This window comes from Sceloporus occidentalis, unplaced genomic scaffold (genome assembly GCF_023333645.1).
Source record: "Sceloporus occidentalis isolate IW3139 unplaced genomic scaffold, rSceOcc1.0.p SCAF_5, whole genome shotgun sequence".
Taxonomy (NCBI): Eukaryota; Metazoa; Chordata; class Lepidosauria; order Squamata; family Phrynosomatidae; genus Sceloporus; species Sceloporus occidentalis.
The window spans coordinates 156,565,592-156,685,044 of record NW_028316985.1 but is presented as its reverse complement, the minus strand read 5'-3'; the positions used below and the strand labels follow the sequence as shown (position 1 = coordinate 156,685,044).

The following is a 119,453-nucleotide window of genomic DNA, read 5'->3' as shown; positions in this document are numbered from 1 at the left end:
ACACAAAATCTTTTCTCTGTGTTTTTAATAGAAATCTTTAAAAACCCTCTTTCCTGTTTCTCAGAAGTAACCGAAACAATAATTTTAGTTACTTGAAAATTACTTCTTGTGGTTCCAAACTAAGCTGCCAGATTGAAAACTGGTGAGGGCCCCTATACATTTAATGTTGTGAAGAAGAAAGAATTTCAGCTAGCATTGCTTGCCAACCAGGTAACAAGCAGAAATTCTCTTTTCTACATGACAGTTTTCACCCTGACAACCCTATACAAAACACATTCCCCTCCCTTGTACCCCATCACTACTTCAACAGTCCCACCGTTTTACAATATAACAACAATTTTAATAGAAACAATTACACAAACATGTTGTTCAAGGGAATGGGATGAAAGGGACATGGAGCTTTGTAACAACCAATTATTTTCAGTCAGCATAAGTTTGATTTACATTTATCTCTTAATATTCACTTACTAAATGAAGGGTGTTCTCCAGTGGTTTGTCCAAAGTATCACAGAAGCCCCTTTGGCCAGAAACAGTGAGGGTGGAAGTAGGTGATGTGCGTATTATATTTTGCAGAGATGCTACCTCAAATGGTGAAAGCCATTTCTTTCATTTAACTCACCTTCATATTACATTTTTCATGCTTTGGGGCTGAATATTATAAGATAGATGCATGACTAATATGCAAATCTGATTGCTGATACATACATGTTTGAGACCATTTGATCATGGAAGAAAAAATAGATCAATTTAAAAAAATACACATTCACCTAAGTCTGACCCTGTCATGTCAGACTGAAAAGAAAAAGAACATGAGTTAGCCTGCTTGCAAGGACAAACACTGATTCACCCTTTTCCTTGACATGTCAAACTCTGTTTGAGGTCTTTAATCTAATTCTACTCTTACACACCCCAAATATTGAAATAAAATGGTTAAAATGACCCAAAAGTTCATGCAGGTCTGTATTGCAGAAATACTTTGAAACCAATGCTCAAGCTACATAAGAAATTAGATGCTGATTCAGCAGTCTCTTAGACCCAAAACACACTGCAGAAATGATCCAGTTTGAGACCATTTTAATTACCTTGGCTCAGTTCTAGGGAATTCTGGGAGACATTTAGCCTTCTCTGTCACAGAGCTCTGGTGCCACAATAAACTATAGTTCCCAGGATTCCCTAACACTGAGCCAGGGCAATTAAAGTGGTCTCAAACTGGATTATTTCTGCAGTGGGGTTTAGACTTTAGTTTTGTTTTTCCTGTCCACATTTAAACCAAATTGTTCAATTTTTTTGTATTTTTAAATAATTGTCTAAGCATTTATTCCATTGACTGTACAATCCTTCCTGTTCTTTGAAAACATATTTGTAAAATCTCGTATATAAGGCTGGGAATGGGAAGAGCAACTATGAAAGAATTAGACAAGATCCTAAAGTGCAAAGATATACAATTGAACACTAAAATTAGAATAATCCAAGCCATTGTATTCTCCGTCTCAATATATGGATATGAGAGCTGGACAGTGAAGAAAGCACATAGAAAGAAAATCAGCTAATTTCAGATGTGGTGCTGGAGAAGATACTGTGAATGACTAAAAAAGAACAGATCAAGCCTGAAGTCTCCCTGGAAGCCTGGATGACTAAACTGAGACTGAGATACTTTGGCCTCAACATGAGAAGGCATGACATATCAGAAAAGACAAAAATGCTATTAAATGTGGAGGGCAGTAGAAAGAGAGGAAAATTGCATGCCAAATGGTTAGACTCAGTCAGGAAGGTCAAAGTCTGAACCTGCAGATCTGAGTAGAGCAGTTAAGGCAATATCTCATTCACAGGGTCACCAGGTGGCTTCCATGGGTGAGCGCGGATTTGAACCCTGCTCTCCCTGGAGTCTAGTCCTACACTTAGACCACTACGCTGGTTTCTGGTTTCACTCAACAATTGTTAAGCCAGATTGGTTTATTTTTATTATACTTTATGCTTCATTGTTTTGTGCTTTATAAGTGATTTTTAAAGTTTTGCTGGCACCTTGACTTTTGGTTTTGTATTTTTAGGTAGAGTGATTTTTAGGTAGATTTCCATCTGTAGCAGATTTAATCAATGTCCTGGTCTATGTAGCTTTAGTGCCATCTAGTTGCCATCACTTGCTAAGAAACATTCTGCTAGTATTTTCCATTTCTGAGAAACTATTCTGAAATGTGGTATCATAGACTGCCCAAAGTTTATCATTGTGACCTTCAATATAGCAAAACCTCTACCTATTCAAGACTTGGTTATCAAAAATTTCCAGTTGCCAACATCTTACAAATGTGCTCCTTACACTTCTAGGCAGAATTTCCACCTGCAAACGTTTTGATTCCAAACACAAAATATTTTAAATAGGGCAAATATTATAACACCCATATACCAATGCCTTCAGAGGGATTTGCTAGTAGGAACAATTCTTGAAAATTGCTTCTGAATATTCATCAGGGAATAAATGAGAAGGTAGAAAGAACTGAATGACTCTTTCTTGCATTTATTGTTGAAAGTGTGGGAAACCGTACAATGAAAAGGAAAAGGAAAGATGTCCACTGAGTAGCTATTTAGATAAAATTACTAGGCTATATATTTTTTCTGCCCAGGTGGTATAATACACATAATACTTTTGGAAAGGGGAAAAAGAAATTACTTTTAATGAGTTTAAATAAAGTGTGTTTGTGACTGAAGAATAAAAGAGAACCAGTCTTTCAGAATTCCTGCCTTCAAAAGTTAATGCACATTTAAAAGAGAACACCAAATATATGATCGATGACTTGGCCTAGTACAAAAAATACTGTCCTCAGAAACTATATATAAATACTTGTTCAAATGTTTCAATAAGTCAGATGAGTATCAGCACCCTAAATGGTAAGTGACATTGTGTTAGAGGCTATATTATCAAACTAAAGTATTTCAAAATCATGTATGGTGCTTTTGCAACATTGGTAAGAGACTTATACAGATCTGTGTCCTGTCGGTGTCAAGGAAGTTAGATTCTAACTGCAGTTACATTTTTACTGTCTTGCTAGAATCAACAAAGTTAGCTGATTACAAAAGATAGTTGAATGGATTTTATGTAACTCCAGAATTTGGCTCAATAAAGGCAGATCATAGGAATTTTGGTATATTTATCCTACCATTTGCTTTGTCAAGGGTGGAGAATGCCTTCTAAATATTGTCAGCATGGCATCACCCATGAGAGATAACGGGAGGTAGATTTCTGGAGGGACACAAACTCAGTCCCATCTCTGTTCTATGCATCTGGGATTTGCCCCTCTTGAGATTAATGGTTATTGTAACACCATAGTGTGTCAATAAGGAATATGATTGAATAAATCTTCAAATGGAGGCTAATTGTATTTAGTTAAAGAAACCCCCTTTGCAACTGTACTATTTTCAAGACATGGTGCTTCCACAAAAATAATCTGAAATAGACCTGTTATTAAGAAAAATATGTTTTCATTCAGCTTTATTGTTGTTGCTGTTGTGTGCCTTCAAGGCACTTCAAGCTTATGGCAACTCTATTACAGGGTTTTCTTGGCAAGATTTGTTCAACAGGCGTTTGCCATTGCCTTCCTCGGAGGCGGAGAGAATATGACTTCTGTAAGGTCATCCAGGGGGTTTTCATGGTTGAGCAGTGCTTCAAACCCCATTTTCCAGAACCCGAGTTCTACACTCAAACCAATACACCGTGCTGGCTTTCTTTATTCAGCTTGTCCCTGATTTTTTTTCTATCAGTTCACATTTTGTCTAGTATTCAAATACTACTTTGGTGATATCTCTAAATGTTATAAGCCTCAGTAGACTAGTACAAATATCTATATAACCATACAACTACAAAAGAGTAGCCAAATCCTAGTGGTTTTTTTATGGCCCATTCTGCAAACTCATTGACATTACTGGATACTTGCCACACCAAATGATGACTTGTATTCATGAAAAAGCACTTGTAGATTTAACATTGTAGAGTTAAGTTTCTTAAGACAGTGATTTTTTTTCAACGGGGGTTGTTCATACATTCATTTGCTAGTTATCAAGCTTCAGTGAAATGGTTGGTGAAGAGATCAGAGGTAAATAACCCTACAACTCAAGGTGGATTTCCCATGAATTGCCCTCATTCTGTGCAGTCCCCAACTTTAGAAGGAAGATAGCAATTACATTTAAAGTAAACAATTGCATTTAAAGCTTCACTGTGAAGGTAGCAAAATTAGAAAGCAATTAGGTAGCAACAGAGTATTACCTCTCAAAAGCTAACTGCTATCTTCTCTGAAATGGTCCTTTAAACCCTACAAAGAGCATGGGATTGTATATTTTAAAACATCCATATAATGCATATCTCACTGCTAAGTTTCTCATTCACTCTATGTTTAAACCACACAAATCCAGATAGGCAGTAGATATGCAATCACTGGTCGCCTGTATGTCCCGTTGCAACAGAAACTACGTAGTATTGAAGTAACCAATATACGTTTTGCTTGTGAGGTAATTCCTTTAAAATTATACTTAAAATGCTTCTTATAAAGACTAAAATTTCAGGATGCAATTCTCCCCGAATCCTTGCCAGCACATCATCTGAATTAAGGTTTAATCCATGAATGCAGAAGGATGCTTTGAGAAAAGTAGTTGTGGCAGGATCCTGAGGAATCTCTCCAGCTGCCTGTTGTCAATGTGCTCCACAACTGGGAGAACATTCCAGAGGTCATTTCTGAGTGCCCTTGTCTCCAACATGCAGGAAATGCTTTAGTGAGGGAGCTATCAGGCAGGGTTTTGGATTGTGATATTATCAAACATAAGTATGACAGAGCTCAATTATTGTAGTTATGTTGACAATGGAGGATCTTGGTTTTTATATATAAAAATCAGAGCTGGAAGAGACCTCAAGGGCCATCCAGTCCAACCCCTTGCCCAGCAGGAACACACGATCAAAGCATCCCCAACAGATGGCCATCCAGCCTGTTTAAAAACCTCCGAAGAGGGAGACTCCACTACTCTCCAAGCGAGTGTGTTCCACTCACTGTCTTCTCCAGGCTAAACATACCCAGCTCCCCAAGTCTCTCTTCATAGGACATGTTCTCCTCTGGACATGCTCCAACTTGTCAACATCCTTTTTGAATTGTGCTGCTCAAAATTGGATGCAGTATTACAGGTGTGGCCTGACCAAAGTGGAATAAAGTGGTACTATTACTTCCCTTGACCTATATTGATATAGATATATAAACAATCCACATTTTCATATGATTAAAGTGCTAAAATATGTTGATCAATGAGGTAATTTAATTCATGACCTTTCAATTTGTGCTACCCTTTTCAAGGGAGGAATCTATTTCAGAAGATGGTATGCAGATCGAATACTATGGGAACATTAATGCACACATTCACATATGGTTTTCTGAACTATCCTGCTGAAGAGAGGCACCAAGCAATATTAAAATACCTTACTCAGAGGAAATGCATGTTGCCATTTGGCTCTCATTTCTCGGCACTGATCTGCTAACAGCATGGGGCGACCTACTTAGCTTTAGAATGCCGCAGGACACTGGGAACTGATGAGATTATATTGATTTATCATCAGCAGTACAAACAGTACAAGCAAAGTATGTTTAAAAGGTCAACCCAGTGGTTTCTTATTATTCTTTTTAATCATACACATGTGTATAAATGGAAAATATAGTAATTGTTCAGTGATTAGGGAGACAAAGCAAGGACTTTTAACTGACAAACTCACAGCTGGAAAATGTGGCAATCACCAGGATGCCACACTTTCACTGATTAAAGGCAACCTATTAACTAGACAAGAAAGCCAATCTTGAGCATAGATACAGACATCTATAGGCTTGAGATTTTGTGGTCTTCAAATAGCCCAGTGGAACTGGACCTCTCCATCTTCTTTCTATGGTGGCTCCTCCAGCTTCCAGAATCTTCCAAACAAGGGGTAAGAACACCCTGCTAAATGGGATATGTGGTGGGGAGAATGGCTTTCCAGATGTGTAAAAGAAGTGCAGATCTTCAGTCCAGCACTAATATTTTGGCATTCTTTTACTACACATATCTACACATGGTTTATACTGTGAAAGTGTTTAGATTCAGGTCCAGGTTATCTGAAGGATTGTATTCTCTCATATGAACCTTCCTGTGTTTTGAGATCTTCTAAAAGAGCCTTCTTTCCATCTCATCATCCTCTCAGCTAACTCTGGTGGGAACACAGAAGAGGGCCTTCTCAATGGCTGCTCCCAGGATCTTGTAGGCCTTTTTTCATGAACCCATTCATTTAATAAACATGGTTTTATACTGCTGTCCACTGCACAACCAACTTAAAAATTAAATGAGACCAGACTATTATGAAACTAGTGTAGCCACAAAGCGGATAGCAATTCAGGCCTAGATGAGAGTGGGGACCTCCACAGTGACATTTTATTTGTTGCGTGCTTGTGCTTATACAGCATTTGGTGAGTATGGCAAATCACTAAAACAATATATTTTAATGTTATAATTGTGTTACACAATGCCAACAAAGATTTATTTCGTTCAGCCCACCCATACACAGAGAAACAGCTTGGTGCTTTCTTCATTTTCTGACATAGTTCAGTAGAGCTGCAATTTTTATTTTATTTTCCTGAACTGCCTAGAGCTAGAAATGCTGCAGTTACTTTGGAAGAGTATGTTTTTCTTGTTTATGCCAAGATCTTTGTGATATCCCAGAGGTGTATATTGATCTCCAAAGAATGATGGGTGAAGGACCCAACCTTTGCCTTTGGTGCCTCATCCCCCCTTCCCCCCCGCCTACTATATAGATAGTAATCAGACATCAGACAGTGGGTTCTCTGGAAATAAATGCATAAAAGCTGAACAAGTTAAAGAAATTCTGTGTCACTGATTTCTTCAGATCCTAGAGTTTGGCCTTAAACAGCATTTATGAAGGTGGGGATGACTTGCTTAGTGGAGTATTTGAATCCCCTTTACAGATAATCCAAATGCATTGTAACACCACATAGTATAATATTTCCTGCAGTGTACTCCTTGAAACCAGAGGTGGCAGACTGAGCATAAAATACAGAACATCCTGCACCATTAACTGTTTTGTCAGGGAGCTAGTTTTTACCTTACTCTTTTTCACAAGTCAGGTTTCTATATGCAGGAAGTGTTTTGACATGCTTTCAAACAGCAACTGCCCAATACATTGCTGACAGGAAAAGTACAATTCTGGAGAAGGCCTGAACCAATTTTTTTTCTTCTGGCCTGAATGACCAAAGTGACCTTGAGTCTTTAGATATGGGTGAGTGATCTCAGTGTGAATGTCATCATTTTCTGTCTAGTTATGGAGATGTAGTAAGATGGTTCTGCCATCCTGCCCATTTCCCAGGAGGTGTGGAATGGTACTTTAGTATGCTTCAGAGGCTGTTAACTAAGGCCCGGTACAGAGTGGTACCTTGCGCTGGCCTGAGGCTGATTTTAAGGTTCGGGGGATTGGAGCATGTGCATGCTGTTTAAGGCCAAACTGTAGGGCATAAATGCTGTTTAAGGCCAAACTGTACGGCTGTCTGAGCGCCATCATGGCTCACCACCGTCCACACAGGGCTGCATCCAAATGGTGCCATGCCACACGTATATCATTGGTGTGCATGAGGGCGCCAATGGCATCCCAGAAAGAACCCGTCCTTACAGAGGCCGCACCATTTGGTTGGTGTGGCCTCCATCCAGGGTAAAAACAGGTGGCTGCAGGCCACCCTTTTGGGGCGGTCTGTCCAGTCCATAAGTTGAGAAGGGCTGCAGAGAGAGGAAGGGAATACCAACCCCTGCAGCACCAGATAAAGGACATATGTACATGCAAGGGAGACTGCCATGTACTCATGGCCCTAACAGGATTATTTCATGGCCCACTGTTATAATATACAGATATTCCATATCAGACTACAACATTATTGAACAGCATCTCCCAGGTGATAAAAACTGAAGTGGCAGCAGTGCTAATTTAAAGGACAGATGCAAGTGGTTTAGGGAAGCTTTCTCAAATAACCACCACATGCTACACAGGTTAGTTGCTCTTCCTGCTATGGTAGTAAAATCAGCTGCTAATCATTTGGGAATTGCTCTTCCTCTTATTATAAAAAGGACAAAGACACAGGTAGGCAAAGTTTGGCCAGATGTTGTTGGACGTCAGTCCTAACCAGCATAGCCGGTGGTGAAGCATAATGGGAACTGCAGACCTGTAACATCAGAAGGGTCACAAGTTACTTAATTCTGGGTTAAGATACTTAGATCTTGTCTCCATGGGCCAACAGTTCCCAAGCCCCCAACCCTAATTCTGTCATCGTCCTATTTGGACAACATACATTCCAAACACTGGATCTGGTGCAAGCAGTTGGGACAATGTCTGGCATGTTCCGCACCAAAACTGTGCTTCTACCCACCTTAAAATGGTGTAAAAAGCAAGTAGCTGACTCAGGATTCCAGCCAACCTTATTATCAAGCAAGATTCTTATTCCTTGCTTAAATCCTCATGTTAGTCCCAACTAAAACATACTCAGGGAATCAATGGCAATTTGGTAAGATGGCACTACTGCCAGTACCATTTATTCAACAGGACTACTCTATTTGCAACTAATAGAATTTAGGATTCAAATTACTCCCATAATTCCTCACTATACAGTTAAGGCTAATGGCAAATGTAGGCCCAAAAGATCTGGAAAGCCATCGTTGCTCACTCTTGATGTGAAGTCATAAACACAAAGTGCTGTGAAACCAGATTGTGCTTCATGACGAAACTAGAGTGTCTTTGAAGAGAAGGATTGATCCTACTTTAAGAATTACAGTAGAGAACTGCAGTTACTTTGAGAGGCTCACGTCACACTCTCAAAAGAGACACAAATACACATTTTTTCAATACTAAGCAAAAATCAGTGTAAAATTTTTGACAATATGTATTTTTCCTAAGGGCAACTTTCCCTGAAAGGTTTTATAGATGTCAGAATTATATTTTTAGATATTCGTATGTACCCATAGTCAAATCCATAAATAAATCATACCAATCAAATCCTTGTTTTTGACATGGCAACATTATTGGTTGCAAGCAATGACATGGTATTTTGAGATTTGTTTTGTCTATGCTCTTTTCTTGAACTAATGTTCTTTGACTTATTTAAAACTATCTTTGGGAAGTCGTGGCTTTCTGAAGTGCTCTGTGCTGTTTCCATTTGTGCTCAGTGCTTTAAGACTTTGTGGTTTTGATGGTTCCAAGTTAACTGGTCTCATGAAAACCCTCAAAACATTCTTCTTTCCAACATTCACTTATAAAACCTCTCTGCAATTACGAACAGTTGTTTTTAAGTAGTCTCAGTTATTTCTGAACTCGGAGCTCCTTAATTCAATTCTGTTTTACAATATCCAGAACAATTTCTCATACTTTGGAATAAGCCTGAGTTTCTTTATTCGCTCACATCACTACCATCATCTCCTTCTCCATTCCATTATTTCCACAGGCAGAATGCCAATATGCTTGCCCACTGAAGAACAATCCCATAAAAAGCAGATCCGATATCCATGCAGTCATTTCTTTTCCCTGTGTCGTTACTCCCCACTTGTCCCAGTTTTGCATCTGAAATATTCTTCCTTAGACACCTGGAATTTTGAGCTGTGATGTTCTATCATACTCTTCACAAAGTTTACACCATTTCTAAAGATCTTTATGCTCTTCTGCTTGTTGATCTCAGTACTTTATTAGCTCATCTTCATTTACTTGAACCACTCTGAGTAAAACTAGATGGCATGCTTAGTAGATTTTTAAAAGAGATGCCCCAGAAGTCATCTATTTGCTACAGCACATACTTGTCTTTGTTTTGTGACTGGTCACAGTAAGGTAAACATGGACATGTCATGGCTGAGGGATGCATTTCTGATGAAATCTCGTTGTTGAAGGGGGGGGAACAGAATCTAGTCTGACTCTCTCATGGCAGATAAAGGCACAGATGCAGTGTGTTACCTCAAAAGACTGTGCTTCAGCCCTCTCTGGAGGTCAGTATGTTTGTCTCTGAAAACATTGGCTTTCTTTGGAGCTAGATTTATCAGAGCCAGCAGTCTCTGCAATGATCATGGGCTACTGTATTTCTCCATGGCCAGAGCCAACATTGTTCTTTCATTATTTAAATTTAACAAAAAGCAAACAAAAAACAAAACAAAAACAACGCCCTAAAAATCCAGACAATACAAAGGAATGAAAAAGGTGCCAAATATAGTAATCTTTAAGGTACTGGCCATTGATCAAAACAAACTATGTACAACTGAGCCAGGAGGCTCCCAAAGCAGTCCTAGAAACTCTCCCTTTCCATACTGTCATATAAAACTGTGCCTGCTAAATGCAGATCTGTCCTCTTTCATATGAATGAAACATTGAAAATATACAAATATGATACAATAGTACACATAAAAACAACCTTATTGCGATTCCCAATGCTGTGCAAAAATATATATCTCTCATTATTTAAAATACAGCAGTGGCAAATTATACATCTATTTCATACAGTGTCTAGCAAAATGCTAAGTATCTCCAAATTACTCTGTATAAATATCTTCTTTGTAAACCAGCATTTCTGAATGAAGTGCTATCTCAGTTCCGCTTTGGCTGGTTACTTTCCCCGTTGATCAAGTTACTTTCCTGCTGCTCAGCTAAAGCTTGCCACTTTTGCCTGTTCTTTCTGCAGCCCTCCAACAAAGGACAGCAGGCTTCTGATATGTGTGTCAGCGCCTGAAATAGAAAAGCAGATCACACCAATAAAGATTGGATAGGAGCAGGGAGATCGCTCTTGTTTAGGGCTCAGGAGCTGCTAGGAATGTTTTGGAAATAGCAGTCCTTGTGATGCTAACAGTAAACCCAGAAAAGTTTGCATGCTCCTAGTAAAGGCCTGCAGTATCTAACTGCATCACCACCACCACCACACATCTGATCTCATCCAATTCTTGAAGCTAAGTATGGCTTCCAAAGTATGGCTAAATAGGGAATAACAAGAATATAAAATGAATAACAAGTAAGGCTGAAACCCTGGAGAGCCATTGCCACTGCCATTCAAAGATAACAAGACTGGGCTAGGTGGAGCAATAGTCAGTATGGCCAAGATCCTATATGAGATCACAGCTTTGTACATGCAGCTCCATGTCCTCCCAATGCTCAGTAGCTGCCAATCCCTGTTGCTTATTGTTGGGGGAGGGAGGCAGGAGGTGGCTCTTCAGACTACAGAGAAGGAACTGATCTCAGTTTGGTTGGGTGAAAGAAATAAGGATGCATTCTTAAATGGAGTATGCCTACCTTTTTCTTCTTCTAGGATCTCAGAAAAGCCAGATCTTTTATGGTCTGAATTGCTGCCCACTCCCCGCCCCCTCTCTCAGTTAAGTAGCCGAAGCAGTAGTCCTTCTTAAACCATGACATTTGACAGGCATGAAGGTTTTTTAGTGGCGCACAGGAGACTGGCCCTCTCCACCCAGTCAAAAAAAAGGGACTTACACACACGTAAATCACTAGCAGGATGCCAATGTATAAGGCAGCTTCTTGTGCTCTTAACTGCTGCAATTACAGCCATCTGGATCAGACTTTCTATACATAGGCACTCACTAGTCTCCTGTGATGAGTAAATTACTCTGGAGTAACTAGTCAAGTGAGATTTAAAAAGCAGAAGATATTTGAATACTTTCTTTTCATTAATGTAATTTATGTGCTTCAAATGATTAAAACAAGCATGGGTAAGTAAGTGTCAATCAAGATTTCTTGGAGAGAGATAGGCTGGTATTCAGTACTGAAGTTACAGATCCATAACTGCTATGTGTTCAGTAAAATTACGTAGGGTCGAAGTACATAGCCCAGAAGGAATGGCCTCTGGCCATTTGGGCCATAATCAGGCTGGGACCACAATGACATGGTTCACTCCCGAAGTGAGCCGTCACCACAGTCTCAAACCAGCCACCAACAGGAGATGATTATTTTCACTCCTTAAAGGTCTGCCTTTTACCACCTTAGCGTGGTCTCAGAGCAGCTCCCGGCCACTTTGGGGGCATGCATCATGAAAACACCATGCCTTCAAAGTGGCCAGAAGCTGCCTTATTTGGCCTGTGCATTTCCGGCCATAGTTTTCCTGTAAAATTGTGAAAGACCCCCACAGCCTAACTTAAGAGCCAGTAGCCAGATCAGGTGAAAGTGGTCCATTCAGCTGCCAATCAGGGTGCAAGGAGGAAAATGCTTTCATCTACTTTAGCCAGTAACCAAGGCTGCAACAATCAGATCCCTGTCACGGGGCCTTGTCCAAGCCTGATTTGCTGGCAGCATAGGGTTGGAAACATCCATCTCCTCCTGCTCTGATCAGAAGCTGAATGGACCTCTTTCACACAATCCAGATGCTAGCTCTTAAAGTGGGTGGAGGAGTTTGGGAAAGGAGACATGAGTTATGCAAACATAACTAAGTAGCTAATAAAGTATTAGCAATTGTTCTAAGTAGATATTATTAAGAGTCTTAAGGCAAGCATGGAATCAAATTTCCTAAGAAATAGAAGGGCTCACCAAATAATGTGTATTGCACTAGACAGATCGGCATCAACTCTGATGCTTTTAATAGGAAGTAATCATGCAGAAACACGTTTTCCTGCTTCCTAGCCTGATTTGGAATTTATGGCATCAAGTTATATAGAAAGACAACACAGTTGGGGCAATAGGGGTTCTACCAGGGAAAATTCACTCCCCAGACCCCCAAGGTACTCCCCCAGTTCCAACTCTCTTGTACTGCTTCTGTCTGCCATGAATTCCAACTGCTATTCTCTTTTCTTTCCCAGCTCTCTTTTAAGCATATTCACCAGGGCCCTGGTGGCGCAGTGGTTAAATGCCTGTACTGCAGCCATTCACTCGAAACCACAAGGTTGCGAGTTCAAGACCAGCAAAAGGGCCCAAGCTCGACTCAGGCTTGCATCCTTCCGAGGTCGCTAAAATGAGTACCCAGACTGTTGGGGGCAAATTAGCTTACTTGCTAATTAGCTTACTTGCTGTTCACCGCTATGATCTTTGGAATAGCGGTATATAAATAAATTAAAAAAAAAACCATAGATATCTGCACCCCTGTATCTGTCTGACCATTTGTTTCAGATCTCATCTACAAATGAATTGCAAATTTCAAGGAAATAAACACAACAATTCAGGGTTTCCTTTTAAGGTTCCAGTGAAAGAAATATACTCCCCAGCTACCATCTACTTTGGGCCAAACCCAGAACGACAGGTTCAGAATGATAGTACTATTCCAATTTGATCAGAAAAAACCTCCAACTTTCTGCAATGGCTAAAGTCTCCTCTCCAATACATTGAAGTTCATCTGGCACAGAGTGGGGTGAGGGACATGCACGACAGTGTTTGGCTATGTCCCCATAACCAGATGCAAAATGTTTACATCATCCACTACAGTGTTCCATGCATGATTTCGGCCTAAGCCATCTACATGATGTTGGACTGTTGGTGAGTTAGGGGAGTGTAACAACATCTGATGGGTACACTGGCCAGCCCTACATTAAGGATTTGGTGCCTTGATCTTATAACCCTAAATGTATGCATGTAGTTTTATCTCTACTACTTGTGCCTTAAGCCTTTTGAGTAGCACATGTAATTTTGAATTCAGTACTTCAAGACCTGGGGGGTGAGGGCACTACAAGTGACTCACAGACTGCAGGGGCATCCAAATCCAGTTTTATGGTCCCAAGCTGCCCCTATATTTTGAGTGAAACCAGTGCTTAGGCAAGTCAAAATGAACTCTCAGCTGGTTTGGGAGGGTGTGTGGCTGTGGTGGTCCAAGGGGAAAGGGAACTGGCCTTTTTTTGTGAGCGATAAAGCACAGCAATAGCAAGTACATTTCTATACCGCTTATCAGTGCACTTAAGCACCCCCTAAGCAGTTTACAATGTGTAAGCTAATTGCCCCCAACAAGTTGGGTACTCATTTTAGCGACCTACAGAAGGATGCCACACTGAGTGACCTTGGAGTCCCTGGGATCGAACTCACAACTGTGGCTGTGAATGGCTGCAGTACTGATATTTAATCACTGCACTACAAGGGCTCCCTGGAGAGATTGGAGAGTCGTAAGCTCTCCAATAATATGAGCCACTTCATATACTGTACCTCATAGAGCTGTAAGCAGATGGCATCAATGAATCCAACTTGCATGCTGGGGATTTTGTTTTTCTTTTCTCGGTTCATTAAATCCTGAAAATCACATAAAACTTGCTTTGAAGCAATACAAATTATGCACTTGCCAAAACGTGGCCCAGTTTAGCAACTTATATCAGAGAGGCATGTTGACATTATATAGCATTAAATGGTAGTCACAGTCCTCTGGCAGTGCAGGCCAAGCTAGTTTAGCTTCATTTCAAATCCCACTTCAGTCCTAGCATCCCCTAAGTAATCTATTTAATTCTGTTGCTTTAACCATTCCATCACTAAAATGGTAATTTGAATGATCTGTCTCAGGAGTGGGAATTACACAGTCATCCTGGTGTTGTTAACTGCATTTCGAGCAGCTTTAAGTCAGCACAGCCAGTATTTATTTCATTTGTATACTGCCTTTCTCCTAGAAAGGGACAGAAAGTAGTGAGAGTGGTAGTTCAACAACGTCTAGAAGGCCTGATAATCTACCTCATGGGGTTGTCATAGAATACTACAAATACTGTTAAGTGGAATCACTGAAGGAAGTGATTTCAAGGTCACATGAACAAAGATCTGGAAATACAGAAAAATTATACACATGAAAAAAGCTAAAAAATTCAATACTTTCCCTTAAGATGCTGTTTCCCACACATGAAACAGATGGTTTAATGTTGTCATGGGGGTGGGGGGAACATTATCAGCTGTGCAGTGAACGATAAAAATACTTGATTTTATTATTTATTATTTGATTTTAGATGATGAGATCTAAATTCTTACATATGGAAAAAATAAGTTCTAAAATCAATAAGAAATAGCAAATAAGAAAAAAAATGTTCTTTAAAGATGGTTGTTTTACTTACAGTTGGCTCTATGTTGAGTTCTTTTCTCTCTTTATCTCCCTGATCAAAGAACTCCGCAGCTACAAGCTCAGCTATCTATGTTTTTGTAAACAAAACATCACAACCACTTAATAAGTTTAATTACTCTTTTATCATAACAATAAAATATTTCACATAAGTAGAATCATCATATTAACAATGTTTCCCCCAAATGATGAACTGCAAGAAGATTAGAAAAAAAATTGAACAATGTTCACACAGAATATATAGCAAGGCTCAAATGGCATATATCCAAATATTAGTCCCAAATAGAGTAAATACACAGAGGTTGCATCTACAATGCAGAATTAATGCAGTTTGACACCACTTTAACTGACATGGCTCATTGCTATGGAATCCTGGGATTTGTACTTGATTCTGGTCAGGGCTATCTGACAAAGAAGTCTAAATATCCCACAAAACTACAAACTCCAAAATTCCATATAATTGAGCCATGGTAGTCAAAGCAGTGTCAAACTGTATTATTACTTCAATGTAGATGCAGCCTGCACTAAACTAAAATAAATGACTTAAGTTCTCCCTCATGGCTGATCTCTCAAACTAGAAAACTGCATTCCAGCAGCCTCCAAGGCCACATGTGAGATAAGCTATCACATCACTTAGCCAGATGATGATGGGAGTTAGAGCAGCTCTCCCTTTAGCAATATATCCACTCCTTGAAATAGTTTGTGGGTTATCTCAGAGTTTGGACTATAGCTTCCATTCAGCACAGCCACTAAGTCAAGCTGTGCATTTTTCTTCCTTGTTCATGTGCTTATAGGTTCTAAGGTAGAACTCTACAAACCATCAGTAATAAGTCTTTGCAAAAGCCCACAATGTAAGGGCTTTGCAACATGATAGCTCCTTAAAAATACAGTTCTTTTGGTAATTAAAAAATACAGCAGGTTCAAATGGCAGGATATTTATTAGAAAGAAGTTTGGGGAAAGTGAGGGGCTAACTTTTAGAGAGTTTTTAAAAAGAGATTGGTTATGCTTTGGACAGAAATTTACCCGTTGCTGAACTGGCCATGGTTTTGTTATTGCTGACAGGTCACACGCAGTCATCAGCATTGCCCTGTAGAAAGAAGGTATGATTTTATACATTTCTTTTTTCTTTTCTTCTTTTTTCTTTTAAAAAATACACTTTAGCATATTTTGCCAAATTATGTAAAATAAGATTTTGGAAAAGTGAAGCGGCCTGTAGATTTATAACTATTTTAAAAGAATAGTTTGTTTTAAACTGTTTTTAGCCATGTATTTAATATTTAATTGCCTTGGGGCTCATTGGGGACTGAGGCATAGTAAGATTCTATAAATAAAAATATTTTTTAAATGTTCGTAACAGGTAGGGCCTTAGTAAAATGTTGCAACATGGAGTGGTTCTGTTCAGTGTTTCAGCCTACACCAGCCAGTCATTCCTTCTCCCAAGATATTCCATTTCACTACCAACTTTTTTATTTTCCTTTTCCCCATGGACACTCAGTATTTTAACTTTTCTCTTAAGATTACGATCTTTTTCTCCTAATTCTGTCAATACTTACTCCAGCTTCTAGCATGTTGTACCCAGACACCCTTTTTATTCTTATGTATTCTTCTTTGGCTATGTAGACATCCTAATTCAACCTCAGATTTTTCCATTATACAAGATTAGCCTCCCTAGATCCTTCATATGTGCTGCACTACAACCAGCATGCCATTAACCATATTTTCTGTGAGTGATTAGAGATGTAGTCCAACAGATTTTAAGGGACCTAGTTTATGGAAGGATGGTATATATGGTTGGTTCCATCTCTGATCAAGTCAGCTTTTGGGCTACCCTTGCCAAAATTAAAATCTAATACTTTCCATGGCTTCATAAAGAGAATGGATGCCAGATTCCAAGACAAAAAATGGCACAACTGCTGGCAGCAATGAGCTGTTTTAAATTCCTATCCCAGCAAGGAGGCAAAAGCCTTAAGGAACCATACAGTTTCAATGTGCTGAAATGAGATTTATGCAACTGTCAAAACCTCTGCATATGGCCAGCCGTGGCCTAAGTAAATTTTTATACATTCACCCATCCATCCATCACTTGGTTTATAACTGGCCTTTCTCCCAAACTAAGACTCAAGGCACCTTACAAAAAGGAAGAAAATACAACAAAAACGCATACAGTTGAAACATAATTTAAAATATACAAAACTATGATTAAAGGAGTATTCAATAAGAAGATAATTAAATTCATTTAAAATCTTACTTTAATAGATGAAAAGCAGTGCAGCACCATAAAAGACTTTTAAAATCCATTTTAAAAGACTTGCTGGGGGGAAAAAGTCTGAAAGGAAAACAAATTACTTCCAAACTTCCTAACTTCCCTAGGGAAGGAGTTCCAAAGTGTGGGAGCAGCCACAGAGAGGTTCTTCTTCTCTAGTTTCACCAACCGTGCCTATGAAGATGATGGGATAGAGAAGTGCCACCCCTGCAGATATTAGAGAGAAGGCAGCCTCTTAGCAGAAGATAGGGTCCTTCAAATGGTCTGGGCCCCAGTCATCTAGGGTTTCATAGGTGAAAACAAGCACTTTGAATTGCACCTGGAAACAGACCATCAGCCAGTGAAGCTGTTGAAATAAGGAAGTGGTATGCTCCTTGTTTTCAGTACCCACTAGCAATCTGGCTTCAGCTCATTGGACCAGTGGATGTTTCCAAACACTCTTCAAAGGCAGAACCCCATAGAGTGCATTACAGCAACCCAACTGGAATGTAGTGAAGGCCCAAGGAACAAGTTCAGATGGCACACTAGTTTTAATTCAGATGTCCAAATGTGACAATTGAGAAATCTTTTTAACTAGAGCACTACTAAGCAGTGAAATAGATCAAAAGTTTGCATACTGAAAGAAATGAATGGAGCAAGCTGCAGTAACATTAACAGAACTAGGATGTTCAGCCAATATGGAGAACAAATGAATAGGAATATAAAAATGCAGAACAACTTGCAACCAAAAAGAAGGTCTTATGTGGTTTATATATCTGTGGTAGAGACGTGACCTTTCCCTTTTGTATTTGTTTGATTTATATAACCAGGGCATCACCACCCCTGGGAAACCTCTGGCCTCCCAGACGTTTCAGAGGACAAGAACTCTAATAATCCATCAAGCTCCCATTGGTCAGGGCTTCTGGAAATTGAATCCCCAAACATCTGGAGGACATTTTTTTGCCATTCAATCTAGGCTCACATGCAGAAGCCATCTGAATTACTCAAAGCTTGGACAAGGTATGTTTTGGGACTGCATAGACAGGCTAGCTGATAAAATCTTGGAGCTGTACAGTTCAAACAAATAAATAACCTGCTCAAACTCTGGAATCATTCCCATTTCTTGTTACAGGTACTGCCATCAAAACAGAGTTGTTCTATTGCATGATAAATATATCAGCTTAGCTTCCATACTGGTTCCCCAGGGGCACAGCTATTGTAACTTTAACTTAACTGTTACTCATGAATAACCTTCCTGAATATAAAAAGTTAACAGATCAGTGCTTCGGGACAATGCAGCTTCAGTTAAGGAACAATATGGCATTTTATCAAGCCTTTTACACCCTGTGTTGAGCAAAAAAAAAAAAATGAGGGGTTACATAACTATCAGAAGCTGGTTGTTCAGCTATATGCACAATATAATTTCTTTCTGTCATCTAACAGGCCAACTCAAGTCAGCCATTCAATTAAACTAAAGGTCCTGTGACCAGTATTCTGGCCTAATGCTAAGAATTATAAATAAAACTGTAGAAAAAGTCAGAAATTATATTGTAAAAGGCAGTAGAAGTACTTTTTTTACTTACAGAAATAGTTCCTTTTGATAAGGGTCTTCCAAGTTAAACTGTTTCTTCCTCAGAAGGTCAAAAAACTCTCCTCTTCTCCTTAAAATTAAAAAAAAAAGGAATATTTATTGAACTCTGCAAAGAAGTTGCTATACACCTGTCTATTTAAAATAGAGAGAATCTCCAAGAAAGAAAAGAAGAAAGATTGAACTATGATGTTTTCATAGCTGGGACTTATTCATAACAAAGTAACTGAAACTTACTTAATGTACAGTGCAAGGTCTGTGGCAAGAATGGCTTGTTTGATCATTTTCAGAGTTGCCTTATATTCTTCAACAGAAAGACCACCAAGAATCTGGTTTCCCTTCAAAACAGGAAACATCAAGTCAGTTTTAACACCCATAAATACATATACAGCATTGTCCAGCAGCGTCATATTTTTATTTAATTTGTATATGAGACAATGCTGGATACAAGAACAGAACACAAATAAACCAGTTCCAAGGCTGCCAATAAAACTAACATGGAGAAAAATCCCCAAATATAATCAATAAAATAAATGGATAATTAAACTGTATATTAAATCATTTCTTCATTGAGCTTTTTAACTGGGAAGTACTAATTTTCCTTCTGCTTTGGACATTATTGTTTGTAATATAGAAAGACAAACAGGCAGAGAGAAAGGAACATAAGTGTTACATATCATCAGATTGGGTAGCTGAACTATTTGCGAAACTCTAAAGGGCTGTTGCTTGCTAGACATCTGTTTGGGCTTATGGACCTTGACATTTAGCTGAGCCAATTTTCTTCCAGAGGACACTGTTTTCAGATCATTCTGAGATTTTTATTTATCTCACTCCTACTTAAAATAAAAGTCCATTTTGTCAACTTTCCCCCCAGTATGACCTTTTATGGTGCCTGCTATTTTTCTTCCACAGTGTCCCAGAATAAAATGGATGCAAAATGGTTAAGTTCCTAATAGAGTGACTGCTGCTACCACTGTATAGTGATAGTGGCAATGGCAGCAACAAAGACACAAAACCTCTTGCAGGGAAAGAAAGTAGTATTATGGTGACTTCTAAGATTGACCTCCACTGCCAACAAACTATTGGGATAATTCTTTTCCCCTCTAGAGCTGTGATTCTCAACTGTTGCTCATTTAACCTCTGCACCAGCTCTGATGGCACAGTGATTAAATGCCTATACTGCAACCACTCACTCACAAACCACTAGGTTGTGAGTTCAATACCAGCCAGGGGCTCAGGGATGACTCAGCCTTGCATCCTTCCAAGGTCCCTAAAATGAGTACCCAGCTTATTGGGGGCAATTAGCTTACACATTGTAAACTGCTTAGGGAGTGCTTAAATGCACTGATATGTGGTACAGAAATGTACAGTGTGCCTGCGTCATACGTGGGTGCCTTTTACACGGCTTTCAGCTAACGCTGAAAGCTGCACAATGAGGTTGTAATTGTGCATGCATTCATGGCGCGTGCACTGTACCACACCACGCCATACATAATGCACAAGCTATTTGCCTTACACGGAGGGGTCCAGAACAGATCCCCTGCACAAATCAAAGGCACACTGTACTTGCTATTGCTATTGCTATCTGTATTTTTTTAGACTTCAACTCCCAGAATTCTTGAGCATTGGCCACACTGGCTGGGATTTCTGGAAGATGAAATCCAAAATATCGGGAGGATCAATGGGTGAAACCACTGCAACCAGGGAAACTAGGCGAAATGGTACCCCATTTTAACCAACTCCAAAGCAATGTTATTATTTTAAGAGCACCTTTTGTATATTAAGAGTACCTTATTGTATACTAATTAGTATTATTTTAGAGATATTTTAATCATGTAATACTTGGCAGGTTTTTCATTCTTCTTTTTTTCTTTGACCTTTACTATGTAAAGTCCTGTGCAAACTTTACAGCACTCTATAAATAAATGTTAATAATAATAATAATAATAATAATAATAATAACAACAACCACCTTTCTGTGTAGCTATCTTTGATATTAAGGTCTAAATCCAAATGCAACAGTCCCAGATAAAATAAACTCACTGAAGCAATGTGATAGCACATTCATTGCTAACTGGCAGTGATCAATTGATTCAGTGGGTCAGACTAACAACTGGATTTAGGCCTAAATACTCATATGTTACTGCAGCATTTCACACTTGTAAGAGAGTAAACCCATTGCTTGCCTGATGTGAGCAGAATGTGCCCTGCTAATTCCTCATGTATTCACTTATGCATATGCTTGTATGATGTATCTACATTAACCAGAGCTTGGAAATATAACTTTTTTAGATTACTGCTCCCAAAATGCCCCAACTAGCATGGTTACTGAGGATTTCCAAATAAATATGTTTTCTGAACTCTGACATTAAAACAACTTCATTGTTTTAAGCTGTTGCCCTGGTATGAGGCAATCTAATGTACCAACGCATATTGCAGAACAAGAGCACTTGCCCCTAACTGTATAAATCTTACTTTCTGTAATGCAGACTTTCAGATTCATTCTGAGTCTGTTTTCTATTAATTTTATTTTTTTTTAAAAAAAATTACTATGAAAACATATCTCAAATTATCTTTGTGAGCTGCAAAGATTTTTAAATCTTTGTTCCACTGGATAATAGTACATGAACAGGTATCTGGTTTTGCAACTATTTGGAGACTCTTGGAGAGAATAATATCAGAAGGGCGTGTATTGCTGCTGTGCAATATTCAACAATATTTGACAGTAATTCTGGCTCCATGGAAAGATTAGCCAGAGGTTTTAGCCATGAAAGTTTATTTTGCTTCAGGTCCTGAAAACAACATCAGCAAAGTCCCCTGAGCTTATCAGCTGGTATTCAGAAAAGCTTGGTAGGTCTCAGAATGGCTGTCTTTCCTTTCTTTTCCCAAAAAGGAATATAAAAACATTTAAGAATGCCTAAGTCTGGGAACCCATCCAAAACTAAAAATAAAAGTGAACCACACAAGGTTTCCCTCTAGTGCACACACAACTGCGTGTCATTTACTGGAGTGTTCAGGATCATCAGGCACTGGTCGAAATGGTGATGTTCCATGATTGAGTGGCAATATAGCTGTGCAAGTGGGTGCTCACTCCTGAAAAGCAAAAAGCAGATAGAAGACATCATTTGCCACTTCCAGCTTTTAAGAGAGCTGAACATGGGGCTACACATATTTCTTTTCCAACACCGGTGACTCTGATCAAACAGTTTTTTGCACTGTTTCAAATAATACAATGACCCATTTCACTTGAAATTGACACATTTCATCTTTCCAGGGTAGCGAATAAAATATCTCTCATTCAGGACCATGTCCCCCCCCCCCCATTCCCACACCCTGAAGTGTTGTCCCTGAGCTTGTGCTTTGGCTTTGAAAGTTAGGATACTACTAGAAACAATCCATGCTAATCATCCAAGCTGAGATTATTGCAAACGTTCACCATGCATGCATTTTGGGACCATAGAGACACCACAAAAAAGAACTGCAGAGAGAATAGTGGAGATTTTAAATAAAAATTGCCACTAGCATCCCTCCTGGAATAGCCACAGATCTGATTCAGTAACCATGGGCCAGCTGGTTGAGGTCAGCTTAACATTCAGTACAGAACTTTTTTTTTAATAGAAAAAGTATTATGTTCTATGTTGATAGGACAGTGTAAAAAAGAAAACTACAATAACTTGGGTAGAATTCAAGTGTAATTGGGATGTACCCCGTCCAAGTTGGGTTTGGGTTTGAATTTGGGCTAGCCCAAATTTTGTCTAGTGAAATAACTTCTACAATCAATGACAGGTTGAGAGTGAGGATACTTTTGCAAAAATCTGTGTATCAGTTATTGGAGGACCCAAGCTGAAGGGTGCAGTTGTCTTCATGTATTGTTTGTAGGATTCTCACAAGCACAGTGATTGGCCACTCTTTTGTACACCTGAACAGAAAGATGGACAAGACAGCTCACCAGTCTGAACCAGCATAGCTGTTCTTCTGTTCTCAAATCAAATATTGCCCTGGAAGTGAGAAATTATTTGGGGCTGGATCTCCAACAAGCCCAGTAGCTGTGGTTCTTGCTACTACTCAAGACACACCAAAACAACTAGTGGTTCTCTGTGATAGAGGGACAGTATATTGCACAGTATACTCTGAATTGTATCAGTCTGCTCAACAGAACACCTCTCTTTGGGAAAGGAAAGCTCCAAATGCTGGGATTTTGTACAGTTTCTGCCAATTTTCAGTGGTAGTTGTTCTAGCAGCAGGAGCAAACAAGAGCCCTCAACACAGCCTGGAGGATATGCACTGGGTTCACACGCCTCACATTGCCCATTCTTGCACTACAAAGGCAACATATGTTGTTCATTAAATATTCAAGAAGTCCACAACAAATAGATCTATTATTGTTACCCATGATGGCTAAGAATGGAATGTCTAAGTTGAAAGGCCAGCCATCTCTGATTATCAGATGCTGGGAACATGGCGTGTCTACCTCCCTCACATCCTTCTTCTGAGCTTGATAGAGGCATTTGGCAGTTGTAGTAAGACATGTTGGATTAGATGGTCTTTTTATCAGATCCTGTGGGAGATCAATTTTGGCTGGGTGATTCTGGGACTTACATAGTCCAAAACAGTAATTCTTTCAACTGAAAGAGTTGGAACCATTTAATTGATGTGATCAAGTAAACACCATTCTCATCTCTGTTGTTTCCATACACAATTCCTAGTAAATGGGGTTGGAGGAAGAAGGAAAGGGAGGAAGCTTTATGCCAGTAAAGATATTTTTAAATTCAAATCTGTTTCATGTAATTTTTGTTTGCCACTGCTTGCAGCTTTTTCACACAAACACACACACACACACACATACAAAACAACATCAAAAACTTGCTTCTAAGAAGCCAAGCATCCCAAGTCTCCTTGATCCCACAATCCACAAAGGGCAACATTAATCTACAATTTAATCTATCTGTACTAGCCTGGGGGAATTCTTTGAAAAAAACAAAAAGCACTAGAACCATTTTTAGTCCAAATGGAAAATGTTATGAAAATGCAATAGTCTGCTTTGTGCTACGTATGAAAGCTTTGTTGTTGACAATATTTCCCAGAACATTTTTGGAAGGATAATGGTACATCTCCAGATGACTCTGAAAAAATAATATAATCCTAAACACATACACACAGTTTTAAAACAACTGGTTCTACCCTTTGCAGGCTGCTGGATGTGCATGAAAGAAGAGTGAGAAGAAGGAGGTGGGTACAGAGAGAAGAGCATACCTTTCTTCTCACGTGAAGACAGTATGTACTAATCTGAACTAAAATACAGCCAGCCCTCTATATCCATGGATTTTTTTTTTATCCATGCATTCAAGCATCCATATTTGAAAATATTCCAAAAACATATACATTTCAAAAAGCAAACCTTGATTTTATCATTTTATATAAGACACACCAACTTCAGCATCAATGGATTTTGATATCCACAGCGGGCCCTGGAACCAAACTCCAGAGGATACCAAGGGCCCAATGATTGAGAGCAAGCATGGTGTACTGGTTTGAGTGTTGGATGAAGAATCCTGAGACCAAGGTTCCAGTCCCTTGGTCAGGGAGAGCCACTAGGTGACCTTGGGCAAGCTACACTTTCTTGGCCCCAGAGGAAGGGCCCTAAGAACAATTCGTGCCAAGAAGACCTTGTTACAGGTTCACTTTTGGGTGAATAAGCCAGAAACACCCTGAAGGCACACAGCAACAACAGCAATATTCCTCCTTCAACCACCATATATACAGTGACACAGAGTTCCAAATGCTGCAGCTCATGATGTTATAATGGGCCCTTGGTATCTGCTGGGGTTTGGTTCCATGACCCACTGTGGATACTAAAATCCATAGATGCTCATATCCTGTTATATATAATGGGGTAGTAAAATAGTGTCCCTTATATAAAATGACAAAATCAAGGTTTGCATTTGGGTTGTTTTTTTTTTTTTTTTTTGTGGGGGGGGAGTATTTTCAACCCATGGATGGTTGAATCCATGGATGCAAAATCTGCGGATATGGAGGGCTGACTGTAATAATCCAGAAGGTATGCTTAAATTTAATGCACCTTCCCACATAAACTTCATAATCATAAACATCCCAGGGATTAAAATATTCATGGTTACCCATATTAGCCACATAACAAAATACATAATTCACAAGCAGCAATTTTTTTTTGGGTGGGGGGGACTCCAAAGCATAAAATACACTGTGCAAGCTTTCAAAGCTCCACTGTCTTGTTTTGGTGGATTATGGATCAAGTTCTTCAAAACTTGATATTGTGCCTTCTCTCTCACACACAAACAAAAATAATAGAGTCAAAAGTGACTGCAAGGGCCATCTATTCCAACTTCATTATTTGTCTTTTTTTTATGATAATGAAATTACACAATATTTGTGTATGAATGACCTAGAAACAAGTAAAAAATGATTTTTCTCCAGTAAGTTGGCAAATTTAACAGAAAACTGAAATTTATCAAAATATGTTGCTTTAAGCTTCTTAAAAACTATATACTGCTTGTAAAAGCTTTAGTTACTTTAAGTTGTGGCATACTATTGATCCCAATGACTACAATGCAGTTATATTGTTTTGCTAGATAAGAGAAGGTCTCAATCAATGCTTTCTTGCTTGCTTGTTTGTTTGCACTTCTAAACTATATCATACCTCATAATGTCAACCACCAGGCTGTTTATTATTGCATGGCACTCCTGGGGTAACATCTGTTCCTAATACCAGATTGTATAGTCAGTATTTTTTTTTTCCACTGACAGAGGGCTAAACCAAAAAATTAGAGCAGGATACTTTTTGACTCCTATAAATACTTCCAGGCTTGCTCACTTGCCTAATCAACTTTGCTTTTCCCTGTTTGCTAAAGATTCTCCATGAGGCTCCCCTAATTCATAGTTCAAAAGAAGCTGTAACTGGCAGACACGTATATTATGTATCCAATTTAAATTAGAGAGCTTAAATGTCTCCCAAACCCAATCTGTTCTCTTCTTACTTTTACTTTACTCACCTCTGTATGTAAGAATTGTTCACCCCTCTGTGATCTAAATCATGGCTCAGTGCTGCGATCAGCAAAGATAGTACCTCAACATCAGTAAGCTTGTTCTGTGTGTTATGAAATGCAGGAAAAGATAGGATTACAATTGCTAACAATCTGGATGTGACATCAATGGATACATTACTTTTTTCCTTTTCTGACTATGGGTATGTTAAGTGCATATACAGTTTGATATGCTTATTTAAACAGAAAATTGTTGGATTTTGTTTTGTTTTTGTAAACATTATTTTTTGGGGTAAAAGATAATAGTATCTACTCTGAATAATAGCTCCGGCCCTGCCTCCCAAAAACTCCCTCAGAACGAAAATGTCTGTTGTACAAAATGTTACATCAAGATTTTCTTTTCTCATTGGTTATAAGTACACCAACATAGAATATAAAATACTCAAAAATCTAGCTTATTACAAACATAAGTAGGCAATAGCTAAGGTTCATGAGAATCTCAAGCTTTCAGATTTTAAACAAATACATTTTTACACTTTGCCACTGAATAAATACAGCTACCAACAAAGAGGCAGCATTTGAAAAGGCTCTCCCTGGTTTGACAGATTGAGGGCTTCTGCTTTGTTCTTTGCCCTTCTGTGGCCCACCTCTTTGGGGGACTCTGATTTCCTGTAGGGCTGAGCTGAATGTTCCAAGCATGGAGTGTATGCCAAGACTAATGAGGCTTGCTTGCTTAATTGCCAGCTGTGCAGTGCTCCATATGCATACTGGGTCCCAGCACTGTTAGAATAGGGCAACTGACTCATAGAACATAAATCTAACAACTTGCTTCACCCAGATCAGGGATGGAAAACTTTTGGTAGTGAAGTGTTTTGCCCTACAACTCCCAGCAACCCCACACAGCATGTGTAATGGTAAGGGACTGTGGGAGTTGTGGTCCACAACATCTGGAGAGTCAAAGGAACCCCACCTCTGACACATCAAATGGCATTGCCATATGATTCAGTCTGCATGTTTTCATTCAGCTTCAGTTTCATGTATGCTCAGAACTCTATGAACAACATAGCATGCAAACTGAGACGTTTGTAGCTACAGCAACAACCTTTCAGAAGCAATTACTGATGAGGAGATGTAGAAATCTCAGAAGCCTATACACTTTTTTTGTTTAGCCTTTTGGGTAATCTGATGAAGGTTAATATGGATTTTAGCATTTTTCTTATGGCTTATACAGCTACCTTTGTTTTGTTTTTAGGGTTTTTTTATAGTACTTTTTCAAGCTTACAGATGCCAGTGAATCCAGGAAGGCTGTGATGGACACATAGCAACCTTCACAAAAGTCCAAAACACACTGCAGAAATAATCCAGTTTGGCTTTAACAGCCCTGGCGCAATACTAGGGAATTCTGGAAACTGTAGTTTTGTGAAATATTTAGCCTTTTCTGTCAGACAGCTCTGATGCCACAAGAAATTACAACTCTTAGGATTTCCTAGCACTGAGCCAGGGCAGTTGAAGTTGTCTCAAACTGGATTATTTCTGCAGTGTGTTTTGGATTAAAGTTGAATTCTCAGGGATTCATCATGTGGAGACCTATAAATAACTCCTTAGTAAAGACTTCAGTATGGAAGTAACTGGTGTCTAAAAGAAATTTTCTGAAGGACTATAACATAAACATATCCAAGCATACCTGAATCTTCCCTGACTTTAAAGCAGCAAACATACACTGAGCTGTGTTAAATGCATGCCTCCAATTGTGATAGGCAACATTTTTCCGATAATTTTTCCTCACACTTAAAATCCATCTGCAAAGGACCTTTAAAAAAAACATAATTCATCAGTTAAAAATAGCACATTTTACTTTTACACCTCAACATACTTTCCATTTACTGACTCAAATTCCAAATTCTGTTCATCATCAGTATGGCACATATATTCTAAGGCTTTCTTCGTGGAACTGATATATTTTAACTCAAAGGGAGTAATAAGGAGAAATATGATACATACAATCCTTTAATGTAATATTGTTGGGTCATACATATTTTAATCATAGTTTGATCATAGTTACCGCTACACTTTTTGCTTACCCCACTTGTAAAAAATTATATATTAAAATGATAAAACTATGTCTAATTTTAGTATCAACTGTACTAAGACCCATTGAACTCAGTGGGACCTAATGTTAATAGTGACTATGAAGTCACATTCACTTCAGTGAGTCTTCTCTAGTTGGGGTTAATATTGGATTTAGTACATAGAATTTTAAATTACTACAAAATAGGTTTGTAGAAGAAAAAAATAAATAAAATGTTATGGATTGTTTTTTGTTTCTTCATTTCTGAGTTTCAGCTGCAGCTGATCTGTGCCTTTCTCTCTGAAGTATGTTGCACAGAAATAGCAAGTTTTTTTAATGCAAGAATCTGGGAAAGTTACTTTTCCAACCCCTACTTTATAAATACAATGTTAAGCAAAGTGAAACAGATGAGTCCTTTTTAAGTATTTATAGTGGTGTATCATCATTCAGTCTTTTGGACAGAACCTATTGGTTATGCTAATTAGAAATCTGAAAAAAACTAGTGACAAATCAAAGTTGAAGGCTACAATTTCTGTGGTGAACAAAATTAACAGTTAGACCAGGCATCTCATACTGGGTTTCATTTTATTAGGTACCAAATTATTAGTTGTTAGTCAAGTTTATAATATATTATCATTGTTCTTTAACTATTATAAGGTATTACTTTACTATATTATTTATGTACATGGTATTTTTAACTTGCCATGGAAATTTTAGCATGTGTACTTGCATTGCAAAGGGGGGAGGTATGGCTAATGCCATGAAAAATTGATGTTGCTATTTGTTTAGACCTAGAATTGACATACTTCAATGTAGTATGTTAAATCTCAATGAATGCAGAATTTGCATAGGGGCAGAATGAAGCAATCATCTTGGGTCGCAGACTTGATGTGTCATAACATTTATTTGTATTGTTTTTATTGTCTTTTGCTTCCAGGAATAGTGTTTATTGGATTACCTACTTCACTGCAGTTTTAGATACTACTTAAGCATCTTGAGCTTGGTGGAGTATGATTCGCTTTGCTGTAGGCTGTAAAATGTCTTGAGCCAGCCCAGTAAGACTCCTAGATTTTTGAAGTAATTTTAGAAAGCATGTGTTCAATCATAGTTTATATTAGCCTGTGGTGCTCAGGACAAGATCCTATTTAGTGCCAATTAGAGAATGACTTATTGAAATCAATGGCCTGTTACAGACAGCCCAAATAAAGCTGCTTCGAGTCACAGTGGAGGTATGGTGTTTCAATGATGCATGCGTCCTAAGAGTCCAGAAGTCGCACCAAAGCCATGCTCCAGCCCTAAGGTCTGGAGCGTGGCTTTGATGTGGCTTCTGGACTCATAGGACGCATGCATCATTGAAACACCATACCTCCACTGTGACTCGAAGCAGCTTTATTTGGGCTCTCTGTAACAGGCCAATGTGAGCTACATTATTATTGACTTAGACGTCCAATTCATTTCAATGTCTCTAAAATTGGATTTAACGCTTAGTCTTTACATTTCTTTGTGAAATTTTATGAAATTGTTTTTTTCATTATCATTTGTCAATAGAAGGAGATCTGAAACATCATGATAGATCAGTCAGAAAAAATCCTTCTGGCAGACAGGTATTGTTCTTCATCTGGTCTCACCAAATGTGAATGTGTTTAATTACTGGGAAAATCACTCCATAAAAATTGACCAATGCTCTCCTAATGATGAGAAGACTTATTTTTCTCATGGATGTTTTGAAACCCATTGTTCAATTTCTACCCATATGTAATACAACAGGGATGGAAAATGTGCAACTCTCCAGGTATTGGAATTCAAATATCACTAGCCCTAGCCAGCACAGACAGTGTTAGGGGATGCTAGGAACTATAGCTCAACAACACCAGGAGGACCACACATTTACAACCTCTAACTAAAATTGAAAAATACTTGCCACACATAAATGGTCACTCTTCTTATATTACAAGATTCTCACCTCATGTTTCATCTGGAAATTCTGCACGAGGTTAAGATCAGTGAACATTCGGATTGTGCACAGAGAAGTCTCCATATCTGAGAGCTCAAAGTCACTGAAGTAAAAGTCAGTGAGCTTGAGAGATTGGGCAGATGGGACGACAGCAGCCTTGAAGGAAACCAAACAGAATGGCAAGTTACATCAAATGAAACCATCTCCTTTCAAAATGCAAAAAAACAAAAACACACATATAAGCAAATAACCAAAAATGTAGCATATAATCAAGTTGTAATACTCCAAATACAATAAATGTAGAATTAGTGGGCTGGGGCCAGGGGGGGTAGGGGTTTGTAGTCCATGACACAAAGCACTAAAAGCATCCCCAGACATCAACATGAACAAAATTGAGTTTTTTCCAACATAATCAAATTATCAGTAATTCCATTTTGTGCTATAAAAGCCATTTTGTCTCTACCACCATATCAGTATGAGAAGGCCAATGTTTTCAAAAAGTGAATAACATACCATGTATCTTAAAATATCCTAGGTTGAATCCTGTTTTAGGTAGTTAAAGGACCTTGCTGCAAGGCTAGGAACTACTCATGTCTAACAGTGTAATACTAATTCAAAGATGTCAGGCTGCAGAGGGTTAGGAACAGGCAGAAACCTCTTGTGCCTGTTGAACTGTTCTTCTGCCACTATAATTCCCTTTTGCTGAGTGATCTCAAAGATTAGCTGGTTTCAGATCTCCTTCTATTGACTAATGAAAAAGATCTGTCAGCACAGTTGGTCTGCCAGCTGGGATCAAAAGCCAAAGAAAGGGGGGCTGAGGGGGCAAAGAGCCATGTTAGCCCAGATCCAATCATCTATCAGCCAGTATGTAAGTACAAATTAAGCCAGGGTAGTCAAGTAAACTGCAACATCACAAATCTCAGAGGGCTTTGGATTAATACAGCTTCTGCTGGCCTAGTGTTTCATCAGCTTCACCTGGTTCTTGGCCACCTTGATGTGTTAGAATTGTGTTCTAATATATTTGAAAGCCCCTACTAATCAGCATAGGCAATACTGGGATGATAGAGGGCTGGGGGGCAATTTTCATCCTCTTGGTTCTGTTGGAAGAACTGAGGTGTCCCCCTGTCTTTTTTTATAAAGAACTGGTAGTGACCAGAACTTCTCTACCATTTTAACCTGCATTTTGCAAGGTGCCACACTTGGTTTTACTTAAAACTGTGCATCCTGGAAACTTCCAGAAGCACAATTCTTCTTTTCATTTCACCACCCCCATTTGGTGCTTAAAAACAGGTGGATCTTCATTTTGTTCTGCCCTGGGCTAATAGTGTGTACATGGTTACTCGATTTGTATTAAACACGTACACTGACTGGTCTATTTCTGATGTCTGTGTATGGTTGTGAAAGTTGGACAATAAAAAAATAGGTCAGGATGAAAATCAGTTCATTTGAAATGCGGTGCTGGAAGAGAATTCTACACACCATGGATTGTCAAAAAACAAATAAATTAGTCCAAGAGCAAATCAAGCTTGAACTCTCCCTAGAACAATGACTAAATTGAAGTTATTGGATACTGGACATTATCATGAGGCAACCTGACTCATTAGAAAAGATAAAAATGTACAGTAAAGTGGAAGGCAGCAGGAAAATGGGGAAAATGCATTACAGGTGGATTGATTCCTGCATATATTCAAGCCCCATAGGCTTGAATGGGGTGTGTGCCCCCAAGTGTGTGCAGGGCATGTGTCTCAGGGGTGTGCCCAATTAAAAATAACAGAGGTTGTCCCTCCGTGAATATTCAAGACCATGGACCTCAAGTCTACAAGAAAGGAGGGGTGACTGTAATGTTGTTGGATCATTTCTGTGTACCAGGAAGCCTTTCATGACACTGTCTTTACAGTCAGTTTACACTTCAAGCACATTCAGAAATGTCACAACTTTTCCCAGGGAACTGGCTCAGTTAGCAGAGGTGCCATTTGAAACTGCTGTGCCAGGTCTGTGTTGTCTAAACCTGTGTCTTCCTCCAAGTGTGGTCAGATGATTAATTTGCTAGTCCACCCTGCTTCTGTACAGAGAACGAAAACATTTTCACTTTTGCTGCAGGCAGCAAAATATCTTGAAAAGTTTCCCTAGTTCAACACAGCAGCACACAACTAATGGCTAGCACATTTTATGTCATCCAGATGCATATACTACATATTTATTTGGTCTTTGTCTGCTGTGTGGATTCCTGCCTGTGTGCTTTGCTGCATTTTCAAAGATGGCAGGAATAGTTTTATTAGACTTCTATTATGAGGATAGAAACCACAATAGGTACTTTGTTCTTCACCTCCCTGTTAGCACATATCTTTTACCACTTTCAGTTTAGTGTGCATGTCCAGCACTTTCCACCCACACTCTCCAGTTTGACTCACAGTCCTCATATGTATGGACACAAGGACACTGTTCGCTTTCCCATTTGTGGACAAACCAAATCAAGAAAACAAATCATTTTTAATTCAGCACTTAAAGTAGTTCAGCTCATTTACTAAGCAAATCTTCTTTCTTTGTCTATGAAGACAGTGCATTGGATTCAGAGTTGCACATGCATAAGATTACTTACACAGCATGATTCTCCCACTCTCTTTGCCCTTTATAGACCCTTCACCATGCAAAAAACCATGCCAGTGAAATAAGGGATCCTCTAGATCTAGGACATGAAGGTAGGCTGCAGTAGGACAGGAGGTGCCATGTACCAAAAAATTCAATCCTGCTGCAGGTTGCGAGGTTATATCCCACACTCTTCCATAATGTCCCTATCTTCCAAAATGGCACTGAAGGAGTACAGGGCATGCATTTAGCAAGCAAAAAATTTCCACTGCATGATCAACTTTCCCTATGCTCCAGTGAAATAATCATAATTTGTCAGATGCAAATAAAACTGCTGAACTGAAAATGGGTCTAACAGTGTAAATTGTTGCTGTTGTTATTGTTAATTGCCATCAAGTTGACTTCAATTTATGGCAACCCCATGAAAGAGAGACCTCCAAATCAACCTATCATCAACATATGATCATCAGGTCTTTCAGACTCAGGGTCATGGTTTCTTTGATTGGGTCTTTCCATTTGGAATTAGTCTTCCTCTTTTCCTACTGCCTTCTACCTTACTAAGCATCACTTTCTTTTCTAGTGAGTAGTCTTCTCATGATATGGCCAAAGTACAACAATCTCAGTTTAGTCACCTTGGCTTCTAGGGTGATGCAGGCTAGTTCAGGTTTGATTTACTCTAGGACACATTTAGTTGTCTTTTTGGAAATCCACAGAATCTGTAGAACTCTTCTCCAGGACCACGTTTCAAATGAGTTTATTTTCTTCCTAACAGTTTTCTTCACTGTCCAGCTTTCACAACCATAAATAGAAATGAAAATTATACTGGCATGGGCCATCCTAATTTTAGTATTCAGTGACCGATCTTCACCCTTGAGGATTTTGTCTAGTTCCTTCATAGCTACCCTTCCAAGTTCTAGTCTTCTACTGATTTCTTGACTTCAGTCTCCATCCTGATTAATAACTAAGCCAAGGTATGGAAAATCTTGAACTATTTCAGTGTTTTCATCGTCTACTTTCAAGTTATATAAAGCATATATGGTCATTATATTTTTCTTAATATTCAACTGTAAACCTATCTTTACCCTTTCTCCTTTGACTTTCTTCAGTAATTGTTCCAAATGCTTGCTATTTTCTGCTAGTAATATGTTGTCATCTGCACATCTTAAATTTTACTCCCATGTATTTAGACCCTGGTACAGAAAAGCATGAAGTCCTTGCAGTTATAAGCAGCACATTAATAATTTTAACTGCATACTTGAAATGTAGGGAAGTCTATCTTTCAGAAGGGGGGAAACACACAATCTGTTGTTTACATGCCTTGGGGGGAAGAGCAAATACATAGCCATTATTTTTATAAACCAGATGACTAATGTTTGTTACTAAATCTGAGCTTAAGCTATACATATGGAACATGCTGGTTGAAAATCAGAGGTGTTAGACAAAGTTTTATTGTGTCTACAAGGTAAATATTTGTTACCAAATTTAACTAAGTATTAGCATAGGCAGACTAGTTTTAGAATCTCTTGTTTTCAGTTAAGTGAATGGACATGATTTCAATAGCTACATGAAGCTGAAACATTTAGCCTGTATGTTTATAGGTAGGTACTCTAGGAGCTTTTGCAAAAACATTGCCAACAGTAATATAATTTAATTTGGAGCTTTTTTAGACTGTCAGTAAAAACAAATCTGTATATGAAATTTTCCATTACTACATATTAGAAAGTCTGGTTTCTTTCTAAATAAGGACAAGAATAAGTTTATTATCCTGAATTTCCTTTAAACCAACCCTTCACATGCATTTTGCTACAATTCCTATCACTTGAACTTCCCATAATAGCTGGGAGATGGAAGCTGGAGTCAAGCACATCTAAGTAGGTTGCTTTGGATAGTTTCAATAACAGGGGTTGTTGTTTTTTTAAAACCCATTAATAATGATATGCTAACTACACTTTGTCTTCAGAGTTAGAGATGGCTTATCATTTAAATTACAGGTGACAAACAGCCATGATGGTGCCACAGTGCAATGGCCTTATGATTTGGATACTTGCCTTCTGCTCTATTTTGCACCATTTTGCAAATAAAGGAACCACAATCCTGCATCATCAACAATATCATCATTACTTAAATCAAAATAAGGCAATTAAGTGGCTAATTGATTCAGATCTAGCTTCAGAGACATATTTTGGGTTCAAGAGGCTGGGGTTACATTTATTATATGAGTTATCGTGCAAACTATCAACCTATGCCAAACTTACCCAGGCAAACATGCATAGCAGATTTAAAATCCTGATATTACCCATGATTAAAATGTTCATTAAAACTTAGCAAGGATTTCTTTTTTAAAAATATTCAGATAAAGACACATATCTTCATTTATGTAACAGCTGTTTAAAAAACAAACAAACACTTGCACCTCCCACAAGCTGTAGCTTTGCAGTGACAGCATTTGAGTCCAAGTTAATGTCAAATTAAAAGAATCACTTTCTAATGGAATTTGAGGCATAGCTTCTGCCCAGGCGATGGCTCCATCACAAACAAAGCAGCAAAGTGGGGAAAAACAGTCCTGGCTTGTTATATTTCTGGCCCTGATACTGGTTTACTGAGTGCCTTTGAAAATATCACATTTCAGCTAGTCAACATTCATCTTATAAGAGTTAACAATAGTGTGGTAGAGCAACATGCATGAAATTATTATTATAGGGAAAATATTATTGTTATTATAAGAAAATTAAAATCTTTGCCTTTTTCATATTGATAAAAATTCTTGTAAAATATTTGAAGTAGTTGTTAGCATCTAAACTGGGGTTTATAAGAGGGAGAGTTGCATTTTAGTTCCATTTTTGCTAATTGTGAAGCTTGCACAGGAAGGCAAAAGGTCTTCGCCTGTTTTTTGTTGCTTGTCAAATATAATAGGGCCTTACTGCCAGTGTTTCATTTTTCTTCCTCCCTACTATGGCAGGAGAAGGCAGCATGAACACTGAGTTGTGATTCTGTGTTGCTACATAGATAAGATGATTTATCCCCAACCCTACCCCACATTAAGTCACATTAGGTTAGGTCTGTTCTGAAGAGTAATGGAAGCTTTTGCAAAAAAGAGACCTATGGAACCTGGTACCTTCTTAACTACCCAGTGGAAAGCAAATGGTCACTCAGGAAGCAGCTTGCTGGTATGTCCACACACACACATGTCCTAGTAAGCAATCTCTGGTGCAACAGCAGAAGGAGAATGTCAGTCACAATTTCTCCTCATGTTGGAAACTGCTCATGCAATGCAATGGGTTCTAATGGCAGCCAGCTGCTTCCTGAGCAACAAAGGGAACAGACCCTTTCAATCATAGTGGCTGCTTCCCAGTAAGAACAGACTGGGGGACTTTCATGGTCCCTTTTATGGCCTATGTATGGACTGTAAATACAAAACAGTCATGAGTGTGTAACTCCAGGCTACACATTTTTAACTGTCATACAGGATTCCAGACTTCACTTTTAAGATATCTACATCACTCACTCACTCACTTACTCACTCACTCACTCACTCACTCACTCACTCACTCATTCTCCAGACAAAGGTGGCAAAAATAAATGTTAGTAAAATGATTACAAAATGATACTCTTTTCTTTATGAATCCAACATCTAATGATTTGTGACTATCAATCCCAAAGTACCACCAAGCCATTAATAAACATTTTATAACCATAACACACTAGTAGAAGGGGAAAAAATGCCATTACCGCTGTTACCTGAAGTTCCCTTGCCTCTTCCTCAGCAGCTGAAGCATGGTACGAAAGGATCTAAAGAAAAAGGAAATAAAAAATGCATGCATATAAAATTGCTTTCAAAAATATATTGTTTGTGCTCAAGAGAGGAGCATTAGTTACTCCGGATTCTCACATCACACTTTTCCAGAGTGGTAATTCAGCAGAACTCCAAAGTAAAGAGCTAACCATAAGGACTCAGAAAGCTACCTTACATCAATCTATCTAGTCAGCTCCAATTAACAGCATCTTTCCAAGGCTTAAAATAGGACTCTTTTCTACTCCTACCTAGAGATCACTGGTGGTCTCTTGTACAAGTATTAATCCTGCTAATTTTCTTAAATCAGAAAATATCAGGGCAATTTATCATGGTACAGTATAGCAGAAGCAATTCACTTGTGCATTTGAACCTCAGATATATGTTGGTTTGCTTCAATCTACAATTTACAAACTGAAAAAGCAACACTTCTGGCCCTGATACTGGAGAAAGTCTCCCTCTCTTCCATTTATAGGTCTACAGTTTTACGTTACATAACTAACATATTATCCAGAACTTCAAGCCAGGTTTTAAAGTAGGATTGGAAATATAAGCACTCAGATGCAGTAGTAAATCACAACTAAGGAATGAAAAAAAGAAGAAGAAAGAAAAGAAAAGAAAAGAAAAGAAAAGAAAAGAAAAGAAAAGAAAGGGGGTAGCAATTCTTGCTGACAGAGGTGCTGGAACTTTGTTGCTTGTAATACGCTGGCCTTGCTATGCCAGAATAAGCAGAGGCAGGAGAAAGAAGAAAGCCATAATCATAATGCTAGTGAAGGCAATGGAAGAAGAGGCAGATTGGAACCCGAAGATTTTACTTCTCTTGCCACTGCTGCACAACCCTGGAAAAAGTGTAACTGTTAGTCTAGTGTTTAAACAGGACTCCAGCCATGGACTGCACAGCCCTTTGTACACTGATTTGTAGATAAGAAGCATCATATTTAGTTTGGTAATCCAATATTCTGGCCAAGGCTTCATATGATTCATAGTTAGGAAGAACAGAAATGTGATCTTTTGGATATCTTAGTCCTTACACTGAATTTAGTAACAAATTTGCATGTGACAACAATTCAGCAGACAAATTAGTTCTAACTTCTATCCCCCTCAAAAAAAACTATCAAACAACCCAAAATATTTTATTCATCTATCTGAAGTATTTATAAGCTTTCTTTTATAGGCAACCCTCATAAAATAACTTACTAAAGTGAATGTTGCAAGGTACAATTTGGGCTCATCAGCTCAGTGTACAGTTACGAGGAGGAAAACTGCTATACATTACAGAAGTTCCTAAGGAAGATATATTCAATATTGTCTTAAAGTCCTGGCTTGAAGGGTTAAATATATATCAACCAGAAGGGAGTTCCACAACTGTAACACAAACACCCCCAAGGCCCTGTGTCTTATGTTCAATTACCTACTTGACTTTACTGGTGAGGTCACATGCCTGGCCTCTAAAGCAGATCTGAGTATATGAAAAAAGTGGTCTTTATGGTAATCAGATCCTAACTGTTCAACAATACCAATACGTCAGGCTCAGAAATGTACTGAAAGCCAGTTCATTTGGTAAGAAATAGTCCAACATATTCTGGCCCCCACTTCAGCACTGCCCAATGAATGTGCCCTAAGGCAAATAAGCATTGTGCTTGGTTTCTCTGTAAATCAGTGCAAAATGGAGACCTATAGGAACAGTTTACCAGTCCTCTCCAATATAACGGAGTTCTGAGGATAGCAAGCCATATGTGGAGGAGTGGAGAAATCACATCTTTGCCTTAAATGAGCAAAGAAAATACTTTTTTATTTCATTGAAAAGAGTTCGAAATAATTCCATGCCTCTGTATGAAAGACAAATAGCTCACAGTATGGCTATAATTATAACCTTGACAAGGTTGTCATAATAAATTCACTTTTTCTAAGAGTTTGTAATGCAGGCATAAAATAAATTCTTTCTTAGCAAAATCCTGGCAGAAGTTTTGTCAGTGCAGGAGAAAATATTTTTTTGTTTAATGAGCAAATTCAAACTTATTATTCAGAGGCACATGCAAGGGAGGGAGGAACCTAGCTGCTTGGACTGGATTCATGTTTAACTTACATTTGATTAGAATTATAGGTTTGGTCTGTAGCACTTTGATCGTGAAGACTTTCTTTAATTCTTCAAAGGATAAACAATTATGTGCAACACACAAAACTGTCTAAATTAATTTTTATAAAGCCATATAATTAAAGAGTTTTTCTGTAAACAAATGCATGCAAAGCATCTAGATAAAGTTTAGCACGTGAACTTTCCTTTCAGAACGAAAAAAAATGGAACAATCTGTATTTTAAAAATATGGTATTTTGTTTATTCTGTGGATGCAAGTGAATCCTAAATCTACAACATTTGATTTCTTAGGTTACTTTGGAAGATAAGTGTAAACCTGGATCTCCTGGTGGGCTGTCCACTCATACCACAGCCATTAAAACTAACAGTAACCAATTCAAAGGTGAGGACCAGATGACGTTCATGCTTGATATGGTTTGATGAGGTTAGAGGAAGCCTACAGTAATCTTGATGCTGCTCCAGGTACTGGTTTGTTTGAAGGGCTGAGCCAAAACCACCACAGAAAACCTCAAGCAAGATGAAGAGGATGTCCCAGTGCTATAACTACGCCCTTTTTCTATGCAACAACATAAACCATCTACATCACCCTTGTAATATGCAAGATGTTTATGGAAGGCAAATCTGTGTCCACTGCTGAATCCCAGAAGATCAGCACAGCAATCAAACACGTGACATACAATCACGTGGAAATACATACATAAGCAGTAAGTAAAGGGGAGATAGAGCCTCAGTTGATCATTGAGTCAAGTCTGGCTTGTCTTAAGAGAGTTCTAGTAAGGAAGCAGCTGTGAGCTATATAAAGGCTGCATTGATTTAGTCTCACCTCCAATGTGACCATCTGCTTAGCCATGGCTCTTTCCACAGCTTCATACATCTGTGTGTTCTGGATGCCTAAGCCACAAAAGATGACAAAAGCTTCTAGGAACTGTTCATCATTCCTGTTGAAAGCTTTGATTTTGCCTGAATTTTCTTCCATCTTATTTGCAAGTTGGCATACACCTAATTAATAAAGTGAAAAGTAAACATTTTTTTAAAAAAGTAAGAACTTACTATTAATCTACAAAAGACAACTAACATGCTCTTCATAGAATCATACTGTATATGTATTTCAAAGACTGAGTTCCAAGTCTTAAAAAGAAAAGCAAATATTTTCTGTGTCCCAGAGATCTTTAAATAGAGGTCAAAAATACATATTTAAGAAATAATAAATAAAAACATAGATAAATGAATAAATATATGTTCAACTATTTAGCTACACCCCTTTAAAGTTCTAAAGTTAAACTTTGGTTCTACCATAGCTTAGAAACACTACTCTTTTGGGGACTGTAGGGGCTATACAGACCACCCCTTTTAGTGCCAGATTGGGGCTGCAGCAACTACATGCTGTGGCCCTGATCTTGCTTTCTGCGGTGCAAAAAGGAGCCACCAAAAACAGATTCTTTTTGTGCCCTGGAAAGGGTGCCATAGCTGTGGTGCCATAGCTTTTTAGTGCTCCTTTGGCGTTGAGTCATGCAGATGCAGCACCAGAGGAGCACCATGATGCCCCCTGCCATGTGGTGTGGTGTGTGGCATCACGCTGGCCTGGGGGTGGAGTCAATGTGTGTGTTGTATGGACACAATGCCCCAACTCCGCCTCCAGGCCGGCCTTAATGGACAGTTTGTAGAGTGCCTACAGCTCCCAGAATCCATTACTGTCTATGTTGCCTATGGATTTCTTGCAGCTTCAGTCTAGAAAAGTAACTTTTCAAAGTTCTGAGTTCATTAACACTACATACATGCAGAAATTTATTTCAAAATATACACAAGTATCACCATATATTCATTTATAAGTGTCCAAAGTATTTACTAATTAAAACCTACACCCAAAAGCCTCAACCATGTGCGTTCTCTACCATTCCTCCCAAGCCTTTGCCTCAATTTTCCTCTTGACTTTTATTATTAATAGTTCTTTAGTTTGATGTAATCCCTAAAGACAATTTGTCCTTTGCAAACTAATTAGATTTTTGTAAGCTTGCCAGAAGAACTATAATGAATGTCAGGTTAATGGTACACAGAGCTTGAACTTCCTTGCTTGAACAGGGGCCAGGTTGTTTTGTAAATTAACTAAATAAAAAATATTGCTGGTTTATGAGTCGTTAGACAATCTGTTATGTATAAGTGTGTCTCCAGGTACAGTTTTCTCTTGGTGCCTTTTGCATAACCTCTTTCACTCAGAAAAAAGAGTGTAATGGGTAGGTTCTATAAGAAAATAATTTGTGATGGGGAATGAAACATGAATGAAACATATATGGCTCAGGTCCACGATATTTGGCAAATTAAACTTAACAACCAGCAGGATTTTTTCTGTGTAAACATTTTCTCACTCATGCTATCAGGACAAACAATGAACGACATTCCCTTTTCCCTTTCCTTTCTCACTCACCTCCCTGCCACTCCTAAACACCCAACACTTTCTTCATGTATCTCCCAGTATGAACTGATCCAGGCCCTGAGATCCCCTGAAGAGGCCCTTCTCTCTGTCCCACCACCATTACAAGTACTGTACTGTTGGTGGGGATTCGAGAGAGGGCCTTTTCAGTGTATCCTCCTAGACTCTGGAGCTCCCTGCCCAGGGAGATCAGATGGCTCCATCCTTGTTGGCCTTCTGATGGCAGGTTAAACCCTTCTTATGCAGGAAAGCTTTCTTTAAAATGTTTTTAATGGACTAGGGTCTTGTATCATTTTAAATGTTTTAAATTTTATCTTTTTAACTGTATGTTTATTCTTTTAATAGGTAATCTATTTTAATATTCTAACAATTTATTTTTTAATGTATCACTTTTCTATGTTTTTAATTGGCAGGGCAGTTAAAGCGGTCTCAAACTGGATTATTTCTGCAGTGTGTTTTGGACCTATGTAAGAATCACTGCAGTTCTCTTTATTCCCCTAGAGCTGAATGGACTTTCATCCTTTAAGTACTTGCTATTTAATGTAAATGCATTCCATTTCCAAACATAATGCTTGGGACCAGGCATTTTGCAACTTGTTTGAAACATCATCTATTTGAGGTGCACTAACTGAAACAAAATATTTATAGGGGGAAAACCCTCTCAAAACAGGTGAGAAATCTGAATTTGAAAAAATGTTATATAGAGATGACAAACAACTGATATGTAGGATGTATAAGTTACTATTTATATTTGAAAATAAAAAAGAACAAGTTAAAAAAAATATTATTAGATGGTCCAAAGATCTGAGGCATAATGTACCAATGTGTCAATGAGAGTATATTAGGAATAAGGAATTTAAATTCACTTGTTCTTACAAACTCAAACATAATTTACATAAAATGATGTACAAATGGTCAATTACTTTGGTTAAATTGGCAAAAATAAATAAAAGTACAAGTGATATCTGTTGGAAATGTAGAAAACAACCAAGATCTCTCCTATCTATCTATCTATCTATCTAGCTAGCTAGCTAGCTAGCTAGCTATCTGTTGGAGTTGCAATAAAATAAAAAGAATTGGTTTAAAATAGGTAAATAGATACAGAGGATGTTGGGTTTTAAAATACCAATGAGATCTGACTTGTACTTGTTAAACATGATAGATGTAAAAGATAAAAGGGAAAGAAGGTATTGTGATTTGGTTAGGTATATGGTAACAGCAGCCAAAATTATCTTTGCTAGAAATTATCTTTGCTAGATAAATGCAGGAAATGGATAGAGCAAATGATGGAAATTGTGAAAAATGGACAAATTAACTAATTTAATTAGGAGAGACACATTGACTTTTTAGAGTCATGGGAACCATTTACTGATTATATAAATCAACAGGAAGGGAATGTTATAACCATTGGTTTTGAGATTTAGATGGTAAAGACTGTGTTTTCAGGGTGTTTTTTTTTTTTACTGCACAAAGAATTGTAGTTTATTGAAGATGATATTAAAGAATTTATTTAAAATTATTGCTTTGGTTATTGATTTCAAAAGGGATTTTAGGGTAGCTAATGAATTGGTGGGATGTGGGGAATCTTTTGTTGTTTGTTGTGGTCTTATATAATTTTATTGGGAGGGAGGGGATATAAAGGGATTGTAAAGAAGTTTGTTTGTATGCCTATGTAGATTTGTATATCTGTATATGTAAGTATTTCTTTTTTCTTCTTTTTCTTCCTTTTCTTTTTTTCCTTGTGTATGTATCGCTGTTTTGTTGGTTCCAAGATGTATATTTTAAAATATTCAATAAATATTACTAATAGAAAAAATCTCTCAAAATATTGTACCTATCACTTTATTCTTCTTTCCATTCTTGATTGGTGTGCACAATAAACTTTCAATATTCTGGTTTGCACTGTCTGTACTTTCATTCTGTCATGGAAAAACAGAAACCTATTAATTTTATTATTCTCCCTAAATACCAGTAATACAAAATACAAATATAGGCAAGCTTTTTATTTTATGAACATCTAAGGTTCAAGTTACGAAAGAATAACAACCCATTTAACAATTTATCCAAAATATTTAAACAAAAATTGTAATGACTAAACAACCCAGGGCACAATACTAATGTACTAAATTCATTAGCAGCAACTGTAGAGAGAGAGTCAGTCAGTCAGGCCTAGCCTCACCCCCAATACCTCCTGAACCAGGTAGAAATGGGCCAGAGAGTGGTTCCTGTCTGTGCCTTTACTATGAAGCAGAAAGAGGAAAGAACAGTGAGAGGAACTGCATAAGGTTTTCCACTGAAAAACAGTCAGTGGAGAGTCAACAGAGGTCTAGTTAAACTGGAAGGGCCCCACGAAAGAAGTGGATATCTACAGAGCAAGGACTGTATGTGCCTTACAACTATTCAAACATTTTCTTTGACAACTTCTAAATCGAGGCTCACATTACTTACTGTCCAAGGAAATCTTTTGTCATGGCGAATATCTGGAATGTTAAGAGGCTCCATGGTATTCTTGACATATTGGGCATACATATAATTAATTTGGTTTGTATCATAGTTTCTGTTGAAGTAAAGACACAGAATTATTTCTCTGTATTTTGACATAATACTGAAGATTTTTACATTTTTTGAATGCTCCTCAACATAACTACAGTCAGCCCTCTATCCATAGATTCTGCTCCCATGGATTCAACCATCTACAGCTTGAAAATGTTTTTTTTTTTAATTTCCAAAAAGCAAACACTGATTTTATAGCAATAGCAATAGCAAGTACTTTTCTATACCACTTATTAGTGTACTTCAGCACTCCCTAAGCAGTTTACAACTGTAAGATAATTGCCCCCAACAAGCTGGGTACTTATTTTAGTAACTTCGGAAGGATGCCAGGCTGAGTCAACCCTGGAGCCCTTGGCTGGTATTGAACTCACCACCTTGATTTTTCCATTTTATAGAAAGGATGTCATTTTACAACACCATTGGACTTAAACATCCATGGATTTTGGTTTCCAAGGGAGTCCTGGAATCCAACCCCAGCTGATATCAAGAGCCCATTGTAAAAAGCTTGCAATCTAAGATGAAAGAGATTGTCCATGGTTGATAAGCCAAATGTACACCAGGTAAACTCAATTCTCTAGGCGACTGTGAGCATCCAGACTTCTGGAAGCACTCTGTTTGCCCCAGTAAACCTAAAGAACTGTTTGTTTTCACTAACTTTTTAAGTAAAATGACAGCAAAGCAGCCCTATATACGTACATGGGAACACAAAACAAGACAATAGTTGTGATGCTTCAAACTTTTATTTCCTTTCCGCATTTTCCAATTTATAGTTAAATTGCTTAAATGCTATATTGGGTAAAGTATGCATTTGATTGTAAAAATGCTATTTTTCGTATTTATGAACTGGATCTGCACTAAAAGGTGGTGAAATGCAATGAAGAAAGAAATGTATACACAACTTTGCTGGAGATAAATTAATATTTCCCAGACAAGAAATAGATATTATAATCATTGAGGAACTCACATCTGGAAAATGCCTGATGGAAATATCTATATATCTGGTCATATCTAATTCCATGCCTTTCACTTTTAAATCCTTCATAAGTTCCATACTACTAGACTTTCAGAAAGAGGAGTCATTACCAATCCAACTTTTGTCTCAGAATGTAAGAACAGCAGAAGATAGGTCTTGACCAAGCAGCAAAAGTCATTTACAGAAATAATATGGAAAGAAGAAAAGGAACATGTGTACTTAGGTGTCTGTGAACTAGATTATATTTATATTTACAATTATAAATTGTACAATTATACCATTTACAATTGTATTTAAATGTGTCAAAACAAGAAATGTAGCTTATATGAATGAAAGGCATACATGTTGGGAAAAAAAATATTGGACACGTTCTTCCCAAAGCCTTTAGGGCTGAAGGCTGGGGTATAAATACAATAAATAAATAAATAAATAAATAAATAAATAAATAAATAAATGCACTATTGGGGTTTTGGCATGTTTGCAAATCAATAATAAATTTCCTTCACTAAAACAAAACAAAAACCCAGAAAACAGATGGAGCACTTATGAATGTTCTGAACACTTGCAAAGTTTATGTTAAAAAGATGCTTTCAGAGCTGAATGCATACTTATTGGTATTGCTATAGAGAGATACAACATCTGCATCTTCAAATGAGGATCTAAAATAAACCTTTTTCCAAGGAATCATTACCATCTATTATGTTTATAATTTGGGCACATGGTTCCCTTTTTATTCACTGTTGCTACTTATTTTGCTCAAGAATATTCATCTTTGCCTGCATATATACTCAGGGATGTAGCTACAGGGAGGAGGAAAGAAGAGAGTACTGTCCCCAAATACGTATTCTGCTCCCAATGCAATTTTCATTCACATCCCAAATTTCTAGCATTACAGTTAGTTAAAACTTTAGTTGAGTATATAAAAAGACAGTTTGAATATCCAAAGAAAAGGGGAAGGCAAAATTAACAGGAACTGTCATTACAGAAAATGCAAGTTCTCAATATTTCATTCTTTGCCGTGCTAAAGACCTGGGGACTGAGGAAAAATTTCACTGAGAGCATAATCCTTATTTGGGATACAATGATCTCATTCTAACTCCTCACACCACCACCAATATATGTTTTATATTGTCTGACATTTTCCTATTTAAAACTCTTGCAACTGAACCACCTGTATATGTATATGGACCACTGTGGGGGCAGTCAGGAGAATGCTCTCGGGGTTCTAGAAGGGGTGTCTATAAGGTTATTTTTGTGATTGTGGAGATGCATTGCAAACTGTGTTCAACCAAAAAATACTAAAACATCTGTCAACTAGTTGTCAGATACTGTGCCACATTCTCCCAAGCTTAGCATGATGGGCTAATTTCTGTTTACAGCAGACCACTACATCCTCTTGGGGGTTTTTTTGGCGGGGGGGGGGATAATGATTTGAATGGCCCCCAGAATGTATAAAAATCCAGTGTGCTTGGCCATAGACAAGCTGACCATTAAATCAAAAATGGTTCCACATTCCTGCAATAATACAGCAACAAATGCAAGAAATATAGCTTCTATTACTTTCCTCAAATCCATGACTTTTCCTCACTTTCTCTCACAACTTCCTACTGTAAGAGACATAACCAGCATTCTCCCCATTTCCCTGGCAGCCATTCACACTCAGTTTATATTCTATGTCCTCTTCCAAGAATGATATTGAACATCCTTCTGAAGACATCTAACGAGCATCATTAGATAAAACAATCCATGCAATTACATTTTAAGTAAAAGCTATGTAGGTATACTATGCCAAATATGTACTAGACCTCCTGCCTGCCCTGATGTATGAAAAAGTTACCATGAAGACTATGTCCAGAAAAAATCAGATGACAAAGTTTAATCACATGTATGTCTACAAAAAATGTAGATACTTGTCAAATTGCTGGTGATTATTCATCAAACTTTAAATTCTTATAAATAGGCAATTCCTTGCTCTTTCTACTTCAAAATTGTCATGGACCAGCCTCTCTGGCAGTGCCAAATCAATACATCTGATGAGTTCTTTTCTAAGTAAAAGCCAGAGAACAGATTCCCTCTATTTCCCTCCACTGCCTTTCTGGTTATAATGATGGAATGTGATTCATCCAACACATCCTTAACATAGGGGTGCTCCTGACTCTCTGTAATAAGTAAAGCAATAGTAACCTCTGATCCAAAACTTTTTACCTTTTGTGAGTCTCATTGGAATCCTCTAATTCCTCAAATTCCATGTGAAAGACACTAGAAAATGAATCCTAAAAGCAAGAACAATTGGTTTTGTTTTGTTTATTTTGTTTAGTCATATCATAAACACATACACAGTAGAAAGGGAACTACAGTCGGTCCTCCATATCCACAGATTCAACAATCCATGGATTGAAAATATTTTACAAATACATAAATTCCAAAAACAAACCTTGATTTTGACATTTTATATAAGAGACACCATTTTGCTATGCCACAGTATTGAATGGGACTTGAGCATCTATGGATTTTGGTATCCATGAGAGATTCTACAATGCCGTATTTATATTTCAAGGGACACATTTAACTAGTTTCTTTCCTGCCTTTCCTGCCCAATAAACCAGTGACCAGTGTTTTCTAACAAGTGAGTTTTTCTCTGATTCATGGTAAAATGTTGTAAGGGCCAGAACAACATAATGTTTGCTAAACATTTTCAGTCCTAATGTTTGGCTCAGCTGTAGGCTCCTAGTCAACAATGCGATTCACATGAATGACTGATTTCAGTCAGAGTTCTCACCCAGTCTAGGGATAGTGGAAATTGAACTTGGAACCCTCTGGATGCAAAGCATACACTTTACTACCCATCTACACCCTCTCTTAATTTGTTTCTGTCTTTCCTGTAAACTAGTCTATAGGAATATAGGATAACATATCTATATTAAAACCAAATTAAAATCATGATGCAGAGCAAATACTGCCCATTGTTTTCAGTCCAGGAATCCAACCTCTCACCATTCCTTGCATTATAGCCATTTTACATAATACCAGAAGGTTAGTGTTGCCCAGTGATAATAATGGAAAGTTGAGAGCTGACTGTAAAATGTTTAAGTGAAGACGAAGAATCTTATTTCCTCCAAGTTTTGTTCAGTCCTGTACTTACAGTACAGTCTTCATCCACTATGAAAATGGTGCACTTCTGCACCTGCATGAAGGAGATTATGGTAGCAGCTATCTTCTTCAAAATAACCTCCAAAGACTGCTGCTCTTCAAAAATTAGACTCGCAAGATCAAGGAGCACCTGTGGATGGGGAAAGATCACAACAGCCAAATCTCTGATAGGTGTCAAGAAACTTTACAGATTTCACCTTTGTACCATATATTGTTCTACTTATACTTTATTTTAATCTTACACTGTTGGGCTGGGCTGTTAACCAGTGTTATAATATGTATAATGTGGACAATGGCTTCCTGGCACATAGTGGAAGTGATGACACGTTCTAGGAGGTACCTCAATTTCACTTTGTACTTGGGGAATAAGTGAAATAAGAAATCTGCAAAAGACATTGCCACCTGTCATGCATACCAGCTGTACAATGGAGTGATCCAGTACAACTCTGGCATAGCTGCACTAGCAGACATTTATTCTGTACAACTGACTAACAGGGTCTCAAAATCTGGAGGGCACCTGACTGGTGAAGGCTGTCCTACAGTACAGTACATTGTGTACTTCACATGTGATCCTTTAAATGAATAAATACATAAATATCCTCTGTATTTTGTTCTATTTACAAAATCGTTCTGTGTACTTCTCCTGAAGTATGTTTGCAGAAGGTATAATTAATCAATTATAATTACACAGAAAATAATAATAATAATAATAATAATAATAATAATAATAATAATGGTTTTTCTGGGCTAAGAAAGGGCTTTTTAAGTTGATTTTGTGTTTCTTGTTGTTGATGATGATCTATATTGCTTAGGAGCATTGGGATGCTTCTGCAACACCAAAAAATGAGATTAAATTATTCTTATTCTTATTATTGAAAAAATGTATACCAAATCATGTTCAGTGGGTGGGGGGACTGATTTTTATAAATGTTATATTGTGTCAAGATATTTAGAAAACCTTAAAGAACCATGGGATAATAACAAAGCAGAAATAAGAAAATAATTCATATCAATGTGGATTGGTCCCCCCCCCCCACACACACACCTTTAAAACAGCTTTGTTTTCTTTTAGCAATTACTGCTGGCTAAGCCAATATACAGTATATGCTGCTTAACATAAAAGATATTTGGCTACCAGTGCTTCCTACTGTGTCTGCTCAAGACAGAGGCATCATTCATCCATCATCTGTGACTGGACCTTTGGGCTTTCTTTGCCAAGTACATTCTTAGCCCAGTAGGAACTCACATCCATGGATATTTGGGTTCATCATGTTAACAGAAGCCTTGATTTCTTCCACAACGCCTCACTGTAACTTGACAAGTTGACAGACTTTTGCTCATAGGGCTGGAATTCTCAATTTGGCAAACTAGATGCCTCGTTTGAAAAACAACCATGCAGAGCAGTATGATGAGAACCTGGTTGGGATATTGGCCTGAAACTGTGAAAAGCTTTTGAAAGCAACTTTGAAATTTCATCCCAGTGGAAAGCTCTTGAGTACTGTCTGCCCATTTTATTTCTACCAATGTTTTTTCACACTGGCAGGGGAGGCCCTAGATACTTCCCTCCGTAAATAGTGGTAGAATATAAATAACCCTGCAACAAAGCACATGGGTAGATGACACACCCTTAGAAACATACTGAGAGAGACCAGCTCTACTTTACCAGATATAGTAAACACCCTATTAATACATGTGGAGGAGCCTCAGAGTCTGAGTGAGTTTACATAAAAAGCAGGATCAGGACTGGTTCAGACTCAAACTCAACTCAATGCCAGAAAAAGGTGTGTGTGGAGGTGGGGAGTCAGGAAAGAAGAGATGGTCTGAATACATCTTCCTTCATCTTCTGGTTTCTAAGCATTTTTACTAGCCCCAAGAAGAACAAGACAGACCAGACTTTGCAGGAGGTATATTTTGGACAACAATTTCCAGAATTTGTCAGTGAGAAATTCCCAAAACGAACTCCCCCAGCTTTGAAATCATTCTACTTTATATTTCTTCCTGTGTCAGTTGTTCTTCATCATTGCCCACTGAGTTATGTGGAACAGAAAGGATATGATCATATAACTGAGAAGAGGCTAAAGTAAATCTGACTCCTTCAAAATTCCTTTTTGAAAGTTGGGGAGTTTTGAGAAACATTCTAATTTTCTTGGCAAGCAATGGCATGGATCGGCCAGTCACCAACTACACCTTCCCCTTCCTCATAGTAGAGACCAGGGCAACAGCTGATACTGCATCACCTACTAATACACTATTGCGCCTTGTGGCCCAGCTTGGTGACTTATAGTACCAAGTGGCTGCAAAACCACACAACACATTGGAAATAATCCAAGTCCATGAAAATTCTGGAATCCTAGGTGAAAGGAGTCTTTTTACTAAAGAGCTTTTATGTACTCTTTCAAAGACAGCCCTATTGTTAGGCAAAGTGGGGTGGTTGTCTTATGTGACAGATGGTGAAGGCAGCAGTAGGGTACTGAGAGAGAATGCTGTGCGCTAAATGCTTCTTAAGTTAACTAGTGTCCTCTAAGTTCGCCAACTGCCATCAGGTATAGTGGGGGGGGGGGAACTATTTCAACTGTTTTAACACTGAAGAAAGAGTTCCACTGCTTGCCCAGATAGTTTTGTGATTGGAAGATGGCTAGCCTGCTTTTAAATCTCAGCAGCAAAATATCTTGGACATTTCCACACAGAAAAATTATTAGGCTCACCTGATTGCGTCTGTTTTCAAGCAGGGATGTCTCATAGAGCTGAGCATTGTGAATAACAATCCCACAAAATGCCAAGTAAGCAGAAAAATCCTAAAATCCAGAGAGAGAGAAAGAGAGAGAGATTAAATTGAATTGAATTGCCTTCTTCATTTTGAGACCATTGGGAGCTGACCAATTTAATTTCCAAAAAATATAAGTTTTATTTATTTTTAATAGATGTTTTAATTGTAACTTGTTTAATCCTGTTTTAAGGGGGGAATTTGGGGCTTAAATATGTAAATGTGGATTTTAACGTGTTGTAAGCCGCTTTGATTGTCTTGTCACAGAAAAGTGGGATATAAATAAAAGTTTTATTTATTTATTATTTATTATAATATAGATAAGGCCGAGAAAGTATTAATTTGTTTTTGTATAGTTCACACAGAGTTGTACTTTGTTACATACTTCCCCAAAAGTTTTCAATAATCTTCTCATACCTATTAAATTTTGTGCCAAAAGGACCATATCATCTGCATATAGTAGAATATTAATTTTCTGATTTCCCAAGGACACAGGAAAATTAGAGTTATTGACCAGTTGAGCAATTACATCATTTAATAATTTAAATACATCTTGAAATTTTAAAAAATTTAAAATGTTAATTCATCCCCATTACCTGTTACAGTGCTTTAGAAGTAACCTGTTACTCAAATACAGCATTGAAAAAGAAACTTGTTACATTACTTGTTGCACCGCTTTCCACTTTTCTATTATGTTCTGTTATGTTTTTGAGAGAGAGCAAAAACCCTTAGGATTGATAACAAAATATCTAAAAAATACCCCGTCCTTAGACAAAAACGGAGTCTTGTCTAAAAACGTTCTTTAAAAGTAATTTTTGAAAGTAACTAAAATTGTTATATGTTACATCAATAAAGTAATCTTTCTCTCATGTTTCATTAGTTTTGAAATGTGACCTTGTTACTAAAAAAAACCCCTCTTTGAAATACCTCTTACTTGTAACTCATTACTTTCAAGTTCTAATTCTAAGGTCAGAAAGCAGATAACCCTGAAACTTATATAGAAAATTACTCTGTTAACTCTAAATCCCACATCATCAATGGTTTACATTGACTCTAAAATGATATAAAATACTTCGGCAGCCCTCATTACTACATACTCATGCTGGTTAATCACAAAATGCACAAAGCCTTTGGGACTGGATAGCAGCTCCTGCAAACAAGTATTTACACCTGCATGTGACCTTCTGTTTTTTTTCCACTTCTAATATCACTACATTTATTTGGTTAGGCTTAAATAGCTTGATGGAGGTTGTTATTTTCTGGACACAAGCACCCTGCTTTAGTAGTAGTGAGTGCTGTTTATATTCTGTCTTAAAATATCCAACCCAACCTGTGACCAGATCCCCAGTTGTGAAGATTTGTGGTTACAAACACAATAGCAGATTCAGACAATGCCCTATATTATATGTAATATTCAGTGTGCAATGACTTCCACAGAGTCTCATCTGCTTAGTCCAAAGCAAACTAAAATCAAGAATCCACTTTCCTGCAGATGCTATCAAAGAGTGTTTGAGATTATTTTGACAATCATGCTTAAGATTGTCCTGTTGGTCAGCAGTTGCCAGGTTTTCTGCATTTGTTTTGGAAACATATGCCTCATTTTATAACCACAGCTTACTTAAGAAGAAGTGTCTTCATCTGACATCGTTATTTATTGATGACTAAGTGCTTTCTTAAGCATACCCTATGTAATGCTCACATCTACAGCACTACACATACCAAACTTATCTTCACAGTTCATTACAGCCCATATGTCAGAGAAGTCTACTATTTAAGGAATCATGTCTTCTCCAAGTAGAAACTACATCATAATTTAAGTAATAGTCAGGAAATGTATTAATTCTGCTATCCTGCAGATGTTTATCACACATTCCTTTTAGAAAGAATGAACAAATTCCTATTTTCTTATTGCCAGTTTGTCAGCTTCACTGGCTAGAGTTCAGCATTGTCTGGCAAGCCACTGATTATTTGTAGAACAACACAGCTTTTAATAAAGCTACTAAAACTTGATGATTTCAAGCCTTCATGCCTCAGGCAGTTCTCAGTTAAGCCAATACTCTTGAATTATGATTGCTGTCTTGTTCAACTTATTTATTTTTTCCAGAACAGGGTTATACAGCAGTTGCACAAATTATATTTGAATGAAATCATTATTTTTCAAATGATCATTTAATAGTTATTTGATATGGGGGAATTAGATTGCTACGCTAAGTACTTGTTTTTGAGAGTGCCTAACATATGCATTCCGTGCTTATTTTACATTAATTACCTTTCTGGGGATACAAATGAAATGATCATGTACTGTGAGAAAATGATTGGTTTAATGGAAAACTCATGGTTCAGTGTCCAGACCTATGCCTGAAATCTTGAAGAGATACTGTCAATCAGGGCTGCATTATAACAAGCAGAGAGCCAAAGCTATGTCAACTTTAAGAGGCCCCCAAAGTATTTCCAAAATATGTATTATGTCAAAGTTGAAATATACTTTAAAAATTGCAATATAGAAGGCCTCTGTGGCAACCCTATTTACCATAACTTACTTAGCTTGTGCATAAACTTGGCACTGCTCCCAGCAGAGTAAACTATAATGGGCTAAATATGGCAATAATTTGCATCACTGTAAATAAACTTCACATGGTTTGAATCTGTCATCCACATAGGAAAAGACATTTCTGTAGTCTCAGAATGATATCATTTAGCAATTGCAAGGGCATATAGAAATGACGTAACCTCTAATAAGTTGGGTGAGGCAAAGTAGTCTGAGAAGGAACAAGATGTTGGAGAGAAAGAACCAACAAACTGCCATGGTAAGCTTATAAATGCTGATGAATGTTGGAGTGCTTCCTGCTTACAGGATGCTCCCCTACAATAGTATTTGGACTGATCTTGCAGGGCTCTCATTGTGTTCTTACAGTGAGCTTCCTGGATCAAACCAAAGACCTATAGAAAGGTGGTGAAACATATGGTATAGAAACAAGTAGGCATGTATGGCGGAGACCAATCCAGGTCATAGTGGCTCAAGTAATATTTCTCCAAGAGACAAGCCATCTGACATCATCCAGATCGTGGGAGGGGTCTGAAGTGAGCTGGCCCTCAGCCTCTGTAATCCTAATACAAAAGAATAGTATAAAGAGAGTCCACAGAACTAAAAACAAACATCAAATGACACAAAAGCAATGTACAAAGGTTAAGAAGAGAAAAATCAAGCAGGCTCCGAGCAAGTCTTCTTAGGGACAGCAGCCCAAAGCCAGGGTACTAACAATAAGCAGAACTTTTCTGCTACAGCCATCCACACTCATCCCAGATGGAGTGGGCAACTTTTAGTAAAAATCAAGTTAATTTAGTAATTTCTACCTTCTCATCTTGTTCAGTGAATGTTCCTCCTCCACCAGACTTCTTATTGATTGCTTGTGCTACACCAACGACCTAATTAAAGAAAGTATAGAAATATTAGTGAATTCTACATGGATTTGAATATTCACCTTAGATATCAAAGTACTGTACTATAGCTTTTGAGTGGAAGCCTGAAGAACATCACATATTCAGTATCCTGTCTTTCCAAGTTTAAGGATATAATGCTATGCACGTTTTGACAGTAAACCTCCCTGAAGTCTCTGGGACAACAGATGCCATTTACTCAGCTGAGTCTGCATCCGTGTAAAAAGAACTGGTTCAGTCAGTCTTTTGCTATCACATCTTGCTCTGGCCAAGGGCTAAACAAGATATCTTGGGATGTCCACACTTAAGGTTCGTGTTTTTTTTCCCTTTAAAATATACATAGCAACCTCACTTGTATGTGATAATCACCAGTATCACACAATAAGCAAGCAAAAAAGACAAATTATTTTCTCCTTTCCCACATTTCTCATGAAAATCACTCCTTATGTTTACTATTTGCATTGGGAGAAAAGTTGTCATAGGAGGAGTGACTTTCATGAACATCAAATTAAAGGAAGACACCATCTGCCCCTCTGGAATCACAACAGTTATCACACTAGTGACTGCTCTTTGCATTTAGAAAATGTGAAAGTTGAATGCAAAAATGTCCAATCTACTTTTGCCCTACAACTGTTCAGAGATATTGACAGAATTTATGTTTGACAGACCCTCACAATACCTGTAGTTCAACCAGTCAAAGCCATCATCAGTATTTCCTGTTGGGACACAATGTGGCTTTCTTTGTTACAACAGTCATTTGTTTGAATAAAGGTTAAATTTCTAAACATTATCATTGTGCCCCAAAGGATTATACGGCTAGTTCCAAAATAATACCAAGAATCTTGTTTACAGAAGATGAAACTCGCTGAAGAATTGGGAGTGACTAGACAAAGTTGACAAAGTTACCTAACCATTTCAAACAAAAGTAACAAAATATTTTCTGCTTGAATAAATAGCCCTCCGCTACTTTTAGCAGCTCCATTCACTGGGAATGGCACATACATTGTTAAATGTTGCAGCTCTGTTTTTTTCTGCCATTCTGGTAATTTTGTTAAAAAAAAGTCCACTTTTGAGAAACAGTAACAATCCAAACTATAGTTTTATTAGGACCAATCAAAACATCACAAAAGATAGCGGAAGTTTACAAAGTCTCCAGACACTTTAGTACATTAAGTACACCAAAATGCACAGGAGGCTAAAGATGAGAACTTCTATAACTGCCTGTCTAGAGATCTGAATGTCTTCTATGAACAGAAAAGTGAACACTTGGTTTTGTTCGTAATTCTATTAAAACCTGATGTGAAAGAGATACAGAGACTCGGGCTATACAGAAAAAGGTTTTACTCCAAGGAATAAATTTGCCTATAAATCTTGCCACTTTGCCCTTCCTTCACATAAAATGGTACACAGAGCAGGGGATTTGCTGATTCTTTTCTGATCCTTGCTTTTTCATTCCATTTTGCCTAATTCAGGAGACTTCAAAAGCATGCACTGTCTTTTGTACATTATGGTAGGTTAATTTTTAAAAATTGCCCAGGTGTAGATTTGGAGGGTTTGTTTTGTATGTGGATGGTTTACTACTACTACCATTACCATTTCAACAACTACTACTGAATTTTGACCTGGCTCATAATTTGCATATTTTTGTATCCTATTAAACCAGTGGTACTCAAACATTTTACTCTTGGGACCCCCTGTATGCCCCCCTCGACATAGTGTGTGTGTGTGTGTGTGTGTGTGTGTGTGTGTGTGTGTGTGTGTATATATATATATATATATTATTTAGTAGTTTCATTTGCACATGCATGTATATTTATATTTTCATATATTTCATATACCCGCCTCGAGGGGATTGATATCCATGAAAGCTCATGCTAAAATAAACCAATTAGCCTCAAAAGTGCTCCTTAATTGCTTCGCAGACATACCCAGTTTTCCATTTTACGCTGAAACAGACTAACATGGCCATCTATTTGAAAACTGTTCAAATTTAATTAGCCTTTTTAGAAACTGCAGTTTACTGACAATCGGTACAATACAGAACATTAACAAACAACTATTCTAAAATCAGAAATACCTACAACAAAAATAGTAACTTTCTCCACATGGTCAGGTGTGTGGAACCTGTCAGGACTGCAACTGTGGAAGATGGAATATATGTTCAAAAGAGTTTTAAGATGGTTTAATCCATACAAAAATGGGCTGGGTTGTGTTTTTTTCTTCCTCTTCCTCCTGGTGTTTCTGTTAAAGTTCAAGTTACTTGAAATACCTAGTTAATTTCTGTATACATATAAAAGCTCTGCTGGATTTCAAGTGTCCTGGCATAATGGTCTCTACTTTGACAGATTAGCAGAAGGTTTGAAAAGGAGTACTCAATTTATACATGTATATCTGATATTGCTGGGACCTACTGCAGAGAGGTAATTGAGCCAGATGAGTGACTTTTTATTTTTTTTATTTTGATGTACCACTTATAGTTCAGAGGAAATGAAAATAGCACTGTGACTATTCCTAAGGGTTATCTGCATGTAGGATCTGAAGTGCATTCCACTTTCTTTCTTCACATGGATATAGTTCTGTGATCACCCGGCCTTCACTAACCCCATGTCATCCAGATGTGCTGGATGCCCTCCAATGCCTCCCCTTCCCCCAGATTTTACAAAACTGGAAGCATGCTTATACTTTTATTACTGACAAAAGGGATTCATTTCAAGTAATTCACTATTTGCTACTAGTTACCTCCAGAGTCTGGTGTTGTAATATGAAATCTCAAGCTCCCCAGTACCAATTTCTTTCAACTACCACCTGATACGGCTTGTTTATGTATTATTTCTCATGAGCTCTGCAACCCCAGGAAACTTAGAAGACAGATACCATTTTAAAAGGCTGTAATTCAGCTTGTTACTTTAGCACATTAGCAGCAGGGTTGTGGCCCAGAATCCACCAGAAATAGAATGACTTGTGACCACTGCAATTTGGAAGGCACATGAAACAGGAAATGATGCCTTTTGCTATTAATGGAGACCTCAACAGAAGATCATTTGCAAGGCACACATATGGAAAAGTGTGCTCTCACCCATTAAGCACCAAAATTCTAATAGCCAAGTTGGGTGGAAAAAAACTGGATAGAAAAAACACTTTCAGTATCTCAGTGGGTTGGATAGTGATTTATAGTCCCTGCTCTCACACCAGCCTCTGCACAAATAGTAACTGCACAAATAAGATCATTGTTCTGTGAAGTTAGCCATTAGCAAAACGTTCACTTTCAATAAAGGTTTTATTGTCAAGTCCATTTCATTAAGTCCAACTTTGCTCTTTTAAAGTTAATAGCAAACTCCTCTTGCTGAAAACAAGTCATACTGTTAAGGGGCGTGGGGGGAGGTTTTAAAGATGCAAAACATCAGGGCAATTATACTGCTAACACTGCACACAGTATACAAACTGCTCCCATCATTTTACTTATCCTACACATCACACAGCTATCCTTAAATTACCAAGATAAAACTGTAAAATCTGCCAGCACATTTTAATTTGAGGGAAGTTTCCTTATTTCAGATAATTCCTCAAAGTTCAGATCACTATGCGCCAATTCCCTCTTATCTTTATGCAACAGACATCATATAGAATAGATAAAACAGCCATTTCAAAGAACACAGTACCCCACAACCACCCATAAAACTATTATTATACATGTACAACTACATGCCTCAAAACTCTCAAAGAACTGCAGTTTCATGCACTTTCTGCATATCAACCACATTCTGCAAGCAAGGAAATAGCCAGCTGTTAATCAACATTTGTTGCAACCACAGTTTTTATAAATAGGGCACTTCGTAGACAACTCAACAACAAGAGCAGGACCAAAAGCAGGACTTCCTCATAGCATGAGTTGATTCTTAGGAAGCTTCTTTGTAAAGGAACCTGGAACTTGTAAAATGTACTCTTTTGGACTATCCCTCCAAGAAACCCTTGGCCAGCATGGCCACTGGATGACCTGGCTGAAGGATTCTGGGAGTTAGTCCATAAAGCTCCCAAGGGGGAGGGGTCTACTCAGTGATGGGATCACCTCTTGTCATCAAATTTAACATGGAAGCAGCAACTCCATTCATTGTACCAAAAGGGCTTCCATCTTTTTTTTTCCCCTGATGGACTTTTTGTGTAGGCTTTACCAGCTTCACAAGAGTTAGAATTCCAAACAGGCAAGTCTAGGCCAAGACATTTTTTCTGCCTGAAGTAAAGATCAATGCTCTTCTCTGCTGCCACATGAAACTACAGTTCCCAGAATTCCATAGCACTGAGCCATGGCAGTTAAAGTGGTGTCAAACTGGATTATTTCTGCAATGTGGATGCAGCAGGAGAGTAAATCTACTAATAGGAACTCTTGTAAGTTTCATTGCTTCAGTAGGACTATTCTAGCTGGGACTGACAATTCAATTTAGATGCTTTTTTAAAACTGAAGAATCCTAGCTAGTTCTTTGTCACACTCTTTTTGCCCATTTCTTGGCAAAAGTCAGCTAACCAAGACAAACAAGGGTGTTCCCCTGCCACGAGAGTGTGAAACTGGTCCCTTGTTTTAGAATTGCAAAACTAAATCAGGTCTTGAGATGCAATATGTTAACTCAAGAAAATAAGTAAACTTCCTAACTTTCCACTGTGCTCTGACAAGAGTCTGCAAGTGCACAGCTGACATGCAGGTGTTGGCTCACATCACTGAACTTTATTTTTTTATTAGCTCTGAACCACAAAAAGCTGAACCCATTTCAATGGTCTCACAGCCTCTCTGAAGAATCCAAAAGGTGAACACTTTCACCCTATGTAAACAGCTTCCTGCCATGAAAGGGAAGCTTGTGGTTCTTAAAGAGCTATGAGGAAACAGTAAAAAAGGAGGAAGGGGGGGGGGGGGAGAGCTATGTTAATATAGCCTAAAAAGACCATTCAGCTGCTACTTATTAGCCCTGCAGGTTTCTGTTTTATTGTGAAAGCATGCAAACCATATGCAGACTCATATAGTCTTCAGATTCATGTGTAGACCTCTTATGTGGATTGAATGGAAAAAATGGAATGAAACACACTCTGAGAAGCCTCTTGTGTGATAAGCTTCAGCATTATTTAGTTTAAAGACATGTTAACATCACTAATAGGCTGCACAATGACAGGAAAATATTTCCAATAATCAGGGCACCCAGACTCTGAACTCATTTAAGCTGGTAAAACTCCAAGTAAACTTTATTTGCCTTGTGGCAACTATAAGCCACATTAGCGGCAAGTCTCAAAACCAGGTAATTAGGAAATGACACACACAACTCTAGAGGCTGTTTCTCCAAGCCTCACAAAGATGGAGCTGGGAAAGGAGAGAGGGTAGGGTGTATATGGATTATATAATGAAAAGTTTGGATGACTCCATGTATGTCAACAGAATGTTGGCATCTGTATATTAAAGCAAGGATCTAAGGAATAGTATAAATATTTTTACTTTTTATTGAAAGCAGATTTAAACTCGAAACGTCCAAGGTTGTATTGCAGCCAGCCCTTACTGCTTCACACTCATACACATGCCAACATAGTCCAGCGTTATCATGATATGACTAGAATAAGCTACTTTCAAAACCTCTCCACCTGGCCAGTCAGCTTCTGTGCTGCCCTTATCTTTGATTAATGATCAGAGATAAAGATTTATCTTTATCTCATCCAATGCTGCAGTGAGGCACAAAAGCAGCTGAATTTCAGCCACAGCAATGAGGGAGGGATGAGAACATTGCCCCCATAAGAATTCTCCCCCTGATGAAATTTGCCTTCCATCCCCAAATATCTAGCATTGCAGAGTGAGGGGCTGTGCACACCGGCCATAAAGGCCAGCCTGGGGGCAGAGTCGGGGTGTGATGTCCACATGACTCATGCCCTGACTCCGCCCCCAGGGTGGCGTGAGTCCACATGGCACACGTCCTCACGACACTCCACTGGTGCTGCAGCAACATGACGCAGCGCCGAAGAAGTGCCTTAAAGCTACAGCACCGCAGCTATTGTGCCCTTTCCTGGGCGCCAAAAGTAACCGCTTTTTGCAGCTCTTTTTGGCACCCTGGAAAGGCCAGATCGGGGCCACAGCATGTGGTTGCTGCAGCCCTGATCCAGTGCAGCTGGAGGCGGTCTGCATTGCCTCTGAGTTACTGAAAATCATTCATTCCTAGATCACTTACATATACTGTGGTAGCTTTGATTGTCCATTCCCCTGGTAACTTCCTTTCACTTTTCTACAGATAGCTCTGTATGCTGGGTCTTAGGACCCTATTGCATGGGGTTAAAACAGTGGTTTACCTTTCCGAAATTCAGTGCTAATTCAGGAGGCAGCTGGTTCCTATCACACATAAATCACTGCCGAATCACTATCCGGGTCCATTTTTAGAAGTCAGAAGCTTCTGTTTTCATAAAGGGGCCACAGAAGTAGCTTAGACGATCTGGGCTACATCCGGGAGGGACCTGAGTGACAATTCAGTGGCAATTTATATGTGATAGGAACCGAACTGCCTCCTGAATTAGCACTGAATTTTGGAAAGGTGAGCTGCTCTTTTAACCCCATATGGTAGGGTCCTTAGAGTGAGTCTGTCTTGTATGTGTGTTCTTTCATATTCTTCCCTAATAAAAGTGAGTTAGTTCACTCTTCATTGGTGAGTACTTGTATAGTTTGTGCTTTCGATCTCTCTCACAAGACAAGCCAGATTCAACCAACTTATTAAGGATACTAATGTGGAGGCTCTCCATGCCTGTACAACTTTGTGGGAAACATTAGCTGTTGCTTTTTTTATCCCCACTGAAAGCAAGTCCCAGAAAAAGGTTCATTTGCTTAAAAAGAAAGGAACATTTTTGTTCTCACAGTATCTGACACAGTTTCATGCTTGCTAATTATTTTTTTGCTGAAAATAGAAAAGTTGACTTTTGGCCTTAAAAATGACATTGCTCTTCCTGGTTCCTCACAGGCTTTTCTCCACAGGCCAGCACTTAACTGCACTCAAAGTTTTATTTTATCTGGATACTTCATCCTGCATTCTTCTACATTCAGATTTCAAATTTAATTCTATGAAAGCTACTTAAAATCCCCAAGGAACCTTGTGCCATCAATTTTTTCATTGTTATTTCTGTGTTTGACTCTCTCTTTTTTCTCTTTCTCACACTCACACACACTCACTCTCTCTCACACACACACACATTCTGTGAAATGATTTTAAGAGTCAATAAAGACAGTCAAATAGATCTGCTAAAATGAAAAAGACTTAAAAGAAGCAGAAATGCATGAAAAACCACCACCACCACCACCACCAACAACAACAACCAATCTGACTAATGTTCAGGTGTGGACTGCATTATATGTCAGATTAATCTGTCTATTCTTCGTCTATGTATCTTATTTCCCCTATTTCCACAAAATGAATCAATTCAGTTCAGTTGGCTACTTACCACTGAAGGAACACCCTTTATTCCTTCCACTATCAGGCCATCTTATGATATAACAATATTGCAAATCCATTAAGAGGTCTCTATTGCTTTCAGTACAACAGTGTGAGGAACAGTGTGAGCAGAGCTTGGGAAAGTAACTTTTTAGGACTATAGCTGTTGTCAATTGTATGCTTTGGAGACCACATTGCATCATCTTGGATCATTTTCCTGTCTTCTAATTTGTTTCCATACACAGTTCAGAGCAAGATAACAGAAGGATTAGCTCCCTTTCTATTAGGGACAAGGACCCTTTGGCTCTCCATCTGTCCTAGAGTACAATCCCCACAATCCATCACCATTCTTTGCTGTATAGCTGGATACTATTGTCTGTGATGACATCTGTAGATCAAAACATCTGGGAGCTCAAACATTTGTCTGTAATTTATGATGAGTATAATGAGACAATACTCCACGAAACATTTGTAGCTCCTCCAGTGCAATTCTATAGGCTGGCAGATGTTGACCACAGAGTTTCACTGGAGGACCTAGTGATTCCTAGAGAGGTGTTCTCTCAGGTCAAAACATATTTTTTGTTATTTGTGGTTTTTCCACATTCATGGAGGTCCAGTGTCCCTAACCCCAGCAAATGTGGAGGGAACAGTATACTTTGTTATTGTTTGTTTAAAGTTCTATGAGGGCAAAATGCAGGCTGCATATGGCCTCTCAATGATGTGTTTGTGGCCCCTGGCACATCCAAAATTCCCAGACCAATCTTTTTCTGGTCAAAAGAAGGGGATGACTTGCTCTAAGGTTGCAAGGCCTTTCTTTACTCTTTAACATCAAGGTAATATTCAGGAATTGGCCACTTTGGAATATTTTGTTTTGTTTTTTGTTAATTCATATGTTTCTTTAAGAGTCCCAAAGCATAAAAGTGACCCCTTGACCTGTCATATTTGCCCGTTTTTGTTCTTGTCTTGAAAAAGCAAATATAAATATGTGTATATTTAAAGTAGTTAGAATACTTAATTTATTTTAATGTACTTTTATAATGTTTGATATATGTATAATGTATCCAGGTTGAATTCAATAATCACAGCTGCAATTTAAACATATATCACAATTAAAATTGAATGCAGTGAATGTCGACTAAGGCCTCATTCTCACCGGCACATTTGCCATGGGTAGATCCTGGTCGGATTCACTAAGCCAGCACCAAATCTTTCTGGAAAGAAGTTTATACTACCTTTACCCCGATCAAAGCTCCCTGGTGCAATTTGCCCCACTGACGTTCACATTTGCAAAAGTAGCACTTTAAAATGGAGTGTCCTTGCTGTCAATCTAATGCTTTCCACATTCACTTCCGCTGTCATCAATGGTGACATGTCATGCAGCCATTCGCCAATGGCATGGGTGCTTCCCCCCTCCTTTTTAAAAAAAAATATAGCGGCAATGTTCACATATTGTCAACTTGTCAAACTTAAAAACCTCCAGGTGTGTGCGTGCATGTGTTGTGTGCCTTTGGGTCATTTCAGCTTATGGCAACCCTATGCCCACCCTATCCTGGCGTTTTCTTGGCAAGATTGGTTCCGAGGAGATTTGCCATTGCCTTTCCCTCAGGCTGAGAGAGAGTGACTCCCAATCCTCTTCTCTTCCCGCCTCTTTGGATCCTCTTGCCCTTCCTCCATTTCTCATCCCAATGCCATCTCCCAATCCTCTTTCGTTCCGCCCCTTTCGATCCTCTTGCCTTCCCTCCTCTTTTCACCCCAATGCCATCTCCGATCAGATATATGTAGCACAATATGCATGTACAATATGTGTACATATAACACACATATGTAGGACAAGCATTCACATATTCTATCATTTTATCAAATTTGAAAGGGAAACTGTAGCACAAGCATATGCATATTCTGTCACACGCACAATTTTTTTTTTAAAAAAATGCCATTTGCAAAGCGACCGGTGTCAGAGGAGAGGCATGTTCCACCCACTGCCCACCCTTTATCCTTTCCTCGGAACTTGACCCAATCACGACTGGGGACAAGTTCACATTTGCCAGCATCCATTTTGAGGGGGATTTGCCCCAGATCAGGAGTGCAAAACCCCGATCCGGGTGTGTACAAACAGGCGTCAGTGGGAATCTCCCACTTTTAAACCAGGTTGAAATCTGAATTATAATGCAGTGTGATTGACCCCTAAGATGTGTTGCCCTTCCTGAAATCTACTTCTTAAAACAGATGTGATGTATGTTGCATATCAGAGGACTGTAATTACTCATTTTCCTAAAAATTCCCTTTCAGTAAAATGTGGAGGAAGGAACACTTCCTGCCATGATCTTTGCCAGGTACTACATTGTGGATATATTTAAGAATCCCTGCTCAGTGTGATTGGCACACCAAGCACTAGTAAATTCAAGAGGGGCACAATGTCCTTTGTAATGTGTGAGACCCTTTTCTCACCCAATGAAAACTATTTTGTCATGTTTGAACAGCAATTCTTTCTGAATTGCTTCCTGAGCAACTTAATATTTACTCTACTTTTCCTTATTTGTGGTTTAAAGTAAACCCAGCACACTTCCTAGTTCAGATTCAAGTTTCAAGCTACCCACTTCCAGAAGATATAGTATTTGTTCCATTTAAAGTCTAGGAGATATACTTCCCAGAACATGTGTTTAGCATGAAATCTGCATTTTTGACTACACAGGATCAGATAACTAACTGACTTCTCTTGAGTGTTCTGAAGTTCCTTCTCGTGACTTTCATCCTCATATAACAGAGATGTTATCTAATAATGAAAGGATGTCATATGCCTTCCTTTTTTTGGGAAGAAAGGATGTGCTTCTATTTTTAAGTTAGTTTCTGTTGATTCTTGAACAAAGAGAAGTTATGCTGACAGCCATTCCACACACATAGATCTTTTCATAATAAATGCAATATTGGCTTCACAGTTGTTGTATAAAAACTGCTGTTCTCTTCAAATCAATTATTTTATTATTTTATTTTCTTAGCACTGAAAAATTATTCAAAGGAAGCCCAAAAGCTCCAGTTAGTTCAGAATGCAGCTTCTGATATGAGATAAATGTAGTTAATTTAAACTAAAATATATCTATTAAAATCAAACTATATATTGAATTTGCAGCTAAGAAATCTAACTCATTTCAGTGAATCTGCTCTAACTGTGATTATCACTGAATTTAACTCCAAACAAACAAACAAGCTTAATTTAGATTGTAAGCCTGAGGGCAGGGAACCGTCTAATTAAAAAGATTGTATGTACAGAGCTGTGTAAATTTACAGCGCTTTATAAATAAAGGTTAATAATAATAATAATAACAATAATCATAATTTATATACCACTTTATACCGCCTAAGCAGTGTCTAAGCGGTTTACAACTGTAAGCTAATTTGCCCCAACAATCTGGGTACTCATTTTAGAGACCTCGGAAAGATGCAAGCCTGAGTCGAGCTTGAGCCGTTTTTCTGGTCTTGAACTCGCAAACTTGTGGTTTTGAGTGAGTGGCTGCAGTACAGGCATTTAACCACTGCACCACCAGGGCTCCAGGGAGTGGGATCACATCACACCTTTTTCATACAACTTCACTGTCTTTTCCTATTTGCTCCTGGAATCAGTTCAAAACTGCTGGCACTCACTTTTAAAGGACTACAAGGCTTAGAAACCAAGTATCTGTGGGATATTATCCTATATCTAGCCTCCTGTATGTTCAGCAATACAGCAGTGGTGATCCCGTACCGGGTGTTGCCCAGTGTGGAGGTGCGGGGCTTCCAGAAAGTGGGATTTCTGGATACGGGGGGGGGGGGATATGGGAGCGGTTGCACAGGCCTGAGGTGTAGCCACATGGCTGGAGGCACACGCATGTGGCCAGAAACAGAGCCGGCACAGCTGGAAATGACATCTGTGTGGGCCAAAAGAACACCAGAGTGGCCAGAGGGGCATCCACATAGCCAGAAACGGTGCCTATGTGAGACAAAAGGGCATCTGTGCAACCGGAGAGGCACCACACAGCCAGAAACAGTGCTCTCACAACCAGAACAGGAGCCACACAGACCCAAAAAGGACCCAAGCAGCCCTTGAGGAGCACCGGTGTAGTCCTGGGCAACACCCGTGGGAGGGGGGCAACAGGTTGTCACCCATTTCTGTGGTGTAACCCCCTTCTATGGTGTCACCCGGTGTGGTCCACACCACTGTGGAATTGCCTCTCTGATACTCCAATACAGTGGGCCCTTCTCTTCCATTCCAGACCCCTCCGTGTAAGAAAAAAGTGCATAAGCTCAAGCCCTATAAGAAGCAATGGGGCTTGAGCCTGTGGTGTGCCATGGGCGCACATCCCATTACTCTTTCAGGGGTGTGGGAGGCTTTTTTCCAGCGCAGCTTCCAGAGTATGCGTAGTACTTAAGTTTGCATAATACTTAAGGCTCCCAGCATATGCACAGCTTCCAGCATATGGCGCAGGCGCACTGTATCATTTCAGTGCCAGTGGAATGTCCTTTCCAGGCATCATTTCAATTCTATATAACTAATTGTTAATACCAATCTAAAAAGATTGGTCTGGGAATTTTGTATTTTCTAAAGCTTTGCTGCACTAAAGAATGTCAAACTGTGAAAGTTATGAAGGTCTAACTTAGGGCTGAAACAGACGAACAAAATAAGTCTGCTTCCGGGTACGCCACATGCTCCAATGCTGCCCTGAAGCCAGGCAGCCACCCAGATGTTTAGATACCACACACCACCGGAGCATCTTGAAGCTGCTCCGGGGCTGTGGTGGGGCTGGGAAAGCCAGCTCTTTCCCAGCCCAAATAGGAGTGGATATTCAAAGTGGATTGGGGCTGTGGCATAGTTTGCTGTGGCCCCAATCCATCTTTAGTGGGGCTGGCTTCAAGCTGCCCCTTCTTGCCAGTCTGTTCTCCACCGTTATTGTTGTTGTATACCTTCAAGTAGTTTCTGACCCTAAGGCAAACCTATCATCAGGGTTTCTTGGCAAGATTTGTTTGAGGAGGTTTGCTATTGCCTTCCCCTGAGACTGAAAGCATGTGACTTGCCCAAGGTCACCCAGTGGGGTTCATGGCCAGGCAAGGAATCAAACCCTAGTCTCCAGAGTCCTAGTCCAACCCTCAAACCACTATGCCACACCATCTCTATTAATTGCTGAATTTAGCTTAACTACTTAGGAACAAACACAAGAAAACCATTCTGCCATATTTTGCATTGTATAGTTCAGTCAATATTATGGTAAAGATGTAATTATTCATTAAGTTTCTTCCTGAAGGTACCAATGAATAATTTCAGCAATTTTATTCTTCATGGCAGTGCACCTGCACAATCTTCTACAAATTGAAGGGGAAAGAAGGTTTTCCAAAAGAGAAATTGTGGCATATGGATGATTTTGAGGTTTGGGAGAGAAGGATGCCATAAATATTGGAATCATGTCCCTATTTCCCACATTTTTCTTTTTAAAGGTCATGCTTGTGTTCTGTTCCTGCCATTTTGGCTCAAAGACAAAGGAACAAACAGCATTTGAATTCCCTTTACATGGCAAGGTTATGGCCTCTACCACATAATGTGTCAAATTGTTCGCAGACATCAGTGCAGAGGACATGGAGTAGATCCTACTCAGAATATTCACAGATGGCTGTGCAAACTTAAGTATTGCTTGTGGGAGTAATGTAGGATGGCTAAAATGTCCTTGCAACATGATTTCAGCAACCATGTAGAAAGGCCTTCAGTTTCTGGATTGCTGTTGGCGTCATTCAGAAATGTCCCATAATTTCTTTATTCTGCTAAGTAGATCTATGCAGATATATGTAAATAGATCTAGGAAACACCTATGCCTGTTTCCTAGGTGCTGTTCATATTTCAACCAGAAAACCAGAGAATTTTTATGTTGTTTATAGCTTTTTAAACAAAATATAGGAAAAGCAGCTAAAAGAAGATGGTAATTCAAGGAATTTATTCAGTGGACCAAGGCTCATTCCAGAAATGTGTCAGTGAGGCATTATGGTGAGAATGAGGAAAAACGTCTGGTAAGAAACTCAAAAAGAGGAAAAACACCCAGCTTTCCCTGAGAAACATTCCAAAACGCAATCCTTTCCACTTAAAATGCAGAGAAGTGGATATAGCACACTATTCCCTATGCTCCCCATTCTTCCTAGCCTTTGCCAGTTTGTTCATTTATCAAATTATTTTACATTCTCAGACAGAAAAAGAACCATCTTTGCTTCAGCCAGGAATCTGCCTGTGTTTACAAAGTTAAGCTATCTAAGCTCATCCTATTTTATTTCAGAAACTGCAAATAATTATCCAAGCAAAACTAATATCTTTGGAATAGCTTGATCTGGGGGAATGTGGCATTTTATTTCTACTTTCATCAAAGATGGCAGACTAGATGATAGTTACAGGCCAAGCCTCGTTAATGTTAGTGGGAAATGTAGACTTGCAAGCCAAAGGCCTGACACAATCATTTTTTCTTCCAGCCTGCTTGTCTAAAGAAAGCCCATCCTGAGTAAAACATGGGCCTCATGCACCAGACTTCCGACGCCAGGCATCACCATATGCAATGGTCTGCTCCATTGACACAGGGCCAGCTTTAGCGCCTGCCAAGCACAAACAAAGGGGGGAGGACGGCACTTCTAATGGCAACGGAGAAGATATGTTATGAAAAAAAGTAAGAAAGAAGAGTAGCTCATGCATTTCAAGATACAATATAATTTCAGAATTAAACATTTAGGCTAAGCTCTTGAGGTAACCTACTCCAGACTGCCTTGGTATTATTTCCAGAACCTGGAGAAGTTACTTTTTCAGACTACAGCTCCCAGAATCTGCCAGCCATAATAGCTGTTGGCATTGCAATCTAGAGATTTTGGGACTCCCCCCCCCCCCAAAAAAAAAAAAAAGATCATAGAATCATAGTCAGAAGGATCCCAAGAGATAGCTAGTCCAACTCCACATCATACAAGAATGCACAACTAAAGCAGTTCCAAGAGATGGCCAGCTAACCTCCATTTAAAGAAGGAGAATTCACCACCCCCTGAGGAAGTCTATTTTTCTCTTGATTGTTATCCATTCTATTACAGTCCTTCTTCCTAATGTTTAGATGGAATCTCTTTTCTTGTAATTTGAAACCACTGCTTCATGTTCTAGTCTCTGGAACAACCGAAAACAAGCTTGTTCCATCTTCTACATGATATCCTTTGAAGTATTTAACATGGCTATCATACTGCCTCTTGGCATTAGTTTTTTCAAGTTTTGTTTTCTCTGCAATGTTAGAGAATTATCCCTCTATGTTTTATACTGCTGGATAGTAGAGAACAACGGGTAGTACCTCTTGATCTTGATATGTGGTGCAGAAAGATTACAGATTAAGTTATTAAATATTCAGGTCACATTATTATTGTTGTTGCTGTTGAACCAGAATCAGTCATGAACAGACCAAAAAGTAGCCAGATTTACAGAAAATATCCAGTTACTCTGGATGATGAAATCCAAGGCAAACTGAAGAATTTCCAAAAGCTGGGTTAATGGACAGCAAAACTGAGATGAAATGTAATTTAACAGCTAAACATACAAATTGGAAACCTACCCTTATGCTGAAAGATGACTAATGACACAGTTTTATGCACTTTTATCAGAAGTTAATTCCACTGAATTCACTGGGGATTCTTCTTAAATAAGCTTGGATATGATTTTAACTTAAGCCTAGGCATTTAAAAATACTTTTAAAATATCTTTAATGTCTTGAAATTATTTAAAATTGTAAATTCAGTTACAATCTATATTGGTTTTAGATTTAGACTAATGGTTAGTTGGTAGTGATTTTATGCTTTTTATTGTTCAAATGTTTTGTTGTTGCTGTGTGCCTTCAAGTTGTTTCTGACTTATGGTGACCCTAAAATGAACCTATTACAGGGATTTCAATTACTGTTGTATAAATGTGCATATGTCTGTACACACATGCACACATATTTAATAACAATCAAAAATCAGTAAGTTTACTTGAAAATAATAAATTTAAATATACAGTACAAATGAAAAAGTAGCTTATATTAATCTCCGGTATTTTGTGGGGAGTTTTTCTTAATTTGAAAGGGTCTTCTAAAATCTATTAAATCTCTGGTTTTTTTTATTATATCAATTTTTAAAAATAATGCTATATAATTTTCTTATATAGCTCATTCTGCTCTACTCTTTCTTTAGACTATAAACCGGGTTGTATATGAGGTTCATTTCATCTGAAGTCTTATTTAGGAATATATTTTCTGCGAATGTAAAATTTGTTTATAATACAATTCTAGTTGAACTAAAAAGGAAGAATGAATGAAACAAAATAAAAGTTGGATACTTTGCAAAAACAAAGAAGAAAACCCAAAATGCAGACACACTGACACTGCCAAAAATGGTTAATGCTAATTTGAAAATGACAACACTGAAGGAGGGGGAAAAAAACCCTTGGCTGCATTTCAATTCTGCATAGTTTATGGAGGAGGTCAAAACTGTACTCTATGGAACATATGCAGACAGTCTTTCTTTTATAAAGAGAAAAGCCAAAAGAAAGAACAAACAATGTTGTACTTTGGGACAGAGCCTGAAAGCTGAAAACAGTTTTAAGGAATTAACAAAGCAGGAAATGCTGTAACAGAGAAAAAGACTGATACTCCACCACTTTACCTCTTCTCTGTGATTCTTAATTGGCATACAAAGGATGCTCTGTGTTTTGTAGCCTGTTATTTGGTCCACTTCTGCATTGAATCGAGGATCCTGTCAAAAGCAGAAAATATACAACTGTGTACATATTATAGACATTTTCTCAAAAGCTCTGTGTATTTCTGCTCCCAACCTTTGGTTCTCCAGATGTTCTGAACTTTGATTCCCACAAGCCCAAAAAAGAATGGCTAATGATCAGATCCTTGGACCTGAAGTCCCAAACATTTGAAGGATCAGTGATTGAGAACTACAGTACTAATTGTTCCTCTTACTAATAAAACTTCCTTTATGAGAAAATATTCCTGTAATAATTATTTAAGGAATGTCTAACCACATTTTAGGACATGGGCCTTGACTGCATGGGCCAGAATACACCAGAATGAAGGAAACCTGGACCCACCTCAATGTCCTCCCATTACATTCTAATTCTAACACAAGGTGGCTGTTTACAACACATCCCATTGTGCTGCTTGGCACAGCCTCCACTGTGACACATCACTTGCTCTGAGGTCAAAACTAGGTGCCCAATGCTGATCACATGGCTGTATACCTCCAGTATACCTCAGTTTTAAAGTTTGGACAATTCTTTGTACCTCAGAGTGAGAGACTTGACACAAAGTGGCCACACTGGCCAGTACAGTGGGGCACGTTGTGAATAACCAATAGGTGTCACAATGGAGGGCTCTGTATCTTTGGGAAGATCCAAAGTAAAAGGTCAGTAATTTTACTCTGTAGTAAGTGTGGGGAGTATACCTCAGGTGTGGTGTTGAATGGGCCAGACTGTTTGCAACAAAACCATGGTTTGAGCTGTGCATTGTACAGACTCCTGGCAAAGAGAACGGGAGAAGGATGCTTTATTTGGCCAGTGCAGACAAGGCCAAACTCTTCCTAAAGCATCAAACAATTTATTTAAAACAAAATACATTACAAAAAGAGCTAAACAAAAATGGAAAATGGAAAGGCCAATATAAAATTTGAAACCACAAATTTCTCATTTTACCCTTTATACTGTTTTTGTTTTCTTTGTTTTTAATGACTTTTTTTCTAAGTAATAAAGATTATATATATAAAGACCCCCCAAAAAAGGGGGGGGGATGGAAAGGTCATTATGGTAATTTCAAAACACCTCGATAAGAGACTTGGCAAAGTTGCTGAGGATGAAATGCCTTGAGTTTCATTACCAAAAGTTCTTTTTGGCACTTTTTCCTAACATTTATATTTCACAAAGTGATGGCTGAAATAAATCCTTTATGAAATAAATCCTATCACATATATACAGATAAGGTTCTCCAAACCAGTGATATACTACCCACCCTCCCCTATGAATACTCATGACCATATGTTCATTTCCCAAAGCACAACTATTTTTAGGAGATTATCTGTTCTTGAGAATAAGGGTAAAGTTTACTAAACACAGTACTGTTGTGCTAAAAAGATCATCTCCACCCATTTCAGGGGGGAAAATGCCAAAATCTTCCACTGTTACACAGCACGGACTCAACTATATACATATTGTGCATAACTCATGTCATATTATATATGTTAAAAGCAGTATTCATGTTAAACAGCAAAAAAAATGGCATAGAAAAAAAATGTTTAGCCACCTCACCTTAAAAGCCTGATGAAGGTGTTAACATTAAAAAATATTCTCAGAAGCTATATCTCTGTCTGGATTATTATGTGTCATGTATGAAGAACCATGATTAAACTTGTATTAGCAAGTGAATAATAATAATAATACCAAAACTAACATACAATACTGTTGTCTTACTGGCCCTTTCTATTGAGTTCACAGTACAAGCAGTTTCCAGATTTATAGGGATGGACATTAAGAGTCACTGCTCTTTGCTTCTCAGGTACTGAGAGCAAAGTTGAGATGATGCACTAAATCAAAAGTTCTCTAACTAAGATTTGCAGATTTCTAGTGGTCAAATGAGCTCAAACCAGTCCAGAATATCTGTACTTGACTTTGGACTTCTTCTTTTTTCTGAGGAGCAATACTGAAGACACTGGATTAGGATGGATTATCAAAGAGACTAATAAGGCCTTGGTACCATGATGGTCTGCCAAGTCAATTAAAACTACTAGTTAAAGGCACCATTTTCAGTAGGGCCTATTTTGTTCACAATATGACACTGATATTGATGTCACAGCTAGAATGATATTGATGTCACTGCTACAAAAATATGTTATAGCACTAGCTGTGTACATGCTTTGATTTTTTTTCTTTTTTAAGTAAGTGGTCTGTAGAAACTGTCCAAAGTTTCAAATGGTCCTTAAAAATGGTTTAAATGATCCTTTCAAAAAAGCTTGAGGGCTTTTGTCCTAAATCAAGACTCCACAGGTTTAGGCCAAAGTTTGGAATACTATGGAACTGCTTTTGCCAGAATCCTCCAGCCAACAGGACTCCTCTGAAAGATATAGTACCCCCCCCCCCAATAAAAAGCAACTTTCCCAAGCTGTAGTTCAGGAACTGCATGTGTTTTTGCTCTTCCATGTAACCAGAACACTGATCACGATTCTCTATAGGTATCACTTTTACACAGTTTTTCTAAACTAAAAAAAAAAATGGACTTTCAATGTCATAAGTACATAAATTCTTCTTTTTCCTGGGTTATGGAACAATAAAACAGAATCCAAATCTTCAACCCATTAGTGTTGTATCCACGCTACAGAAATAATCCAGTTTGATACCCCTTTAACTACCATGTTTCAATGCTATGGAATGCTGGGAATTATATTTGTTGTACCATCAGAGCAGACTTCTGGTGCCACAAAAAACTATAATTCCCAGAATTCCATAGCACAGAATCCTAAAACATTTCTGGTGGCCAATGAGCAAAAGAAGAGATGCAAAGTCATGTCAAACCTCTGCAATGTGGATGCAGCCTAGGTAACCTTTTCCTTTCTTTATACACTCTAAGCCAATTGGATATTTTGGTATGAAGTATTTGATCTGCCTCATTGCCTAACACTAACAACTTTGTACTACTAAGCACTCTTACCTCAGTGCCTGACAGAAGACAGCTAGAAACATCTATCCAAAAGAACTTGGAGCAAAATGAGCAACAAATTGCTAGTTGCATTCAGTGGCCACTTTATGCAGTGTAACCATCTATGCCATGTAAGTTATGTATGTCCCATCACTATCATATAGTTGTAGTACCAGGTATTTTATCTGGGGCAGAGGGATAAAATCATTAAAGTTTCTAGTGATCACAACACAATGACAGATTCCCTATGTTGCATATATAAGGAACCAAGTTCAATCTGTAGTATTTCTGATTGAAAGATTTTAGGTAGCAGAACTGGAAAAGATGAATTGCTTGCCTAATATCCTAGGGAACCACAACTGTCAACTGTAGCTAGGTAGTTGGGCCATGGTTGAGATTTGGTGATTGTCTACCCTGAGAAGGTATTTTTGTTGTTATTCTTGTGATTTATTTTAAACTAGTCCCTCTTGATAAAATGCACACAGACACAAACCAAACACAGAGAGGCATTCTTTGTTTACCTCATAAGCATTCTTGATATTCAAAGGCTGGCCTAAAGCTGCAACATGGCCTACAATTCCTTTGTTCCATTCCAAACGGATGCAGTTGTTGGAAGCTTCTTCTAAAGTGGAACCTTCAGCAACATCAAACAGTCTGCTGATAAGAAATTTCTCATTGGAACTATCCTCACAGACCAGAAAGAGGGAGTAGCGGTCAGCAGCTATAAGTTCGTGGATGTGCAAGAAAATTTTGTGGCAAAGGGCTGTGACATCCAAATGACTAGAAATATCCTTCACCAGTTCTAAGAGTCTTGTGCACTGATCCCCTGCTTCAGTCCTAAGTGTCCGAGACTGGAGAGGCATCTGATCCTTCTTCTCTGAATCTGATAGGAAACTCACTGTTCCAATAGAATCCTTGACAACAATGGGCCTAAGAGGTCTGTCAAATTCAGAAGCAGATATCTTCCTTGTTGGTGGTGTGGGATTAGTGCTCTCTGCCCGTGTTGTCTGGTGACTGGAACAAGAACAAGCTTCACTATGGTTTTTGGTGCCTTCTTTGCATGCTGGAATGGTATGAACTCTCTCAGAAAACCATGCATTGACCATCTCTCTGCAAAAGAAGAGATACATAATCAATATTATAAGTTAACACCCACTCCTCACCATCAGCACCCTTCTTGCATACAGGAACAGCCATGTTTCTCCTTATCATGATGTTCTTCATTTCAAGCCAACACAGAGGCTGATTTGAGCACTAAATATCTTGCATCTCAAAAAAATGATTCCCCCACAAAAGAAACCACAGGGCAAGGTTTTTCATGGCCGATCTCTGACACTCTTTGCATACTCAGCCTTCTTAAGGTTCATGATCCGGAACAACAATAGATAGAGAGAAAGGAATAATAACCAACACATGCCAGATCCTTGTATATTTCATGCTTTATAAGATACACACATACCTAACTAAAATTCTAGCTCTAAACAAATCAATTTTTCACTAGTTCTTCAATCTGCACAAATTATTTTTTAGCATTAATTGCATATACAGATTTATTTTGCACATACTTGTTTTGCTTCTGCTTTTTGTAGTGAGGAGCAATTAAATTTTACCCTTTGACCACTGGAATGCTATTCCAATTCCCAACAACCTTTTTTCATCTACTGAGAAGACACTAGGCCCAGACTATGGAGTTTATCATATGCAGTAAAATTGGAAGTTTAAATGGGGCTTATCCCATGAAAATCACCCAATTACTATTAATATTTTCTCACACAGCAGTCATTATCCTGGGAATAACCAGTCAATAAACAGCAGCAAATCATTCACAGGATTGTCCCGTGAATGATTTGTTGCTGTTTATTGCCTGGTTATTCCCTGGTTAATGATGCTTTAATCACTTTTGATTGCAATGTCGTGTGAAAAACTTTATCACAGTTGTGCAATTTTCGCAGGATATTCCCAGAATAATGGTACTTTATCCATGACGTTGGGTGAAAATCTTAATCATGAATGCGCAATTTTCATGGGATAACCCATGTGACAAACTCCAATGACAATACATTAACAATGTGTTATATTTCTAATACATTTTTGGATATCGCAATGGTCCAAACACATCCCTTCACAGACAAATGATCTCAGGTTCCATACTCAGCATATGGAGACAGAAAAAGACTCCCCTCTGATGCCCCAGAGAGTCAGTGCCAATCACTGCCCTGAGCTAAACCGGGGTCAGCAAACTGCTTCTTTGTGATTTCTTCTGGTGTTTGGAAAGTAAATCCTGAAGTTATTTAGAACACATGTGGGTCCCAAATCTGTTTTTGTAACTCCCTCCAAGTTCCGAAAATCACTTTTTTGGCAAAAAAAGAAGGAGGAGGAGGAGGAGGAGGAGGAGGAGGTAAAACAGGTACACTGCCTTGTATAATATTAAAAAATAACATGTTGAAACCAGAAACTGACTTTCTCAGTATGAATTTCCAGAGGGTTAGGCATATTAAACACAACATAGTCCTGTGACACCCTAAATACTTTATTGTTGTTGTCGTGTGCCTTCAAGTCGCTTCTGACTTATAGTGACCTTAAGGCAAACCTATCATGGGATTTTCTTGGCAAGATTTCTTCAGAGGTTTGCCATTGCCTTCCTGAAGCTGAGAGCATTTGACTTCCCCAAGGTCATCAAGTGGGTTTTATGGCCAAGTGGGGAATTGAACCCTGGTCTCCAGATTTGCCAGGTTTTAAGTTTCTGCAGTACTCTTTGTTTCATTTACTCAGTAGAGAACAACGCTCCTAGGAGAGACCAGGAGTAGGGAAACTTTCAGGATGCCCCCCCCCCAATTCTGAAATTAGATAAACAAATGCATTTCTTAAGTGGGGAAAATAATCCAAATGTGCTTAATCACTAGAGAAAGTGGATTCAGAAGAGGAAAGTTAAATCAGGTATCTTAGGAAAGAGATTTAGTAGAAGCTTTGATGCTGGTTCTAAAAATGAATTCATAAGATTCACTACCTCAGGTTACAGGAGCCGAGATTTTTCCTGAGGTGCATGTATCTATCGAATATTATTTTGTAAACTAGGCAACACTATTTCAGGAAAAAATGCAGTTTTCATTGTGTTACATATACCTATGAACTTACTGAAGCTTTGAAAGTTACTAGTTAAAAATAATTCTTCCCTGTTATTTCTTCCCATGCTTGGAAAGTAAATCAATGTAGTTATTTGGGACACTGCTGAAAAAGTAACTAGTTGCACTGCTTTTTGTGTTACCCACTACTTTTTAAATTACTTTTTGTTTGGTTTTTTTAAGATGAAAAACTTAGGAATGATAAGAGAATGCCATAAACCTGGAAAATTCCTGTTAAAATCACTCTGCAATGTCCTTTAAAATTTTGGGAAAGTAATTACAATCTACTACTTATTACCTCCCCAAGAAATATCACTTTTGCTCATTTTTTTAAAAAAAGTGACTTTGTTCTAGCCTTATTACCAAAATGTAACTGGTTATTAGCAATCTACATTGCCTGTGACTCATTATTTCCAAGTTCTAATTGAAACTAATGCTGGCATTTGCCATATCCTCAGAACTAATTGCTATTGTAGTATTCAATTTATCTGCTTCTGAAGAAATAGCTCTTGGTAAGTATTACAAGACCCAAAGTTGTACAGAGCTTTATCCTTTACAGATGGTGGAGTAATGGCTGCCAACTTTCCAGATTATCATTAGATATAGGCTTCCATGGAAACTAAAAGAATGAAGAGGCGGGAGAATAGTATTGGCTAATACTAAGACTATCTGAGACTGAGCATTTCTTTCTTTGTGTCAATTTTGGTGATCAAAATTTACAGGGAGGATAATCTTAACCTGAGCTGCTTTATGTCTTGTTCGGGGAACAAGAACACATCCCCTGCTTTTATCACTTCCCACCTCAAAACTGGTTAGGATTTCTTCCTCCCTTAATTCAACTCCCCAGTATGTTCACAAGTTGCACATGAGAATTGCCCATCCAAAAGAAAAATCTATAAGGAAGCTCCAAATATTTGCAAATAGTCTAAGACAGTGATGGTGAACCTTTTAGAGGCCGAGTGCCCAAACTGCAACCCAAAACCCACTTATTTATTGCAAAGTGCCATGTCCCTCTGGCTTTCTAGTAACAAACTCTGTGCTGGGGCAATGGCACATGTGCCCACAGAGAGGGTTCTGAGTGCCACCTCTGGCACACGTGCCATAGGTTCGCCATCACTGGTCTAAGACACTCAGGCTACCTGGAATACTAGCTAAAGTTATTAGTATTAGAATTGGCAAGAAACTACATTTCTTATTTATTTATTTATTTATTTCACAATGAACAACAGCATGCACTCCCAGTACTGCCTATTGAATGCACGCTACAAAAAAGGATTGGCGCCAATGTAAAACAATGTCCTTCAAATCACATCCCAAAAAAGAAACACCATGGCAACTGCCTGGCATTGAAAGTTACCTAAAGGTCATGAAAAACTAACAGAGATACTATTTTCTCTAGTTCCTGGCATAGATCATCCATCAAGGTGATCAAAGCTGTTTCCATCCCACAACCACTCTGAAGCCAGACCAAACTGGCTATATATAATCCATCTTATCCAGAAACCTCACAATAAGATGCAGGAAAAGCCAGCTACCTCCCCTTATCAGCCACCAGCTTGCCACTAAAAATGCTCCCCTCATAACATAATGGAAAATAGAAAACAGAATTTTGAAGGGAACCTAAGCATTAGAGGAAAAGCACATATTAGGGCAAAAGCACATGGAGGAATTCCAGAAGATAATCAGCATGCACTTTATAGACAATAGCAATGCATTTGATTGCATAGATCATGAAAAACTATGGATGGCACTTGGGACATGGGAGTACCAGTACATCTGATAGTCTTGATCTGTACTTGGGACAAGAAGCTACTGTTCGAACAGAATTCAGAGGAACACAATGGTTCCAAATTGCCAAAGGGGTCAGGAAAGACTGCATCCTATCACCTTATTTGTTCAACTTGTATGCTGAGAATATTATAAGAAGAGCAGGTTTAGACTCAGAAGGAGGAGTAAAGACAGGTAGAAGGAATACCAACAATCTAAAATATGCAGATAACACCATATTACAGTGGGCCCTTCCCTTACGCAGGGGATCCATTCCGGACCCCCTATGTAAGGGAAATACCGCATATGCTGGAGGCTTCTTCTGGGGCATGCAAGGGCTTTTTCCAGTGTGGCTTCCAGTGTATGTTGAAAGCCACATACGGCGCACCCACATATGACACAGGTGCACTGTACTAGCAGAAAACATCTCAGATTTGGAACAATTACTGAGAAGAAAGTGCAAAAGTAGGCTTAATGGTTAACATAAAGAAAACAAAAATAATGACCACAGAGGAACTCCTGTATACAAATAACTTATCATATGAGGGAAATTGGGAGGAAAGCAGGGGTTTAAACTGACAATAATCCATAAAAACCACATTATCGCGGTGAAGATTTTCATGCACATCATGATTAAAAGAGGACTTATCCCAAAATAACCAGGTAATAACCAGAAACAAATCATTTAAGAGATTTCCCTGGTTATTGGCGGGATAAGTCCACTTTAATCGTGATGTCATGTGAAAAACCACCGCAATCGTGCAATTTTTACAGCTTATAGTCAGTTTAAACTCCCACATTTCCCCATGTTATAAAGTCTTTGGACAACTGAAATAGTTTAAGATTTCCCATATCTTGGTTCAAATATTGATCAGAATTCAGACTGCAGCCAAGAAATCAGAATAATAATAATAATTATTATTATTATTAACCTTTATTTATGAAGCGCTGTAAATTTACACAGCGCTGTACATGCAATCTTTTTAGTTAGACGGATCCCTGCCTTCGGGCTTACAATCTAAAAAGACATGACACAGAAGGAGAAGGGAGTGGTGGAGGGAAAGGGTAGACTCAAAATGGGAAAGCCAGCTATGAAAGAACCAGACAAGATCCTAAATTGTAACTGAACACTAAAGTCAGAATTGTCCAAGCTGCTATATTCCTTATCACCATGTGTAGATGCAAGAGTTGGACAGTGAAGAAATCCGATAAAAGGAAAATCAATTCCTCTGAGATGTAGTAATAGAGAAGAGTGCTGAGGGTACCATAGACAGCCAAGAACAAAAAAAAAAACAATGGGTTGAGCAGATAAAGCCAGAAATTTCCCTGAAGACAATGGCAGGTTACAAACCGCCTCTTATGACTCGCTCCGTGCGTGCTAGGATTAGGAAGGGGCATGGTAGGATTAGGAAGAGTCGCCCCTTCCTAACCGGCCCCGGCCCCAACACGCGCGGAGTGCATCATAAATGGCGACGCCCATCCACATGGGCACTGCCATTTTGACATCTTGGACGCATAGCGTCCAGACGTGTCGCGGCGGAAGCGACGCCGTGAGGGCGCATTCGCCCCTCACGGCACCACTTCCACGTTTTGAAAAGGAATGCCATTTCGGCGCTCCTTTTTTGCTGCGCCAGGAAGCCTCGCGGTCTGGCCGCTGGGGCTTCCCTCCACAGCGAATGGCAGCGGCGGGCGAACGGCCGCTTGAGGGCGGTCTGTAACCCGCCAGAGTCAGGGGGAAGTCTCTTTTTTCTCTCAGTCATTTAGTCCTGCAGTTTTAAAAGCATGTCAGTGCTTCCTACACCCTTGTGTTGTTGTCGTTATTTGCTTTACCCTGGTTTTATTCTTTATGGCTGTTTTAATTTGTTTCAGATTTCCCACTGTTTTATTGTTCTTGTATTTGATGATTTTACATCTTTTTGTGGATGACACTGAGAATCCCAGATCTAGGGTTGTACAAAAAATACTGTATAGAAAATAAATGAATACAGTACTTCAGCAGAACACTGAAATGCAGGACACTGAGCCAGACCTATTGCAGGGGTGCAATAACTGATATTGAGACCAGTGACATGTTTGTAATGTTGCCAGTGACATGTTTGTAATGTCACTGGCATTTTGGTCAGTATCTAGGAAGCTATTGGCATAGCTCTGAACATCTGGGGGGTATCTGGACATACACACACACACATTTTTCAAACAGCTTCTAGCACTAGGGAACATGAATGAGTAAAACACTGCAGTTGGTGGTATATGAAACAAGTTGCATTATGCAATGTATTGTATTTTATAACACATTCATTAAAAAAAAGCTTTTATTTAATGTACGGATGGGAAACTATGATTGCTTCAGGAGCCAATTTTCACCCCCTGGAGCCTCCTGCTGTCCATGGACTCCAGAAAATGCCCTCCAACAAAGAAAAATTAAACCAGAAGTTTCTGGATGTCTACTTCCAGTTTTGAAAATGGCATTTTGCTGTTAGAAGGCACAGGGCCTGTAACATATTAAAAAGAAGAATCACAGGTCCTTCTCAGTGTCTTCTCTCAGGCTGCGGCACTCTCCTCCACAGGAGGTCTACAAGGAGGACTCCAATCTCTATTCTCCTTCTGCCAGTAGGCAAATACCATTTCATTTAGGAAGAACTTTGGTTCTTAAATCATGTGGCAGAAGGGTGTTTTCAATATGCTGTGTTATGCTTTAAATGTGCTTTAAAGTGTTTTAACTATGTGTTTTGTTGTTGTTGTTGTTGTTTAAAAAAACCTTTTGTGTAATATGACTTTAGATGAACTTGTTGCCAGTTGTCTTAAGTCCTGTGCCACGAATAGGGCACAATATATAATTAATTAATTAATTATTAAACTTCTGGAGACTTCTAGAAGCAGTGCTATATATATATATATATATATGGGAGAAAGCATCAGTTTTTCGAGAAGTTCATGGAGGGGGGTTAGGATTAGCCTTGGTATCCCCAGGCTGTACTTTGCCTACCCTTAGTTTAATGTAAAACCACATTAAGAACAATGTTCAAGAAGAATTCAAAAGTCTATATTGTATAAATGTCTTAGGACCAAAAACAAAGACATAAAATTGAATACAAACTTCTGAGATACTCAGATTTCTTCATCATGCAAGATGTTACACAATCAGGCAGGAGAAACACTGGAATCTTTTCCTCACCTTCCTTTTTTCCTTGTTCTTTGAGAAGCCTGAATTAAAGTTCAATGCAAATTAGTATTTAATCCCCCTCCCTGTCCCAAAGTTGACAATAGCTCCTTTCTAAACTACTACTTACTTTCTCTCTACTTGTGTTTATCTCCTGCCTGGTTTCCATGTCCCCCCCTTTAATCTTCTGCCTTTTTCAAAAGAAAGCCACCTACCCAACACACTTATCTTTCCTTAGTGAAAGGTAGTTATTTTTTTGAGAGGCAGCTACTTCCAGTCTTTATCACCCAAGGCTCTGTGTCTCCCATACCATTTCTCTGGTGGGCCAACGAACTAACAAGGAGGAGTGAGGGAAGAAATTGAAAGGATTGGTCCATCTCAGATTGATGCCTAAATCCCAAGGTCAGTGTGCCTTTTCAATTAATGTAAACTTGATAAGTTAACACTTATGTAAATTTTACCAATTCAATGGGTCTAATCTTCTATAGACTAATAACTGTATTATGTCTTGATCTTTAAGTCATTTCATCTGCACACCACTGTCTTGAGATGTAATGGCAGGATGTGTCTATGGATACACAAATAGGACACCTCATATGACCCAGTAGTCTTAGCTTTGAATTGGAATCACTCTCAGCTTGCTGCAAAGATGCAATACTATAAACCTTTACACTCTGTTTTGAAAAAAAGCCATCCCCTTGGAAATTGAGGGCTATCAATACTGAGCAAACCGGAAGGCGCTAGGAAATGAGGAAAACCACATTACAGATGGGTTGATTCAATCAAGGAAGCCACAGCCCTGAGACTGAAAGACCTGAACAGGGCAGTAGATGACTGGAGATCTTGGGGCTCTCGCATTCACAGTCACAAATCAAAGTCAATTAGATGGCAAATAACAAAAATCTTCATATAGTTTGAAACTCACAGACTTCTTTATTAGACTGAGTATCTCAAATGTTTGCATACAATTTTGTGTCTTTTTGGTTATAATAATAATAATAATAATAATAATAAAAGTTTATTTATATCCCGCTCCTTGAGGTCAAACGGGGCGGCTAACAACAATAAAATGCAATACATTGTAGATCAAAATTCCCTCCCCCCCTTAAAAATTATTAAATCAATTATAATTAAAACCAACTAATTAAACAACATTAACACATACACATTATTACAAGACAAACAAAACAAAACAAAACAAATAAAACAGTAAACTACTGGTTGGCCTAATATAACTGTTAAAAGAATAAGATTTTTTTGAAGTAAAAAAGATGCAGTGGATTTAAACTATGGTCACTGCTATTCAGTGTTAAAATATCTCCTTCTACAGGACTATTGCTAGTGTTATTTTTAAATAAAGCAAACAGTGTGATCTGTTTGGTAAAGTGAGAATACCAAAAAAGTACCTTCCTGCAAAACTGTTATTCTTGGCTAGCTAGCAAGTTGACTTGTACAGCTTAACTTTCAGCTATCCAGAATGTAAGAATAGTTGCCTAGCCCTATAAGGGATTTTTCATTGTTAATATGGAGAGGAGCACAGTAAAACCACAGGGATATAAAGGTCACGGTTGCAAACAAATTACACTGATTTTATTTACCCTGCTATTTTTGTTGCTTTCAGATCCCATGCTCAAAATATCAGAAAATGAAAACAAGGCTTACGAGTTGTCTTATACAAGTAAACTGAAATATTTCTGTGAGAGAATGATGGATGATGGGACTGGGAAAATCTGTCTTCCCATGTTGGCTCACCAGTTTCTGTGTCAGCACTGATTCTTTAGCCTTGTTAGTACATTTCATTTATTTATTTATTTATTTATTTATTTAACTTACGCCCTCATCTTCCTCTCCCAAAAATGGGACTCAAGACATCTTACAACAAAATTAAAACATAAAATAAGGACAAATATAAAAGACTGAGAACTTTTACAATGCACCCAGCCTTTGTTCAGATGTTCTGGTGAATGTATGAAAGTGAGTTTAGGTAGAGCTATTGGTCAGTATCCTGTCCCCCCACCCTCCAAAGGCATTAACTTAGTAAAAGTACTTTATATTTTTTCTTCCCGGGGCAAGTTGGCTTAGTGCTCATTCATACTATGAAATAGCCTGGGTTATTTCTGTGGTGTTCATACTTGCACCAGGTGCATTCAGTGCACTCTGCTGAGGGGGGGGGGGGGGTCCTGCCTCAAATCCCACTTACCCCATAATTTGATAGCAGGGTTTTTTCTGTGTCTTTTGAAAAGATGCAGATGGCTGCAAATGAGAATGCACTGTCGATTTGATTCAGGATATTCTGAACTGATTCTTCCAAAACAGGAAGGGAGGGGTTATATGTAGATGGGTGGACCATACATATCCTACCTGGTCTTGCCAGTGAAGACACCTGCCAATATTTCCACCACTGCCTCCATTTCCCTGAGCTTAGCATCAGAAGGATTATTTATACATTTATACACTTTTTTGTGTTTGGACTACCCACAACAATTGAAGCAGAGGTATGTCACCAACTGTAAAAGAGGAAGCAGAATGCAGAGATGTGCATAATTTGATTGGCAATGGGAGGGGGGGCGAGAACAATCAAACACGTTCAAAATGGAGGCTCCATTTTAAATTGATATGATGGCAATGTGAACAGCAATAGGGTAAAAATGCCACAGAGAGATTTGATCATGGTAAACTTCATATTGCATCACTGTAGAGATTCAGATCTCCTCAGTACAAAAACGTAAGTGTGAATGAGTCCTTAGATGTGGAAATCAAAGTGGAAAATGGATCTGTTATGACTGCAAACCAGTAATCCATTAATGGAAGTGGTTCCAAACACCTGCTGTCACAGGTAGAGAAAGCCATGGGCACAAGTGAAACAGAGTTTGGGAAGGTTATGTTTTGGGGACTATAATTTGCAGAATGTGTGGTGTCTGGAAAATTCTGGGAGCTGCAGTCTTCAAAGGTAACTTTTACCAGCTTTGAGACTTGGGGGCATTTGTCTTTTCATAGGAGATATCAGGAAAACCCAAGAGACTGCACACGCCATCTCTATTTGGCTGCAGCTTGCAAAGAATGAGGTCAATATATGCCAGTTTGCCACCAGCGTAACACAAGCTATATCTTTCTTTTCTTTTCTTTTCTTTTCTCTTCTCTTATTCTTTTTAAAAAGAGGATTTCAGCAGATTTTAAAAACCTTTACCAAAAATGTGATCAAAGCACGAAATGATTGAACTTTATTTCAGTTTTTTTTCCCACCACACATGAAGCTCTCCCCACTTTTTCTTCTATAAATATACAGTTTGATTATTTATACCTAACATGAGCCAAGCTCAAAAGATATACACTCATGGAAGCATGACAACCACAAAGTATGTTGTCTACTGAATGCAATAGCCTTCAGCTATAGACCGTATCTTTATTTTGTAGGAAAGGAAAGTCTCTGTTGGTTATGGCTAATCTGAAGTCACAAAACATTTTGCCAACACTCAAAGCAAAAGCAGGAACTTGCTATGAAACCTATCCACAGGATCCTATATGCTTCTATTGCGTAATTGTTGGCCTTTCATAGCTAAAGGAAATATGTGCCAGTTGGTTAGAAACAGATTCCCGTGTGTGTGTGTGTGTGCATGTGCATTCATTTCAATTTCAAGATTTACAGCAGGAAGAAGAATGTTATTATATTGCAGAGCAATTCTACTGTAATGATGGGGTAACTGCCTGCTAGAGTACTCACTATAGAGATTGATTGGTGCTCTGGAGATGGGAGGAGGTTAAATGAAGCCAAGAACCACATTTTTATTCCAGTATTTGCAGTAAAACAACCACTTCTGTGGAAAGTGATTTAGCTTTTTGCTTATTTTAGAGACTGTGCATGCAAACACTTACGTGCCAAGCTGCAAGACAAGGAATATATCCTGGATATATTAACCCTGAACTCAATTTCCCACTCAGCTGTGGCTGACCATAGGATGATCAGACAACCATGTTCAGACAATGAAGCAGTACGCTAATGCATGCTGCCCAACCAGCAGAAGGAACCTTTTGTTTCTTTTATCTGTTGTTGTTGTTGTTGTTGTTGTTTTAAAATCATTTCTGACTTATGGTGGCCCTAAGATCTACAGCTTGTTTATCATGACAGGCCAGAGTCATTAGCCAAGAACAATGTCAGCATCTGGTTCAGACCTCACAACAAACATCATGGACAGAAATTCCATGGTTTGTTTAGCCATGCTTACTCAGAAAGCATGTACCAGCATGCTGCCTTATTCTTGCAAGGAGGTTGTGAAATGTACCCACTATATCTCATCCTAACATACATCAGAGCATTGTTGAGATGTTAAAAATCTTACAGCCTCTTGACAGAAAATAAATTGACAAACACAATTCTGTGCAGAAAATTATGACATCTGTTTGTCATATGTGCCAAAAACGCACCCACAAGCAATAGGAAGTCATTGTTAATTATTAATTCCTGTTGTGCACATACAACATTTTTCATGTGTTATGAGGGGTTCATGGAAAACAGATATTTGCTGGACATAAAAGTTCTCTTTCTTGATGAAACTGAAAACACAGAAACTTTAAAACTGTATTTTTGAATGCAAATTAGAAAGTAAAAATTGCTGACAAAACATTACCACCCTGGAAACAACACCTAGGGCAATCTAGAAAATCTCTATTTAAGCAAAATGTTTCTAGTTCTCATACTTACAGAGAAAAGGTTTCAAACCTTATAGTAGTGTGACAAAAGGCTCAAAACTAAAACTAAAAAGGAACTTAAAATATCATCAGTCCATCAATCTTTTATGTATTCAAATGTAAAGAAAAGAAAAGCACTCATCAGTTCAAAATAATGGAGTAAACTGTGTATGAATGCTCAGTAGTTTGGAATCTCACTGTTTTTGTACAGATCTAATGTCTGGGACAAGCTAAACTCATGACAGTGCATATTTGAAACACTAAGGTTATTATAAACTATGTAGCTGAGTTTTAATACTGAATTTTAAAAAAACCCTCTTCCAACATAGGCCCGGTACAAATGGGCGCTTTGTGGTATGCCGGCAGCGATTTTAGGGTTCGTGAGTGTGCAGCAACCACATACTCTCGACCCCTCATCCGTGACGTGTCATGTGTGATGCATCCAAACAGCGCGGTGCACAAGACATGTCACTGTGATGCCCCAGGGTGCAAATGTCACCTTGGTGGCTTCGCAGGAAAGAGCTCCAGTTTGGAGCCCTTTTTTGGAGTGGATTGCTGTTGCGGCCATGCCTCTGGCCACCCCTTTCTTCTAATTTGTACCAGGCCATAAATACTATGACGTATCTATAGATGATACAGATATTGAAGCAATATTTGCAAACTTGATGCAATATCTATACTTTTTGATATAAAAATTGATCAGTAGGCACAAAAGTGATAATTCATTAACCTGTTAATTCATTTAAAAGTAATTTCTGGGGGAAATAAACTGAACTGTCAGGCCACAAAACACCAAAACAGTATGTAGCTTGATTTACACTGTTATACCACTGTGATTTCAGAACAACATGTTAAGTATGTGCAACCTAGTGTCAATTCTATCTTTTTATGCAAAGTATCTCAATACAGTGTACACACTCTGATACTGAAACCACTTCTGTCTTGGGATATGCAAAACTCTAGCCACTTATTTCTGGGAACATTTTCACTTATGAGAAGTAGACAAATATATCTCAGCAAGCTATTTATATGGCCATTCAGTTCCATGTTGTTGCTCCTCATCTAAGTATATGGAATACATTCACTTGTAATTGAGACCAAAACACAGTATGTGTGTGGGGGTGTGCAACCCAATGAGGAGAGAAGTAGTGGGTAAGGGAGGAGTCACACTTACCCATTGCTGCAGAACCTGGGACAGGTGCAGTAAGGGGCATGTATGTACCTTCCTACTAAGTGTTTTCCAGATTAGGACTCCCTTGTCAGACCTCAAACAAGCTTTCAGATGAAAATAGCACAAAATATTCTCAGTCCACAACAGCACACTTGTGACACTTAGGAAAGCAGCATACTGTTTTCCCTGCAGAAATGAGCATCCGGGGATGTACCTGGGATCTCTCTGCCAACACCTAGCCTCTGTTTTAATGAGCCAAGATGAAACATACTTCATCACTGACCAAACTCTCAAAAAGAACCAACTTGAGAATCTTTAGCTGCTGTAGTAACAATAGTAGTAGTTGCAGTTTGGAGTCCAAGAAAGACTTCAAACTGCTGTTACTTTCTCTGTCCCAAATCAGATTACAGAAGTTATCATCACTGGTCTTTAGCATTAAGTCATTATCTCATTCAATGTAGTGAAGAAGTCCAGTCCATACCATGAATCATAATGGTTAACAAGGTCACAAATCTCTAAAAACATTTTCCACAATTTTGTTGACATGAAATGCAGGTCAACGTAATTAGATACTCAAAACAAGCTGTACAACAAGAATACAAACATAGTGGACTTTCTCACATGACACAATTACTGCATTTTTATACCATTTTAACTGTCATGGCTACATCCTACAGCCTATGTCCCCACTTTGATCCATGGGGAGAAATGGGTAAGAAATTATTATTATTACTATTATTAATATTACCATCCTTTAGAGTCATGGGATTTGTAGTTTGGAGAGGCCTAGAGCAATATGACAGATAAGTCTAAATACTAAATGGAATTTCAGAATTCCATAGGGCACAGCCATGACAGATAAGTTGTATCTAAGTATGTTAATTCTTTAGAAGCCAGTATCTAGACATTGCAGCAAACCCAAATTCCAATATTGTCCCCTTCCTCTGGCAGAATTACATGGCAAGAGCTAATGTAATCCATAACATCAATTACTAACCTTCCCATTAGCATTATGTAACTTGATACAAAATCCAAAGGGTAACTTTCCAAGCTTGAGTATAAAATTAAAAATCATCTGGATGTCAAATAAGCTTCTATGTGTAGAATGGGAGAAGGGGTGCCATTCTGTCTTTTGTTTTAGACTAAGTCAGTTGCATCACAACTGACTTACGTGTTGTTGTTTTTTAAAGTAAAACACTGCACATACACAATCTTTTCTGCATATGAAGCAGAAAATCTTTTCTGCATATAAAGCACCTGGAACGGATCATGCCCAATATGTTTACATAGTAAAAATAGCAGTAAAACGTTAATATAAATACAAGACAGAAATTCTTTCTCTCTGAGATACCATTTAAATGTATTACAACATAAATTATGAAGACAGCTAGGAGCAAACATTGAAAAGTAAAAACACAATACGACAACTTAGTGCTGTAAGCATATCTTCTTTCAACAGTTAAAGTCTGTGGAGATCATAAAATTATTAGTCTAATGCTGCAATCCCATCTACTTTCTTGGGGAGATCACCAATGAATACAGTTAAACTGACCTGCAAAGAAACAGAGCATGCACAGCATTGAGTTAATGATGCTTCAAAGAGATCACTTCAAACTATCATGTAGATAAAAGGATCATACCAACTTTCTAATACAAGTACAAGTGAGACTACCATACTATAAGGCTGAGTACTCAGTGACACTTATGAGTGGTATCCTATGCATGTTTTCTCAGAAGTGGGTGTCATGGGAATGTATCCAACAGAGTCATTGTGCTAACACTAGGTCTGTTGTGTAGGGTAGGAAGTTACAGAGAGTTAAGTTTAAATATACTAAAGGTATCAGATCCAGACTGACCTTGGAAGCTAAGCAGGGACAGCCCTGGTTAGTACTTAGATGTGAGACCTCCAACAAATATCAGGTTCCGTAGGCTATATTTTAGAGGAAGGAACTGGCAAAACTACCTCTGAGTATTTCTTGTCTAAGAAAACCCTATGAAAGTCATGGAGTCGATAGGAGACTTGAAGGCATGTATACACACAGAAGGGCAGAATCCAGCACAGTCTTGCATCACACAACCAGCTACAAAAGCCTTCCCTTTTAGCTATTTCCTGAACAAGAAAGAAATCCATGATGCTAGCAGAATTTCCAGAACTGAAATGGACACATAATCTTCTAGCCTCACAACAGATCTAGGTCTTTTAGTTCGATTGGATTTAGCTGCCAAGTAACAGTACAGTATACATTACCTGCTGTAAGTCTCAGTGAACATAGTGGTGTTTCCTCCTGAAGAGATCTAAGTAGGGTTGAGCGTTACACATTTTATTTATCCATTCACAAATTACCACTGCCATATAATTAACTTTCACCAAGTATGCTGCACTTACAGTCTGTAACATAACTGTAACTGAGCCTAAATAAGTGCAAGTGAAATGAACAAATATTTTTCCCCTCTTCCCCTCTTTAGACCTGCATTCTTTTCCCCTTTCTTTATTCACTCTGTTCTTCATGTGGCATTTTAAATCACAAAGTTTCTCAGGGCAGGAACCCACCTTTTGTAAACTACCATGAACTGTTAATACAATTTATAAACAGTAACATTGTGGTGGCTTAATTATAAACATGAACTCAGCCTAGGTCAATGTGCGGTAAAAAGCATGATTGTTTCCACCTTTTCAGTTTATACTCATCAGTAAGGAGTTGGGGGGTATCTTTTAATCCACTGTGCTAAGCCATGGGATAGAAGCCACTCTGAAAAAAGTTACTTTGGTGGGCTACGGATCCTAGAATTTCCCAAACAGGATGGTCACTGGCCATCCTTGCTGCAGGATTTTGGGACCTATAGTCTCTGAAAGTAACTTTTCAAGCTCTCCTCTTTTAACATCCTGTTAGTTTACTGATCAGTCAGGAAACCATCTTGTGTATACAGCAGACAGTCAATTCGTAAAATTATTGACACATTTAGAACAGTCTCAGTATCCACCTGTGTTCTCAGATAGGAGCCTGGTAAAAAATGAAGCCTACTTTGTGTCTACAAGGAACAAGAGGATAGCAGATGTGCATCGAACCCCTTAAAATATCTCCTGAACAGGACCAGTTCTGCAGCTGCCTTGAGCAGCAATTTTTTAGTATCATCAAATGGCAGCAAATTGTTAGTCATTTAATTGCTGTGTGTGTGCCGCCAAGGATGGAAAGAGATACTTCTTAAATTTTCTGCCTCCTGTGCCAAAATAATTTGTCTGGCTTTGGATACTCTGACCCTTCACATGGCCCAGAAAAATGGACCAGAATGCTCAAGGAGAACACTGTGGAAACCAGCCTTTGTGAAATTTGATTCCCCTCTTTAGTGGTTGTTTGTTTTCACCACTTGCACGAGCAAATCCTGACTTGTATATGTAGCACAATGAAGTTTTGCCAGCAGATATACTGATAAAGTGAAACCCTTATGTCTGAACTATATTGAATTCAACAGGTGGTTTCATTCTAAGTAAGCCTAGGACATCTTCCTGGCATTTCATCTAAACAAGAGAGTTAACTGAGCCTTTATCACTAATAAACAATTGTGTTCCTTTCATAACTGCAGAATCAAACTTGATTATACAAGCTGCTGAATAGCCCAAAGAGGCATTTCAGAGTACCTTGTCAGGAGGACTTTGACCCCATCTTAGATCAGATGCAGTCACTAAAATTTTCAGTCCATGAGTCCAGTTTGGGGGGGGGGGGTTATAAAATAAACACTTATGTAGCTTCACAAGATAATATAAGATGGGAAATGCACCCTTCATTTCCAACTCAAATTACACATTTTACGATTTGCTTTATAAAACAAATCTTAAGATTCCCCTGTCAACACTCACATGTCCTATACATATGTATCTATAAAAATATCTATATATTGCCAAACCCATCCTGTTCATATATATACAGACACACACACACACACACACACACACACACACACGTTGTTCAATTCATTGTATAATGCTTCAGAAAATTTGTAAATAAGATGTAAAGCGAAACAAAAAAGAACAAACAAAGAAAACCCAAGAATATAGTGAGATTTCATCTAATTTCTGTCCCATTACCAATCTTTATTAACTCCACAAAACAACTGTAGCATTGCAAAATAATCACTACACACCCATCTCCCTAAATTAAAAACAAAGAAATCCAGAACAGTTCCAATGATATGAATAGGTTACTGCATTTGTTATGTTATGTCAGGAATATGGTGGGATTTCATGTAACGTATGTCCCATTATCAATCTTTATTAACGCCACAAAACAGTTATAGCATTGAAAATAATCACTACTTACCCATCTCCCTACGTTAAAAACAAAGAAGTCCAGAACAGTCCCATTAGTATGAATAGGTTACTGTATTTGTTGTGCTATGTCAAGAATATGATGGGATTTCAGGTAACTTCTGTCCCATTACCAATCTTTATTAACTCCACAAAACAACTGTAGCATTGCAAATAATCACTACTCACCCATCTCCCTAAATTAAAAACAAAGAAATCCAGAACAGTCCCATTAATATGAACAGGTTTCTGTATTTGTTCAGGGCTACTTTCAGTTCCTAAGGCTGCAGTCCTAAACACATACACTAAAAACAGTACAATGTACTTTTAAGTATACAAGTGTAGGATCGTGCTTCATGATTGTGATTTCAGTTACATGAGATTTAAGGCTGCAATAATTCCCAGTGAACTTTGACGTTTCCTTCCAAGGAAACCTCAGTTTGATCTAAAGGAAGTGGGTTTGCTTGATAAACTGTTTTTTTATGCACACAAAAAAATAAATAGCACCTCTCCCTCACATACCAACACATCCCCCCAAAAAAAAACCACTGTGCAAGCTCATCAGTATTTAGATATACATATATCCAAGTAAAAGTACAACAAGCTGTTAAAGAATACATCACACTGCATCAGAGGGAATATCTACACTGCGGGATATATACTCATATGTACAATGCATATACAAGTATTAATACTTTCATACATTACATTGCATGTGAAATATACAGTACAGTTACAGAATAAAACAATGCTGTAACATGTCCAACTCTGTTTAAATGTAATAATCGCAATAAAGTTGTTTAATCATCTACCTATAAGCCAACTAAAGCTGCCAGCTGCACAATGCAAATTAACTTAAACAATACCAAAATTTCAATGTAAAGTGTCACTTTGAGTTACTGAAGGAACTGTAAAGTAAATTAGCATTTAACCCACTTTCATTTAAAAGAAGAAGAAAAAAATGGTGCCTTTAATATTCCCATTTCCATTCCTAGATGCCACAACTGCAATAACCTAAAATATATCAAGTGTCCCCTCACGACGTCTCAGCCACAATAATAAACACTGCTCCCTGCCCAGCGAAACTTTAATTAGTTAATATACCAATCAAAGCTTCCTGTTAAAATTGTTATATATACAAGGATGACAACCACACAAGACATCCAACAAGTAACAGTGGTTTGGTTCCCAAACACCGATGTGGGCACCCAAGCACACACACACACACCTCACATTATATTATTTTCCTAACATATCTGGGTGCAGGCAGTATTTAAACAAAGCAAAGGCAAAAACTGCCCATTTGTTTCGTGCCTATAGGTAGCCAATGTCATGATCCATATTGTGTATTAAAGTTCACAAAAATGCACACAGTGACTGAAATTCTCAGGATCGCATCAAACAACTATCTCTGAGGAAATTTAGCTTGTTTCAGATGATATACCACAGGCAAAGGGTGGCTTGTGCAGCTATTTAAAAGCATAAAGTCTTCACCAGAAAGCCACAACTTCCTCCCACCCCATCTCACCCCAAACTGTTGATCTGCCCCATTTTTCCATTCCCCGCCATGAGATGGAAGTTCAGTTCTGCCAAAGTGTGTGCCTCTGAGTTCTCCTGCCCTTGAGCAGGTTCAACTCCTCTCTGTCTCCCTGCTTTTTAAAAATCTTGCAGATCTGAAACCCAAACAGGGGAAGCATGTGTGTATGTAGAAGACAAAAAAAATCCCTTCCCAAGGGCTTGGAATGAGGGGGAAAGGGAAGGAGTGGGGTGGAGTGCTTGCAGTGAGGGGAAAAGTGGAAGATTGAGTAGAACTGTTTGGAGTGAGGGAATGGAGTGAGTCAAAGTGTTTGGAGTGAGGGAAAAGTGAGGGAGTGGAGTGGAAAGTGCTTGGAGGAAAAAAGTGAGTGAATCAAGTGAATCAAAATGCTTGGAGTGAGGGAGAAAAGTGGGAAGTGGAGTGAGAGTCAAAGTACTTGAAGTGAGGAAGAAAGCAAATCAAAATGCTTGGAGAGAGGAAAAAAGTGAGGGAGTAGATTGAGTCAAAGTGAGGAAGAAAGTGAATGGAGGGGGGAAAGCGAGGGAATGGAGTGAGTCAAAGTGCTTGGAGTGAGGAAAAAAGTGAGGGAGTGGAGTGGAAATTGCTTGGAGGGGGAAAGTGAGGGAGTGCAGTGAACAAAGACGCCTGGAGTGAGGAAGCAAGAAGAAAGTGAGCGGAGTGTGTCGAAATGCTGGAGGAAAGTGAGGAAGTGGAGGGGCGTGAATAAAAAGTCCTCGAAGTGAGGGAAAGGGTGAGGGAGGGAGCTGCGAGGAAGCCCCTTCTGTTCTGAAGGGCTCTGGCTTCAGTCTTCCTCTCGGTCCCCAGAGTTTTTGGGGGAAGAGGGGCAATAAAAGAAGCCAACAGCCGGAGGCAGCGGGGAAAGCCCTGGCCCTCCCCAGGTGTGCTGCTGGCAAGGGGGCCACCGGGGCAGCTGGGAGGGCCTGATCCAAGGGAGACCGGTCTCATCTTACCGGACCCTCCCAGGCGGAGGAGCTCACTCCAGCCCCAGGGCCGTCTCCATCTCCATCCCCGTCTGGAGGGAGCCTAGGCAAGGCAGAGGGGAGCCAGGGAGGAGGAGGCAGCAGACGGAGAAAGAGCCCAGGGCCAAGACCCCGAGGAAGGCACTGCAGCCCCAAGTTCCCCTTTGCGCTCCGCAGCAGGGCTGGCTCTGGCTCTTGCCTTTCCTTCGGGTTTATAAGGCCATCTCTTCCCAAATGGAAACCTGACTCCCCTTCTAAAAATAGGTGGCATCATCTCTGAGGTGGAGGAGCGAATCCTCGAAGGGGGAAAGGAGCAGAAGGAGAAGGAGAAGAGTACCTCGTCTTGTCTCCAAAAGGCAGCATGTCAAACAAGAGGCGGCTGAGGAAAGCCAGGCTTGGAGCATCAGCATCAGCACAGTCAATCTTTGGCAGGGAACTGCCTGCATCCCACCCCCGGAGCTCTTCCCTTCCCTTCCCTTCCCTTGCCTTCCTCCCCCCCCCCCAAGAAAGTCCCAAAAAGGACCCCACCCTCGCAGGGGATCTCCCCAAAGGGAGAGGGAGCATCCTCCGGCTGCAGAAAGCGCAGGGCTGCCCTCTGGCGAGGAAGAGAGAGGAGGGACTTTGCCCCTCTTCCCCAAAAGTCAGCCTCCTTCCAAGGTGGAATGTTACTCGGAAAACCATTATCCCCATATACCACTGGATCTCATGCGAATGGTGTGACATTAAATAACTTATAATAAAAAAAAAAACACCTTCAAAGGACAATATCCTATGTGCATAATCTAAATGTATTTATACACACAAAGTGAAGATTTGGTTAAAAATGTAACTTTTTAAAAAATATTTTTTTTAAAAAAAATTCAAACTTTTGACATTTTAATTTTTTAAAATAATTTGGGGGGCCTTCCTTTCTCCTCTCCCTGAGCTTCGCCCCACTCCCACCATCTCTTAACGCATTTTAAAGAGATACAGGGAAATGCCACAATAGATTTTTGTGGTTTTTTCAAGCTATGTGGCCATGTTCTAGAAGACTTTATGCCTGACGTTTTGTCAGCATCTGTGGCAGGCATCTTCATGACAGCTACAGATGCCGGCAAAACGTCAGAAATAAACTTTTCTAGAACATGGCCACATAGCCCGAAAAACCCACAAAAATCTATGGATGCCAGCCATGAAAGCCTTCAACTTCACAAATGCCACAATACAGGTGTCGGAACAGAAGTGGTGTCACCCCTTGCTAGGGTCTCACCTGGTGCAATCCACACCCTCCACACTCTCCTTGTGATGCCACTGCCATCTCCCCTTGACCCTCCTCAACCTCCCAGCACTGCCTCTGAAGCTCCTAAGGCGCTTCCTTCACCGACCCTCCCTCTTCTTTAACAGCCATTGCCCACCACATTAACTGCCACGACTCCAGTGGAAGAATATCTAGGATCTGTATTTAGACCAGGTACTTAGAAATTTTTTGCTGGACAACTCTGGCCCATTCCCCCAGAAAGACATGTAATCATAGAATCCTAAAGTTAGGAGAGAGACCCCCAAGGGCCATCCAGTCCAAATCCCTGCCATGCAAGAGCTCACAATCAAAGCACCCCCAAGAGATGGCCAACCAGCTTCTGTTTAAAGACCACCAAGATGGAGACTCCACCACACTCCAAGGGAATGTGGTCCACTATCAAACAGCTCTTACTGTCAGGAAGTTTCTTCTAATGTTGAGGTGGGATCTCTTTTCCTCTAGCTTGAATTCATTGCTCCAGGTCCTATTCTCTGGAGCAGCAGAAAACAAGCTTGCTCCACTCTCAATATAACATCCCTTCAAACATTTAAACAGGGCTATCCTATCACCTCTTAACCTTCTCTTCTCCAGGCTAAACATACCCAGCTCCCTAGCTCTCACCTCATAAGGCATGGCTTCCAAACCTTTCACCATTCTGGTCTACCTCCTCTGGACACATTCTAGCTTGCCCTAGTGGTCCCCAAAACTGGACACAGTATTCCAGGTGAGGCCTGACCAAAGCAGAATAGAGTGGCACTATTACTTCCCTCAATTTAGACACTATACTTCTGTTGATGCAACCTAGAATTGCATTGGCTTTTTTAGCTGCTGCATCACACTGTTAACTTGTGTTAAACTTCTGTGTGTACTTCACTTATGAATCTTTCTGAATTCAGGAACAAAGTTATCTATTTCACCTCCAATTTGTGCTACTAGTCAGCAAATTCTTGAATTATTTTAAAAGTTATTGCATTGCCTTCCACTTGGTCTTACTGTTAGAAACTTCCATTGTGATGCCCTGTCTGCAATTATTTCTGCTTTGGTCAGGTCCATATTTATTACAGTGGTACTATTACTTCCCTCAGTTTAGACACTATACTTCTATTGTTGCAGTCTATGATCACATTGGCTTTTTTAGCTGCCGCATCACACCATTGACTCATGTTCTATTTGTGGTCTACACATGTACTGTTGTCAAACCAGGTGTTCCCCATCCTATATCTGTGCATTTCATTTTTTTCCTGCCTAAGTTAGTGCCTTGTATTTCTCCTGCTGAAATTCATTTTGGCCCAGCTTTCTAACCTATTAAGGTCATCCTGTCCTCTGGGGTATTAGCTACTCTTCCTAATTTGATGTCATCTGCAAATTTGATAAGCATGCCCTCTGTTCCTTCCCAAGTACTTGTCCATGCTACAAGATTAAACTGATTTAATTTTCATTCTTCTTTTCTCTGAGTATTTTGGCACCTTCTAAGCACCCTCCCTCCCAGTTACAAATCCCAGGATTCCTTTGGATGGAGCCATGCCAATGAAAATGGTACAAAACTGATATAACTGTGTAGAGCAGATACATCTTTAGTCCAGCATCTTGTTTCAGTCACCAGTCAGTTGTAATCTTTCAGGAAGCCTCACACAAATCATCCCAGTTGTCCATCCCCATTCCAATGTGTTCAGTAGTATACTGCTCTGAAATCAGGAGTTTCCATTTAGTGACCCTGGTTAGTAGCCTGTTCCTCGCTGTACTAGACTTACTTCCCTTTCTGCACAAGTAGTATTCCTTACCACTACTGCAGGGATGAGCTCTACTCAACCTCCTTTACTCTCCTGTTGAGACATACAACTGTGGACAGTTAACTGGAGGTTATCTTAAGAAGGTAGAGTGTAACTATGGAGGGAGGGGCAAAATCAGGACATTGTTCCCTGCATAAGAAATCTGCTTCCTAAATGTTTTTCTTTTTCTTCCATCACCAAATTTCTAGCCTTGTAGCAACAGAAAACTTTATTTAAGGTAGTATTCTGTAGTTTTTCCGGGCTGTGTGGGCATGTTGTGGAAGAATTTATTCTTGATGTTTCGCCTGCATCTGTGGCTGGCATCTTCAGATGAAGATGTCAGCTACAGATGAAGAAAACTATGGATGTCAGCTGTGAAAGCCTTCAACTTTATTTAAGAATTTAGAAATACAGTTTAGGGGAAAGGGCAGGCAAAGTGAGCAAGAAAGCCAGCGTAGTGAAGTAGCTTGAGTGCTGTTCTATGACTCTGGAGACCAGGGTTCAAATCCCTGCTCGGCCATGGAAACCCAGTGGGGTCACACTATCTCAGCCTCAGAGGAAGGCAAAGACAAAGACTCTCTGAACAAATCCTGCCAAGAAAACCCCAACCTTAGGGTTGACATATGAAATGACTTGAACACAACAACCAAGTGGCTAAATAAATGCAAACAGCAAATATAAAAGCTTTAAGTGTGAATGATTTTTAGTGTCTCATTCCCTGCCATGCTAGAAAATTGCAGACTGAAAGAAAATTCCATGCAGGGGGGCCATGCCCTTATCCTGTTACACTGCTACACCATTGCTTGAATATCATCTGTTCTACCCTGACTAAACAGTTAAGTGTTTTATGCTTATACATAAATCCTGGAGAACCAGATGGTTACCTGAAGGCCATCTGTTCTGTTTTGCACTTACAGAAAACTTTTCCAAAACAAAAGCACAACCCCTCTGAGCTTTAACAGAAGTTCATCATTCAAAAAAGTTTTCATTTTCAATCCCTCCCCACCCTCTTTTCAATACTCCCCACTCCTTTGTGCCCTGTTGTATTCTGAAAATCACTAAAGACAGATATGAGACTAAATTCCCAGTCACTTTACTGTTATTAAAATGTCAGAAAGGCAAGAAAGATGGCAAAAGATACATCTGAATATTTGAAAAAGTTTACAAAAGATTCCTTTGAATCTTCAAGTAATTCTGTGTGTGTGTGTGTGTGAGAGAGAGAGAGAGAGAGAGAGAGAGTGAGTGTGTTCGCGCGCGCCTTCAAGTCACCTGTTGAGTTATGGCAACTCCATGAATTTCATAGGCAAGGAATACTCAGAGGTGGTTTTGCCAGTTTCTTCCTAAAACAAGGAGTGGTCTTTACATTATATGAGACCATAGTGAAGACGAAATTCAATGTGAAAAATAATGGTCATTTACTAATTAGAACTAGAGATGGGAGCATAAACATCACGGCTTGAGTAATATGTGGACTGTGTATATTCTAAAGGCAGATTTGTAGGCCTGTCCAATGCCATTTTCTTGAAAGTTAAATGGGACTCACATGCTGTCTTTTCAAGGCTCAGTTCTGCACAGGGTTGAAATGGAAGCGCATTTTGATGAGCATATTTACACAGTAGTAAATCCAACCAAGTTCAATGTTTGCTTGTTTGTTTTTTTAAGTTCAGACCTGAGAAAACATGGGGGAAGGGGGAAGCTCAAAAGTATATGCTCCGATTTCTATAGCAGGAAATGTGTGCAGAATTTAACCATGCCAAGAAGAACACACCTGCAGTTATAGTTATAGTCCAAGATTGCTTTCAATGGGGAGATGGTCACCAAAAAAGTGCAACTGGGAGAAAATGAGTGGAACTGGAACACTAATAAAGGTGGACCTGGAAAATGGGGAGAAATAATAGACACACACTGTACATTGCAGACAGGGAATCACAATGAAAATTTCTAACGGCAAGAGCAAGTGGAAGTCCTTGCAAGACCTTTTAAAAGCATTCAAGAATGTGCCTGACTCTGAACACAAGTCAGAGGAGGAATAGATAACCTTGTTCCTGAATTCAGAAAGATTCAAAAAGCAGACAGAAATGCATCTCAGAAAGTAGACTTTAGTCTACGAAAGCTCATGCTGTCATCTTCTTTCTTTCAGTTTGGCTGCATCCGCACTGCAAAAATAATCCTGTCTGACACCACTTCAACTGCCCTAGCTCAATTATAGTGAATTCTAGAAAGTGTTGTTTTGTAAGACATTTAACCTTCTCTGTCAGAGAGCTCTTGTGCCACAATAAACTACAGTTCCCAGGATGCCCTAGCATTGAGCCAGGACAGATAAAGCAGGATTATTTCTGTAGGGAATTTGAACTTTAGCCTCAAAAGTGCACCAAGATCTCCCTACATATTGATTCTATGGGCTAACATGGCTATATCTTTGAATTTGAAGCAGACACAAATTGGACACAAGTCGACAGTGTGATGCAGCAGCTAAAAAAGCCAATGCAATTCTAGGCTGCATCAATAGATGCATAGTGTCTAGACTGAGTGAAGTAATAGAGTAATAGTGCCACTCTACTTGGCTTTGGTCAGGCCTCATCTGAAATACTGTGTCCAGTTCTGGACACCACAATTCAAAAAGGATGTTGAGAAGCTGGAGCATGTCCAGAGGAGGGTGACCAAAATGATAAAAGATCTGGAAACCATGTCCTATGAGGAGAGACTTAGGGAGCTGGGTATGTTTAGCCTGGAGAAGAGGTGTTCAAGAGGTGATAGCCCTGTTTAAATATTTGAAGGGGTGTCACATTGAGAATGGACCAAGCTTGTTTTCTACTGATCCAGAGAACAGGACCCAGAGCAATGGATGTAAGCTACAGGAAAAGAGAGCCCACTTCAACATTAAGAGGAACTTCCTGACAGGAAAAGCTACTTGACAGTGGAACACACTGCCTCAGAGTGTGGTGGGTCTCCTTCCTTTGAGGGCTTTAAACAGAGGCTGGATGGCCATCTGTCAGGGATACTTTGATTAAGAGTTCCTGCATGGCAGAATGGGGTTGGACTGGATGGCCCTTGGGGTCTCTTCCAACTCTATAATTCTATGATCCCTTCAAATAGTTAAACAGGGCTATCCTATCATCTCTGAACCTTGTCTTCTCCAGGCTAAACATAACTCTGCTCCCTCAGTCTCTCCTCAGAGGGCAAAGCTTCCAGACCAGTCTTGTAATGGACAGAAAAGTCAGAGTCAATGCGGGTGGAAAGGCTGGAGGTGGGGGTCTGATGTGAAGGGCCGAGCCTTGTTCTGGGGAGGCAGGGGTGGCATGCCAAGCGAGGGCAGGGGTTACACCGCATGGGGAAAACCCCAGGGAATGATTTGCATGGAGGAGGCCTCTGGCAGCAGGAGCCACACAGAGTGGGCCTGTTTGCTGGCGGTGGTGTCCCAGCTCCCCACAGCAGGCCTGCTTTCCAAGGAAAGAGGGAATTTGATGGGATATGACGTGCCTCACAGGCACATGGCTCCCCACCCCACACACGAAGGCTCCACTCAGGACACCGAGAAGGAGGTGCCACCTTGTGGTGGTGGTGGTTGTTGTGGTGGTGGTGCACCTCCCAAGTTGTGTTTGACTTATAAGGTGACCCTGAGGCGACCCTTGTTAAAATAGGGCTCTGTTCAAGCAAAAATACAGCTCTGTTCAGGCAGGCTTTTAATGTGTAGTTATGGGATGGGTATTTATATGGGATGGGTACTGTGAGTTTATTGTGGTTTTAATATTAGGCTGCCCCACAACAAACGCCAGCTCCCAGAATTCCATAGCCTTGAGCCAGACAAGTTAAAGCAGTGCCAAACCGGGTGATTTCTCCTGTGTGGATGCAGCCTTTGTATGGTTTTTAGCTGATGTGTGTGTGTGTGATTTGAAATATGTTTTAAAAATTGTTATTGTGAGCCGCCTTGGGTCCCTTTTCGGGGGAGAAAGGTGGGATAGAAATTAAATAAGTAAATAAGTTATTGTTTTGTGGCACCTTTGAGACTAACCAAAAGGGAGAAGATGGGAGACTTCCATCTCCATATCTGGGCCCAAAAAACCAGGAAAAAAACCTGTTCTGAAAGGAAGAAGTTGGCAGCATGGGCTTTAATAACAGACTTCAGTCCGCTTCCTCAGATGCATCTGCCGCCACAAAAAGGTCTCTTTACAAACTGGTTTTACAGACTAATATCTTCAAACATGCAGGGGGAGCTGCATTGTCCATTTAACTAATGCAAACCCAAATCCCCAAGTGATACCTTTATTGTGCATTTTGGTTGGCCAATAAAGGTATCACTGATGGATTTGTTGGGTTTTTTTAAGGCTCTGTCTTTGAATTCTTGTTGTTGCTCTGTGCCAACTTAGGGCAACCCTAAAGGTGAACTTATCCTGGTTTTTATTTCCCTTGGCAAGAGAAAATTTTCATTTGGCCATTGCCTGAGGCTGAGAGAGTGTGACTTGCCCAGAGTCACTCCGTGGGTTTACATGGCTGAGCAAGGATTCAAACCCTGGTCCCCAGAGTCCAACGCTCAAAGTCACCACCCCCCCTGGCTCTCCGAAGCCAAGTGGGGTTTTCTAGGCAAGTTTCTTCAGGGGGTGGGGATGAATGTTTGCCATGGCCCTCCTCTTGAGGCTGAGAGAGTGTGACTTGCCCAAGAGGAGGACCAAGTCTGGTCAGCCGGAATGGAGGACCTTTGGGGGTTCCTCCAGGAGAGAAGGCGAAAGGGAGGGCATGTCCTGGAAAAGGAGGACCTCTAGTCACCAGGATGGAGGAGTTCCTGGAGACTCTTCCCTGGCAGGGCAGCTCCTGGGGAAAAAGAGGACCAAGTCTGGTCACCCTGAATGGAGGACATTGTGGAGTTCCTCCTGGACAGAAGGTGGGAAAGGAAGATAGGTCCTGGAAAAGGAGGGCCTCTAGTCACCAGAATGGAGGACCTGCCGGTCATTCCTCCTGGACTGAAGCTGGGAAAGGAGGACACTTCCTGGGAGCGGAGGAGGAAGTTTGGGGATGCCTCCCTCGGATCGGAGACTGTTGGAAAGGGGGGGGGGGGTGCTTACCTGGTGGCCTTCCGAACGAAGTAGGAGCGGGCGAAGTCCCGGTGGTCATCCAGCCAGGCTTCCAGCGCTTCTTCCTCTTCCTTCTCGGGGACGACGAGGACGACGGGGCCTTCTGCCATGGCCCTCCTGACTCCGCCGGGGCCAGGCGCCCTCCTCCTCCTCCTCCTCCTCCTCCTCCTGCTCTGCCTCCCTTCTGCTCCTGAGCCTCCGGGGACCCGCTCCCTCCAGCCCCACTCGCCCCACTCCCCCGCCGGAGGCGAAGTCCACCCGCCTTCCCCGAGAGAAGCCGCCTCCAAGCCCGGCCCCCAGGTCCTCCTCCCAGGTGCCAGCCCCAGGCCTCCGCCGCCTTCCCCACCCCACCTCCAGCCCCACCTTTCGCACTCAGAACCCCAGCAGAGGGAAGGAAAGATGAAGGGTCCCTTCTGCCTTTCTCTCTCTCTCTCCAGGGTGACCAGACATATCCTCCTTTTCCAGGAAGGACCCTTCCCTCCTTCTGTCCAGGAGGAATCCCCAAAGGTCCTCCATTCAGGGCCACCAGACTTAGCTCTCCTTTTCCTGGACCGGTGTCCCTTTCCTCCTTCTGTCCTCCATTCAAAGTGACCAGACTGGGTTCTTTTCCAAGAACTGCCCTCCATAGAACCATAGAGTTGGAAGAGACCACAAGGGCCATCCAGTCCAACCCCCTGCCATGCCCACCTTCTGCCCAGGAGGAAGGTCCAGCAGGTCCTCCATTCAAGGTAACCAGACTTGGTCTTCCTTTTCCAGGACCTGTCTTTTCTTTCCACCTTCTGACCAGGAGGAACTCCAAAATGTCCTCCATTCAAGATGACCAGACGTGGTCCTCTTTTTCCAGAACCTGTCCTCCATGTTCACCTTCTGTCCAGGAGGAATCCCCAAATGTCCTCCATTCTGGTGAATGGAGAGGCCCTACTTTTCCAGGATCTGCCCTACCTCTCCATTTTCTGTCCAGGAGGAATCCCCAAATGTACTCTGTTCAGGGTGACCAGACTTGGTCCTCCTTTTTTAGGACTTGGCCTCCCTTTCCACCTTCTGTCCATAAGGTTCACCTTAGAATTGCCATAATTCAGAAATGACTCGAAGGCCCACAAAAACAAAGAATATTTGGAGTGGTTTTCAGAGCATGTCTATTTCAACGTCAGTCTACTATAGGAAATCTGCTGCTAAAGCAAGTGGCCACTTCATATCTGTGTAGAACAAAGGACAGTCAACCCCCTTCACAGTCAGATGGTCCCACTACTAAACAGCTCATGAGAAACCCAGTATTGTAATTTGAACCCAGTGGTTCAAGTCCTGCCATCTGCAGCAATAAAAAATAAATGTGCTCCATCGACTAAGTGACAGCTTTTCAAACATTTGAAGAATGTGATTAGATCACATCTTATGTGTCCCTTCTCCATTAGAAACATATACAACCTCTTCAGTCTTTAGGGTCCAAAGTGGTAGTATCTCTTCCAATCAGTATGCTCCTAATATATGAATGCATTTTGATGTTCCTTTACAGATGTTTTTGGCTGATGGTGAAAAACAGGGCAAATTGCAGTCCAACAATATCTGGAGGGCCACAGTTGCCCAGTTTCCCCCAGGGATACTTCCTAGGCCCCTAGGGCATGGATGGCTGTATCCCTTTCCAAATGCCTCCCTATTCAAAGATATTTACTGGTAATATATTCAGTCTAGGATGTTAAAAATGTTTCAGTTAATGGTGAATCACTTCCCATATTCCTGGAAGGCTTCTAAAAATATAATTGCCTTTACCCTGAAATAAAATCACCCAAGGACTAGATAAGGAGAAAGCCAACAGAGAACCTAGTGCCTAGAAAGAAATGTGCAAAGAGAAAGGAGCAGGTCTTGCTCACATCACAAAAAGAATTTCTAGGACAGACCTTGTACATAAGAAATAAAAGCTGCTTTTTGGACTATGATCTTCAGAATCACACCAACCGACATTCTGAAGATACTCCCCCCCCCCAAAAAAAAACCCCACCTCATAGGCTTGGAGAGACCATATTGAATTTTACAAAGTTGAAAGAATGGGTGATTAAGCAGTTTTGAAAGGAAAGAACCCACAATTTGAATAAACACAGACAGCAGCAAGGCTACTATGCATGAACTTCTGTTTTAGCATGGGATGGCTCGCCCCAAACTTAGTGGCTGGACAGACATTTTAAGAAAAATGACAGAAGGAACTTAGCCACCAGAATTTAGGTGAGGATTTGGAATTTGTTGCAAGCTTTATTCACAATGTCAGCATGACATAGCAGTAGGGGATCCTTTCATATTTCCTTCAGGTACCATCAGACCACATTGCTAAAGACCTGGCTTTGTTGACTTAGCCAAGGAAGTCTGAATGGCCGTATTCAGCAGCCACAGAGTGATGAGTGGTTTCCTCCACATTGGCTCTAAGTCCATTTCTAGCTGGATAGAGAAGTTTTAGCAAGAGAGAGCAAGACTGGGAAATGGCTTTTAGCTTTTACAGAGCTAAAATCTGTCCGTCATGCATGCTCTACGCAGGGCGGATATCCCATCAGAATAGGTTTGATCTGCAAATCAATAATAATTTTCAATAATTTTCAGTCAATAATATTTGACTGAAAATTAGTAAGTTTGGGAGGAAATGTTCTTTCCTCGTAGAAGAACATGGCTTCATTGTAAATAAAACTTAGCTGTGACAGAACCACAGTAAATTCACCAAGTTACCTTCCTCCCTTGCTCTTCCTCTTTGATCTAATCTCCACAGCAGTTTGACATTGAGATGGCCCAGTGGTATGGAATTCTGGGATTTGTATTCAGATTTGCTTCAAGACAGAATCCAAAACGTGTTCAGTTATGGACTCTCTCTCTCTCTCTCTCTCTCTCTCTCTCTCTATATATATATATATATATATATATGTATATATATCTTACCACAAACTAAATTGAGCCTTGTTAACCCTGGTTTCTCATTTGCTAAGTATCAGACATCTCCCATCAAACATCAGAAATAAACTTATAAGAACCTGCTTTGATTGTGTTTTCTTACATGGAAGGGGGTTAGACTGGATGGCCCTTGTGGACACTTCCAGCTCTATGATTCTATGAAATGTGGTCTTGGTATTGTTCAACATCTTTATCTATGACTTGGATATAATAGCAATACGGATGTCTGTCAAATTTGCAGATGTCAGCAAACTGGTAGAGGTGGTTAACCCCTCAAAATCAGGATTCAGGATGATGATAAATTGGAGAACTCAGCCAGAATAAACCAAAAGAATCTTAACATAGGACAAAAGAATCTCAGCAGGGATAAATATATTTGGGCAGGAAAAATCAGATGAACAAATATAGGATGGGTAACTCCTAGCTGTGCAGAAGTACATGTGAAAAGTTTCTAAGGTATAAGAGATCATAAACAACAATTAGTATTATGATGGGATGGCCAAAACAAAAACAAGCTAATTAATCCTTGGCTGCATCCATAGAACTATAGTTTCCAGATCAAGGGAAATGATAATAGTACACCATTCTGCTTTGATCAGACCTCACATTAAGCAGAAATGTGTCCAGTTGGAACCAAAACAAGGTGTGTGTGTGTGTGTGTGTGTGTGTGTGTGTGTGTAGAGTTACAATGGTATCCCCTGGCTGTCTCTCCTGATATCCTTGCTTCCCTCTTTCGGGGGAGCATAGAGCTATGTATAGCCAGTGGGGTGTAGTGGTTTGAGCATTGGACTATGACTGGAAACCAGGGTTCCAATCCCAGCTTGTCGATAAAAACCCACTGGGTGACCTTGGGAAGTCACACACTCTCAGCCTCAGAAGATGACAGTAGTAAACCCCCTCTTGCAGAAACTTGCCATGAAAACACTTGATAGGTTCACCTTACCGTTGCCGTAAATTGGAAATTCGACTTGAAACTGGAGACCATAAATTGGACTTGAAGGCACATAAGAACAACAACAAGAGCTATGCATGCCAATTGGCTTCCCCTGTCCCTTCTAGTTTAACCTGTGAGCTGAATTCAGGTTCATACATGGGGAAAGCTGCCAATCAGTGCTGAAGCAAAGAAAGCCTGCCACTTCTCTACACAGAATGCAGGGGGTGGGGGTGAGATGGCAGCAGACAAAGCATCTTTTGCTTCAGGCAGCAAAATATCTTGGACCAGCCTAAGAGAAATTAACTAGATGTTAACCATTTTGGCTAGGAAAACAATTACTAGACGTTCTCATGTGATTAGCTTTGGCCCCCTTAAAACGTTTGTTCATCTGAGCAAAAGTGACTCCTCATTTTGATGAATTCGGAAAAAAAGGGAATTCACAGAATTCGCTTTCAAGTTCACTTTGATTTCACTCCAAATTGGTCTGGTGTGGAGTGCAACTTTGCTTCTGCTCTGGTATACCACCGCAAACCCCCCGGGTTGCAAATTTCCCATGATGCGGCGCTGCAATTTCCCCCCATATCCTTTCTTCGGTCCTTTCACTTTCAGGGCAACTTTCAGGGCAACTCATATTTTTTGGAATATATACATGTCTGTATGTGCATGAATGTGAATATACAGATATGTATGTATATCTATCTATGTGTGTGTTGAAATTGCTGAAATGGAAGGAAAAATAAAAAAGGGGATGAAGAAGACACAGAAATATTCACGAGACAAATATTCATGCAATCATGCAATTATGCTTAACAGGGAACATGAACTTGTGCCCCTTTTCACCCCGGAAATGTACAAGGTCACAGTGCATTCAGACCCCCACTAAGCATGTGCAAGGGTGTCGATTCGAATAGTTGAATTCGCATGGTATGCACCGGTGTGGTAAAACAATTTGTACTCATTCCGCTTTGCGTGAATCTGCATCCTGTGAACTGCCTTGGATTCGATTCCCCCTCGATTCGGAAGGGCAACCAAGTGTGATAAAACATTCATGTTACAACGTGAATTTGCATAGCTGAACCAGAAGTCTGAGCTGCAAAAACCTCCGTGTGATAAACATCTAGGTCTCTGGGAGACCTGGGGCTGATTCACACAATAAAATTATAGTGTTATTATTCCACTTTAACTGCATTGGTTCCAGCCTATGGAATCCTGGGATGGGCAGTTTAGGGAGAAGCATTTAAAATTGTCAGAGCACTCTAATGTCTCACTAGACTACATAGGATGGAGCCATGGTGGTTAAAGTGAAATAAGAGTGCTATAATTCTGTAGTGTGAATGGACCCCAGGATTCAAATCCCCGCTCAGCCATGGAACAGGCACGCTCAGCCTCACAGGAAGGTAATGGCAAGCCCACACTGAACACTTCTTGCCAAGAGAGCCCCATGATAGGTTCACTTTAGGTTGCCATAAGTCAGAAATGATTTGAAGGAACACTACAAAAAGTACACTGTATCTACAACTCTGGCTCTAAGCCATTCCAAATGATATGAAATGGTTCCTTAATAGTGGCAGCGGGCAATTTAACAGGAAGACACAAGGAAAGCTGATAATGTAGACACTTGTGAAAAATCTTTGTGTGTGTGTTTGTGTGTATGAAAGAGAGAGAGAGAGGGAGAATGACTATCAGGGTTGAAAGTATTTTAGTAATAGGCGTCTGAATTATTCAAAACAGGAAGTAATCAATAATAAAATTATTTATGGCAAGCTGGGCTCATGCACTAAAACAAAGCTCAAAGGGTCAGAGTCCATAGGAGAACAAAGTGAAAGAGAATTCACTCAGCAGCTGTATTCATAGATCAAAGAGATTAACCATGCCAGCTTTATGAAGCCTTTGGGCCCAGCAACTGATAGAGTCTAGACTCTAACCTTCAATTTGTTCTGGGCTTCCTGGTAACCCTGAGCTGCTCCAGTTCATGCTGAACAATAAGTGATTTTAAGAAATAGCATCAGCAAAAACTGGTTTTATTGTATTCAATATTTAATGTTAAAGAGGCCCAGCACTGACAGGAAATGGCTGTAGGACAGTATTTCCTTTGCCAGTAGGGCCACTGCAACTATGGGCAGATTGCACAGGTTCAACCAGAGCTCAGAAATACCACTTTTTGGACTGTAGTTCACAGGATCTGGCACTCAGCACAGTGGCATTACTAGGATTGGCATCACCTGGTGAAATAACCCATGGTGTCACCCCCTCCCAATGACCTCCTCTCGTACCAGACCATACAGAATCCTCAGTAATGTTTTTTGTACTATTGCTATTTGTGAATCACAATTTTGTAATTTCCTGAATGCAATAGCAATAGTTGTGACATAAACAATTGGAGGACTGATTTGTGCTGTAGTGGATCAGGATTGGCAGTGCTGTCAGGCCACGATATTCCTTCTAGGGCTAGAGATTTGGGCAGGAAAAATCAGAGGAACAAATATAGGATGGGTAACTCCTAGCTGTGCAGAAGTATATGTGAAAAGGATCTAAGGTATAACAGATCATAAGCTAAACAACAATCAGTCTCTTTCAAGTCGGGGGGGGGGGGGCAAAGTTGCTCTGGGCATTTCTCTTGCCCATGACCCAGCTGGCCAAGGCAAGAGTCTCACAGGCAGCAATGCCAACATTGGCCTCTTCACTCACACCAGTGCTAGGAAATGGGGCCAGGTTAAGTGGTAAATGCTGCCAGCTCATGTGGAGGGCAGAAACATCTACAGTGCCCCTCTCACCAGTAGCATTTTTAACTGATGCTGTAGGCTGCCTTGTATCCTGTATGGAGAAAGAAGAGATATCAATCAAATAAACAAATCAATAAATAATTTGACAGTGTCACAGTACAAGAATTTTATTTCACTGGCATAATGAGCAATTGTTTTTAGTGACTTTCAAATGCTACTTTTAAAGGAGCATTTTAGGGCAGGAATTCTTCCACTTTCATCCCACTCTTTCATAATTTCTAAAGAATTTTCTCTCAAAAAAGTAATAGAAAACCAGTGAGCACAGCAGCCCAACGTAATTTTGCTTGGCGTAGTAGTTTGAGTGTTGGGCTAGGACTCTGGAGACCCTGGGTTTGATTCCTTGCTCAGCCATGAAATGTGTTAGGTGACCTTGGGCAAGTCACATGCTCTCAGCCTCAGTGGAAGGCAATGTCAAACCTCTTCGGAACAAAACTTGCCAAGAAAACCCCATGATAGGTTTGTCTTAAGGTTGCCATAAGTCAGAAATAACATGAAGGCACATGACAGAGAGAGAAAGAGAGAGAGAAAAGAAGCTACGGTACTTTACAAACACTGTAATGAATAATAGAAATTAATTACTTTTAAAAATAACTTGCCAAAGAAACTCGATGGGTCATTGTAAGTTGAAACAATTTAAAGGCCCATAACAACACCAACAACAATGGAAATTTGGAAGTTTGGAAGTCAGTATCAGATATCATGTTAAATAAAGAGAAAATATTTCTTGAGAAAATTACATGTTTAATAGAAAAAGAAGGATGTGGTTTGCTGACATGTGTGAGGCAAAGATATAGTTACATGAGTAAGGGAAAATGCTGCAGGAAGAGGAGGAATGAAAGCAAGTCAAATCTAAGGATATTAGTCTGCAAGCAACGATGCAATAGAACAAGCAAGACAAAGCAGACACATTTCAGTAGACTCTATTTGTTTCTTTCTCTGTTATTTCCTATAGGCACATAGATGTTTGTGCAAGCATAGGTGCACATGTTCTCCACTTGCAACAATGGGAGAGGGGTACAGAGCTAAACGAGCATAAGAAAAGTAAGCTATTTTAAAGCCTAGCTATTAGGGCAGCTAGAAAAATCACAGAGTGACTAGTTACACATCATAAACAAAAAGAAGAAATGCTTAACTAAAAGGAGGACGCTGGTGTAAATTGCATTGCAGCTGTTCATTTATAAGTACAGATGCAAATTTAAAATGCTTATTTTAGTTTAAATAAAAATGCAATATACCTCACCATAGTGACGATTAGGCACCGCAGAAATAATGCACTTTGATACCATTTTTACTGCCATGGCTGAATGCTGCAGAATTCTGGCATTTGATGTTTACTGTGCCACCAGAGGTCTCTAAAAGAGAAGGCTAAATGTCTTACTAACCTTGGAACAGTCCTAAGAGCTACAGGGGAAGACTTTCTCTTTTGTCTGCCACCATCACAGGCTAGTTTGGTGAGGACATGACAGAAAGCCTTCTCAGTGGCTGCTCCCATCTCCCGGAATAGCCTTCCTGCTTTCCTTTTGTCAGCCGACAAAGACATTTTTATTCAAGCAGGCTTTTAATATATAATCATGTCAGGAAGGCTTTATGCTCTAGTTATGTTTTTAAACTTTTATTTTAAAATTACAGTATTTTATCTGTGAGCCCCTTGGACCCTTTTCTGTGAGAAAGGCAACAAAGCAAATAAATAAATAAATAAATAAATAAATAAATAAATAAATAAATATTTATTACTATTTCTGCACTGCAGGTTAGATCTATGGCCAAGTGTCCTATAGACTTGCACAGCCTGTTGCCTAGGTGCTAACTGCAGATGGGCCACTTCAAGCCCCTGATAACCCCTTTCATGGTTATCTTTAAAGAGATGTTAGACTAGACAGTCCTTCAAACAGAAGATTCTCCTCTCTGAAGCAGGATACATGGCCATCTTGCTGTAGATTTTTTTTAATTGGTCTGGGGGCCAAATTCCAATACAGGGAGCCTGATTCCAGCAGAAAGTGGCTTATAGGGTGCAGGAAAAAGGGAAGGGCCAATGACAGAATTTATGTATATTTCATGTACACCTGCCAACCTAGGAGTTCTAAAGCATGCAAATGCAAGTAGATAAACAGGTACTAGTCTGGTGGGAAGGCAAACAGTGTTCCGTGCAATCATGATGGCTCTTTGGCTTAGTAACGGAGATGAGCACCACCCCCTATGGTTGGACACGGCTTGACAACGGGGAATATCTTTACTTTATCTTTACATCTTACACACATAGCCTGAAGATAATTTTATATATAATACTCAACCTGTATAGAGTTTTCATAATCTGTAAACCACCTTGAGTCCCATTAATGAGGAAATGTGGGGTAGGAGACAATGATGATGATGATGATGATGATACTTAAGCCCAGTCTGGCTGTTCTGGATATTACTAATAGATAAAATTGGCTGGATTCACCCAGTGAAAAGATCAACTCTGTAACTTGGCACTTTACAAGCAACATGCTAATAATGTATAGAAAGTCAATGAGTTCACTTCAGTTTTTGGAATGAATTTTGCATTGTGCTTGGACATTTGTGTGCCAAAATCAGCTGCTTACAATTATATGCTGCCATATTTTCCAACTGATGGTGGGTTGGTCAGGGTAAACAGAAACAGAAAAGGCCCAATAGATGGACTATGCAATGGCTAGACCTCTTTTTAAATAAATTGTAACAAGATTAGAATTAAACCATGCACCATATGTTAGACACAAATCTTCCTTGGATTACAACATCACAGATAACACATGTAGTGTTTTATCTTTGTCCAACTTCCTTTGAGATCTCAGTGGGATTATGCATATTTCATTTCTACTATTCCCTTTTCTGCTCCATCAAACTTTCAGAATTTGCTTTCAGGCTAGATTTGTATCTTTATGAAAGCTCTTACTGCACCTATAGTATTACAGTTTTAAAGAACTGTGCTTTTAGTACTACAGTAATGCACAAATGGTTTTGATGAGTTTTCCTCAATGTATACTAGGGGCTCATTCACACTAAAGAAATAACCCACGTTATTTCATGAGTTTGCCATAATCAAATCTCTCCATGGCATTTTATCCCGGATTCCTGTTCACACTCACATGAAATGCCATGGAGAGATTCGACCCTGGCAGTCACTGCAGCGGAGGCAGAGGAGGAGGAGGAGGAAGAGGAGGAGGGGGCCAAAGGCAAAGGGAGGAAGGCTGATCCAGGCACAGATGGGGGCAGATGAGGGAAGGAGGAGGAAGAGGAGGAAGAGGGGAGGTCCACATGGGATCAAATTTTAAGTTCTCATTGGTGGCTCCCGCAAAAACCACAGTTCTTTTGAAAAGAACCTCTAAATTCCAGTGGTAAAAAAAATGGGTTAAGGGGGATTTGCACCAGGCCCCCTCGGATTTGGGTCAGGAAAACGCGGTATGAATGTGAACAACCCACAGGAAAACCTGGTACAAGTGTGAACACCCCAAATTTAAACCAGTTTGGAACCCAGTTTAAAATGCATTGTGAATGGTCCCTAAGACTGTGGTTCAGGGATCCCCCTGAGGTGAGAGTCAGACATCAGTTTACTGCCAACGATGTGAGGAAAAGGGGCATCTCCTCGTATAGCCAACTAGAAGAAACTTCGCCCACCTGAGGATTTGTAGATGCAAATGTATTCAAACCACATTCAAGGTATGCTGAGTTTAATCTGAGTCTTTTCATATCATTATTCACACTGCCAATGATGTGAATCATTAAAAAAAACTTGGGGAAACACCTAGAATCAATTATCCTGGGTTAAGTGGATTTTTATGGTAGTTTGGAAAACACAGGCTGTTGCTACACTGCAGAAATAAAGTAGTTTGACACCACTTTAACTTCCAGGTCTCAATGCTATGGAATTCTGGGCTTTGTAATTTCGTGAGATATTTAGCCTTCTCTGTCAGCAAACTACAAATCCCAGAATTCCACAGCCATGGATGTTAAAGTGGTTAAACTACTTTATTTCTGCACTGTGGCAGAAGTCATGGATCATGCCTCTTTGAGCATGAGGAATGGGAAAAAAATAAAGTAATCAAAGTGTTGTGGTGGTTTGAACATTCAACTATGATTCTGGAGGTCAGGGTTCAAATCCCCACTCAGCCATTGGAAATCCACTGAGTGATCCTGGGCAAGTTGTACACACTCAACGTCAGATGAAGGTAAAGGCTAACTCCTTCTGAACAAATCTTGCCAAGAAAACCCTGTGATAGGTTTGCCTTAAAGTCACCATAAATCAGAAACAACTTGAAAGCACACAAAAACAACAATTGGAAAAAATATATAGAGAAGACAAAAAAAAATGAAATCTTGTGTAGGTATAATCTATGGTTTCATTGGAGGAATTATTCTCACTGGCAGAGGACATGTTTTGCATGCAAAATGTCTGATTCAATTTCCAAACCATCTAACTGTCCTGATCTATCTTCTATTGTCCTACTTCTACGGTTGCTTTTAAAATGCTCCCATTTCTCTCTCCTTTCACTTCGCCCCTTTCTCCTCACCTTGTGTCCATTGCTGCAAACTGAGGGGTTATTCAGATGATTAATATAATCCAGGTAGACTCTGGGTTCAATCTTTGTTGTTCATGTACATTTTGAATATATAAAATTAAGTTGGGTTGGGGGGGGGATGCCAAAAAACCCCTCTTAACCTGGGATAATTGATCTCGGGCATTTTTCAGTTATTCAAAAAGATCTGCATGTATGAATAACCGATGTGAATGGATCTGTGATAAACTGGGATATGCTTTGAATACATCCTCATCATCGACTCCATCTTTATTCGAGTGCTTGCACATCTGAGCAACAGAACTTGCAGAGATGCACATAGATGTGGTTCCATAGCATCAGAATTCATGAGTGAGATTATTCACATCATTGTGCTAAAAAAACAAAAGACATCTGAATAACTCCTACATTCAAAGTGCAAAGGTAGTTTGCACTCAGTTTAGTAAGTGGAGAGGAGAGAAGGGAGTGGAATTTTGTTGCTTCAGTAGGCTCAGGCAGAAGCAAACTACTCCGATCTTTCCTGGCTTCTCTTCCTTATTAATAACTTTGTCATCTTGATCACACTATTTTGCAGCATTAATTACAGTTTCAAAGCTGTATGTGAGAAGGTCCTCTGATGTTGCTTGATCCCATGTGTCCCAGTTTCCATTTCCAAAGTGTTGGAGGGTTTGGATCCCTGGTATCTCCACTTAAAAGTATCTGGCAGTAGATGATAGAAGATTGTAAAACCTGTCTCTGAGACACTGGAAAGTAGACAGTTTGAACTGGCAGTTTCCTAGAAATGATTACTAGACTAGAAATACTTTTTCTGATCCAGAGCTCTCTGTGTAGTCTGATACATACATAGAAGAACACCCTAAGTGGATTTAGCTAGATGCACTTGTATGGTTAGGATTTGGATAACTTAGTTTTTGGATTAACATTCCCTGAATCTTGCAGCCAGCATGATCCCTGAACTCACTGTCCAAATAGTAACTTTTTCAAGCTCTGGGTATCAGAAGTGACTTTGTGCACATTCAGAATTTCCTCTTCTGTTCAGGTGAAGTGAATATTAAGAAACTGTCTGATGAGTGGATGAGCCATCTATATATTTATGCATTTTTTATATTTGTCTAAAGAGGCATATAAATTATGGGTGCAATTTCAGTGTTATAGTTATTTACGCAGGGAGATCCAGTGATCAATAAGAAAATTTAATGGAAAACTCTAGTTGAATGTGTGCCCATTTCTCTGAAGCAAGGAGGCCTTCAAGGCTCTAGCCAGTCATATGGAATCAATAGCATTTTCATAGAAATCACACAGAGAAAGGCTGCAGTTATAAGCCTGGGAGTCAAAAAGATAGCTTTGAACTCGTAGTGAATGCTGGAAGGAGCTCTCTGGCAGAAGGAGCTTACTATGCTTTGAGCAACTTGGGCTCTGGGACACTGATTTTTGTCTTGGACAAGCAATGCCTTTGCTTGCTGTTCTCAATTTGCCATTCTCTCAGAAGAACATGGATATTTTTAAACACAGATTTTACAAGATATCCTAGGTCTCCATACTGCTCATATCTGTAGAAAACTGACTTTATAAAGGCTATGATATCCAGTCCAAACAAAAAACTCAGAGAGATGCGGACCAAATCATAAGTACATAACCTCAAACATTTTGTAGGTGAAAATCAGGACACATGTGACCAAGCAACGTCAGAGAATGGTCAAGATAGCAAAAAAAAAAAAAATTAATGAGGAAGAACAGACAAGCTAGCAGAGGCTGAAGCAATTTGCTTTTGCTGAGTCTACTGCTGAGTCTACTGTGAAAAGGCAGGATTCCAACACACACACACACCTCTCCTGCGTTAATTGACTACAAACTACTTATGCATTTTTAACTCAGTTTGCAGCAACTGGAATAAGCTTAAAAAGTGGGATGGCATGGGACTGTCGGTGTCAAATCTTCTGTTGTAGGTTATATAAATAAAGAAGCAAATGCAACCATTGTATACATGAGGACCAATATCTAAGAAAGAATTAACATTCATTTTGCTCACTTTGAAACCACCTGCCATATCTTCCTCATATGAAATCCTGGGGTTTAATGCCTGGTGTGGTACTTGGGATTCTCTGCTGCACAACTCTAGTGTTGTAGTTCAGGGGGATGGATTATGGTGCTCCAGCTCACTACAAATTCCAACATTCTGTATGATGGAGTCAGGGCAGTTAAAAGAGCTATCAAATTGCTATAAATCAAGATCAACTATGTTTTAAAAACTCCCAAAAGATCTGACAAACTCAGTTTATCACAGCTGTCAAACAGTGAGCTTTTTAAATTATGTTAGCAGCACACTGCAAAAGCAACCCTGAGAGACAGTCTCCCTTCCCCACTGTATAAGATTTCTACCTATGTTTAGTAATAAGAGTGCACTTTGTCTTTAAAAGAGAAATTTATAAGAAAGCTCTAACACTTTTTTTGTCTTTGTAAAATTTTCGTTACCTATATGCATTGGTTTATTTTCTTTCTTTATGCATTGCTTTGAAAGCAGGCAAGCTTGTTTTGAAACTTCCTCTGAATATATTTGGTAATATTTATACACATCATTCTGATTTCATTCCAGTTTTGTTTTCTCTCATAACCTAAGAATTTCTTTTGACTCTCTCTTTTAGCCCTAGCTTTGAGTGTTTAGAGCTGCTGGAGAGTATTTACTGGAGAGTAATCCTCAGTTGATGCAGTGAGAGTTCCCTCTGAGAATTTCATCTGAGTACACAGAGATAACCAGCACAGTACAGTTGTTTGTGCATTGGACTACAAGTTTGGAGGCAATGGTTCAAATCCCTGCTCAACCATGGAAACCCACTGAGTAATCTTGGGCAAGTCACACTCTGTGCCTCAGAAAAAGGTAAAGGAAACCCCATCTGAATAAATCTTGCCAAGAAACCCCTACAATGGGGTCATCTTAGGGTCTCCATAAATTGAAAATGACTTGAAGGCACACAATAACAGAAAATATATGGATAGGATTGTTGTGCTTAGGATTGTTAAAATAATTACTTTTTTCATTTATTCTTGTTTTTTAAAAAGCTGATTCATGTAAAAGCATCATTTTATAATAATTTTAGATGTCCTTCCAAGAAAAAATCTAAAGTGCAGTCTTAATAAAATAGAGAAATGGAACATATAAAAATTGCAATACTTTGGGTGAGAAAGCTAAAGTGGGCAGGAATGGTACAGTCAGATAATTACACAGTGTTTTACTCAGGAAATGAAAATTTAAGCAGTCTAAGAAGACATGAGGTGGCATTAATAGTGAGGAGGATATAATGCAAATGTCTGACTGAATCATAACAATAAGACTTCAGGGAAAATTCATCAATATAACCATAATCCAATTTTATGCTCCAAGTAAAGAGGCAGGAGAGGAAGAAACTGGAAGATTATGTGCTGGGTTCCAGGAGGAAATTCATTACATACTGAAACATGTCTTCTTGTTCATCATAGGCAAAAGTAAGAAACAGGGCTGAATGTTGAAAAAATTGGCCTAGGATCATGAAATAAAGCAGAAGAGCCACTGACAGAATTTTGCAAGGCAAGAGTTTGTTTACTGAATACACATTCTTCAAGTAACCAAAGAGACAACTGTATACATGGACAATTGATGGCCAATATAGGAACCAAATAGACTATATAATTGGAAGCAGAACATGGACAAGTTCCATTCTCTGCACAAAAACAAGACCAGGAGCAGATTGTGGCAGAGACCATGAACTACTAATATCAAAAATTAGAGTAAAGCTAAAGAAAAACACTAAATCAAGCACTGTGCCATGATACAATCTAAATAAAATCATTGTAGAATTTACAGATAATGTGAAAAACAGATTTGCATTATTAAGCCTAATTGACTAGGAGCCACAGGAACTGTGGACTGAAACCAGGGACATTATTAGAGAATAATGTAAAAAAGATCTGAAGATAAAAAGAAAGATAAACTTCAATGAATGACAAATAAAACACTTCAAGCACTTAAGGACAAATAAGCAGAAAAAGCAAAAGGTGACAGAAATGTTCAGAAAACTGAATGCAACTGTTCAGTGACCTGTGTGCAAGGAAAAGAAGAAATACTATAATAATTAATGCAGAGAAATAGAAAATGACAAGAAAAAAAGAATAACAAGAGTCCTCTTCCACAAGATCTGAGAAATCAAAGGAAAATTTAAACAAAGAGTGGTGATGCTATACAACCAGCAAGGGAATTACATTACCAAGTAGAAATAAAAAGATAATAGAAACAATACAGGGAAGAACTATATAAAGAAGATGAAAGAATGGTGGATTCATTCACAGAAGAACCGTATGAACCATATGAAGGCAAACCTCCAGTTTTAGAAAGTGAAGTGGAAGCTTCACCCCGATTACTTTTGAAAAATAAATCACTAAGAACAGATGGATTACTAATAGAGCTGCTTTAGTCTACAGAGACACAATCTAATCCAAATCTAACTAAAATCTGTCAACAAATATGGAAAACAAAATAATGGCCCACAGACTGGGATTGCTTCATATACATTCCAGTCTCCAAGAAAGAGGACACCAGAGATTGCAGTAACCACAGGACCATTGCATTAATCTCCCATGCAAGCAAAGTGATGTTCAAAATTCAACAACAAAGACTTTTTATTATATGGAATAAGAAATGGACTTGGAAGGGCAGCTATGAAGGAACTAGACAAGATACTGAAGTGTAAAGAAATATCATTGAATACTACAGTGAATATTCAGTACCATCTTATTTTCAATTTCTCTGTATGTTTGTGAAAGCTGGACAGTGAAGAAAGCTGGTAGGAAGAAAAGCAAATAATTTGAAATGTGATTTTCTATGGAAACCACCAACTGCTAAAAAGACCAATAGATTGGTGTAGGTGCAGCTACACTAGAAATAATACAGTTTGACACCACCTTAACTGCCATGTCTCCATACTACAGAATCCAGGGATTTGTAGTTTTGTGAGACACAGTATTCTTTGGTAGAGAAGGCTAAAGACATTGTAAAACTACAAATCCAAGGATACCATAGAGTGGAGCTACAGTACTTACAGGGATGTCAAACTGTATTATTTCCACAGTGTAGATTCAGCCTGAGAACAAATCAAGCTTGAACTCTCCCTAGAAGCCAAGCTGGCTAAATTGAGACTGTCATGCTTTGGACATAGAATGAGAAGACATGACTCACCAGAAAAGACAATAAGACTTGGAAAGGCAGAAGGCCAACAGGAAAAGATAAAGACCATATTACAGGTGGATAGAATCAATCAAGGAAACCATAGCTCTGAGTCTGGAAGACTTGAGCAGAACTATTGACGAAAAGATGATTTGGAGGTCTTTCATTCATAGGGTCACTGCATGTTAAAGTCAGCTTGATGGCAGATGACAGCAATAAATAATAAAAAATAATTTTAATAGGCTAAAAACATACTAAACAATTAACAAGTTAAAGGTCAGGTTAAAAGAGTTACAATAGATCAAAATAATTTAAATTGTTTTCAAGCCATGTGAAAGGTATGGTTTCTTATAAAAGAAATTGGAACCCAAAAACTTTCATGAACAACGATGCTTTTACTTGTTTCCTAAACAGCAGAAGTATTGGCACCAGTTAGTCCTCCAAGGGAAGGGTGTTCCGTAACTAGGGTGATCAGATAAGAAATCTACTCCCCCAAATGAAGTTTTTCCTCAGTTCCCAAAGGTCTACTATTGCAGAGAGTGAGGCCCTGCAAATTGTTCAAAACTAGAATTCATATTTGCTATGTTCACATTCCCTTGGTAACTTTGCCTGAAGTTTTCTTTGGAAGCTGAGACTGCCTTTCTAAAGGCTCGACTGAAGTTTTAAATGCTAAAAATGTTGGGATTCAAGGAAAATTTTATTTGTGGGGGCAGGATTCTTATTTGGGAATTCCACCCCATTAGCTACATGCCTGGGGATATGCACTTTTAACCTTCCTGTGCTAAAGCAGTAAGCAAATAGCATGGAAAATTGCCTTTTATGAGTTCCCTAAGAAAACATGTCCTGAGTTCATTCATCCCTATTGTGGAATGAGTGTAGGCTCTAAGGTCAGTTTGTACTGTACCTAAATAAAATTTAAAACAAAGCAGAAATTATTTTTGCTTTATAGCTGAAGGCAAAAGATTGCTCAGTTCTGACATTTACTATTAAAACTAGAACATGTTGCCATTTAAAAAAAATGTAAACCCTGGCCTTAGAGACTTGTAAATTCCACTATAAAATAGAAATATTTTGATGTATTTATTACAGTCTCTTTTTTTTACATGATAACACACAGTAACTACGTCTGTTGTACCACAACTCCCAAAGGCTTTGCAGCAAACTTGCTTTGTGCTGTTCTGAAGTAAATCCAGCAAAGGCAAATGAAAAGATTTCATACTGGAAACCCAATGATGTAGACTTGAGTTGATTGACTCACATGCAAGTCAGACTCAAGTCACTTCAATGACTTGACTTGGACTCCACTCATCAATAAATGGCTCAGCTCAGCTTGAGACTTGTATATTTTTAGAGACTGATTTTCTGGTCTAACTTCATCCAGAAACAGCAAATGCATTAGGCAATGGGCCTGAG

At 39.2% G+C, this 119,453-nt stretch overlaps 1 protein-coding gene across 7 annotated transcripts; it reads right to left on the bottom strand.

The window, feature by feature from the left end:
• Positions 1-6,394: 6,394 nt before the first annotated feature.
• On the bottom strand, positions 6,395-101,805 carry PDE5A (phosphodiesterase 5A). 7 transcript variants are annotated; one of them, XM_089525874.1, is made up of 21 exons: positions 101,655-101,805; positions 73,345-73,933; positions 69,795-69,884; positions 53,604-53,675; positions 50,191-50,280; positions 47,478-47,615; positions 46,541-46,608; positions 43,258-43,366; positions 42,644-42,728; positions 39,205-39,380; positions 36,226-36,285; positions 29,920-30,066; positions 27,573-27,698; positions 25,898-25,992; positions 21,875-21,962; positions 19,107-19,207; positions 18,865-18,942; positions 16,063-16,126; positions 15,034-15,108; positions 14,150-14,233; positions 6,395-10,753 (listed from the first exon to the last, which is right to left on the bottom strand). In XM_089525874.1, the coding sequence occupies exons 1-21, from the start codon at positions 101,771-101,773 to the stop codon at positions 10,616-10,618; spliced, it is 2,592 nt and encodes an 863-aa protein (XP_089382000.1). In that variant the 5' UTR covers positions 101,774-101,805; the 3' UTR covers positions 6,395-10,615. The 7 variants fall into 7 exon arrangements, with proteins under 7 accessions (XP_089382000.1, XP_089382002.1, XP_089382007.1 ...); XM_089525876.1 differs by having other exon boundaries at positions 36,235-36,285; XM_089525881.1 differs by lacking the exon at positions 101,655-101,805 and adding an exon at positions 98,363-98,396.
• Between the last annotated feature and the right edge of the window lie 17,648 nt (positions 101,806-119,453).

What these genes read in the sequence shown, in the direction of transcription:
- PDE5A (XM_089525874.1), bottom strand. Translation starts at nt 101,773, where the DNA reads ATGGCAGAAGGCCCCGTCGTCCTCGTCGTCCCCGAGAAGGAAGAGGAA. An exon ending in TTCGTTCGGAAGGCCACCAG is followed by an intron (nt 73,934 to 101,654) that starts GTAAGCACCCCC and finishes CTTCTTTTGCAG; the next exon opens with AGAGATGGTCAATGCATGGT. An exon ending in TCACTGAACAAGATGAGAAG is followed by an intron (nt 50,281 to 53,603) that starts GTAGAAATTACT and finishes TCTGGATTTTAG; the next exon opens with GATTTTTCTGCTTACTTGGC.